This window comes from Staurois parvus, unplaced genomic scaffold (genome assembly GCF_062004578.1).
Source record: "Staurois parvus isolate SC_StPar_1 unplaced genomic scaffold, SC_StPar_1.0 ptg000564l, whole genome shotgun sequence".
Classification (NCBI taxonomy): Eukaryota; Metazoa; Chordata; class Amphibia; order Anura; family Ranidae; genus Staurois; species Staurois parvus.
The window spans coordinates 178,360-300,255 of NW_028318360.1; the positions used below are offsets into that span (position 1 = coordinate 178,360).

Consider the following 121,896-nt stretch of genomic DNA (forward strand, 5'->3'; position numbering starts at 1 on the left):
CTGCTACCAATGCAAAGCTTTGTGTGGGGCGGAACAGGGGGAGGACAATGTCACCATTCATCAGTATTTGGGGATGAGGTTGGGGAGGGAAAGCTCAGGGGAATCTTCAGAAAGAGCTCAGGAACAGGCCAAAGCTTCCACATTACAAGACAAATTGCTGGTTTTTCCTAGAAGCCGCATTCACGGAATGTGATGACTACAGAGGAAAAATAAAGAAGAAATCAATATGTATTTTGTAAATTGAGTCAGAGATGGTGAAAGCCAAGAAGAGGGTGCAGAGTAAAATAATAGGCAAACTTCAAGGATCTTGTCAACCCTTTCAATGTAACTCTGCTGGAGGTGTCAGCAGAACAGGACACTGCAGTGACTGGCATCCGGAAGGACAGCAGTTATTGCAGATCTGAAATTTTTTAGCAGATAGAAGGACAGAAGAGCGCTAATCCCTCCTGCCTCAAGGCCAAAATGTATGACATTAGGATACAGATAGTAGGATACAGCAGGCTCCCAGCATTCCGAAGGGACAGATCAAAAGACAATGATACTCTTTATTTTGCCCTGCTCAGTTCCGGAAAGTTAAGTGGAAATGCAGTGTATATAATTGAAACTAAACAACTGTAAATTATTGACTTAAACATTTTAATAGATTCTTCATAATATCATAGTAACCACTTAGGATGAAGAGCTTTTGCTCACCAGAAACATCTATTGTTTCTACAACCGATGAACCATAAACTCTCAATTCTCCAAAATGTGCAAGCCAGCAACAAAATAAGTAGATTTAGATCTTGTGTGGTAATTGTCTATTGCTTCTATGACTAACTGGATCCTTGACAATGTGTACACAAGAGTCAATTTGGTTGATAATGAGGTCTGATGGACCCCAAAGCCTCATTTCTCCAAATTTCGCAAGCCAGCGACAAAATTAGTACATTTCCATCTTGTGTGTGAACTGTTTATACCTTCTATAGCTTAGTGGATCCATACAATGGGTACATAAGTGTCAATTGTGTGGCAATGAAGACCAGTGAGCCCCAAACCCTAATTTTTCCAAAATTTGCAAGTTAGCAACAAATTAGTTGATTTAGATCCTGTCCGTGAATGGTTTATTGCCTCTACAGCTTAGTGGATCCTTGGCAACAGGTACAAAAGTGTTAATTATTATGTTAATGAGGTCCAATGAACCCCAATCCCTCATTTCTCTAAAATCTGCAATTTGCAAAATTCGTAGATTAAGATCCTGTATGTGAATTTTTCGTTGCTTCTTAGTGGATCCTTGGCAGTAGGTACAGTGGGGCAAAAAAATATTTAGTCAGCCACCAATTGTGCAAGTTCTCCCAATTAAAAAAGATGAGAGAGGCCTGTAATTGGTATCATGAGGTAGACCTCAACTATAAGAAACAAAATTAGAAAAAAAATCCAGACAATCACATTGGCTGATTTGGAAAGAATTTATTTGCAAATTATGGTGGAAAATAAGTACCATATTTTTTGCTCCACATGACAGGTCCCAGAAGGCGCCAGGCCATTCACAAAGCGCAGCGCTTCTCGCACATGCGCAGTGGGCACCCGGCTGTCACAGAAGCCGGCGTGGGAAGAAGAGAGGACAGATCCGCGGAAGTGGGAGTGGGTACCTGTCAAATTCAGGTACCCGCTCCCCCTCCCTCCACAAAGGTCAGCAGTCTTTGGTCATCTCCTTTACTGTCTGCAGTCTCTGGTCGTCCCCTGCACTGTCTGCAGTCTCTGGTTATTCCCTGCACTGTCTGCAGTCTCTGGTCATCTGTACTGTGTCCCTGGTATTTTCCCTGTACTATGTCCGCAGTCTCTGGTCATCCCCTGTACTATGTCCGCAGTCTCTGGTCATCTCCTGTACTATGTCCGCAGTCTCTGTTCATCTGTACTATGTCCGCAGTCTCTGGTCATCTCCTGTACTGTGTCCGCAGTCTCTGGTCATCTGTACTGTGTCCGCAGTCTCTGGTCATCTGTACTATGTCCGCAGTCTCTGGTCATCTCCTGTACTGTGTCCGCAGTCTCTGGTCATCTGTACTGTGTCCGCAGTCTCTGGTCATCTCCTGTACTGTGTCTGCAGTCTCTGGTCATCTCCTGTACTATGTCCGCAGTCTCTGGTCATCTGTACTATGTCCGCAGTCTCTGGTCATCTGTACTATGTCCACAGTCTCTGGTCATCTCCTGTACTGTGTCCGCAGTCTCTGGTCATCTCCTGTAGTATGTCCGCAGTCTCTGGTCATCTCCTGTACTATGTCCGCAGTCTCTGGTCATCTCCTGTAGTATGTCCGCAGTCTCTGGTCATCTCCTGTACTGTGTCCGCAGTCTCTGGTCATCTCCTGTAGTATGTCCGCAGTCTCTGGTCATCTCCTGTACTGTGTCCTCAGTCTCTGGTCATCTCCTGTACTGTGTCCTCAGTCTCTGGTCATCTCCTGTACTGTGTCCAGTGTCTCTGGTCATCTCTTGTACTATGTCTGCAGTCCATTGGTTCAGAATTTTTTTTTCCTGTTTTTCGCCTCTAAAACCTAGGTGCGTCTTATGGTCAGGTGCGTCTTATGGAGCGAAAAATACGGTATTTGGTCAATATCAAAAGTTCATCTCAATACTTTGTTATATATCCTTTGTTGGCCCATTCCTCCATGCAGATCTCCTCTAGGGCAGTGATGTTTTTGGGCTGGGCAACACAGACTTTCCACTCCCTCCAAAGGTTTTCTATGGGGTTGAGATCTGGAGACTGGCTAGGCCACTCCAGAACCTTGAAATGCTTCTTACGAAGCCACTCCTTCGTTGCCCGGGCAGTATGTTTGGTATCATTGTCATGTTGGAAGACCCAGCCACGTTTCATCTTCAATGCCCTTGCTGATGGATGGAGGTTTGCACTCAAAATCTCACGATACATGGCCCCATTCATTCTGTCCTTTACATGGATCAGTCGTCCTGGTCCCTTTGCGGAGAAACAGCCCCAAAGCATGATGTTGCCACCCCCATGCTTCACAGTAGGTATGGTGTTCTTTGGATGCAACTCAGCATTCTCTCTCCTCCAAACACGACGAGTTGTGTTTCTACCAAACAGTTCTATTTTGGTTTCATCTGACCATATGACATTCTCCCAATCCTCTTCTGGATCATCCAAATGCTCTCTAGCAAACTTCAGATGGGCCCGAACATGTATTGGCTTAAGCAGGGGGACACGTCTGGCACTGCAGGATCTGAGTCCCTGGTGGTGTAGTGTGTTACTGATGGTAGCCTTTGTTACATTGGTCCCAGCTCTCTGCAGGTCATTCACTAGGTCCCCCCATGTGGTCCTGGTATTTTTGCTCACCGTTCTTGTGATCATTTTGACTCCACGGGGTGAGATCTTGCGTGGAGCCCCAGATTTAGGGAGATTATCAGTGGTCTTGTATGTCTTCCATTTTCTAATTATTGCTCCCACAGTTGATTTGTTCACACCAAGCTGCTTGCCTATTGCAGATTCAGTCTTCCCAGCCTGGTGCAGGTCTACAATTTTGTTTCTGGTGTACTTTGACAGCTCTTTGGTCTTCACGATAGTGGAGTTTGGAGTGTGACTGTTTGAGGTTGTGGACAGGTGTCTTTTATACTGATAACAAGATCAAACAGGTGCCATTGATACAGGTAATGAGTGCAGGACAGAGGAGCCTCTTAAAGAAGAAGGTACAGGTCTGTGAGAGCCAGAAATCTTGCTTGTTTGTAGGTGACCAAATACTTATTTTCCACCATAATTTGCAAATAAATTCTTTCCAAATCAGCCAATGTGATTGTCTGGATTTTTTTTCTCATTCTGTCTCTCATAGTTGAGGTCTACCTTTGATGCCAATTACAGGCCTCTCTCATCTCTTTAAGTGGGAGAACTTGCACAATTGGTGGCTGACTAAATACTTTTTTGCCCCACTGTATACAACTGTCAATAGTGATGAGGTCTGATCATCCCCTAACCCTAATTTCTCCAAAATGTGCATGATAGCAACAAAATATGTATGTTTAAATTATGTGTGTAAATTGCCTATTGCTGCTTCATTTTAGCACTGGGGTTGTATGCTGACTGTAGTCAGCATGAGCTTGGATTATTATAGATCTGCCTTTTTAGGTTTCCCCTAAGCTTAGACTATTGTTTACTTCTGATTGTACCTAACAAATAGAGCAGGAAGATACAATGGCACTGGGTTATGAATATTTATGTCTTCTTGGCCAAGCGATAGAAGGTTTGTTGCCAATGGTGCATGATAGGGAAGAAAATAATTATTTGGGTTAACCTTCCAGAAATGGCTTTGCTTCCCGGGCTGTCTGTCTGAGCCTGGAAGAGATAGCTTGTCAGGCTTGAGCATCAGGGGAGGACATTGTGCTGTTGAAGAGTATCTTGAAAAGCTGGGCACTGTTTTTACAGTCTGATAGTACGGATTGCCCATTTCAGCTTAAAGGCCATTATCACTGTACTAACTGTGATTATCAGAAATTGCATTTTTGTCATTTTTTTGGTATCCTATTTTCTGACCCTCACCTCTTTAGCTTATTGTGCCTTAATAAACCCATTGGAAGTTCTAAAGTGGCAGATGGCACCCAATTAATTTCATACCACAAAGAGTAGAAGATTTTGCCCTAAGATTTCCAGCCGGTGCAGTAGATTTTTAAAATCAATTTTTACCCAGCCTACAGGGCCACTAATGGCTTGTATTTCATCCAGTTTAGCAGAAGTCAGCCAAGAATTGATCTGTGTATAGCTAGCTTTATAAAGTACTGAATTCAGAGTTCAACAGCCAGCTAGTTTTTAGAAAGGGCCAGTAGTGGCAGCCCCACTGTTTCTCTCAAACAGGTTCACTTATAGTTGCCTAATCCAGATGTCAGTGGGTTTGGCACTTTGCCCTAGTCAATCACAGTTTCATATTTATACACTATTTTTTTAACGATATCGAGCTCATACACCGTCTTTCAGCAAGTTACCCTAAATCTGCCTAATTACATGATGGATCACATGAGTATGTGGTCACCCTAATCCTAAAGTAAAGATTTGCGGTATTTACCTATACTAAACCAAATATTGAATTTTCTCATTCATTACTGAGTACGTGAAAAATATTCTTTTACCGAGAATTATGAGTCCACAACTGAAAGACATTTATATTTTATCACTCTATTTACAGACTGTTATGAAGAATTTCTTACCCACCGACTTTAGTGGACACTAATATACTTTCCATTCAATCTATATTCAGATGTTAATATAAAGCTTTATTTATGGGCTTGCAGGGATGGATAAATTAATGTGAACCCAAAAACAAGTAAGTAATATATTGCAGTTTACCAGTGTTTAGATGGGGTTGCCACAGTCATGTTCATTTTTCAAGCTTCTCACCCTCTAATTTTACCTGGTAATTCTGCAAATAGCACACCTCCTGGCACTTCATGTCTGCTTCTCCATGGTATCTATGGGCCATGATTTTTGCCCAGGCTAGACTACAACCTTTTCTGTATTTGTTCATTTCCATTCCATGATGGATTGATGACACTAGTTTTTAAGAGAGATAATATTGTTTTTCTATGTTTACAGCTCAGAGGATGTGTCACCAGTTATCCCCAGTACAGACGGTTACCATAAATCTTCCAACTAGGACACCTGTATTGGTGACCACCATCTTAATGTGACCATACACTGTATAATCTGACTGTATAATCTCATTTAGATCTACAATCAACTAGTTTATTGTGCAAAGGTCTGACAGATTTAATAGAAATTGAAAGGATTGTTTAAGTCAGTCCTCATAATTTGCCTGAAGTGGGGCTTTTAAAATATGTGAAGTGCTGAGCTAATGTTCCTGAAAAAAACACTGCTTCATGTTCCACTCAAGGTTGGTCATATGAAAAAAATGCCTAGGCATGTAATCAGATTTTATGAACCTCTCTTCCAGCTGAGATGATGTGACTAATGACTTAAGCCGCCCATACATTAGTCATTTTTTTTTCATTCAACCAGGGGGTGGAACATAAAAAAGGGCTCTATTCCTCCATCCACATATTCGAGGTGGATGGGAGAATCTTCCCTGCTGCACTATTTTATGCTGATGGCAGGGAGACTTTTCCACCATTAGAATACACTGGTCAACTCTGCTGGCTTTGTTCGGCTGTGCTGATCGAGCCAAAATTTTCCAGCAGGGTGGTTGTATAGAAGTCTGTCTGTATATCGACTTCTGTACAACCACCCTGCCCATACATGGATCAAAATTCAGCTGGTCCCTGCTGAAGCGGACAAATTTAGCTTTAGGCTGGAGGGGGAGGGGAGCCTCAATCAACTTTTTCTCCAGTAGAGATAAGAATTTAATCTGTTCTATTTTCTATTCCAGAAAGACTGCTAACAAAACTTTCAGTTATGTAAAGTCTACCTTAAAGCCCAAATCCAGGCTCAAGATTTCCCAGCACATACTGTACATATCTTTGCTCCAAGTGTGTCTTGGGTCCCATGCAATGACCTCTTCTTCTTCCAGTGGTGGGAAGTTCCTAAATGCTGCAGAGAATGAGACCACATAACATGGTGTCGCTCTTTATAAAATATTCCTGCAAGTCCAGGGTGGGGGTGGAACATTGCCACCCTGTGCACAGGGTAGTTGGGTTTAAAGATCTTGAGTCTTTTCCTTCCAATGCACAGCATTGTCATGCAGTGGGAAAAAAGTTATAACTTTTGTTTTTTTGAGTGTATCAACCACTGAAGTAAATTTAAAGCCCAACTCTGTGCTCCCTCCCCGGAGGACCCACTCCATCCCCGGAGGACCCACTCCCTCCCCAGAGGACCCGCTCCCTCCCATGAGGCCTCAATAAGCAGTATTTTATGCTTTATACCTACCTTTTTCTTCTCTGGCAGGTCCCATTATGTGCAGAGTTCTCTCTTCAGTCTTCTTCCCATGGTGGGTGGTGCTTGATATTAATGTACTGTGAGTACAGATCTTTTTGTATTAAAATGTAAGCCTGGGCAAAACATATTCAGTACATCGCTGCAATATATGCACATTTGCCCATGGAAGTGTTGCAAATAAAGAAAAATACCCCTTGATCTGCCAGAAACCCAGTGTGTTCCCTACTTCCTGTGTGTCAGGGTGCCATCCAGAACAGGGGTGTGCATGTGCAAAGACACGTCTATGTAGGATACTGGCAGTCCATTGGCCTACCCACGAGTTGACATGTGTGCACAAACGCTCACGCACAGATATGAACCAAGACCAGGGGCGGACTGACCATTTGGAAACTCGGACACTGCCCGAAGGCCCGGGGTCAGTAGGGGGCCCCATGAGATGCCCCTGGTACCTTTTTCATAGGCTTTTTTGAGTTTGGGCAAGGACACAGGGGCCCCATGATCCCCTATTGCCCGGAGGCCCCATGAGTTGTCAGTCCGCCCCTGACCAAGACCAATGATGGGATATTCTTTAGAGTAGGAAAAGGAGGCTTGGGATTAAATTTGGGCACTGCCTGGACATACTGTTTAAGCTGATCAAATTCTCATATATAATTTAAAACCTATAAAAAGACAATAGCCCCCTTTTAAGGCACACACTGAAAATAAGCCTTGTAATCAATAAAAAGAATATGTTCACAGACCAAGGGACGCTAAACTTTAAATCGGCTGTAAAAAGCCCGGAGACACAGATGTAATGTGGGACGTTTACAGATAAGCTGTTTCTGCATCTATGCACGCACATTACATCATGTACACTAAACAAGCATCATGTTCATGCTTCACTGACTCAGCAAAAAGTCATCATGCAGCATTTTATTTCATAGGAAAATATGTTCTGTGGCCTATAGCAATTTTATAAGAAAGGTGACTGAGATTTCCAACATTTTGAAATCAGATAATCTTGCTGTGGTCATGAGCTCATAACTTAAAAGACTGAAAGTGAAATATGAACAAGCTGCCTGCACAAACCTTAGAGTTGGCTTTTCTCACTAGGAGAAATCATACAGAGTGATCTTTGTTTATTTTTCAAGGTCACTTCCTGGACTGAGATACCTGCTCAGAGATGACACGGTTATGTAAAACCTGGTGTCTGTGCGGTTCTTGGCTGTGTTCACAGATGGCTGTGTTTGACACAGATCAGCCCCTGCTGCAGCCTCTTATCTTAGGAATTGCTACGAAGTTACAATATTGCAGCTTTTTTATTAAAGAAGAGGAGACTGTACTATCTGATCCTAGATAGTTCACTGGACTAGAGCATAAAGATAACTTCATCCCCATGAGTTTTTTTAAAGCCCCTCTTACCTTGTTTGCTGGGTTATACTTAAAATACATACTCACACATCCAGCAAATCCAGTGCTGCCCTGATGCAATCTGCTGATTCACTGCATGCTCAGTCCTGCCTTGATATCCTCTTTACTTACTGTATTAGGGGTTGCTATCTCTTTCAGGCTCCTGCAACCAGCCCCCAGATGACCGCATAGAGACAGCCATCCCCCAATGATCACACAGAAACAGTCAGTCCCCGATGACCACATAGAGACTGCCACCCCCCTGATGGCCACATAGAGATAGCCATCTCCTGATGATCACTTAGAGACAGCCAGCCCCTGATGACAACATAGAGACAGCCATTCCCCTGATGACCACGTAGAGACAGCCACCCCAATGACCACGTAGAGACAGCTAGCCCTCCAAATACCACTTAGAGACAGCCAAGCCAGCCCCCCAATGACCACATAAATACAGCCAAGCCAGCCCCCCAATGACCACATACAGACAGCCAAACCAGCCCCCCGGTGACCACATAGAGATAGCCAAGCCAGCCCCTGATAACCACATAGAGACAGACATCCCCTGATGACCACATAGATAGCCAAGCCAAGATAGCCATCTCCTGATGATCACTTAGAGACAGCCAGCCCCTGATGACAACATAGAGACAGCCATTCCCCTGATGACCACGTAGAGACAGCCACCCCAATGACCATGTAGAGACAGCTAGCCCTCCAAATACCACTTAGAGACAGCCAAGCCAGCCCCCCAATGACCACATAAATACAGCCAAGCCAGCCCCCCAATGACCACATACAGACAGCCAAACCAGCCCCCAGGTGATCTCTTAGAGATATTCAAGCCAGTCCCTGATGACCACATAGAGAGAGCCATCCCCTGATGACCACATACTGTAGAGACAGTCAAGCCAGCCCCCGATAACCACATAGAGATAGCCAAGCCATCCCCTGATGACCACATAGTGGCAGCCATCCCCTGATGACCACAAAGAGATAGCCAAGCCAGCCCCAGATGACCTCATAGAGATAGCCAGTCTTCTGATGACCAGGTAGAGATAGCCACCCCCCTGGTGACCACATAGAGACAGCCAGCCCCTGATGACCACATAGAGACAGCCAGCCCCCTGATGATCATATAGAGACAGCCATCCCCCGATGATAACTTAGAGACAGCCATCCCTTAATGACAACTTAGAGACAGTCAGCCCCTCATGACCGCATAGAGTCAACCAGCTCCCTGATGACCATATAGAGAGAACCATCCCCCGATGACCACTTAGAGACAGCCAGCCTCCTGATGACCACATAAAGCCAGCCAAACCAGCCTCCTGATGACCACACAGAGAAAGCCAGCCCCCTTATGACAACATAAAGCCAGCCCCTGATGACCTCATGGAGACAGCCAGCCTCCCGATGACCACACAGAGACAGCCAGCCCCCTGATGACCACATAAAGCCAGCCAAGCGAGCCTCTGATGACCTCATAGAGACAGCCAGTCTCCTGATGACTACACAAAGACAACCATTCCCCTGATGATGCACAGCTGCACATGCACTGTGGAGTACTCTGTGGTCTGAGATACATGATGTAAGGATCTCAGGAGGCTGCAGTCAACTGGGAAGTCATTCACAATAGTCCTCAAAGTGCCACAAGGGGACAAGAATAAATGTATTAAATAAATAAATAGTCCAATATTAGGGGGGGTGGGGGGTAGGAATGCAATGATGGAAGTGGGGGGGGGGTGTCACTGCATTTTAACAATAAGATGTGAAAAATATTGTTGCTGTATTTATTAATTAAGTTTTAAGGCTTTTGAAAGGTCCACCTCAGTACACAAGGTGAAAAGTAGCAGCAAAGGGGGTGAGCTTTGAAAAACCATGAAGTTTACAAGAAACATGAAAGTTACTGCACATCCAATCAGGATTAATGCACTGACATCTTAGTCTAGGAGGTATGTGGTGACCCTGGATGATGCCTGAACAAATATGAGTAGATCCTTCTGGAGAGAAAATCAGATGGACACATTGTCCGAGGGAGTAATGTGACCTCTGTGAGATATGATAATTATCTGTACATGCAACACTTACACTGATTACTCAGCATGCATGCAACATACAAAGATATACCTGATGCTAGGAGCACTTTAAAGCTGAACTCCGGGATAACCAACTATTGTCTAAATACATTTGTCATGTGTATTCTTACTTGAATCTTGGTGTGCTTTGTGTATTTCTTCCAGATCTGTGCAGTAATCTAGTGTAAAACAGTGTTTTCTGTATGAAGACCGGTCCCCGCTGCTCTCTTTTCTTGTGCAGGGTAACAGGTCTTGTCCCCGCCCCTCCTGTAGCACTCTGCAGGCAGCCTGTAGTGGGTGGGGCTATTGGACTCCTCTCACAGCTCTGCTCTCTGCACAGACTATGTACAGCACAGTGAGGATGTCACTGCTACGTTTCCAAGGTAATATCTGGGTTTGCAAAGGCATTTGGTCCCCATAAAGTGGATTTATATCCTTTGGGGCTATGTAAAGAATGTATTTGAATGAAAATTTTTGTGCCCTGAGCTTTAATGAATGTAGTTTATTATGTAGTCACGTTTTATGACCATACTGGATGGTTTCACATTGAGCCTTTATGAGACATTTCCTTGGCTGTCCCTGTATACTATAATCTGATTCAGCAATAACATGTAGCAATAAAATATCCATCTAAAATAGGTCTCATTTATGTTTCTGCAATATGAACTGTACTATCCTGCTAGAAACATTGATCCCAACCTGAACTGGACAATGACAGCTGGATCCTGAAAACTGAAATCTGATTGGACGTTGAGGTGCAGAAGATACATTTTCTATTTCAAGCAGATTGATAACAGAAGCTTAGTGTCCTCTGTGTGTTTTCAGGTTCCTTTCTAACAAGTGAAGGATATAAATGAATCCATTCCAGAGGGGATGCGTATATAAGCGGCGGCGAGGAGTTCAAGCTGCGTGCACTGCAGCATTGAGATATGACTGTTATCACTGGGAAACATGAATGAGATGGAGCTGCTTTCACTGTGATTCAGCTTCCTCCAGAACGAGGCTGCCGCAAGCTGCAGCGTCACATGTCCTCCAGCTCGCGTTCCTAGCCCGCCAGCTCGCATTGTGCGCCGATGCTCAAACACAGACATCTGTGCCGCTGATAAGAGCTCCAATCTTCGGCAGCAACACCTAATGTAAATAAATGGCCCCTTCATCTCCCGGGCACGGCATAAAAATAGATTACATCGCAGCGGAGTGTGGTCCGACTCGCAAGCGTCTGTCAGTCAGCGCACAAGCTGTTCCGAGGGAAAACGGGGCATTGTGAATGAAACAGGAAGCCGATGCAATGTACTACACAGCCACCCATACAGACCGGCTTATTCTTAGGAGCTGGACTCCAGGAATGATCTGTATTGCATACTTTCCTTGCTCCAGCCTGGCACAATGTAAGTATGTACTGTATATCTCGTAGCTGATAGGCCGCTGGGGAGGCAGCGGGACTACAGTAATATCCACAGTCTTCCAGGTCCGACGTGGCTTCCCCTCTGCTCACTGTTCACAGGAGGGCGCTCACTCAGTACCGCCTCCTATAGAGCACCTTGTATATTTTCCAAGGAATACAAGGCATTCTGTGACTGGACGAGCTAGAGATTGTGATGTCAGTGCCCCTCCTCTCCATCTTGTTAAATCAGAGAACACCTTGTATGTAATGTAAAAAAATACAAGGCGTTCTATAAATGGTGGCAGTGCCAAGTGAGCAACCCCCTGTGGTCATTGTGCAGTGGGGCTATCATTGTAGTAGCAAAGACACAAACCCCTGAGAAAAGGGGAAGATCAGCGCAAAAAGATCCCCAACTCCTATAGACAAGGGGCACAAAATGAATACATAAAGTCCGATGTCATGATACAGTCCATATACAGTCAGGTCCATAAATATTGGGACATCTACACAATTATAACATTTTTGGCTCTATACACCACCACAATGGATTTGAAATGAAACAAACAAGATGTGCTTTAACTGCAGACTGTCAGCTTTAATTTGAGGGTATTTACATCCAAATCAGGTGAACGGTGTAGGAATTACAACAGTCTGCAGTTAAAGCACATCTTGTTCGTTTCACTTCAAATCCATTGTGGTGGTGTAAAGAACCAAAAATGTTAGAATTGTGTCGATGTCCCAATATTTATGGACCTGACTGTAGCACTAATGTAGCTTCTTATAGCTGTAGCAGGCGCTGTGTGAAAGTAAGAAGGAGAGAAGCGCCTCTAAGTGCAGTATTTGACAATATTTATTGGGAAACGATGTAAAGCCAATCACATTGTGTAAAATAAAGAAGGCTCAGGTAGATAAAATGTGTAGCCGTGTCCTTGTTGCATGCTTGATAAGGGAGCGCACTTCTGCCCTTAGTGGTTTAGCGCATGCTCTGAAACGCGTCGCTTTGCATGCTGGTCCTCACACGTTATCACGCTGACGCCGATGTTGCACTCCAAGGTGCGCTCCAGACACCATCTTTAGAGACTTCACGTGCCAGCCGGCAAACCTGTCACATCTACAGTCTCCTTTGGTGCGGACGTGGCCATTTTAATGAGCACACAGCTACACATTTTATCTACCTGAGCCTTCTTTATTTTACACAATGTGAATGGCTTTACATCGTTTCCTAATAAATAATGTCAAATACTGCACTTAGAGGCGCTTCTCTTCTTCTAATTATCACTGTAGTAGCGCTGACTACTACAGTAGCTTCCCCAGCAGTCCATCGGAATTTAAAGTGGTAGTAAACTTGTTTCTGGTATTTTTACCTACAGGTAAGCTTATAATAAAGGTAACTCATAGGTAAAATGAATATCTCCTAAGCGTACACCGTTTAGGAGATATTGACTCTTTTTGAGAGTTGGCGCATGCGCTCTGAAGGAACGGCCTACCCGTGCTGTTCCTTCAGAACACTTTGCCGTGGCCCAGGAGTGACGTCATCGCAGCTCAGCCAGTCAGATGGCTGGAGCTTGCAAACCCGGAAGGAAGCTGGAAGCCCTGTCAGCGGTGACAAATCTGCAAACATTTAAAATTCTGTTGGAGTACAGTGTTCATGTATTTTGTACAACTACATCAGTATACAGTAGAGATATGTTCTTCAACCAGTAGATGGCAGTGTTTATAAGTTTGTAACTGCATCCATGGTAAACTAAAAATAAAGTTTCCTGTTTCCTTGTTGCAGAAAAGCACGTGTGGACTGTACACTCTGTGTTCTGTAGGGCTATATACAGAATTTCTAGCACACACCCCTCCCCCCAGACTGACAATGCTGCTGTCTGCTGTGTCCTGGCTCTTTCCTCCAAAGAAGTGTCTCACTAATACAGGAGGTGTAATACTGGACAGATCACCAGGTGAAAACAGAGAGGAAAAAAGCTAAAGAAAAGAAAACGGATGCAGCCATCATATCTAATGATTGGTGAGCTGCAATACAATAAATATTTTTGGTTTTTAGTTTAATACCACTTTAAACCTACAGTTAGATGAAGGACAAAAACAATTATGCTATCCAACTTGCTCTAACAGAAAAATCCTTCTTGATCCCCTAAGGCAAGCAAACATTGCTTGAATCAACAATCTAATGCAGGATTTCCTCACCTTTTTAATACAGAGGAATCCTTGATATAAAGTTCAGGTCTCAGGGAACGGCAGCTAATAATTGTTATATCTACAGCTTAGGGTACAGTGGTGCAAACAATACGTTGAGACATAAGAATAAATAAAACAATAAAGAATATAGTGTTGGTAACAGTATTTGACAGCCAGGGCTGATCTGTTTTCAGAAATAATATTGAAAAAAATAACAATGGCCACAAAAGATATACAGTTAGAACAAATTGTGAGGTTCCTTTACATTGATGGTCAATGGAGAAATGCCCCCTTGCATTGGTGGTCAGTGCAGAAATGCCCCCTTACATCAGTGGTCAGTGGAGTAATGCTCCCTTGCATTGATGGTCAGTGGAGTAATGCTCCCTTGCATTGGTGGTCAGTGGAGAAATGCCCCCTTACATCAGTGGTCAGTGGAGTAATGCTCCCTTACATCGATGGTCAGTGGAGTAATGCTCCGTTGCATTGGTGGTCAGTGGAGTAATGCTCCCTTGCATCGGTAGTCAGTGCAGTAATGCTCCCTTACATTGGTGGTCAGTGGAGTAATGCTCCCTTGCATCGGTAGTCAGTGCAGTAATGCTCCCTTACATTGGTGGTCAGTGGAGTAATGCTCCCTTGCATCGGTGGTCAGTGGAGTAATGTTCCCTTACATTGGTGGTCAGTGGAGTAATGTTCCCTTACATTGGTGGTTAGTGGAGTAATACTCCCTTGCCTTGGTGGTCAGTGGAGTAATGCTCGCTTACATCGATGGTCAGTGGAGAAGGACTACCTTTGTTTTTTATTGTTGGCCATCCAGCAAAATCCATTGTGGTCACTGTGGGGAATCTTCTCTCCGCACTCGCTGTCATATTTCACAATTGGTGCAGCTGTGTGGAGCTCCACCCACATGGTTACCTCATTGATTCACAGGTATCTGTGTTATATTCTGCCAACAGAATACACTGATCAGTGGCTGCAGCCATGACAGAGTGGATCATTTTTGCAGTGTCACAATGCAGAACATCGTGGCCACCATATGTGTACACTCCTATCTGCTGCTTTTATAGCCTTTGCCTGTGCAACCCCCCCCCCCCCCTTACCCTTGCACTCTGTAAATTACACTTTCTTGACCCTTGTATTCTGTATGCTACTCACTCCTGACCCTTAAACAATGTTCATTACCACTTCTGACCCCTACTATGTACATTAAATATTCCTGACTCCTAAAATATGTACATTATCCAATTTGGGCCCTTGCACTCTATGCATTACCCGTTGCTGACCCCTAAACTAGTTACATTACCCACTCATGACCCTTGCACTCTGTACATTACATACTCCTGACCCCTGCACTCTGTACATTACATACTCCCAACCGCTGCACACCGTACAATACATACTCCTGACCCCTGCACACTATACAATACATACTCCTGACCCCTGAATTATGTACATTACCCACTCCTGACCCCTATACTCTGTACATTACATACTCCTGACCCCTGTACTCTGTACATTACATACTCCTGACCCCATGCACACCTTACATTACATACTCCTGACCCCTTCACACAGTACAATACATACTCCTGACCCCTGTGCTCTGTACGTTACACACTCCTTACCCCTGCACTCTATACATGAAACACTTCTGATCCCTGGATGGGATGTGCTACTGAAACCTGCACTGTGTACAGCTGTATTTTGTACATTATATACACCTGATACCTGAACTCTATATGTTACATACTCTAGACACCTGCACTCTTTATGTTACATACTTTTGACCTCTATGCTTTGTAAACGTTTTAAACCCCTCCCACTTTTAGCACAATTTTGCCACACCCAAATTTTTCCATGCTGCACAATACACGCTGCCTCCTTTTTCTCCGCTGGCTGCCTGCAGACTATGGGGAGGAGGGGTCAGGCTCAGTCCCTGGCTCTGTCAGCTGGGGGGGGGGGGCTGTCAAGTAGGCTGTATGGGGTTCTATGATTCTTAATGGCAGCCCTGAAACCAGGTGTTCACAGGTCCTACCACTGAAGACTTCTGATAGACAGCATGAGAAAGAGCAAGAAACAAAGCAGTTGCTCAACTGCCACTGTAAATAGGCTGATCCAAGGGGGTACTTGCAGGACACTCCTACAAATCAGCAGCTTTGGGACTGTGTAGAGGTTTTTCTTTCCTAAAGTGGTAAAAAAATCAAAAAAGACACTTAACACAGCAAGAGAAGGCAGCATCCAGACGAGAGATTTATTTTTGTAAATTAAGTGTTGAGTCGGGATGTGTTATGTACATGTGGGGGCACAGCAGTAAGCCTTAGATAGCAGCTACATCATCTGAAGTGCTCTAGAGACATTTGCTGAAACTGCATTCTGTTTATTTGTCATTTGTCAGGATCTGGCTGATCGAATGTCTCGTGATAATTTGCAGGATACAGCTTGAGAGGTTTAGTTCCAGTGATCAAGGGTCAAGGACACGAGTTCTCAGACAGTGGGGTACTACTGACGCATCCAGGGGTACTACTGACACATCCAGGGGTACTACTGACGCATCCAGGGGTACTACTGACGCATCCAGGGGTACTACTGACGCATCCAGGGGTACTACTGACGCATCCAGGGGTACTCTAACCAGTTCTAGTTAAAGGCTAAGTTCACCTTTTCAAACTAAATTTCACTTTGTGTAATAAATAAAAGCTTGTTCTAAAGTATTTTCTGCCCAAGCCACCCTAATGTGCTTATCTCTCACCTAGTCCATGACAGCATGAATCTGTCAAGAAACTTCTCATCCCATCATGCACTGCCTTACTGTATCACAGAAAAGAGCGTGCTTTACCTCTCTGGACCACACCTCCCTCATTACTATACCACCTTTTTTTTCACCCATGTTTCTACCTGTTCCTTAGGTGCCCATAGACTGTACAATCATATGCTGCCTTTAGATCTTAATTATCTATTTAAAACAAGATGACTCAAATGGTTTTTTTTTTACACAGTGAGGGGACTGCAAATAAACATATTTATTCCAAAGAGTTCAATAGCTTTTATAAAGCCTTAGATATATTAAAGGTAATGTAGCGTCAGATGCATTTTTTTAAAGTGTTACTAAACCCACAACAGTAAAATCAGTCTGTATATGCAGTAAAGCATGCTTGTTATACTCACTGTGGAACCAAAGGGGTCAATCCTCTGCATTGTGTAAAAACGATGTTTGATTCTGTCTTCTCTGATCCTCCCCTTCTTCTACTGTCCCCATTCCATATGCTGATAGAACAGAGCCTTAGGGGAAAGCTGCACATGCTCAGTTTGTTGTGTGTTGCTAGTTGTTTTTTTTATTGGGAAAGAGCATGTGATCAGCACAGGGCAAATCAGCACTGTGCAGACAGAGGGCCAGGGGTACTGCAGCCTCCTTGGACAATCAGGAGAGAATGAAAACTCCTCCTACAAGCTGTAACCAGTGCTCTGCTGAACACTGATATAAGTCACAAGCTCTAACTGCTGATGAGAAAAGGTATTTAGCAGTTTATGTTTATTGAAATAATTGCACTTCCATGTTCTGTGTACTGTGGGAGACCAGATATAGTAAATGCGGGGTCCTGGGTTTAGTAACACTTTAAGTAAAAGTATATGAAGTAAAGTGTAAAACAGGTTTTCCCTAAGGCTTCGTTCATGGGGCAAACATAAGCATACCCCCATGGAGGGCTGTGTTTACCTGCATAGGAGTATACAAGTGTTCCATGCATTCCTATTTAGGAAGTCGCATTGCTGTCAATTGGGAAAGCGCCAGCACAGACACAGCCACTGCTCCCAATGTGACACCTTTATGACATCCAGCTTAACCCCTTCGCACCAACGTCATACAAATAGGTGGCCTCACAGAACTGGGCTTTTTTCTGTGGGGCCGCATATTTGCGTACCTGCCTTTCTGCTGGGAGTGCGCTGCACGGCACGCTCCCAGCACAAAGACCGGGATTTCGCTGAGAGCCCCAGGTCCCGTTCTAACAAGGGGGATCCAGGACTCCGGATTCCAGGTCACATGATTGCTGTGATAGCCTCTGATTGGCTATCACAGTGATCAGTCACTGTACACCCCGGCCCCCTTGGGTTTTTTTTCTCTCTATGAATGGAGGAGAGAGATACATTGTATCTCTCTAACTCCTGCCATAGAGGGGAAAAAAATGTTGGTTAAGAAAAAAAAGGAAGATAAATAAATAAATACTAAAAAAATAAAAAATAAAGAAAAAATGATAATTAATTTAAATTGGTATCTGTGTCAGTTAGTGTCAGTGTGTTTTAGGTAAAAAAACAAAATGCGCACTATTGTTGCTGGGCTGTACTAGGGGCACAAACAACAAATAATATACACATATATGGTATCGCTGCAATCGTCAAGAGCTGGAAATTTTATTTTGGGTTGCTCTTTGGTGGTAAGCTATGGTAGTAACAAGAAACACACAGCTAAATTTAAACAAATGGGGTTTTTTCCTATTCTGGGCTAGTTTTCCTTTGATAATAAAAAAAAAAATCAGGAGATATCCATTACCATTTACCACCAAATGAAAGCCCAATTTGTCGTGAAAAAAAACAAAGTATAATTCACCTGGATGTACAAAGTAATTGTGATGATATGTATGGATTTACTAACACAAGTCAAAGTTGCAAAATTGTGCTTAGGCATTTAGATTTGTTTTACCCTTAGGCATGAAGGGGTTAATCTATTTCCTGACAGTAATTCTCTGTTTCCTGACACTCAGCCCAGCCAAATGCTTTACCTTACTGCAGTAATACCAGCCTACTCCTCCCCCTACTGTTAGTATTTCCTTTTGACTGTCTTTCCAATGAAGGTCACAGACTTCACAAGACTTAAGACCACATTGCTGATGTAAGTGCTCACCCCCGAAGGGCCACTGAGAATATACCCAGGTCTCTCTTCCTAGTACAAAGGCTGCCATTCACAAGCACAGTTCCATGCACACTGACAATACAGGCTCGGTCTGGGATGTCTTTTTAACATTTATTGCTGAAGAACTCAGGAGAGGAGTTTAGGGTCCCAGGATATTCCAAAACATTAATAGCAATCAATGGGAAGACAAACTGCTTAGTAGAAAATCCTTACAGAAGCAACACACACCACAGTCCCACATCAGATCTTGCTCACAATGCACCAGGAGCTGTCTCCCACCCAGTATTCACAGGCAGATCCTCAGTGTGGGAGATAAAAGATCATTCTCCAGACCAGGATTTCATGGCAGTGCCTTCTAACAAAAGTCTATTAGCAATTTCCTCGGGCCCTCAGTCCAGCTCCTGCTGAGGCCCGGATTGCAAACTCTTGTCACAGCAGCTATCTCCTATGGGGCAACAGCCCCCGTAGAACTGGAACCCTCCTTAAAGTGGAAAGAACACTCTGTAAAGGCCTCTAAAACATGTATCACCTCCCCAGCCACCTTTTGGATGCCTCCTGCCAGCGATTGGCTGGAGCATGATAAATATTCAGTTTGGTCATTTGACTCTCCTTGCCCTATATTCTGGAAGTTTCTTCCAGAAGCAGGTGGGAGAAATGAAGCCCCCTGCCTGGAAACCCTGACCAGACAAAAATTGCTACTCCACTGACTGCAGTAAAGCCAAATACTAAATTTATGGCAATTAAAATAAACCTGCGCCAAAATAAATTATGTATAAAAAAATGTATAATCTAAATATAAATGCTGCTGCTCTTGAAAGGAAAAAAAACAATCAAAAATATATGTAAACACCACAGATCGCAAAATATATATAATAAATTCAATAAAAATATTATATGCATATAACAAAAGTCCAAAAGAAAGTCTCAAAAAATAAAAATGTGCTCCAATCCCAAAATAGTGCTCAAAAAATGGCATATTAACTTCATACAAGTTGTTCCTTAGGAAGTGAACTGGCAGCAGGTGAAAAAAAAATCTCCCTTCACCGGAACCGGAAATACGTCAACGCGTTTCACCCCTCCTCCAGGGCGTTATCAAAGGAACAACTTGTATGAAGTTGATATGTCATGAGCTATGCTGTTAGCTTCAGAGGCTTATTTACAAAAGCGATTAGATTAGATTGCCAATCACAGATGGTGTGGGCACTTTGAAGAATTTTTTGAGCAATATTTTGGGATTGGAGCACTTTCTTTTTTTGAGACTTTCTTTTGGACTTTTGTTATATGCATATATAGTTTTTATTGAATTTATTATATATCTTTTGCACTGTGTGGTGTTTACAAACACTAAATTGAGCCTAGCAGCCTAACTAGAAGAGGGCACTACACCAACTCCACTCATTCCTTAGAAATCCTAATCCTTATTTTAATTGATCAGGCTTAATCACACCCAACCTCTTCTCATAATGCCACGTGGGTGCCAATTAGCTGGTCTTGCAGACACCAGCATTTCCTCCTGGGATGTTGTGTTTACAGAAATTTGAATTGGATTAATTATTTTGGCAGCCTATGCTGGGCTCTGGGGTATCTAACCATCCTTGAAAAACTCGGCCATAATCTGATCAGCCCACAAACTTCTACCTGATATAGGACCCATTTATATTTGTGCGGCATGTGCATTATGTCACATGTTTATGTGTGTTGCATTAAAGTAGAACTATAGGCAAAACCGTTTTTTACATTTTGGATAGAGCAAGGAAGAGTTATAACCCCTGTCATATTTTATTGCCATCTGTGTCCTGTTGCAGAGATTCCCCCGTCCCATAGACAAACAGGAAGTGAAAGGAAATCACTGCAAATTAAGGAAATTCCCAGGTCACCAGAACTAGTGCCCCCTTTGGAAGATTTAACCTCTATTACTTTTCTGGGGACAATCCAAAATTTGGGATTTTCTTTTACTTTTACTTTCAACAATAATGGTAATCAGGACATATAGAGAGGATGAATCTCCCTAATGGTTGTCACAGACAGCAATGGAAACCTGACAGGGTTCTAATCCCTCTTCACTCTACCCAAACCTAAAAAAGAAAGCTTTACCTTTAGTTATAGTTTAAGGCAGCCCATTTAAATCAATGTGAAATCAACCCTAAAGTGTTCCAAATATTGTGTCCAAAGTTTTTGTCACAAAGCTTTGCCTTAGCATGTTGGGATGTGTTGCCTTATTGCTTTGGAGTGCTATTTAAAATGAATGGCACCATGGTGCCTCAACGCATTTAACGTGTGTTGCCACAGGTTGCAGAAACACACATTCCCACCACACATACTGCAGATGGAAGCGTGGTATCTGTGGGATAAGCATTTTTCTCTGCAGTAAATGATCAACTGTTCATCGCAAAGAGATGTACCAACATTTTCAATACGACTTTCAACAATCAGAGTGACTTATTTTCAGGCCTCTACACCACACAATGGCCACAACCGATGCCTCAACTGGTGGCACCACTTGCTTTTATGGGGTCATGTACAGACAGCTCTAGCAGCCCTGTGAAAACAGAACTTCAATAAAATGGTCCTACAATAAAGTTTTTCCATGTTGGCGATGTGGTCAGTGGCAACAGTATAGCAGTTTAGGTGGAATCATCTTGGTGCTGCACTTTTCTTGGCAGTCTGTTTTTGGTAAACCCTCTGTGGGCATCCATTTCATTCCATGATAGCTTTGTGCAATCTTTTATAGGGATACTTATTCAATAGGGCTAATTAAAAGAATACTATGGACTTGCAAAGTTTAGTAACCCACTGTAATCAGTCCGATATCATTATTAAAGTACATCTGGTTTTTTGGTTCTGAAAACAGTAGGTCATGGTAAACACCCTTGGCAAGTTTCTTTTTCCCTTCTTTGTCCCATTGGAGAAATTTCCCTTCTTTTCCAGTCCTGTAGACACATCAGGAAATCTCTCTCAAAGTAAGGGAAATTTTCTCTTAGACAGTCATCTTAGTGGCCACGTTGGAAGATTTCCTCTCTATTCTTGTTCCAGTGACAGTGGTCACCATGCCCATGAGAGAGTGAATTGCCCCTGTTTGGACACAGACGGCAGAAAAAAAAACCTGGAAAGGTTGATAATAACTCTTCTAAACCCTATCGAAAACAAAACAAAAAAAGTTTTGGCTTTAGATAAAGTTTAAGGCTTAGTTCACACTGGCTTTGAAAGCAGGCGTTTGAGGGGTGTTTTTAACGCTCCTTAAACGCCTATGAAAATGATACTATGGGCAGTTCACATTAGCAAAACATGAAATGTTAGCATCACGTCACTTTAAAATTGAAGCCTCATGTTGAGTCAGGAGGAGTTGAAGCCTTTCAACACCTCCCATTCAAGTCTATGGTGATGCTCCTCAAATGCCTGGCAGACATTTGCGGGGCGTTTGCATTAATATCGTTAGAGTTAATTATAGACATTTTTAGTGCGGTTTTAACGCTTGTAACTGCCTATAAAATGCGCAAAGGGTGTTTGGTGAGCGTTTTTAATGCCTGTAGAACGCCCATGCGAAAGCTCATTAACGCCTGTCTAACACTATGCTGGTTTCTCCTTGACCAGTGATGGTCCAGTGAGCTGAGCAGTGTGTGAGATGATTCAGTAGGAAGCTGGGACCATGGGGCAGAAGAAAAAACCATTTCTCAGGTTACTGGATTACCTGGTGATCATAGCCGCAAGATGATGAAGAGCAAGGATTTGTGAGTCGCACTTGAGGTACAATCAGTGAAGGAGAAAATGGAAAGAGACAGAAGTGAACAAAGCTCTCCCCTATTTGGACTACATTGTCACTGAGGTTTAACAGTTGCACAACCGTTTCAAGTGTCCCCACTTCTTCACCAGGTGCAGACCATTCTCTGTAAACTCGTCGTTAGATGGTTTTGCCTGAAAATCCCAGTATGTCAGCAGTTTCTGAAATACTCAGACCAGCCCATCTGGCACCAACAACCAAGCCACGTGCAAAGTCACTTCATTCTCTTTTTTACCCCATTCTGATGCTCGGTTTGAACTTCAGCAAGTCATCTTGACTATATCTAGATGCCTAAATGTATTGAGTTGTTGCCATGTGATTGGCTGATTAGCAATTTGTGTTACCAAGAAATTGAACAGGTTTACCTAATAAAGTGGCCGTTGAGTGTATAATTAGGCTTAAATATCTAAAGGAATATGCACATCCATTTACATTCACTGGCTAGTAGACTAAAATTGAGCTTCCGGTCAGAGCTGCCTGAAAAACAGACAGGTGGATCTGATCAGACTGCTTGCTTGAACCCTATCTGTTCTGACTGCAGTGATCGAAAATGGAATTGGTTTGATATGAGCAGCTGCACTTTACACATCCTTCATGCTCTTTGCCAAACTAAACCACTTAAGAATGTTGGGTACCCCCGGGAGCTTTTGCCATAATGTACAAGTATGCTGTAATGCGATAGCTGCGGTCCCCTTTGTCAGCGCTTTCATCTCCACTCAATCTTCTTTCGGGGTGCAGAATCTTTGGCATTCTTGACTGACCAAGCTGAGGCGACGTAATTTCTGCACATGTGTACAGGAGTTACTTTGTCCTGGCACAGAATAGAGCTGAAACTGTACACTGAGCTGCACAGGCACGGTTCAGTGTACACTCAGATAAGAAAATGCAGACAGGCAGGGATGAACAGCCACAGAAGAGGCATATGATGCCATAAATTAGCATAAGATGTCACAAAAGCCCACCCTGGTGACTTTTTTTTAGCAATAGTAGCTCTGTTTTAAAGCCTGTGGAGAAAAAAATACCCGGCTCTCCTGCAGGTTAATGCCATAATGTGCTAGTATGCACCACATACTAGCACATTATCACAGACTTACCTTTCAAGCAAAGCACTGTCATTGCTTAATCAAATAATAAATGGTGAGTGCAAGACAAAAAAGGAAAAAGTAAAGCAGCTAGCACAGCATGACAAACCCTCTGTCTCCACCAAAACAAAACACTATAATATCAGTTTGCAGCTCTAATAAAAATGTGTGTTATAAACAATGATGACCAGTGTGATAGTAAAAGAGAAAGGAAACATCATAAAAAAGATATAGAGAACAGTGAATACTCCAATGAAGAAACAAAATGGACGGTATAACAAATAACAAATGAAAATATATAAGTCCTCTAAATATCATAATAGTCCCAAAAGTAGTGATGTGATCAAATCAACAAAATGTAGTGACTTCTGTGACTTCCACACTGCACCTCCACCTTAATGCATTCACTAGAAGTAAGTAGCAAGCAAGCCCAGAGCGGAATGACACTAAGGGGTGTTCTTGCTTGTTCCTCCTGCTGGTGACCCGCTTGAAGGTGGGATCTCTCCAGAAGCCAGTGATACACTAAATGAACAATCAAGAGTAGAGTAGTCAAGTCAAGTCTCCATCTCCAGCCCACGGTGAACCAAGGAAAGGGATTCCTCCTAGAGGGCAAGCTCATAGACCAAGCCCGTAGACAGTATCATATAGTATAGTATATTTTATTAGATAGATAGCAACCACGTGGAACATAAAATCATCAATGGATAAAAAACACTTACAAAGATGGGCTACCGGATGGTGATGTCAGCATGTAGGCTCCTCACTGATGCGTTTCGTGCGTACGCACCTTCTCAAAGGGATCCACCTAGTCATTGCTGCCAGCACTTTCATCTTCATCCAGTCTTACTTTCAGGGTTTGTGTGCTCCAGCCATTTAAATGGCCAGGTCTGGATGATGTCACTCTTTCACATGCATGCTGGAGTCACAATGGCGGTACAGCGCTCTGCATTCAATGTGCCCTGAATGAAGAGCGTCACTGTGCATGCGCCAGTGACGTCATCGCCTATTGCTGATGTGAATATTTTCTAAATACTGCACATTTAGGCGATATTCATTGTACATTCTTCTTCTAAGTGGTGATTTACTACTGATCTACTACTGCTTTAAGCTTGTAGGTGTTTAGGGCGTAACATTAAAGAAAGTGCCTTTCTGCAGCCTCCCACCCTCAAAGCACACACGGGGTTCTTCTGCATGCAACATCATGTAATTTATTGAAATTGGCATGACCGTACGTGTCTTCAACAGCTACATCATCTATTCATAGATCCATTCAAAGGAATCTGTGAATGGAAGACTACAAGTCCAGCCTGCCATTGCAGTAGTGGGATTTCTAGTTCTCAATGGAATGCAAGTGCCATGGTGTCACCTCACTCGTCGTCCATTAATGCTTCCTCCAGGTCCATACCAAAGTATGGACCAAGGGCTGGAGAACTAGCCTGCAGGAACCTATGCATTGAACCCATGATCCACTGCTTTGCAGGCTCCAATGCAAAAAAACAATAAATGTAAATTTTTTTCTCTTTGGAATATGGATGCATGTATCCTTTTTTTTTTTACAAAAGGAAGACTATGCCCTTAAAATAAAAAAGTGTAGTAAAAGGGTGTTTTGTGGTATAGCTGATCTGCACTGAAAAGCAGAGGAAGACTTCTCTGGAACTTTGGCTGAAGCTTGATCTAGCAATGTTCAGCTGTTCCCTGTATAGTGATAGAGTAGTATTAGTATATAATGTGGCAGTAATCCTTCAATATTCTGCTCTCATAGCCAGTATGATCCCTGTGCAGCGAGTCTACGGTCTCATTTGTTTTACTGCAAGTAGCACAATTCTACAGTGCGAAAGTGTGACACTGCAGTAATGTTCGTCTCTTATGCCCTCTCTGGTCCACATGCAATGATGCACAGTCAGTCATTACAGTCAATAGTGTATTTGGAGCTTTGCAAGAAGCTTAAAGTGCAACACTCTCTTTCCGTGTTCTGCTGTCAAGTCATGTAAGATCCATATGAAGAGATCTGCCCTCCATGATCCACTGCAGTCATTATGTGCAGCAAGCATCGTTCAATACAGTGATAGAGATGTAAAGAGCTTGAATGCCTTCTCTACCCATGTGCTGTGAGTCAGTGTAGTCATTGATCATCAACCATATTTGTCTGCTTTCTGTGCCCCATGTACAGAAAATCAATATAGCTGAATTCCAGGTATGGATTTTATGGCATAGCTACAATTGACTATCTTGGGCCACTGTAAATATGCCTATTCCATACTTGTGAGGTCCCTGTGGAAGCTGGAAACTGCTGTAGTAGTTTCTGCTACTCCAGTGATTGCCACTGTCTTCCAAGTCCAGTCTTCCTGCTACACTGCTGTGTAGTAACCACAGGAGGTCACCCACTTGGCTTGGGCACAAATCACAGAATGCCTTGCATTTTTCTCAATAAATACAAGGTGTTCTCTGATGAGAAAGGTGGAGCGGAGGGGTGGTGACCTCACAATCTCCTCCTCATCCAATCAGAGAACACTTTGCATTTATTGAGACTGTGCAGCAATGACCCACCCAAACACTGGGGCCACATTATGCACTGGATCACTCTACACCAGGGTTTCTCAACCAGGGTTCTTCCAGAGGTTGCTAGGGGTTCCTTGAGCAATCAGAAATTTTTGCCTCCCAGGTAAGTTCCCGCTGACACAATTGATCTTTTTAGCAATCGGTAAGGGGGTAATTCTTCCCAGTGACCACAAGCGTAAGGAGCATTCTGACCTCTGACTATCACACTAATGTATCATGAATTGTAGATATGGTCATTTTTAGCAGGTGTTCCCTGAGACCAGAAAGTTATGTCAAGGGTTCCTCTGCATTGAAAGGGTTGAGAAAGGCTGCTCTACACGGTAAAGGCCCAATGCACTGAAAGAATCAGGAGAGGAGCCTCATGGTGCACGAATGCCCACTGCCTTATTTGACACACCACTGTGTGACCATTGCACTGCCACATCAATCTGCCTCGTGTCCTTAACGCACCAGGTGTCCCTCCAAACACTTTTGCCAGTGGTCTGACACATTCTAGGCCTAGGATAGAGCCAGTTGAAGAGCCAGAGTTGGTCAGTAACGTTACACTGTGAATCTGTGACTGAAGTCAGTAAATTACCTTATTATTCCATTAACAATAATTCCAATATTGGGCCATTTATGTGCAGCTAAAATGTACTGTACATTTATAAAATAACAGTAACAATACTAACTGCAAACATGTTGCTAATATGAAGAGTACAATTTATAGAAGTGGGCTGCCAAGGGGTATAATTTATGGAAATGGGCTGCAGAATTTTACAATTTATGGAAATAAGTTGCAGAATTTTACAATTTATGGAATGGGCTGCAGAATTGTAAAATTTATGGAAATAGGCTGTTGAGAGGTACAATTTATAGAAATGGGCTGCAGAATTGTACAATTTATGGAAATGGGCTGCAGAATTGTAAAATTTATGGAAATGGGCTGTTGAGAGGTACAATTTATAGAAATGGGCTGCAGAATTGTACAATTTATGGAAATGGGATGTTGAGAGGCACAATTTATGGAAATGGGCTGCAGAATTGTACAATTTGTGGAAATGGGTTGCAGAATTGTATAATTTATGGAAATGGACTGTTGAGGGGTACAATTTATAGAAAAGGGCTGTAGAATTGTACAATTTATGGAAATGGTGTGCAGAATTGTACAATTTAAGGAAAAGGGCTGTCGATGGGTACAGTTTATAGAATACAGCTGTAGAATTGTATGATTTATGGAACTGGGCTGCCAAGGGGTATAATTCATGGAAATCTACTATCGAGAAGTAAAATTTATAGAAATGGGCTGCAGAATTATACAATTTATGGAATTGGGCTGTTGAGAGGTAGAATTTATAGAAATGGGCTGCAGAATTGTACAATTTATGGAAATGGGTTGTAGAACTGTACAATTTATGGAAATGAGCTGCAGAATTATACAATTTATGGACATGAGCTGTTGAGGGGTATAATTTATGGAAATGGGCTGCCGAGGAGTACCATTTTAGAAATGGGCTACTGAGGAATACAATTTATGGAAATGAGCTGCTGAGGGGTTACATTTTTTATAAATAGGTTGCAGTTTATAGAATGGGCTGCTGAGGGATACAAATTAGAGAAATAGGCTGCGGAGGGGTGCAATTTATAGCAATGGGCTGCCAAGGGGTACAATCTATAGAAATGGACTGATGAGGGGTACAATCTATAGAAATGGACTGATGAGGGGTACAATCTATAGAAATGGGATGCAGAAGGGAACACTTTATAAAAATGGGATTCTGTGGGTACAATTTATGGAAATGAGCTGCAGAATTGTACAATTTATGGAAATGGTCTGTTGAGGGGTATCATTTATAGAAATGGGCTGCAGAATATACAATTTATAGAAATGGGCTGCAGAATTGTACAATTTATGGAAATGAAATGTTGAGAGGTACAATTTATAGAAATGGGCTGTAGAATTGTACAATTTATGGAAATGGGTTGCAGAATTGTATAATTTATGGAAATGGGCTGTTGAGAGGTACAATTTATAGAAATGGGCTGCAGAATTGTACAATTTATGGAAATGGGATGTTGAGAGGCACAATTTATGGAAATGGGCTGCAGAATTGTACAATTTGTGGAAATGGGTTGCAGAATTGTATAATTTATGGAAATGGACTGTTGAGGGGTACAATTTATAGAAAAGGGCTGTAGAATTGTACAATTTATGGAAATGGTGTGCAGAATTGTACAATTTAAGGAAAAGGGCTGTCGATGGGTACAGTTTATAGAATACAGCTGTAGAATTGTATGATTTATGGAACTGGGCTGCCAAGGGGTATAATTCATGGAAATCTACTATCGAGAAGTAAAATTTATAGAAATGGGCTGCAGAATTATACAATTTATGGAATTGGGCTGTTGAGAGGTAGAATTTATAGAAATGGGCTGCAGAATTGTACAATTTATGGAAATGGGTTGTAGAACTGTACAATTTATGGAAATGAGCTGCAGAATTATACAATTTATGGACATGAGCTGTTGAGGGGTATAATTTATGGAAATGGGCTGCCGAGGAGTACCATTTTAGAAATGGGCTACTGAGGAATACAATTTATGGAAATGAGCTGCTGAGGGGTTACATTTTTTATAAATAGGTTGCAGTTTATAGAATGGGCTGCTGAGGGATACAAATTAGAGAAATAGGCTGCGGAGGGGTACAATTTATAGCAATGGGCTGCCAAGGGGTACAATCTATAGAAATGGACTGATGAGGGGTACAATCTATAGAAATGGACTGATGAGGGGTACAATCTATAGAAATGGGATGCAGAAGGGAACACTTTATAAAAATGGGATTCTGTGGGTACAATTTATGGAAATGAGCTGCAGAATTGTACAATTTATGGAAATGGTCTGTTGAGGGGTATCATTTATAGAAATGGGCTGCAGAATATACAATTTATAGAAATGGGCTGCAGAATTGTACAATTTATGGAAATGAAATGTTGAGAGGTACAATTTATAGAAATGGGCTGTAGAATTGTACAATTTATGGAAATGGGTTGCAGAATTGTATAATTTATGGAAATGGACTGTTGAGGGATATAATTTATAGAAATGGGCTGTAGAATTGTACAAATTATGGAAATGGGTTGCAGAATTGTACAATTTAAGGAAATGGGCTGTTGAGGGGTACCATTTATAAAAATAGGCTGTAGAATTGTACAATTTATGGTAATGGGTTGCAGAATTCTTTAATTTATGGAAATGGTCTGTTGAGGGATATAATTTATAGAAATGGGCTGCAGAATTGTACAAATTATGGAAATGGGTTGCGGAATTGTACAATTTAAGGAAATGGGCTGTTGAGGGGTACAATTTATAGAAATGGGCTGCAGAATTGTACAATTTATGGAAATGGGCTGTTGAGGGGTACAATTTATAGAAATGGGCTGAAGAATTGTACAATTTAAGGAAAAGGGCTGTCGATGGGTACAGTTTATAAAAATAGGCTGTAGAATTGTGCAATTTATGGAACCGGGCTGCCAAGGGATATAACTTATAGAAATGGACTGTCGAGGAGTACAATTTATAGAAATGGGCTACCGAGCAATACAATTTACAGAAATAGGCTGCTTAGGGGTTACATTTTTTATAAATAGATTGATTGCAATTTATAGAAATGGGCTGCAGAGGAACAATTTATAGAATGGGCTGCTGAGGGATACAAATTGGAGAAATGGTCTGCCGAGGGGTACAATTTATAGCAATGGGCTGCCAAGGGGTACAATCGATAGAAATGGACTGATGAGGGGTACAATCTATAGAAATGGGCTGCCAAAGGGAACAATTTATAAAAATGGGCTGCTGAGGGTACAATTTATAGAAATGGGCTGCCAAAGGGAATAATTTATAAAAATGGGCTGCTGAGGGTACAATTTATAGAAATGGGCTGCCAAGAGGTATTATTTATAGAAATGGACTGCAAAAGGGAGCAATTTATAAAAATGGGCTGCTGAGGGTACAATTTATGGAAATGGGCTACCAAGAGGAGCAATTTATAGAAATGGGCTGCCAAAGGGTACAATTTATGGAAATGGTTTGCTGAGGGGGACAATTTATAGAAATGGACTGCTGAGGGGTACAAATAATAGAAGTGGGCTGCAGAGGGGTACAATTTATAGAAATGGGCTGCAGGAGGGTATACAAATAATGGAAATGGGCTGGCAAGGGGAACAATTTATGGAACTGAGCTTCAAGGGAAAAATGGAATAAATTAAGGACATATGCTGCCAAGGGGTAAATCAAGTGAAAAAATATTGGAAGCCATTGGTCTACAATAGTATGAACTTCTGCCTTCTATGAATCTGCATATTCATTAATACATAATATAATTGTATGACTTCATACAATGCAATGCGCAGGGTGATAATAATGGCACAATGAGCATTTCTATCCTCTATGGCCCATCTGCAGCGAGTCTGTGAAGTCATTACTGTATATAATTATATGACTGCATGTTGTATAATGGGCAGTTTCAAAGAACAAGAACATATACTGGTGCCCTATACAATACGTAGAATAATTAGAACAACTTATTGTAGTGTTCTGTGGAAAATAACCCTACACTAATTAATATATAATTATTTGACTGCATGTAGTGTAATGTGAAGGGTAATGTTGGCACAATGCACTCTTCTGCCCTCTATGCCCCATCTGCAATGAATCAATATAATTAGTATAACCATGTGTGGTGTGATATAAAGTGTGAATCTTCCTTAATAATCTTCAGTCCTTTATGCCCTATGTGCAATGAGCAAATCAATATAATTGGTATGACTGCACGTTGTTCATTGTGCAGTGTGATCCTGTACACCTCTGCCCCCAAGAGTGATTTGATACAGTAATGGATATAATTGGTATATTCAGTATGTACATTGCAATGATAATAGCACAGTGTGCTCTTCTGCCCCCTGTATCCCATGTACAGTCATTAATGTAATTATAATGTCCCCATGCAGTATGATCCCAATAATACTATTTTTCAATGTTCCCTATGTGAAAGTTGTGTGTATATATATATATATATATATATATATATATATATACATATATACACAGTATACACACACACATACAGTATATATATATATATATATATATACACACATACATGTAGAGTCATTCGTAGAGTGGACATACGATAATATTCTTCTGCTCTGTGTGCCCCTTGTCAGTCATTCATGTGATTTAATGGCTGCATGTAGTGCAGTATGGTCCTGTACATGTGTGCCCTCCTCTGCTCCATGAATAATTCTATATGTATGTACTGGGTGATAATGGCATAATGTGCTCTTCTGACTTCTATTGCCCTTTTGCAGTGAGTCTTTGCAGTCATTAATATGTAATCAAATTATATGACTGCATGCAGTGTAATGGGCAGTCTCATGCTTCAAAGTACATTAGTGCCCTATGCCACATGTGCAATTAATCAATATAATTATAATGACCACATGCAGTGTAATTTGTAGAGTGATCCTACACCAATATTCTCCTGCCTTCTGTGCAGTCATTAATCTAATAACTGTATAATACTTGCATGTATTGAAGAGTGACCCTACAATCATATTCTTCTGCCATCTGTGCCCCCTGTGCAGGATTTATTGTAATTCTATAGATTGCATGTAGTGCATTGTGATCGTCTACACTTCTCTTGCTGTACCCCATGACCGATTCTGTGCAACAATGAATACACTTGGTTATATACTGTATGCGCAGGGTGATGATGGCACAATGTGCTCCTGTGCCCTCTGTGCAGTCATTACTGTCAATATAATGACCACATACGATGCACTGTGCAGTGGGATCCTGCAACAATTCTATTCTGCTCTCTGTGCCCAATGAATGAGTATATTCTGTAGATCTGCTATGGTATCATGTAAAGCAATTTGCAGAGTGATCCGACCTACACTAAAATTCCTCTGTTCTATGTCCTCCATGTGCAGGCATTAATGGAAGTATAATGACTGAATGTAGTACAATGTGATCCTGTGCAGGTCTCCCCTCAGTACCCTAGGAATGATTCTCTGCTGTAACTGGTATGTACAGTATGTACAGGGTAATGATAGTCAATGTGCTCTTCTGCCCTCTGTGTGGTCTTTAATGGAAGTATAATGACTGAATGTAGTACAATGCGATCCTGTACAGGTTTCCACTCTGTACCCCAGGAATGATTCTGTGCTGTCACTGATAAAACTAGTATGAAGGTGCCTGCAATGATAATGGCACAATGCTCACTTTTGCCCACCATGCAGTGAATCATTAGTATACTGTATACCCTTCTAACAACTATATGTGGTATAATATGAAGACAGCAGGGCGGTGATAATGGTCTATAGTGTGCTCCTCGGTCCTCTGTGCAATGAATAAATGTAGCTATAATGAGTCAATATATAGTGTGTGGTAATTAAAGTGTTACTAAACCCACAACAGTAAAATCATTCTGTATATTTATTTATTTATTTCAGGTACTTATATAGCGCCATCAATTTTATGCAGCGCTTTACATACATATTGTACATTCACATCAGTCCCTAACCCTCAAGGGGCGTACAATCTAAGGTCCCTAACTCACATTCATACATACACATACTAGGGCCAAATTAGACAGGATCCAATTAACCTACCAGTATGTCTTTGGAGAGTGGGAGGAAACTGGAGTACCCGGAGGAAACCCACGCAGGCACAGGGAGAACATGCAAACTCCAGGCAGGTGGTGCCGTGGCTGGGATTCGAACCAATGACCCTAGTACTGCCAGGCGGAAGTGCTAACCATTTAGTCACTGTGCTGCCCATGAATATGCAGTAAAGCATGCTTGTTATACTAATTGTGGAACCTATGAGGTTAATACTGTGCATTGTGTAAAAAGGCTGTTTGATCCTAACTTCTCTGATCCTCCCCTTCTTCTAGTGCCCCCCCTCTCATCTCCTGATAAGACATATTGTGTGGAGTCACTCTGCACATGCTCAGTTTGGTGTGTATTGCTATAGAGGTTTTTTTTGTTTGCCCCCCCCCCCTCTTATAAAGCCTTAGATATATTAAAGGGCACCTAGTGTCAGATGCATTTTTTTAAAGTGTTACTAAACCCACAACAGTAAAATCAGTCTGTATATGCAGTAAAGCAATCTTGTTATAATCACTGTGGAACAAAAGGGGTCAATACTCTGCATTGTGTAAAAAGGCTGTTTGATACTCCCCTTCTTCTAGTGCCGCCCCCCCCCCCTTATCTCCTGATAAGACATATTGTGTGGAGTCACTCTGCACATGTTCAGTTTGGTGTGTATTGCTAGAGAGGGTTATTTTTCTTGGGAGAGTGCATGTGATCAGCACAGGGCCAATCAGCATTGTCCAGACAGAGGTCAAGGGTTCTGCATCCTCCTAGAGCAAAAAGAAAACTCCTCCTACAAGCTTTAACCAGTGCTTGGCTGGACACTGATAGAAGTCAAAAGACTGCTCTAACTGCTTATGAGAAAAGGTATTTAGCAGTTTATATTTACTAAAATAATTGTATTTTCATATTCTGTGCACTGTGGGAGGCCAAATATAGTGAATGCAGGGGCCGGGGTTTAGTAACACTTTAAGCATGACCAACATGTGCAGGGTGGTGATGGCACAATCTACTCCTCTGCCCTCTGTGCTAATCTCATGAATATGATCAGATTGAATTATAGTGACTCCATGTAGTGCCATGTGCAGGGATTTAATGGCTCAATGTACACTTCTGCCCTCCATGCAATAAATCGATAAACTGACTCCATCATGTGCCAGGTGATGGTCATGGCACTTCTGCCCTCCGTGTAGTGAATTGAATTATAATGAGGCCATGTAGTGCGCAGTCATCTAATATAACTGGTATGTACAGTATGTGCAGGGCAATGATATTGGTACTAGGTGCACTTCTGCTCTCCCTGCAGTGAATCATTATAGTTACATGGCTGCATATACTGTCATGCGCCAGGTTATGATCATGGTACTAGGTGCACTTCTGCCCTCCCTGCAGTGAATCAATAATATATCATTTTAATGACTGTGTGTAGATAATGGAATAATGTGCTCCTCTGACCTCCATACAGATTGTTATTATTATTAATACTAATAATATTATTATTATTTCATGTGCTGCAATCTGCAGAGTGATGACTATGACATTAGGTACACTTATTTTATCCCTGTAGTGAATCATTAATATATAATTATAATGACCACAATTAGATAATGCTACTGTAGTGGATTGTGATTGACAGTCCACGTTTTATTAGAGTTGGAGGGAAAGTCCACCTGGATACACGCCTCACATTGCAAGAAGGTTCCAGCTCCAGAGGACGAGGCCCTGTCCGTGTCACCCACACCACAATGATTGTGTTGCATATCCTTTTTTGGTGGAAATGGGAGGGGGCCAACAGGTGGCCATCACTCACAAGGGTGACTCCACCCAGTTTTGGTATAACTCATCCAACACACAAGTAGCAACATTTTTCTTCAATCATAGCCTGTGCAAGAACACACCTGTCCCCATTGCCTCCACAATATATATATGTGTTACAGATAATTATTGGGGAGCAGATTGTGGCTACTGGGGATCAGTGGGATGGAACACGAGACCGGTTTGGGGGTATAAGCCACAAAGTGCAGTAGAGCGGAAAGACCGGTATGGAAAATCTCTAATTTCCCGAATGACACTCACTTACCACCCCTAAGGTAGATAGGTGATCCACAAAAATGAACAAGCAATTCACTGTAGCCATCCCCCTTACTCTGACCATAGAGAGTCCGGGAGATCAGGGAACTTACCTTCTAGGGGTGTTATACCCCAGAGGTGGCACAATCCACCATTGTGAGTTCCAACTGAAAGATATATACCTTTCAAAAGAGTGGTTGGCCCCCCTTAATCATTCTCTCCCTTCTCCCAATCCCCACGCCTCCATGCCATAATGCCATTGCACATCCTCTCAGATCCATTACTTAAGGTGCCTCCCAAACCCCCCCATGCAACCAAGCACAAACGAAGTGCCCCACAAGGGAGTTTTGACCCCCATGTCTATATAGATGCGATAGGAGTCCCAAGGGGGGTACCCGATGAATTCAAGGCCAGAGACCAGGTGGATTTGAATCCCTATTCCTCTTCATCACTGAGAACAAGAATGTAGATTGGATAAACTACATCTACTATAATCAACAACGATTTGTAAACTACACACGAGATGCCTTAAAGGGGATAGCAGAGCAGTTGGAGGCTACTTCTAACATGGTCTTTCAAAATCGTATGACACTCGATATGTTATTAGCTGAAAAAGGGGGGGGTCTGTAAAATGATACCAAAGACCATGACCTGCTGTACGTATATCCCAGATAACACAGGCCCAAATGGGAAGGTGACACTGGCCATCAAGAGGTTGGAGGACCTGTCAAATGAGCTTAAGGAAAACTCAGGTATTACACATCCCCGGGATCAGTGGTTTGGATGGCTGAGTGGCTGGCAGAAAGCCCTCGCCCACGCAGGGGTGGTTATCCTGGGTATTATCATTCTAATGGCAATAGTCGCCTGCTGTGTGATCCCTTGCATTAAGAGGCTAATAGGGAAAGCTGTGAACGAGATCACCCCTACATTCCTGAACTATAACAATGTTGAACTCCCCCGTGAAGAAAGGGAATCCTATACTCCCTTACAGACTATGGCCCCTGATCATCATATTTCAGACTTATAAAAAAAAAAAAAGGGGGAATGCTACAAATTTCCCCCCCCTAACAGACAACTATAAGCAGGGAAAGACAGTGCCTGACTGTGGCCTTCTCAGGACGTATCGAGACTCTAGGGATGGATTAGCCACTCAGGGGCTCTATATGCGTCTTAAAAGAGTTCCAGAGGGAGGGCCACCAGGCAGTTAGGACATCAGAAGACATAGGGACAGTCAGGAATAAAATAGCCATTTTAAGGGGGGATTGTAGTGGATTGTGATTGACAGTCCACGTTTTATTAGATGATCAGTAAAATGACAATTTTATAGTCTTGCTACTGTCTGTATCTTGCTCTTTCAGTAAAATGATCAGTAAAATGACAATTTTATAGTCTTGCTACTGTCTGTATCTTGCTCTTTAAATTCCTTACTAAGTAAACAATCAGATATAGGTTGACAGAACAATGATGATAATTAAGATGGCGCCTTCATCCGGAGTCTCGCCCTTGGTGACTCATTAGGAGAAAAGTATCTTTTAATGTAAACAACCCCCATAAAAGGGAATGAGTCTCTTTGGGGACAATGATTGGAAGATATCAACACGGATGGACGAACACGCAGAAACCCAGTGGACTTTTCACCCAATCAATGTATATGCTTTGCCTGCATCATATTCCCTATAAATGATACTGTTAGTTCCTCAATAAAACAGAATTTTAGGAAGTTGGCAAACTGCGAATTGTCAGTGTCTTACTTCCACGTGCACGTATTCTCATATTAATTTGGCTCACTGGTAGATCACGGTAAATGGTCTGTAAGTGACCGAGTCCAAGACACTACAATGTGCTCTTATGCCCTCCATGAAGATTGTTATTATTATTATACAGTCAGGTCCATAAATATTGGGACATCGACACAATTCTAACATTTTTGGCTCTATACACCACCACAATGGATTTGAAATGAATTGAACAAGATGTGCTTTAACTGCAGACTGTCAGCTTTAATTTGAGGGTATTTACATCCAAATCAAGTGAACGGTGTAGGAATTACAACAGTTTGCATATGTGCCTCCCACTTGTTAAGGGACCAAAAGTAATGGGACAGAATAATAATCATAAATCAAACTTTCACTTTTTAATACTTGGTTGCAAATCCTTTGCAGTCAATTACAGCCTGAAGTCTGGAACGCATAGACATCACCAGACGCTGGGTTTCATCCCTGGTGATGCTCTGCCAGGCCTCTACTGCAACTATCTTCAGTTCCTGCTTGTTCTTGGGGCATTTTCCCTTCAGTTTTGTCTTCAGCAAGTGAAATGCATGCTCAATCGGATTCAGGTCAGGTGATTGACTTGGCCATTGCATAACATTCCACTTCTTTCCCTTAAAAAACTCTTTGGTTGCTTTTGCAGTCTGCTTTGGGTCATTGTCCATCTGCACTGTGAAGCGGCGTCCAATGAGTTGTGAAGCATTTGGCTGAATATGAGCAGATAATATTGCCCGAAACACTTCAGAATTCATCCTGCTGCTTTTGTTAGCAGTCACATCATCAATAAATACAAGAGAACCAGTTCCATTGGCAGCCATACATGCCCACGCCATGACACTACCACCACCATGCTTCACTGATGAGGTGGTATACTTAGGATCATGAGCAGTTCCTTTCCTTCTCCATACTCTTCTCTTCCCATCACTCTGGTACAAGTTGATCTCGGTCTCATCTGTCCATAGGATGTTGTTCCAGAACTGTGAAGGCTTTTTAGATGTCGTTTGGAAAACTCTAATCTGGCCTTCCTGTTTTTGAGGCTCATCAATGGTTTACATCTTGTGGTGAACCCTCTGTATTCACTCTGGTGAAGTCTTCTCTTGATTGTTGACTTTGACACACATACACCTACCTCCTGGAGAGTGTTCTTGATCTGGCCAACTGTTGTGAAGGGTGTTTTCTTCACCAGGGAAAGAATTCTTTGGTCATCCACCACAGTTGTTTTCCGTGGTCTTCCGGGTCTTTTGGTGTTGCTGAGCTCACCGGTGCGGTCCTTCTTTTTAAGAATGTTCCAAACAGTTGTTTTGGCCACGCCTAATGTTTTTGCTATCTCTCTGATGGGTTTGTTTTGTTTTTTCAGCCTAATGATAGCTTGCTTCACTGATAGTGACAGCTCTTTGGATCTCATCTTGAGAGTTGACAGCAACAGATTCCAAATGCAAATAACACACTTGAAATGAACTCTGGACCTTTTATCTGCTCATTGTAATTGGGATAATGAGGGAATAACACACACCTGGCCATGGAACAGCTGAGAAGCTGTTCTGTTCTGTTCCTGACATTTTCTTAGTTGCATCCTACAGCAAAAGCCATGGTGCGCAGAGAGCTTCCAAAGCATCAGAGGGATCTCATTGTTAAAAGGTATTAGTCAGGAGAAGGGTACAAAAACGCTCCTTCACTGTTACCTATAACGCTGCCACCTCCCCTTCACTCCCTCTCTGTCGGGGTCCCTCAAGGCTCTGTCCCCAGACCCCTCCTTCTCCATCTACACCTCCTCCCTTGGCCAATTGATAAACTCCCATGGCTCAACTACCATCTCTATGCCGACGACACACAAATCTATCTCTCTACCCCTCACCTCACCCCCTCAGTCTCCAATCGCATCACCAGCCTACTAAGTGACATATCGGCATGGATGTCATTCCACTTCCTCAAACTCAACCTTTCCAAAACTGAGCTTCTAGTATTCCCCCCAGCCCGTGCCCCCCCCGACTTCTCCATCAAGATCAACACTACCATCAGTCCCACCCCTCACACCAGGGTACTAGGTGTAATCCTAGACTCCAATCTGTCCTTTCAGCCCCAGGTCCAATTACTGACAAACTCATGTAGACTTCACCTCCACAACATCTCTAAGATACGACCGTTCCTAACCTCGGAAACAACTAAGCAACTCATTCACTCCCTTATTATATCACGCCTTGACTACTGTAACTCCCTCCTCACTGGCCTACCTCACCGCAGGTTATCCCCACTCCAGTCCATCATGAATGCTGCTGCCAGACTCATTCACCTTACTAACCATTCTATATCTGCCACCCCTCTCTGCCAATCCCTCCACTGGCTTCCAATTGCCCAACGGATAAAATTCAAAACACTAACACTGACGTATAAAGCCATTTATAGCACTGCCCCAAATTACATCACCGACCTTGTCTCTGAATACCACCCAAACCGTACTCTCTGCTCCTCACAAGACCTCCTACTCTCTAGCTCCCTTGTCTCCTCCTCCCATGCTCGTCTCCAGGATTTCTCAAGGGCTTCACCCATCTTCTGAAACTCCCTACCCCAAGCTATCAGGCTATCGCCTACTCTGCACACCTTTAGGCGCACTCTGAAAACCCATCTCTTCAGGGAAGGCTACCCCGCCCCCAGCTAATACTGGAATCCACTACTCCTCCTACCACTCTATCCCCCACGGCTAATTACCTCTTGTACCACTATCCCCTCCCTCCTAGATTGTAAGCTCCAAGGAGCAGGGCCTTCTAATCCCTCTTGTATTGAACTGTATTGTTACTGTACTGTCTCCCTCCATAATGTAAAGCGCTGAGCAAACTGTATAATAATAATAAAAGAATTTCCAAGGCATTAGATATACCATGGAACACAGTGAAGACAGTCATCATCAAGTGGAGAAACGGACACAGCTGATCACGTGATGTGGTAAAAGGCCAATCACAGCGGCCTTTTACCACGTGATCAGCGGTGTCCAATGACACGCTGATCAGAGGGAAATGCAAGTGCCGGTTCTCGGCTGCACTTTCCTCACGCTGTCAGATGATGATCGGTGCCCAGCAGTGACACCCGCAAGTTCCGCCCACCTGTGCCAAGCAGTGTGCCCACTAGCTCCGCCCACCTGTGCCCAGCAGTGCACCCACCTGTGCCACTCTGCAGTGCCACCTACCTGTGCCCAGAAGTGCCACCTACCTGTGCCCAGCAGTGCCACCCACCTGTGCCCACCCACCAGTGCCACCCACCTGTGCCCACCCACCAGTGCCACCCACCAGTGCAGCCCAGCAGTGCTGCCAGTCAGTGCCACCAGTAAGTGCCCAGGGGTTGTGCCAGTCAGTGCCGCCAGTCAGTGCCCATCAGTGATGCCAGTCAGTGCCGTATATCAGTACCCATCATCAGTGTCACCTATCAGTGCCGCCTATCAGTGCTGCATATTAGTGCCGCCTATCCGTGACACCTCATTAGTGCTGTCTATCAGTGCCACCTATCCGTGCCACCTCATTAGTACTGCCTATCAGTGCCCTTTAGTGCTGCCTATCAGTGCCCATCAGTGCCGCCTATCAGTGCCCATCAGTGCTGCCTCATCAACGCACATCAGTGAAGGAGAAAAAATACCTGTTTGAAAAATTTTATAAAAGAAACAAAGAAACTTTTTTTTTTTTCAAATTTTTTGCACTTTTTTTATTTATAGCGCAAAAAGTAAAGCGCCCAGTGGCGATTAAATACCACCAAAAGAAAGCTCTATTTGTGAGAAAAAAATGATCAAAATTTCATATGGGTACAATGTTGCATGACCGCGCAATTGTCAATCAAAGTGCGGCAGCGCTGAAAGCTGAAAATTGGCCTGGTAAATAAGGGGGTATAAGTGCCTGGTAGGCAAGTGGTTAAAGGAGCTGCAGGAATATCTGGCAAGTACTGGCTGTGTGGTACATGTGACAACAATCTCCCCTACTCTTCATATGTCTGGACTATGGGGTAGAGTAGCAAGACAGAAGCCTTTTCTTATGAAGAAAAACACCCAAGCCCGGCTAAATTTTGCAGAAACACATCTGAAGTCTCCCAAAAGCATGTGGGAAAATGTGTTATAATCTGATGAAACCAAGGTTGAACTTTGTGGCCATAATTCCAAAAGATATGTTTGGTGCAAAAACAACACTGCAAATCACCAAAAGAACACCATACCCACAGTGAAGCATGGTGGTGGCAGCATCATGCTTTGGGACTGTTTTTCTTCCGCTGGAACTGGGGCCTTAGTCAAGGTAGAGGGAATTATGAACAGTTCCAAATACAAGTCAATATTGGCACAAAACCTTCAGGCTTCTGCTAGAAAGCTGTACATGAAGAGGAACTTCATCATTCAGAATGACAACGACCCAAAGCATACATCCAAATCAACAAAGTAATGGCTTCACCAGAAGATTAAAGTTTTGGAATGGCCCAGCCAGAGCCCAGACCTGAATACGATCGAAAATCTATGGGGTGATCTGAAGAGGCCAGTCACAGGAGATCTGACAGATTTGGAGTGTTTTTGCAAGGAAGAGTGGGCAAATATTGCCAAGTCAAGATGTGCCATGCTGATAGACTCATACCCAAAAAGACTGAGTGCTGGAATCAAATCAAAAGGTACTTCAACAAAGTATTAGTGTAAGGGTGTGCACACTTATGCAACCATATTATTTTAGTTTTTTATTTTTACTTCCCTCCACCTAAAAGATTTCAGTTTGTTGTTCAACTGAGTTGTACAGTTTATAGGTTACATTAAAGGTGGAAAGAGTTCTGAAATGATTTATGTTTGTCTCATTTTTTTTACATCACAGAAACCTGATATTTTAACAGGGGTGTGTAGACTTTATCCACTGTATGTGCAAGGTGAGGATAATGGCACTAGGTGCCCTTCTGCCCTCCCTGCAATGCATTATTATACTTATAATGACTGCATGTAGTATCATATGTTGGTGATGATAATGGCCCTGGGTGCTCTTCTTCACTCCCTGCAGTGAATCATTAATAGAAATTATAACAACTGCATGTAGTGTCTTGCGCAGGGTGGTCATATTTGCCCTAGGTGCACCTCTGCTTCCCTGCAGTGAATTATTATAATGACTGCATGTAGTGTCATATGCCAGATGATGATAATGACTATAGGTGCACTTCTGCACTCCCTGCAGTAAATCATTAATATATAATTGTAGTGTCATATACTGGGTGATGATGATGGCACTAGGTGCATTTCTGTCATCCATGCAGTGAATATAATTACAATGAAGCCATGTAGTGTGCAGTAGTAATATAAGTAGTAGGTATGTGCAGGGCGATGATAATGGCACTAGGTGCACTCATGTCCTCCCTGCAGTGAATCATTAATACAGTTAGATCCATATATATTTGGACACAGGCACAATTTTAGTTTTTTCAGGTATTTACCAAACCATATTCAAGCTATAGTTATATAATGGATATGGGCTGAAAGTGCAAACTCTTAGGTTTAATTTGAGGGTATGTACATCAAAATTGGAGGAAGGGTTTAGGAATTACAGCTCTTTAAGAGTAACCCCCCCCCCTTTTTCAAGGGATCAAATCTAATTGGACAAATGAATATGATCATAAATAAAATGTTCATATTTAATATTTTGTTGAGAAGTCTGGAACCCATGGGCATTACCAAAGACTAGGTTTCCTCATTTCTGATGCTTTGCCAGGCTCTAACTGCTGCTGTCTTCAGTTGTTCTTTGTTTGTGGGGCTTTCTGCCTTTAGTTTTACCTTCAGCAAGTGAAATGCATGCTCAATTGGGTTGAGATCAGGTGATTGACTCGGCCATTGCTGAATATTCCACTCCTTTTCCTTCAAAAGCTCCTGGGTTGCTTTTGCACTGTGTTTTGGATCATTGTCCACCTGTACTGTGAAGCGCCGTCCAATCAACTTTGCTGCATTTGGCTGAATCTGGGCTGACAGTATATATCTCTAAACACTTCAGAATTCATCCGGCTGCTTCTGTCTTCTGTCACATCATCAATAAACACCAATGACCCAGTGCCACTGGAAGCCATGCATGCCGATGCCATCACACTGCCTCCACCATGTTTTACAGACAACGCTGTGTGCTTTGGATCATGAGCTGTTCCAAGCCTTCTCCACACTTTTTTCTTCCCATTATTCTGGTACAGATTAATCTTAGTTTCATCCGTACAAAGAATGATTTTCCAGAACTGGTCTGGCTTTTTTAGATTTTTTTTGGCAAAGTCTAATTGGGCTTTTCTATTCTTCAGGCTTATGAATGGTTTGCACCTTGTGGTGAACCCCCTGTATTTGCTCTCGTGAAGTCTTCTTTTGATTGTAGACTTTGACAATGATACGCCCACCTCCTGGAGGTGTCCTTCACTTGTCTGGATGTCGTGAATGGGTTTTTCTTTACCATAGAGAGGATCCAGCGATCATCCACCACTGTTGTCTTCCGTGGATGTCCATGCCTTTTTATGTTGCTGAGCTCACCAGTGCATTCTTCTTTCCTCAGAATGTACCAAACTGTTGATTTGGCCACTCCTAATGTTGCTGCTATCTCTCAGATGGATTTGAAAAAAGCCATGAAACAGCTTTTGATTCAATTGTCCAATTGGTCCCTTGAAAAAGGGGTGATGGCTACTCTCAAGAGCTGTAATTCCTAAACCCTTCCTCCAGTTTGGATGTACATACCCTCAAATTAAACCTGACAGTGTGCATTTTCAGCCCATATCCATTATATAACTATAGCTTGAATATGTTTTGGTAAATACCTGAAAAAAACTAAAATTGTGCCTGTGTCCAAATACTGTATACAGTTGCAAGAAAAAGTATGTGAACCCCTTGGGATTACGTGGAGTTTTGCATGAATTGGGCATAAAATGTGCTCTGAACGTCATCTAAGTCACAACAATAAAAGAACACAGTCTGCTGAACATAATACTACACAAAAATTAGATGTTGCCATGGTTTAATTGCACATAACATGTAAACATTCACAGTGCAGGGAGGAAAAAGTATTTGACGCCCTAGCTTAATGACTTCTCCCAGAGCTAATTGGAGCCAGGAGTGAGCCAACCTTGACTCCAATCAGTGTGATGATATTGGATGTGTTGCTGACAGCTGTCCTGCCCTTAAAAAACACACACCTGTTTTGGGTTTACTGGTTTCAAGAAGCACTGTCTGATGTGAACCATGCCTTGCAGAAAAGAGCTCTCAGAAGACCTACGATCAAGAATTGTTGACTTGCATGAAGCTGGAAAGGGTTACAAAAGTATCTTCAAAAGCCTTGATGTTCATGTGTCCACGGTAAGACAGACTGTCTACAAATGGAGAAAGTTTAGCACTGTTGCTACTCTCCCTAGGCTTGGTCGTCCTGTAAAAATGACTGCAAGAGCACAGCGCAGAATGCTGCATGAGGTAAAGAAGAATCCCAGAGTGTCAGCTAAAGACCTACAGAAATCTCTGGCACATGCTAACATTTTTGTTGACACATCTACAATAAGGAAAACATTAAACAAGAATGGAGTACATGGGAGGACACCACGGAGGAAGCCATTGCTGGCCAAAAAGAATATTGCAGCACGTTTGAAGTTTGCAAAAGAGCACCTGGATGTTCCACAGCAATACTGGCAAAATATACTGTGGACAGATGAAACCAAGATTGAGTTGTTTGGGAAGAACACACAACACTATGTGTGGAGAAAAAAAGGCACAGCACACCAACATCAAAACCTCATCCCCACTGTAAAACATGGCGGAGGGAGCATCATGGTTTGGGGCTGCTTTGCTGCCTCAGGGCCTGGACGGATTGTTGTCATTGATGGGAAAATGAATTCCAGAGTTGATCAAGACATTTTGCAGGAAAACGTACGACCATCTGTCCGCCAACTGAAGCTCCGCAGAGGATAGGTGATGCAACAGGACAATGACCCAAAGCATACAAGTAATTCAACAAAACAATGGCTGCAACAGCACAGAATACGCCTTCTGGAGTGGTCCAGTCAGAGTCCTGACCTCAACCCCATTGAAATGCTGTGGCATGACCTTAAGAGAGCGATTCACACCAGACATCCAAAGAATATTGCTACACTGAAACAGTTTTGTGAAGAGGAGTGGTCCAAAATGACTCCAGATCGTTGTGCAGGTCTGATCTGCAACTACAGGAAATGTTTGGTTGAAGTTATTGCTGCCAAAGGAGGGTCAACCAGTTATTAAGTCCAAAGGTTCACATACTTTTTCCTCCCTGCACTGTGAATGTTTACATGTTATGTGCAATTAAACCATGGCAACATCTAATGTTTGTGTAGTATTATGTTCAGCAGACTGTGTTCTTCTATTGTTGTGACTTAGATGACGTTCAGAGCACATTTTGTGCCCAAATCATGCAAAACTCCACGTAATCCCAAGGGGTTCACATACTTTTTCTTGCAACTGTATATGGACCTAACTGTATATAATTGTAATGACCACATGTAGTGTCATATGCTGGGTGATGATGATGGACCTGGGTGCACTTATGTCTTCCCTGCAGTGAATTATTCTAATCATATGACTGTGTATAATGTCATGTGCAGGGAAATGACATTAGGTGTACTTCTGCACTCCCTGCAGTGAATCATTGATATAGTATTGTAATGACCACATGTAGTGCCATATGCTGGGTGATGATGATGGCACTAGGTGCACTTCTGCCCTCCGTGCAGTGAATATAATTATAATGAAGCCATGTAGTGTGCAGCAGTAATTTAACTGGTAAGTATGTGCAGGGCGATGATGATAGTACTAGGTGCACTTCTGCCCTCCCTACAGTGAATTATTATACTTAGAATGACAGCATGTAGTGTCATATGCAGGGGGATGATAATGGCCCTATGTGCATTTCTGCCCTCCCTTCAGTGAATTATTCTAATCATATGGCTGCATGTAGTGTCATATGATGGGTGACGGTGATGGCCCTAGGTGCATTGAGAAAATTGAGCTCTGTCATTTCAAAACCATTGTTTCTAATTTTTAGGGACTCTTTAATGACTGGCATAGTACCACTGGATTGGCAGAAGGCCAATGTGGTGCCAATATTTCAAAAGGGGTCGAAATCTTTACCAAGTAATTATAGACCTGTTAGTTTAACTTCTATAGTTGGGTAGATACTGGAGAGTTTAATAAAAGATCACATAGATGAGTTCTTGCGTGAAAAAAAATATTTTAAGCAACAGACAGCATGGATTCATGAAAGACAGAAGTTGTCAAACAAATCTGATTTCTTTTTATGAGGAGGTGAGCAAAACCTTGGACAGGGGTGGTGGTGGACGTGGTATACTTGGACAGAGGGGTGGCGGTGGCCGTGGTATACTTGGACAGAGGGGTGGCGGTGGCCGTGGTATACTTGGACAGAGGGGTGGCAGTAGATGTGGTATACTTGGACAGAGGGGTGGCAGTGGACATGGTATACTTGGACAGAGGGGTGGCGGTGGCCGTGGTATACTTGGACAGAGGGGTGGCAGTAGATGTGGTATACTTGGACAGAGGGGTGGCAGTGGACATGGTATACTTGGACAGAGAGGTGGTGGTGGACGTGGTATACTTGGACAGAGGGGTGGCAGTGGACGCAGTGGTGTATTTTGGTTTTGTGCTGCCCTAGGCAACACTAACATCTGCGCCCCCCCCCCCCCATCTAAATTAAGAGCAAAATATAGATAAAGAGGGAGAGAAAGTAAAAGGGAAGGATAAAAAAAGAGATAAAGAGGGAGAGAAAGATAAAAAGGGAGGGAGTGGAAGAGATCAAGAGACAGAGATAGAAAGAGAGTGAAAGAGATAAAGAGGAGAGAGAGAGAGAGAGAGGGGGGGGGGGGGGAGAGGGAGAGAGAGGGAGGGGGGATAAAGATACAGAGAGAGAAAGAGGGAGGGAAAGAGAGAAATAGAAATAGAGAGAGAAAGATAAAGAGGAGGGGAGAAAAAGAGAGATAGGAGAGAAAGAATGAAAAGAGGGAAAGATAGAAAGAGATAAAGAGTGAGTTGATAAAGAGAGAGGGAGAGAAAGAGAGATCAAGAGAGAGACATAGAAAGATAGAGGGAGAGAGATATAAAGAGAAAGAAAAAGGGTGAGAGAAAAAGAGGGAGAGTGAGAAAGAGATACAAAGGCAGAGAGAGAGATAAAGAGGGAGAAAGATAGAAAATAGAGGGCAAGAGAGAAAAAGATAAAGAGAGAAAGAGGGATGGAGAGAAAAAGAGATATAGAGATAGATAAAAAGGGAGAAAAGGAGATCAAGAGAAAGAGGGAGAGAAAGATAAATAGGAAGGGAGAGAGGAAAAGAAAGAGAGAGAGACTAGCCTGATCAGATAGGATTCCCAGTGCAGCTGGTACTTGTAGTCCTCCAGGCTGTATAGATCTGCTCACTATAACAGTATATAACAGCAGTAGATGCAATATGCATATAGTACAATTACAGATCTAAGACTCCATGGCCAGAGCAGACAGGATCCTGGGTACAGCTGGTACTAATAGTCCTCCCTGGCTGTGATCTCCCCTGACTCCATGGAGCAGCAGATCCCATCCTTCCATCCTCCTCCTTGCTGTGCTGTCTCCTGCTGAGGTGTCTGCCTCTTTCTGCTCATACTCCTCCCATCCCCTCCGTACACACAACACTGACACCCAGCACCTGTCATAGCTGCAGCCAGCCGACACCTCTCTCTGCTGCTGCGGATCTCTCACCTGTCACCCGGCTCAGCCCAGGAGCAAACCTTCTCTGACACCAAGCGCTGCTCTGATCTGGAGTGTAGCAGCCAGTGAGTGAGCTCATGCAGTGCCGGCACTCACCTGGTCCCCATCCTCGGTCACCTGCCAGCTGCCTCGTGTGTCCCTTCTTCCGGGGGGCGGCGCCGCCCCCCTGAAAAATGCCACCCTAGGCAAATGCCTTGTTTGCCTCACGGTGGATACGCCCCTGAGTGGACGTGGTATACTTGGACAGAGGGATGGCGGTGGACATGGTATACTTGGACAGAGGGGTGACTGTGGACGTGGTATACTTGGACAGAGGGGTGGCGGTGGACGTGGTATACTTGGACAGAGGGGTGGCGGTGGACGTGGTATACTTGGACAGAGGGGTGGCGGTGGACGTGGTATACTTGGACAGAGGGGTGGCGGTGGACGTGGTATACTTGGACAGAGGGGTGGCGGTGGATGTGGTATACTTGGACAGAGGGGTGGCTGTGGACGTGGTATACATAACAGAGGGGTGGCGGTAGACGTGATATACTTGGACACAGGGGTGGCGGTGGACGTGGTATACTTGGACAGAGAGGTGGCTGTGGACGTGGTATACTTGGACAGAGGGGTGGCGGTAGATTTGGTATACTTGGACAGAGAGGTGGCTGTGAACGTGGTATACTTGGAGGGGTGGCGGTGGACGCTGTATACTTGGATTTTGCAAAAGCGTTTGACACAGTTCCCCACACACGGCTGTGTAAGGTAAAGTCTACAGGAAAAATCTGTATGTAAATGTATAGAAAACCGGCTAAAAGATCGTATTCAGAGAGTAGTGGTTAATCATTCATACTCTGAATGGTCTAGGGTTGTCAGTGGTGTACCCCAAGGTTCAGTGTAGGGACCCTTACTTTTTAATATATTTATAAACAATATAGGGTCTGGGATTATAAATCCCATTTCAGTCTTTGCAGATGACACCAAGCTGTGCAGTGGAATAACGTCCTTACAGGATGTCTCCAACTTACAAGCCGACCTCAATGCTCTGTGTAATTGGGCAACTATGTGGCAAATGAGGTTTAATGTTGATAAATGTAAGGTTCTGCACTTCGGGGCTAAGAATATGCATACATCATACATACTGGGGGGGTACAACTGGGGGAATCAATGGTGGAGAAGGATCTGGGGGTTCTGGTAGATCACAAGCTTAATAATGGCATGCAATGCCAAGCTGCAGTTTCTAAAGCGAGCAAAATCCTCTCTTGTATTAGGAAAGGTATAGACTTCAGCGAGAGATATCATATTACAAATCATTAGTAAGACCTCATCTGGAATATGCAGTTCAGTTTGGGGCACCAATGCACAAAAAGAACATTGGGGAACTGGAGAAAGTATAGAGAAGGGCAACCAAACTGATAAGAGGCATGGAGGAGCTCAGCTATGAGGAAAGATTAGAGGAACTGAATTTATTCTCTCTTGAGAAGAGGATATTAAGGGGGGATATGATCTCCATGTATAATACATAAGGGGGGATATGATCAACATGTATAAATACATCAGTGGTTCATATAGTGAACCCGGTGTAGAGTTATTCACCCTGAGGTCATCACAGGGGACAAGGGGGCACTCTTTACATCTGGAGGAAAAGAAATTTAATCTCCAAACATGGAAAAGTTTCTTCACAGTGAGAGCTGTGAAAATGTGGAATAGACTCCCTCAAGAGTTGGTTCTGGCCAGCTCAGTGGATTGCTTCAAAAAAGTCCTGGATTCTTTCTTAGTTACACAGAATATAACTACCTTAGATTGTACACCCCTTGAGGGTTAGGGACTGATGTGAATGTACAATATATATGTAAAGCGCTGCGTAAATTGATGGCGCTATATAAGAACCTGAAATAAATAAATATAACTGGATACTAACATTTATAGGTAAAGTTGATCCAGGGAATATCAGATTGCCTCTCGGGGGATCAGGAAGGAATTTTTTTCCCAGTATGAGCAAATTGGATCATGCTTTGTTGGGTGTTTTTTGCTTTCCTCTGGATCAACTGTGGGTAGAGGATTATAACTTTTTTTTCTTTAATGGTTGAACTGAATGGACTTTTGTCTTTTTTCAGCCAGACTAACTACTGTATGTGCACTTCTGCCCTCCCATCAGTGAATTATTCTAATCATATGGCTGCATGTAGTGTCACGTGCAGGGCGATGATAATGGCCCTAGGTGCACTTCTGCACTCCCTACAGTGAATTATTATACTTAGAATGACAGTTTGTAGTGTCATGCGCTGGGTGATGGCCCTAGGTGCACTTCTGCCCTCCCATCAGTGAATTATTCTTATCATATGGCTGCATGTAGTGTCATATGCTGGTTGATGTTGATGGCTCTAGGTGCACTTCTGCCCTCCCTACAGTGAATTATTATACTTAGAATGACAGCCTGTAGTGTCACGTGCAGGGGGGTGATAATGGCACTAGGTGCACTTCTGCACTCCCTACAGTGAATTATTATACTTAGAATGACAGTTTGTAGTGTCATGCGCTGGGTGATGGCCCTAGGTGCACTTCTGCCCTCCCATCAGTGAATGATTCTAATCATATGGCTGCATGTAGTGTCATGTGCAGGGGGGTGATAATGGCCCTAGGTGCACTTCTGCCCTCCCATCAGTGAATTATTCTAATAATATGGCTGCATGTAGTGTCATATGCTGGTTGATGTTGATGGCTCTAGGTGCACTTTTGCCCTCCCTACAGTGAATTATTATACTTAGAATGACAGCCTGTAGTGTCACGTGCAGGGGGGTGATAATGGCCCTAGGTGCACTTCTGCCCTCCGTGCAGTGATTATAATGAGTCCAAGGAGTGTGCGGTAATGAATTTGCCGGGTCACTTCAGCCCTCCGTGCAGTGAAGGGATGGTATTCTCTGCCTGCCTGCAGTGTCATGTGACATCTGGGTCCCCGGGCTCCACCTGCAGAGTCATGCTGGTCCCTTGTCATTGCCCATGGCCTGGAATAAAGCAGCAATGATAGGTGTGTGGGGGGGGGGGGGTGATGGTTCCTCCCAGGCATCACATGGAGGGCCCCGGCATCCAATGTGGTCGGTGCTAGGGCCCGGGAAGCTCCGCGCTGGCTCGGTGTACCGGCTTGGCCGCCGTATAAATAGCGGTGTATCATGCAGAGCACATTCTTTGCCGCTTCCCGGCCGCTGTGCGCTCACTGTCCCCAGCCATCCATCCATCCCTCCCTCCCAGCGGCGGCTCTCCATCCATCCATCCGACCCCCCCTGTGCAGCCTCTGCACCCCTCCGCACCCCCCATCTGCATGCATTTTCTGCCTCCAAAGATGGTTTGTGAGACGGGAATCCTGGCAGACGATCCCAGCTCCATAGCGGCGCCCCAGAAGGACCCCCTGATGGTGGCCCCGGGACAGGTGTGGCCCCCATTGCCCGGCAGCAGCACCTCCTCTCTGGCGCCCCCTGGCTCCGGGGCAGAGGAGGGCATGAAGGAGCAGCTGTATATTCGTGAATTCCAAGCCTCAGAGCAGGAGGTGGCCAGGAGAATATTCTATGAAGGGATTAAGGAAAGGATCCCCAGCTCGGCCTTCAGGGGGTTAAAGTACCAGCCGGTGCTCCAGTGCGTCTATGCGGTGCTCACAAGTAAGTAAGACATGCCAAGGATGGCCATGATGGCTCTGATGATGCTGACCCATCCATCCATCCATTCATTGCACCTCTGCAGACTGCAGTACAGGCCTCCCCATCCCCTCCTCTGTGCCATGGCAGGATGGCATGTCTGATTTAGGGAGGATGGGTGTCACCAGGTGTCACCCAGGGAAGGGTACCCCGCCAGCACTGTCTGCTCACTTTGCTGGGTCACATGCTCACCCACTGTCACCGGATGCCACCGGCATCCAATCACCAGCCCCCTGACTCAGGTTCACTGGAGGACTGCATTAGTGTGGTCACCCACTGCAGTCTTTTCCATCTCACCATCACAGGGGTGCAGGAAGAGTTGGGGAAAATGGTCATCTTGATAATAAAAAAAACAGAAGAATGGTGGGATTGCTCCATTCACCTCCAGATGTTTGATCACGAGTTGGACAGTTGAATCAATCAGATCTGTGAAAGTTATCCAACTCCCTCAAATTAGCTTTACCAGTCCTAATTGCTTCCACAGACATAGAGATCAACCAAAGAGTTGTATCGCAGTTGCTTCAGTAGACCTTGAGATTCCTATACAATCCAACCAAAGAGTTGTATCTCAATCACATCCCTAGACATTAGGATTCCTATACAATCCAACCAAAGAATCGTATCTCTGTCTCTTCCACAGACATTGAGATTCCTATACAACCCAACCAAAGAATCGTATCTCTGTCTCTTCCATAGACATTGAGATTCCTATACAATCCAACCAAAGAGTTGTATCTCTTTTCCCTAGACATTGAGATTTCTATACAATCCAACCAGAGTTGTATCTCTTTCTCTTCCACAGACATTGAGATTTCTATACAATCCAACCAAAGGGTTGTATCTCAATCTCTTCTACAAACATTGACATTTCTATACAATCCAACCAAAGAGTTGTATCTCTGTCTCTTCCATAGAAATTGAGATTTCTATACAATCCAACCAGAGTTGTATCTAAATCTCTTCCACAGACATTGAGATTTCTATACAATCCAACCAAAGAGTTGTATCTCTATCTCTTCCACAGACATTGAGATTTCTATATAATCCAACCAAAGAGTTGTATCTTTGTCTCTTCCGCAGACATTGAGATTTCTATATAATCCAACCAAAGAGTTGTAGCTCAATCTCTTTCATAGACACTGAGATTTCTGTACAATCAAGCCAAAGAGTTGTATCTCAATTGGTTCCATAGACATTAGGATGCCTGTACAATCCAATCGAAGGGTTGGATCTTCATTGCTTCCATAGACATTGAGAGTTCAGTACAACCCAGTCAAAGAGTTTTATCTCTATCTCTTCCATAGTCATTGAGATTTCGGCACAATTCAACCAAAGAGTTGTGTCTTAATTGCATCTATAGACATTAAGATGACAGTACAATTCAGCCAAAGGGTTGCATTTTAATTGTTTCCATAGAATTGACTTTTCTGTACTATCCATCCAAAGACTTGTAATCCTAGTCGCTTCCATAGACTTTGAGACCTCTGTACAATCTGACTTATGGGGTTGTATCTTAATTGCTTTCATAGACATTAAGATGTCTATACAATCTGACTGAAATTGTACAACCTGATTGCAGTATGTGTATCAGGCATACAACCCAACTTTTCAGCCTATGTGTAGCAGGATCTGGCACACTGAGCAAAGTGCAGTAATCCTCGGGAGCTAATTACTTATTACAGACATTTATACAGTGCAGACAATTTGCGCAGCACTTTGCATGTTGTGCATTCACATACTGTTCTATGAATCCCTGCCCTCAAGAGCTTACAATCGAAGGTCCTACATCACATACATACATGGGCGGACTGACAACTCATGGGGCCCCTGGGCAATAGGGGATCATGGGGCCCCTGTGTGCTTGCCCAAACTCAAAAAAGCCTATGAAAAAGGTACCAGGGGCAGCTCATGGACCCCCTACTGACCCCGGGCCCTCGGGTAGTGCCCGAGTTTCCAAATGGTCAGTCCGCCCCTGCATACATACTAGGGTCATTGTAGCCAGAAGTCAGTCAAGCTCCCAGCATGTTTCTGGAGTGTGGGAGGAAGCTGGAGTACCCAGCAGAAACCCAAGCAAGCACAGGGAGAACATGCAAACTCCATGCAGATAGTGTCTTGGCCCAGATATTAGGATGACTCCCCCTGCACTGTGCTAAAGTGAAACGCAAGGATGCTGCAAGTGATGTGAAATGACCATCCTTGCTCTCTGCATGACCGTGTGAAGGGGGTGTGTGTGTCAGACTTCAGCTGCTATGCAGAACTGTCGCTGCACTGATCGAAATAGCAGAACCTCCGAATCATTTGTATCTTTTAATCGGTTTAATGCGTCCTGAATACGGAGAATGAGCAGTAGGGTATCAGATTGCCTGAGCGTGGGTAGGAACCAGTTAGATCCAGTCTGGCCTCACTTTCAGGGCTGCTGCAGTGGGGCGTCCCATTGGGTTAGCTGGAAAGTTGTGCTGGGTTAGTCACGCTCGGAGTGATTGTAGCCGTATCAGTGCACTTGCAACAAAAGAACGGAGTTCTGTCCATGGTCATTTCTTTTATGCCAGCAGCTACATTTTCAGGACAAGCTTTAATGGTGTTCACTGGTAATCGCATTCCAACCCCCCTCAGAAAAAAAAAAAAAGCTTGTCCTGAAAATGTAACAATTAGGGCAAATAAATAAAAGTATAATGGAGAGTACGCAGGGATAGGGCTCATTTACACCATATGGAATTGAATGCATTTTTAAACAGCATGAACGCATATGCAAGAAAAATGAATGTATTTGGATGAGCCTAGTTTACACCATTGCAGTTCTTTCACATGCACTTAAAAAAAAAAAAGTAGAGCATGCTGCATTTTTTTATTTTTTCACACCGGAATGCACTGCATATGGAATGCAGTTAAAAAAAATGCATGTAGAAGCACACAGGGAACACGGGTTGCAGTATAAATGTAAATCTTGATCATACAATACTAGCAGTAGCGCAGTTGGGAAGCTCCAGCCGTGCAGGGTTAAGCTGGGGTACCTCCGCTGGTGCAGTACTGGATCACACCTATCCCTCTGATAGAAGAGACAATGCTGCAGTACGGCTCTACTGGAAGGAGGTCCTCTATATATCACATCTCTGGTGTAGCCTGGGTTCACACTGACGTGGTTCTGAAGTCGCACCGGTTTCTGTGAGAATTCTCTCTCCGCATCACAATTGCACCCCATTCATGCGAACCGCTGCGGGTGTGTATGTTAACAACACCCCAAAATTGGTGCGGTGTGCAGAGTCTGATTACATGGGTGTGAATACGCATGCTATCCAATTCTAGTGTGGACGAAAAAAAAAGGGTCCTGCACCTTTTTCATGCGGATGGGGTGCGATTTGAGCCATACAAAATGTATGTATGCTCAAATCGCACCGCACATAATTTGCTTGGGATTTGCACAAGAATGCCGTGTGATTCCTGTGCGAATCACATGCGATATGCCGCAACGCAGATGTGTGAACCCAGGCTAAACGTTGATCCGCATGTGAAATGGTTAGAAATGGTTGTTTTTTTATGTGAATGCTTTTATGTGGATGTATCAATATTCTGGTGATGGGGCTTAACGCTTTAACTTTAACAAACTCATTTTTTTTGTCCAATATATTTATTTTGTTTTCAAAAATAGAAAACATTGATACAGTTTGCAGATAATAGAAGTAGATGTTACATCAGATGATACAATCAGATTGTAACTGGATACTATAGGTAAAGTCGATCCAGGGAATATCTGATTGCCTCTCAGGGGATCAGGAAGGATTTTTTCCCTACAGGAGTAAATTGGATCGTGCTTTGCTGTTTTTTTTTTTGCCTTCCTCTGGATCAACTGTGGGTATAGGATTATAACTTTTTTTTTTTTTAATGGTTGAACTGGATGGACTTTTGTCTTTTTTCAGCCAGACTAACTATGTAACTAAGATTACAAAGTGGTCAGTAATTAATTATTAAAGGAAAAAAAAAACTACCATAGATGGCACAGAAAGCCATTATGTGTAGTTCAAGAGCCTGCCTGGCTGGATTCAAATTGATTGACTATATTAGTTAGGTCCTCGTATTACATCGTTGTCTAAAGTTGATTGTACAAAGAATGTATGGCCAGATCATAATGTGTATGATGGCTCTAAGGCTTACCACACGTTATACAAACTCCTTTGACTGTGTAGTACAAGGGCCTGTCTGATCAAATACAGATTGGATAGTTGAGGCCCTTGTATTACATAGATTTGGTCATTGTAAAGTTGATTGTACAAAGATTGTATGGTCAGATTCTCCTTTAGATCTGGAATTTGGTTGGATACAGATTGATTGGATAGTTTAGGTAGGTCCTCGCATTACATAGTTTTTTGTTTTGGTAAACCTCTGGGTCACCTTACACATTACAATCTGATTATACAATCTTTGTACAGTCAACATTAGATTTACCAAAATTATGGAATATGAGGACCTACCTAATCTATCCAATCAAATTATACCCAGCTAGGCACACCCTTGCACTATGTAGTTGTTGGAAGATCTCAAGGAGATCGTATAAACAGATTGTGACCGGTGTGCTGAGATTAAAGCGGAGTTCCACCCAAAAGTGGAAGCTTCACTTGTTTGGCTCCTCCCCCCCTCCACTACCATATTTGGCACCTTTTGGGGGGAGCGGGTACCTGGTTTTGACAGGTACCCGCTCCCACGTCCGGCTCAGTTCGCCGCGGTGAAGGGAGCCGGAAGTTCAGCCCCCTCCTTCCTCCCGCAGTCTCCTGGGAACTTTCACAGGTCGCAGAAGACTGCCGGACCAATCAGGAGGTGCAGCGCAACTCGTGCATGCGCAGTGGTCACCAGGCTGTGAAGCTGCAAGCTGTCACAGCCTGGTGCCCACAGTTGAGATGCCGGTGCCATGGAGGAGAGAAGGGGGGAAAGGATGGTGCGGGTGAGCACACCTCTGGACCCTGGAACAGGAAAGTGTGTGATTATTAGAAGTCAGCAGCTAAAGTTTTTGTTTCTGCTGACTTTTAATGAACACAAAAACGTCTGGAACTCCGCTTTAAGGCTCACCATGAATGTTGCAATCTAACCATAAAATCTCTGTACAATCAACTTTAAATCTACCAAAACTATGTAATATGAGGACCTTCCTACAGTATCCAATCAATCTGCTTTCAATCTGATGTGCCTTTGCACTACATACTTGTTGATAGGTAAGGAGATTGTACAATCGGATTGCGACGTGTGTGGTGAGCTTTAAGGTGATCATACAAAGATTGCACAGCCAGGTTGTAGCATGTATGGTGAGCTTTAAGGTGATCATACAAAGATTGCACAGCCAGGTTGTACCTGTGCACCTCCTCCCCGCATCCATCCCCCCTCTCTCGGTTGCACTTCTGAACGCCCGTTCGGTTTGCAACAAACTAACTGCCATCCATGACCTCTTTATCTCAAGCTCCCTCAACCTCCTAGCCATCACCGAAACCTGGGTACAGGCCACTGACTCTACCTCCCCTGCGGCACTCTCCCATGGAGGTCTCGTCTGGTCCCATTCACCTAGACTGAGCGGTCACAAAGGTGGTGGTGTCGGCCTGCTCCTATCACCGCTGAGCACCTTCCAGGTCCTCCCTAACCCCCCCTCCCTAACCTTCTCCTCCTTTGAGGCTCACTGCATCCGGCTCTTCTCACCCACCCCCCTTAGGATCGCAGTGATCTACAGGCCCCCCGGATCCATAGCCCGCTTCCTGGATGACTTTGCCGCCTGGCTTCCCTTCTTCCTCTCCTCTGAGCTACCGACCATCATCCTCGGAGACTTCAACATCCCCATCAACGACAACACCCCAGCTACCTCCCAACTCCTCCACCTAACCTCCTCCTTCGCGCTCACACAATACACTCAATCCTCCACCCACATCAATGGGAACACCCTGGACCTCGTCTTCTCCAACCTCTGTACCCTTAACCACTTCACTAACACCCCCTTCCCTCTCTCCGACCACCACCTCCTCACGTTCTCCATCTCCCCTTCCCCTAACTCCCCCCCCCAGTGCGCCAAACCATCACCAGCTGCAATCTCCGCAACCTGCACCCGGCCCCCCTCCACTCGGCTGCCGACCACTTACACGACAGCATCCTTCCACTGTCATGTCCTGACCTAGCCACCACCGCGTACAATGACTCACTATCAGCTACCCTAGACTCTCTGGCACCCCTAACCACACGCAACATCAAACCCAGACCTCTCCAACCATGGCAGAACGACCATACTAAATGCCTCAAACGTCGCAGTCGTGCGCTGGAGAGACTATGGCGCAAAACCAGGTCCCCTCATGCATTCTCCCTCTACAAATCTGCCTTCCTCACCTACACCTTCTCCCTCCACGCCGCCAAGCAGGCCTACTTCGTTGACCTGATCAACACCCTCTCCACCTGCCCTCGCCGACTCTTCTCCACCTTCAACTCCCTGCTCTCTCCCCCCCCTCCTCCACTCAGTACCTCACTTACCGCCCACGAGATTGCCACTCATCTCCATAACAAGATTGACGCAATCCGCAAGGACATAGTCAACTTGCAATCTACCTCCCCATCTAGCCTCCCCCCTTCCATAACCCCCTCATCTCTCCCCTCCTCTGACCTCGCAACGGCTCCGCCCCCCACCACACCCAAGGCCCTGCCTACCGTAACCCCCCATCACTGCACTCCTTCAGCCCTACTACCACTGAGGAAGTCACCAGAGTCTTCTCAGAAGCCCGCCTCACTACCTGCCCCCTGGACCCTATCCCCTCTCAACTCCTCTGGTCACCCCCCCCCCTTCCCTCATCCGCTCCCTTACCCACATCTTCAATCTCTCCCTCTCTACTGGCATCTTCCCCTCCCCCCTAAAACATGCACACATCACCCCCATACTCAAAAAGCCCTCCCTTGACCCCACTGACCTCAACAACCTCAGACCCATCTCCCTGCTGCCACTCACTTCCAAGCTCCTTGAGCGCTTGGTCTACGATCGCTTAAGCGCCCACCTAACTGACAGCAACCTCCTTGACCCACTACAGTCCGGCTTCCGTCCCCTACACTCCACCGAAACTGCCCTCCTCAAAATCACCAACGATCTATTAACCGCCAAAGCCAAAGGCGACTACTCTGTCCTCCTTCTCCTAGACCTCTCCGCAGCCTTTGACACAGTTGACCACCCCCTCCTCCTTAACAAACTACTCTCCCTTGGCATCAGAGACACCGCTCTCTCCTGGTTCTCGTCCTATCTATCCCAACGCTCCTTCAGCGTTTCCTACAACGGTGCCACCTCCTCTTCCCTCCCCCTCTCTGTTGGGGTCCCCCAGGGCTCTGTCCTTGGACCCCTTCTCTTCTCCATCTACACCTCCTCCCTTGGCAAACTCATACACTCCCACGGCTTCAATTACCACCTCTACGCTGATGATACTCAAATCTACCTATCCACCCCTCACCTCACCCCCACATTCTCCGCCCGCATCACTCACCTCCTACACGACATCTCTGACTGGATGTCGCTCCATTTCCTCAAACTCAACCTCTCCAAAACCGAGCTTCTCGTCTTTCCCCCTTCCCGCGCCCCCCCCCCCCATCCTTTCCATCACTACCAACAACACCACCATCAATCCCGCCCAGCAAGCCAAGGTCCTTGGCGTCATTCTGGACTCAAACCTTTCCTTTCAACCTCATGTCAAATCACTTACAAACACATGCAGGCTCCACCTCCGGAACATCGCCAAGACTGTAAGCTCGAAAGAGTAGGGCCCTCTTACCTCTTGTGTACTGTTTGATGTTACTGTACTGTTTCGTGTATTGTCCCCCCCTCTATTGTACAGCGCTGAGCAAACCCTTTGGCGCTATATAAACTCGATAAATAAATAAATAAATGTATGGTGAGCTTTAAGCACATTTGTTTGAGTACCTGCTGCAAACACTCGGCAGCCATCTGCTGCAAGCACTCAGTTCTGAATGGATAAATCAGCGTTTCTATGCTACGGATGACTGCACTTTCCCCTTATATTTGCACCACTGCTAAGTTCAGAGATTCTCAGGGACTGCAGTGGGGGGATCAGGGATGGGCAAGGCTGTCTGGTGCCTGTCGGCTGCAAATTCCATGCCAGACAGTCAAATTGCGGATTGGGTAACCTAGTGCCCTCTAACACGTGTGGCATGCTGGGAATTAGAGGTTTCGCCAGTACTGGAGGGCACCAGGAGGGCCTTGATTGGTTGTGGTCCTTCAGTGCTTCTCTGATGGTTGGTTGGCTGTAGACTCTCAGGCCTATGTAATAGAGTGTGAAGTGCAGTTAAAGTGCCATTGCTGGCATTGACCAATCACATTTCAGCGTAGTGCATTGCCACCGGTTTTCTGGTTATCACATCCTCACTGCCCTTTGCATTGCTGTACTGAATAAACCCGGATGAGCTCAGGGATATGGAAAGGTGGTGCCGGGGGAGGGGGGGGGTGCCTGGAAGTTTCTCGTAGTCAGAAGGACTTCATAGCGTTGGCTTAGCATCTCGCCACTTTCCTGCTGTCCTTTCTTGCTTTGTCCCAGCCTCTTCATGTAGGACAATGGTTGCTGAGAGTACGAAGGACACACCGGCATGTTCTGCTGTGGCCAGGAGGGTACCTTGCAGTATACTGCGGTGTAATCAAGGTTTCCCCCTCCAATGCAGCAGTCAGGAAATCCAGTTATCTGGGCGTGATAATGTGCAGCAGATGCAGTCCTCAGCCTGAGCAATGTGATAGCGAAGCAGCACGGAGCGTCGAGCCTGCGAGCCTCATCGCCTGAAACAGTTACCTAGTTACAGAATGGAATGTAGGCCAATGAGACCACAAGTCTGCCGGGGCCTCGCCCCTTGTCCCCACCCTTAGTGCTGTCATACAATGCAGATGCATCCTTCGCACCTCCGCAGATGGGGCATGCGGGACCCCATCGATTCGAGGAATTAAGCACTACTCTTGCCCTTCCTGGGTAATGACAGATCGTCCTTCCTTGGAGCGAAAACATGGCTTTAGAAACTTCTATATGATAGTGCTTGTATGAGCAAAAAGTCTTCAACACAGGCATGGCAGCTAACATGTTGACTTGGTAAAGTGCGGTCATCCTTGGCAGCCAATCAGATTTTAGTTTACTGGTAAATCTGTCAAATGTTTTGTTGTTTTGGGATAAAGCACTTTGCATATTGATGAGCGAATTCAGATGCATGCTTCATAGTCTAGAGGAGTTTATGCTAAAGAAAAATGTTGCCCATTGAAGGCTTATAGCAAAGGCCTACAATATTCGATTCTAGGCTGCTGACTCAAGGAATTTTGCAGCCTATCACATATTTCAGAATATGCCCCCCCCGCCCCTTTTTTTTTTTTGGCCATTCAAAAGTGACACTTTCAGTTATGGGCAAATGCCAGCAGTTTGAATCCACTACATTTGTTTTCAGCTACAGGAGCCCGGCACGGGTAGCGTCCGGCCACAGGAGCCCGGCACGGGTAGCGTCCGGCCACAGGAGCCCGGCACGGGTAGCGTCCGGCCACAGGAGCCCGGCAGGGGTAGCGTCCGGCCACAGGAGCCCGGCAGGGGTAGCGTCCGGCCACAGGAGCCCGGCAGGGGTAGCGTCCGGCCACAGGAGCCCGGCAGGGGTAGCGTCCGGCCACAGGAGCCCGGCAGGGGTAGCGTCCGGCCACAAGAGCCCGGCAGGGGTAGCGTCCGGCCACAGGAGCCCGGCAGGGGTAGCGTCCGGCCACAGGAGCCCGGCAGGGGTAGCGTCCGGCCACAGGAGCCCGGCAGGGGTAGCGTCCGGCCACAGGAGCCCGGCAGGGGTAGCGTCCGGCCACAGGAGCCCGGCAGGGGTAGCGTCCGGCCACAGGAGCCCGGCAGGGGTAGCGTCCGGCCACAGGAGCCCGGCAGGGGTAGCGTCCGGCCACAGGAGCCCGGCAGGGGTAGCGTCCGGCCACAGGAGCCCGGCAGGGGTAGCGTCCGGCCACAGGAGCCCGGCAGGGGTAGCGTCCGGCCACAGGAGCCCGGCAGGGGTAGCGTCCGGCCACAGGAGCCCGGCAGGGGTAGCGTCCGGCCACAGGAGCCCGGCAGGGGTAGCGTCCGGCCACAGGAGCCCGGCACGGGTAGCGTCCGGCCACAGGAGCCCGGCACGGGTAGCGTCCGGCCACAGGAGCCCGGCACGGGTAGCGTCCGGCCACAGGAGCCCGGCACGCGTAGCGTCCGGCCACAGGAGCCCGGCAGGGGTAGCGTCCGGCCACAGGAGCCCGGCAGGGGTAGCGTCCGGCCACAGGAGCCCGGCAGGGGTAGCGTCCGGCCACAGGAGCCCGGCAGGGGTAGCGTCCGGCCACAGGAGCCCGGCAGGGGTAGCGTCCGGCCACAGGAGCCCGGCAGGGGTAGCGTCCGGCCACAGGAGCCCGGCAGGGGTAGCGTCCGGCCACAGGAGCCCGGCAGGGGTAGCGTCCGGCCACAGGAGCCCGGCAGGGGTAGCGTCCGGCCACAGGAGCCCGGCAGGGGTAGCGTCCGGCCACAGGAGCCCGGCAGGGGTAGCGTCCGGCCACAGGAGCCCGGCAGGGGTAGCGTCCGGCCACAAGAGCCCGGCAGGGGTAGCGTCCGGCCACAGGAGCCCGGCAGGGGTAGCGTCCGGCCACAGGAGCCCGGCACGGGCAGCGTCCGGCTTCTGGAGCCCGGCACGGGTAGCGTCCGGCTTCTGGAGCCCGGCACGTTTAGTTTTCGGCTTCTGGAGCCCCGGCACGGGTAGTTTTCAGCTTCAGGAGCCCTGGCACAGTTAGTTTTCAGTTTCAGGGGGCTGGCACCAGTGTGAATAGTGTAGCTAGCCTGAGCTTTATACCCTTTGCAAACCTCTCCTTTGACTCCATTTGAATGGATGCAGATGCTGCTTGGCCAGAAATGTTTGGCCTGGGTCTTTTAATTTTCAGATAGGATGTTTGGGAGGGTGCCAACAGGGCCACCCACTGCTCATATACCTGATGAGTTGGCTGAAATGATGAGCTCTTAACCCTATCATGCCTGAACAAACATTTAACCATCCCCTCAAACAAGCGCTTAGAATTGAACTACTTAAAGCAGAACTAAAGTCTCCGTACCTACTTGTTCAATTGTCCTGTGCCGGCCCTAGCATCTTCTTCTGAGTGTCAGCCTTCGGGCCTCTTCATTGGCCGGCGGGGGATGACGTCACTCCTGTGCATGTGCAGGAAGCCATGATCCTGGCACTCGGAGATCAGCCCAGCACAGTAAGCTGAGCTGCACATGCTCAGCTCAGTTTACAGTGCCAGAGGAGACAGCAAGCAGGCAGGTTACAGTGCATGTCTCTTCTGCAATAAAAGCCGGCCTGCTTGCAGTTTTTTACAGCTGGACTTTAGTCCTGCTTTCGTTTAAAATTTAAAGTATATATAAATATGTAAAAATGTATAAATATACCAATAATACAACTATTCTGTTTCATATTCACCTAGTCCTACACCTGAAGCCTCAGCACAGAGTAGTCCTGCACCGAAAGCATGAAACACTGAGATCCTGGTTGTAGTACCCACTCTGAATCTCCTCTACTGTACATGCTGTCCTGTCCAGTGCACTGCGATAACATGCAGCATGTCTGCATTTAATTGCAGATCAGTGCAGCTCAGCTCCAGACTGTGTTTCAGTTTGATTAGGACGCACTGAAAACAATTGTTTCCTGTGTATCCTAGCAGTGACTGGTGTTTTACTGCTGGTCACTGCACTAGTGTGAATTAGTCCTTACAGAGATTTACTGTCACCTTTTTATCCTTCTGTTACCAGACAGGAAATTAGGGAACTTTCTGAATGTACAGGTTAATGCTAAAATGTCACAATGGTTTGCACAGTGCAGCCCCAATTCACCTCTTTATGGGTTCCCTGCCGGCACTCTTGGCATCTCCTCTCTGCTGGGTGCCCCAATAACAAGCTGCTTGCTATGGGGGCACACATTCGTGCTTGCTCATGAGCTGGCTCTGTGTGTCCACCTCCTGCTTTCTCCTCACTGGCTGTTATTTACTGCAGCAGGAGCCAATGGGTGCCGCTGCTGCCTCTGAGTCTATGAGGAGGGATAGAACTGGTGCTCTAATACACATTATTGAATCGGGATTGGGCTTATGTAAATATAAAGGGGGCTGGGGGGGGAGGGGGGCTAAGCAGTAGTTGCATGCAGAAGGTTTTTAACCTTAATGCATAGAATGAATTACGTAAAATACCTCCTGCCTTTAGAACCATTTTAAATCTTGGATTACATGTATGCACTTTTCCCTCTGAGGTTTCCATTAAAATCAATGTAAGGGCATTACTAACAGGAGGAAACCACATGCAAGCACAGGAAGAGCATGCAAACTCCATGCAGATAACATGGGACCCAAGGGCTGCAAGGCAGACATGCTAACACCTAAGTCACTGGTCTGCCCCAGATTCTATTTACTTAGTCATGAGTATTTAGAATTTGGTATTCAGCCTTGTAATCTCCCTAAGTTATGCATAGATCCTGATATCTAGTAGCTAGTATCTAATGCACCAGTGGGTGTATTCCTGTGCTGTATTGATCCAGCTCAAGTTGCTGACATTTCGATTTTAACTGCCTATTATTTTTTTCCGTTGACCACTCATCCCATTAACGAAGAGGACTAGGAACACAGCATGATGAAATTGCATGTACACCCACCGCTGCAAAGATTAAGGCCGCGACTAATGCGTCTTTCTCAACAGTTGTTGGTGCCGCTGACCAGCAGTTTCAGAAGCAGCCTGTGGTGATTCCCTACATAAGGAGGAACCATTTTCTCCGCTTTGTATAGCTGTAATATGCAGTCTTTTAGAGATAAGTCCAAGTTCCTCCACCTTACAGGAACTTACAGTCTAATTTCCCCATCACAATTATGCACCCTACGGCCATATTGATAAGACGTTATTTATTCTACCCATAGATTTTGACTCTATGCAGATAATGGGTTTGATTTGCTAAACCAGGAGCACTGAGAATCTGCTGCAGCTGTGCATGGTAGTCAATCGGCTTCTAACTTCGACTTGTTCAATTAAGCTTTGATAAAAAAGAAAACTGGAAGCTGATTGGTTTCTATGCACCAGATTTTGCACCCTCTGGTTTTAGTAAATCAACCCCAATGTCTCTGGATTAGAGGATAGGACAGCGGTGATAGTACCAGGGTTTGGGACAATCTACAAAAAAAAAACCCAGGACTGACAATGGTCACCATTTATTCACGTGATTTCCATTTTTGTAGGGCCCATTCAAACCATGTGCGGTGACTGGCATTTTTCTGCACTTGATCAACACTAGTCACTGCAAGGGCAAATAAAAAACAATTGTGCCCCACTCACAGGGTAATGCTGCCTTCAGGGGGGTTGCAGACATGCTGCCATTTTCTGCAACGCACCAGAGCTCACCTGGAGTTATCGGTTTTCATAGAAATTTTGTAGGAATGTATAAAATGTCATTTGGACATTACAATATAGTAAAAAAAAAAAGAAAAGGCTAAACCATGCATTGCTACTTTACATATAATAGTAAAATGTTTTAGGCTCCTTTCACACGGGGTGGATTCTGATCCAATTAGCAGGGCATTTGTGGGCTGATCCCCTGCTGATTTGAGCAGAGTGGGCAGATGACATCCATGTCTGCTCAGTTTCTGAAGAGTGGACATGGACAAAGCCCATTCTGCTGTATGGGTGGCTGGGAGCAAACTGACAACTCTGTCCACTTACTACACCCAACAGATCCTCTTCCATTTTTGGGGGGGACCCGATAGGACCCTGGGGTAGGTGGGTGTAAATGGACTTGTGTCCATTACATAGAGATGAATGGACCTTCCAATCAGGTCCACTTGAAAAGCGAAAGGCGGATCTGATCAGAATGGCCATGCAAAAGGGGTCTTTTTGTTTAAATTTATAAAGAAATGGCAATGCATTACGGATTTTTTCCACCCAAACTGAGAAGTACAAAGAACTGACATTAAATTACCTGTGCTTTTTATACTAATGTCTGGTCCACATTTCAGACTTTTGATCCTTTTCAACCACCCTGAAGAGGGGGGGGGGCTTTCATAACCCCCTAAATGTGTTGGCTTTTCCTTAACAATCTTAAATAAAATATAATTTTGGCTTTTATATGTGGAGTTGTGCTTCTGTTCCTTAGGGCCTATTTAAAAGACTGTACCTAGTTGTTGGGGATATAGCCAGGTGTTTACCTTCTCAGCCTTCAGTACTACTTTAATATAAAACATTGATTTTCCCTCTCAACCCTTCATGCCTTCATATACCCTGTATATCCTACTTATGGGTATATTTTAAAACATAAATGTGTGTGTGTGTGTATATATATATATATATATATATATATATATATATATATATACTTTCACTGCTTTATAGTATAAATTAACCCATTATAGTAGTGATTATCTTCTGTTTATGTACTATAAAGGGCTATTTTTTTAAATAAATTTTTAAAAAAGTTGAACAAACAAAAATTTTCAAATAAAAAGTGAATTTGTGTATTGCCATCATAAGTGACAGCAGGAACAGTTATCAAGTTACCTGCCAATGACAAGGTAGTCTGTCATGCATAATAATATATTACAATCCTGTCTGAAAATCTGCAAAACAGAATTTTAGATATTTTTATATATTTTTTTTTCTTTCAGTAAAAATTTTGGTCTCTGAGTCTGATATGTACCAGATATAACCTCTAATAGTATATACAGTATATCTTTTCTGTCTCTTATTCTCAGAGTGGATTAGATATTTTGTTCCTTACCGTAATGCTGTTTTTTTTATATTTCCCACTGCATATAGATATTCCAGAATTAATTGTGTTTTTTTAAAACTTTACATATTAACCAAATGATAAAACACACTTTTTTGAGGTTTTTATCTGATTAATCAATTAATCGAATTGAAACAATAATTGTCCAACTAACTGATTATGAAAATAATCATTAGTTGCAGCCCTAACTCTAAACAAAACAGTTTTGGCTGGAGCTCTAGTTTAAGAGGTGGACATGTACAAATTACCCCCCCCCCCCCCCTCATATCATATTAACAGATTTCAGCTTACTGTTGTCAGATCTGTATTGTGCATCTTTTGTTTCCTCAGAACTTCTGCACTTACTATCTCAGCGCTGTTCCGTGTATTGCCATATTACACAAGCCTAATAAATAATGTAGAACCGAAGAGTCAAATCTGAGAGCTAGTAGTGTCACGTAACGATCCTAGATTATGTAACTATTTGTTTTCAGTAACATTAATGGAAATGGCCCCAACGTTTGGCCCCAGTAGCAATTCCTAAGGGCTTTGCCTACTTGATCGTGCCTGCGATTTGCCCCTTAGACCAATGATTAACCTTTTTCCATATTTCTCACATGGAAAATAATTCACTCAGCTGCTGTTTCGCTATCGTATTCAATTATTCCCCAGTCATGTTTCTCCACATTGATGTGACCTTCCATCTCTTCCAAATTTGTTTAGTTGCCATAAGTAATCAGTACACCTCAACTGCTGATATCGTACTCTACAATTATACAACTTGCAGCTCATAGCAACCTTCTTCGAGAGATGCAGTACATCCAAAAGTTTATGAAGACCATTTTTCATATCTAAGTATACATACTTATGCCTACATGTCCTTATGGCTACAAACCTATGCCTACAAAGTATGTAGCCATAGGACACACTCCTTCCAGGTACCCCCTTAAAGGGTTAGTTAACCTTTAAAAAACCTCTATGCATTCTGTTCTATAAATACATATATTAATCCGATTTTAAAAATAACCATTTATGCTCTTCCTATTGCTGTAGGCCATATGTGCGTGCAGTAAGCCTGTGCCAAACACTTCTAATAATTATAACAGCTCCATCCTGTCCTCTTCTCTAGGATGGACCAGTGGTTAAGACAAGAGACCCCTAGTGGTAGAGGAGCGAGCACTGTCCTTCTGAGCCCCGTACATGTGCATTGCTAACCCTTGTCGCTGCAGATGAACTCAGCAGCTACAATGCTCTCTCTCTGGTTACAGCTGACCAGCTCATCTGCAGAGTGGAAAGAACAATGGACATGTGCGGGGGTTCGGAAGAACACCTCTCCTTCCTGTACTGCTACGGGGCGCTCATCCTAACAGCTGGTCTATCCTAGAGAAAGGAAGAGATGGAGCTGTGAAAAACATCAGAAGCAAGAAGACCATAAATGGAAAGAAACAGTAGTGGGACAAGGTCAACCAGTGCCCAGGGCGAAGATGCCAAACTGAACTCCTTCCCCCGGTCACAAGAAAAAAATCCCAGCACTGGCATCAGTGGACGCATTAATTTTACCCTAGCATAGGTGTCAGTGGACATAATAATAACCACCAGTACACGTGTCAGTGGATGGAATAAAACCCCCCAGCATTGGTGTCAGGAGGAGGTAGGGTGAGGAGATTCCAGTCCCGCAGCTGGAGGGAGGGAGAAAGTAGAATCCTCCCTCCAGCAGCTTTCACAGCCCTGCACTGTGCTTTGTTCTGAATGACAGGAGTAACAGCAGCAACACTCCTGTCATTCAGGTAGCTGGAGAGCAGAGTTCTCATTGGCTTGCAGTGCCCTCACATAGCACCCCTGCGCCCAGGGCACGTGTGCTTTCTGCCCAGCCCTTGTCCTGGCCCTGGATATAAAGTGTTACTAAAACCTCCATGGAAAATAAAGAATAAATGTAGCAACATACCTTGCATAATCATTGTTTCCTGTCCCCACTTTGTGCTGTCCTTTCGAACACAGAAGTACGGCAGCACACATGGAATCATGGGAAATGTAGTTCCAAAGATGTCTGAAAGTAGCACACATGAAATCATCTCTGGCGTGCTCAGAGTGCCTTGTCTGATCAGAAGTGCCATGTAGAACTTATCTGCTCCAGTGCTGTCTCTGACTTCCCCCGCAGCCAAGCACCAGATATCCTTTTCAGAGCAGCAACACTGTCATTCTGCCCATTCCCTGTGAGCCCAGCCTGTCATTTACGTGCCTCCCTAGGGGGCTTGTTGTCACTAGAATTGGGCTTGTTTTGCTCCAAGACAGAGCAGTATTCACATCATTATTTGAGCTCCACTCAGTCTTGGAAAAATGTTGCCATCTTCGCAACAGAAGACACTGTGGTGACATCACCAAACCAGCAAAAAGACTGAACTGAACTCTCTCAATCAATATTAACTATTTTTATGCTTATGCTGCTAGCAATAGTAAATAGCAAGGCATGCCATACTGTGCTTACTTGTTTTAATTTCTTTTTACATTGTTTCTGGCCCAGGCCAGAATGATGTCTTACATCCCAGGAGTCTTCATTGGCAATTTTTTTCTTTCATCTGGAGGAAGAGAGGGTGTGGGGGGTCATTTTCTGCTGAGCACACCCTTCTGCTTGCATGCCTGAGCTAAGGGCAGATTGATTCCAGGAAGTAAATGCTACACCAATCATCTTCCTTTTCTCCAGATGACCATGTCTAGACTAGAGATGCTAGGGGGTGTTCTTCAGAATGATTTAACAACAAAATAAAGGCTGGATATATGGATGAGTGAGTTTGCTTTGAATATTAAAAATGAATGAAAATGATTTTTTTTTTATTAACATAACATGTTACACTTACCTACTCTGTGCAATGTTACTGCACAGAGCAATCACTTGCTTCCTCTTCTGGAGTCCCCTTCCAGAGCTATCTGCTCCTTCTCTTCTCTTACTGCCCCTTGGGCAAGCAGTGTGCTATGGAGGCACCCATGTAGGCGAACTTCCAAGCCGGGCTGTGTGTGTCCATAGACACCCCCACCCCCTGCTCCCTCGTCATACGATTTGACTGAGAGCAGCAGGAGCCAATGGCTCCCACTGCTTTCAGTGAAGCCTGCAAATCCAGGGAAAGAGTAGCACAGCTGCAGATGGGCACATCGCTGGATCAAGAGAGGCGTCAGGTAAGGCCCAGTTCACACTGGAGTGTTTGAGTACTCAGGCAGGATTGCTGCTATTCTGTCCACGATCCCAAAACGCTCTGCACAAATGAAAAATCGCACCTGTTCTGGTGCCATTCATTTTCAATGGCACCAAAACACGGTGCAGTTCTGCCGTAATTGTCACACTATGAATCATGCTAAAATCGCAGCAAACTGCTTTTCTCCTGCTCCTTATTTGAGTGAAAGCTTTGCGTGATTCAGTTTGCTGCGATTTATCACATAATTATGGCAGAAGCGTACCGCGTTTTGGTACCATTCAAAATTAATGGCACCAGAACAGGCGTGGTGCGATTTGTCATTTGTGCAGAGCGTTTTGGGATCTCAGGCAGATCGCAAATGCTTAACTGAATGGGGCCTAAAGGTTTTGAGTGGGGAGGAGCAGGTAGTGGAAGGTATGCCGAGAATGCATTAAGATAGAAATCTTTTAGAGTTTAGAACCACTTCAGTTTTTGGTTTCTGGTGCTCATATACAGTTTAGTTCTGCTTTAAGAGAAAAAGTAAGTACAGTATAGGGTTTTTAAAAAAAAAAAAACATACTTCAGGGTGCAGTTTACAATTTCTGGAGTACCATTTTTAAAATGATAAATACATTTATTTATAGATTGGATGGAAAGTATAGTGCAGGTTTTATTCCGCGCAGTGTGGTGTCACAATGCACAGCACAGAAAACGCTACTTTTTTCAGCACACACCAACACTCACATGACAAATTGCTTGGTCTATGCCAGTGGTCTCCAAACTGCGGCCTGAGGGCCGGATGTGGCCCTTTGCTTGCTTTTATCTGGCTCTGATATCAATAATGGGGCATGATTCCCTCCACTGGACCAATGAAGGGGCACAATTCCTCCGAATGACACCAGCAATGGCGCCCAATTACACCAATGGTGGGACAGAATTCCTCCCAATGACACCACTGCTGGGGCGCCATTCCTCTCACTGACATCAGGACCATCTACTCTCAATGACCAGTCCGGCCCTCTTAAAGTCTGAAGTACAGTAAACTGGCTCTTTGTTTAGAAAGTTTGGAGACCTCTGGTCTATGCATTGGGACTGGATCAGGCATGGCTGCCCAACACATATGTGTGAGTGGGCCATTACAAGAGTTTAACATATAACTCATGCTGCCTGTATCTCTGAATGTAGTGATCATTTTTGTGTGGTTTTCACTTGCAGGTGATCCCTGCTTATGCATGCATTATCAAATCTTATATAGAACTGTTCAATTTGATAACAGGCTTACTTTAAAGTTAAGTTTTCAGGCATCAGAGTTTACATTTGCATATAAGGACCACCACTGTATCATAGTTTGGGTTCTGGCTTGCCAGATTAAATTGTTGGCTGTTTAGAACTGAGGATGACAGAGGATTAGGTCTGCAGGGTGTAGGTTATATGATTCTTCTGTCTGCTGTCAAACACGGATGTGGAAGACAAAGATGAATGGGTGTTTGGTGGCTTCATTGCATATAGCGGGAAAAAAATGGCTATAGAGGGTTACAATAATGCAGGTAATGCTTAAACCTCCACTTGTGATTATTAGTTGGTTTCTTGATTATAACAATTTTGGTGGTAAATGAAGAAATATTAAACCTGAATTCCAGGTATGCATAGTTTTACTTTGTTACATTAGCCCATCTTTGACCAATATATGTGCTATCCCCATGGAACCTGGAAACTACTGTAGTAGGCACTGCTACTACTGTGATCAACACTAGCTTCCAGGTCCCTTGACGAGCAGCTGCTCTGTGGCTTAGTGAACACTGGAGAATACCACTTGGCATGGGCACCATTTAGGGAACACAGGAGAACACTTGCTAGGCATGGGTACCGGTCAGGGAACACAGAAGAACACTCCCTTTGGCATGGGCACCATTCAGGGAACACAGAACACTTGCTAGTTATGGGTACCATTTAGGGAACACAAGAGAACACTCACTTGGCATGGGCACCATTCAGGGAACACAGGAGAACACTTGATAGGCATGGGTACCGTTCAGGGAACACAGGAGAACACTCGCTTGGCATGGGCACTGTTCAGGGAACACAGGACAACACTCACTTGGCATGGGCACCATTCAGGGAACACAGGAGGATACTTACTAGGCATGGGTACCATTCAGGGAGCACAGAAGAACATTCACTTGGCAAGGGCACTGTTCAGGGAACACAGGACAACTCACTTGGCACGGCACTGTTAAGGAAACACAGGAGAACACTTGCTTGGCATGGGCACCATTCAGGGAACCCAGGAGAACACTCACTAGGCATGGGTACCATTCAGGAAACACAGTAGAACACTCGTTAGGCATAGGTACCATTCAGGGAACACAGTAGGACACTTGATTGTCATGGGCATCATTCAGGCAACACTTTGCATTTTCTCAATGAATGAAAAGCATACTTTGACTGGTAGAGGTGGAGATTGTGATATCATTGGCCGCCTTCTCCACCTCATCCAATCAGAGAATGCTGTGCATTAATTGAGACAATGCAAAGTGTTTTCTGAATGGTGCCCATACATAGCAAGCAACCTCCTGTGTTCACTAAGCAGACTCAACACAGGATTTGGAAACTTGTGACAATCACTGTAGTAGGGGTGCCTACTACAATGATTTCCAGCTTCCACAGGAATCTTCTAGTTATGGCACATGCATAGTTACGTTGGACCAATGTAACTGCAAAAATATGCATACCTGGAATTCAGTTTTAAGGAGATGGCCTGACACTCTCAACACTTTCCAGTTGGAAGGTTTTTCCTAAATTGTAATTAATATTTATTTTCTTGTATGAATGGGGAATTGTGAGTTGACTAAGTGTTCTGAGAAATGGGAATTGTGGCTGCCAAAGTAGCCAAATCTACTTTTTTTTAAATGTTACTTTTTGGCATCAGATCGGAATTTACACGGTAATCAATGTGCACAGAGCTCACCATCTGAGCCTCTAGGTACAACATGACAGCAGGCTTCTCCCACCTTTCAGTTTGTAAATAAAAATAAAATCTAGTTATGAATAAACCAGCTGTTGTGAAATTTGAATTAAAATGTATTTCTTGAATTTTGCATTTCTAAAGGCTTGCTGTTATGCTGTTTGTGGTGCTTTCTTGTTTTGACTTGCATTGGCCTGCAAATGTTTTGCATGATATTGATGCTCAAATTCACAAAAGAGGTCTTTTAGGGAAATCGGTACACATGTGCAATTCTGCAATTTTATAAATCTTTATAGTGCAGCTGTACCCAGACTATGGATATGAAAGCTGAGCTCCAGGAAAAGTACAAACCCTCCCTTGCAGTGGGGCGGCACCTGAACCACAAGGGTTATATGCTTGTTTATGTCTAATGAACATGAAAGAGCAGTTTTCCTTCCTTCCTCCCTGATCCTGTGTTTCTGCCGGTTCCTCTATGCTGCTAGACTGGTTCCTGCATCCTTACTCCACCTGCACTGAAGTGGTCAGATGGCCACTAATGTCATTAAGACTGGTGCAGGGCCCGCAGCCCTGCATTTGATGTGAGGATGCCAAGGAACAGTCCACTGCTGGTGCAAGTGAGAGTGAAAGTAAAAGAGTTTTTCTCACCACCTAGACATCAAGGAGCATTTAGCACTTTATTTTAGTAATTTATCCTCAGAGATAACAAAGACTCTGAATTTTGGTTTCAGTCTGTTTCAGCTTAGACTGTCTGTTTTCTATTTTCCTTTTGAAGGCTGACAGGCTTCCAAGATTCTGCCTCCACAATGAAAGAGTAGCTGTGATTTTAATGCCTCTGTTGGGAATTATGAAGATGAATTACTCCACAGTGACAATAGCTACAGTGGTCGCTGTTTTTAAACTGTGCTTGCTACTTATTTCGATTATACAATATAATAATTTACTGTGCATAGTCTGGGTACAGGTTTATTTAAGTGGGTAATTAGATTCAAGGTTACACTTTTCTAGAACAGCTTGAAAACTTAGTCTGCTGTTTGTTTGCTATGGGTTACCTCACATTTGTTGTGTTTACAGCGTGTTTTATTGTATTATGCTTTTGTACTACTGTACACGCCTTTCAGTTACCCATTGTGCCCAAAGGGAAATGTTTGCATTTTGCTGGCAGCCTCATTATTTGTCTGCACTTTATAAAAGAACTTTCATATAGACCACAGTAAAAGAAAACATGCATGCCAGCAGTATTTGAACATTTCCTACTGAGCTCAGTGGTACAATTAAGTGCCTGTATAGACTGGTATTTAAACTAGCCTTTTTCAATTTACCCAGTCCGGGCAAAATGGCCGGTTCTCCTGTAAGAACTACCACTCAACCACTGATACTAAATTTTGTTGCTTTCCTCCCACTGTACCATTCCATTGTGTGACAGTTGCTCTAAAACTGATGGAAGAATGGGGGCCCGGTGAGCATTAGCAGGAGGGGGGTAATTTGTTTTAGGAGAACCTGTCACTTTGCCCTGAGTCAGCAAAGCTTTTCATAAGTAGAACTCTGGACAATACTTTTTGTTTTATGTTTGAATGGCAAAAGGGTTGCACCCACATCAAGTTTTTATTGCTGTCTTTGTCTTCATTGTGGATGCTTTCCCTCACTTCCTATTCTAATGAGCACTGTCATTGGAACCTAATGTTCACCAACAGCGAAAGAGACATCAATACCAGCTTTTCTCACCATTCTCCTGCATTGCTAAGTTTCAAGGTAAAATGAAAATTCTGGCTTGTATTTCACTGTAATACAGTTGTATGGTGGCCCAGCTCAAAAGTGTCAAAAGCCTCTATGTTTGGTAGAAAGCGGCAGGACTTGTTGCTTTATTGGGTTTTTGAGTCTAGAACTCAAGTGTATAAATCCCCCTCAACTCCCAGCATGGCTTTGACAGGCTGAATAGGGGGTTTCACCTAAGCTACTGCTGTCAATAGCACAGGTTCATTTTCCATATATTCCTATCAAAAATTCCCTGGAGGGAAGATGAGGCAGTAATTATTTGTCATTGTCTCTCTGGATTCTTAGGGGAAATATATGGAGTGCTGGTATCTGTGAAAAGCCAAGATCACAAGGTCACAGCCACGCTGAAGTTAGGAGATATTACCCCCATGGCCAGAGAGCACTAGGGCCTATTCACACTAGCATGTTACCACCAAGCATGGCAATGCTTGTTACATGCATTGGTGTAATGTGGTGTCATTGACTCTGAATGGCACTCCAATGCACCTTGCTGACAGACGTGCATCACAGAACGGTGCATCAACACACTAATGTGGTTTGGTCTTCTGAGAGTGCGTGCACAGCTGTCATGCTGCATTGGGCAGCTCAGTCAACTGAAGACAACGCACATTAACAAGCGTTTGTGTAATGTACCACTGCAGACCAGGATTGTGTAAATGGGCCCTAATATTCAAATTCTGCAAAAACAGTTTGTTTGGAAGATTTCTCCTCACTTTATGTCTGACAGAATGGCTCCAGGAAGTGAGGGCAAGTCTCAACAACAGGGATATAGACAGCAATAATAATCTGAAGCTTTATTAAGCTTTCCTAACTTTCCTAAAATGGATTAAAGAAAAAACAGTAGAGCAACTTGATCTTGCTTTTCTCTACAGAAAACAGACAATGGGGAAGTTGCTGTTACAATAAATTGCTCTCCCTTTTTTTAATTGATATGTTATTGACTGTGTATATTATGTCTTATATCTAATATGTTCTGATTTTTGTTGTTTGGGTTTTTCTATTCCGAAATCAACACTAAATTCTCTTTTCTGACAGGTATCGTTTATTTTTCTTCCTTATCTCCATAGTAATATGCTTTGTTGTGACCAACTCCTTGATGCTGGCGTGCTGTATGCCCATCTTTCTGTTGGGCATGAGGTACTACTACAGTAGGAAAATTATCCTCAATCACCTGGAGGGTGCTCTACGTACAGACATGTCTGATATTGAGAAATATTACATGAAACAGCCAGGTGAGTATAACCCCTTCAAGGGATGTTCCCCCTGCTCAACCCCCAACATCAACCACTAAACCAGACATTTAATTCTTCCTTCAAATGAATGCTGAAAATGGCACTTTTGTACTATTATTAATTCTTTTAAAAGGTCGGTCCAGCCAAAAACAAAATGGTAATTTCAGCTGGAAGTGGAAGACGGTGAGATAAACCACCCACTAGGTTCTTCTGGCATTAAATCTCCCGAGCATTCCTACAGCCCAGTGAGACCCACCAGCTAATACCATTAGAACTGGGAAATCAGCTATGGAATATCACTGTTGAAGTCTACAAGAGCTATAAGAAGCTGATGGCTGGTTCAACCCCAAACTGAAATGTTAATTTTGGAGGACTGACCTTTTATTGGGAATCTGTAACCTCAACGCTTAACTGGATGAGAAGCCTCCAGCTAAAGCAGTCCATCCTCTGATCCCTAGGCTGTATACATTTTTGGGGGGACTAAAGCACCTGTACAGATTCACTATAGATGATGTCATCTTGGAACCAGTATGCGACCCAGGGGTTGGAGAGTGAAATAAAACTAAGGGCTTCTCAGCCAGACAAATATAAAAATAATAGATTCCCATTTACAAAGCTAAGGAATATCCATGCATGCTGCTTTGACTAGGATAGGAATACAAATCCTGCTTTTGTGGTTATGCTTTGTATATACATATCTGACTTTGAAGATGAAGCTATTGAAGATATTTCAAGGAACAGCAATGCATAGTAAAGGTAGGTGTGTGTGTGTGTGTGTGTATATATGTATGTGTATATATATATATATATATATATATATATATATTTTATTTATTTTACATTGGTCTCAAGGCTGTACACACTTATTTATTTTGCCAAGTTTTTAATATCTTATATTATATATAGTATGATGTACACCCTTTTTGTAAATTCTAAAAATGTTAAGATTTACTTTGGGATTCAGTAACCTTATAAGAAGCATACACACTGTCACAAAAATATTTATGGATGGAGGTAGACTGTAATGATACAAACAGACATTGGCAAACCAAAACCATACCAGATGGACAGACATGAAAGAACATAGACATGTTCACATAAACATGTATGGGATAAAACCCCTGGTAAAATAAGGGCTAGGGCCCACTTTGACACTTGGGGGTTTATTTACTAAGACTGGAGACTTCAAAATCTGCTGCAACTCTGCATAGAAACCAATCAGCTTCCAGGATTTATTGCCAAAGCTTAACCGCTTCCTGTCCACCCTATAGCAGAATTACTGCTACAGGGCGGCACAGATGTGCAAAATCACACACACACATGTATGTACACGTGGTTTTGCATTTCCGGGCAGGGGGTGCACGTGCGCCCTACCCGTTCTGCCATTCACGGATGTCAATGACTGGCGCCCGGTGATTGCCAAGCATCTCCGACCAAACCGTTCTCTCCTCTGTCAGCTCTAGCACAGCCATACAAAGCAGTGTGCTTACAGTGAAGCACAAACACACAGCCCCACAGTAAAACAGCACACAGTTAATCCTTTGATTGCCCCCATGTTAACCCCTTCCTGCCCAGTACCATTAGTACAGTGTCAGTGCTTTTTATTAGCACTGATCACTGTATTGGTGTCACTGGGGATGTCAGTAACACCAAGTCAGTTCCCCCCAGTGTCAGAATGCCCGCCGCAGTCCCACTATAAGTCGCTGATCGCCGCCATTACTTGTAAAAATAAAATCCCAGTGTATATACTGCCACTTGTAAACACGTAAGCCAATTAATTTACACATATTGGGATTTTTTTTTAGCAAGACATGTCGCAGAATACATTTTGGCCTAAATTTATGAAAAAACTTTTTACTGGACATGTTTAATAGCAAAAAGTCAAAAATATTGTTTTTTTTCTCAATTGTGGGTTTTTTTATTTTATAGCGCAAAAAATAAAAACCGCACAGGCGATCAAATACTACTGATAAAAATCTCTATTCATGGGGAGAAAAAGGATGTAAATTTCATTTGGGTGCAGCGTTGCATGACCGCGCAATGGTCAGTTACAGTAATGCAACGCCGTAACGCAAAAAATGGCCTGGTCAGGAAGAGGGTTAAATCCTCTGGAGGGCAAGTGGTTAATTGAACAAGTTGATGTTAGAAGCTGATTGGCCACCATGCAGAGCTGCACCAGATTCTGAATGCTCCTGTTTTCGTAAATCTCCCCCTATATATTGTCATTTTGAAGACTTAGTTTGAGTGGAGGGGGGCCATAATGGTCACAGCAGTTGGAATCCGACCTCTTCTTTCTTGTCAACGCAAGATCTTCTAAAGTAAAACATCACCAGCAAAATTGATTTATTGCCTGTGTGAGTATGATCCCTGAGGGAACTCTGCTGTGACAGAAATGTATCCCTGCCTTTACCTCTATGAGCTAGAAAAGCTTCTTCTGTGCCCTTCTCTGATTTTTGTTTGACTTTGTTACTGGGGCTCAGATTGTGGGTAAGCTGTACCACTGCCTTTTTTCTTTCCAATTAGACTGTCTTTTTGGCCACTAAGGACACACGAGGTGGGGGATAGAGGGTGAGGTGGGAGTTGGATCCATATCAAGGAAATCCAACCCTAATACCAACCAAAACTAGGTAAGCAATGATTAAGCGCTGAATCAGTGCAAAACGCGTTAGCTGTGTATTGCTGTATCCCCTCGTTGTGATGTTTTTAATGAAGATTTCTAATAAATGTGATTTTTTTTTTTTTTTTTTGGATTTGTGGCCAACCAGAATTTTTTCTTTTACATGAAGACTCCAGTGGACTGGGCCTGCACCCATTAGTGTGGTAGTGGAGGAGGAACAGGAGACCAACCTGGAGCGGTGTGCCTGCTCTCAGCAAGCAAAACTAGTTTAAAGCAGAACGTCTGCAAAAACTAACCTTCCCCCAGCAATGCAACATTTGTCAAGCTTCCTTGCCAGCACAAGCATCTTCCAGGTGTGGGGGTCTTCAACTTCCTTGATTGTCCTTCCACAGGATGGTCATAACTCTTGTGCACGTGCACAGGAGTTCACTTATCCCGGCACTGAGGCACGCTGAGAATGAACACTGTGCTGCCCATTTGCAGCTCAGTCTACATTCTAAAGAATATTCCGAACAGGCAGGTCAATTTGCTTTATTGCAGAACAGAGATACCATGCTTTTACTTTTTTTTAACATTATGCCTGCTTTAAGAACTGCACAAATGAAGGGTTTTTTTGGCAAATAAGATCTTGTGGCGTTTGTTCTTGTGTATTAAAGGTAACATTTTTAAAAATTTATTAACAGGTTTATTTAAAGTGGTTGTAAACCATTTGCCCAGTAAAGTGACTGGCCTCAGGTGATGCACAGAGATGCAATAAATCCTCCTATGTAGGTTGTACCTGTTTATCTGCGGTCCTCATTCCTCTACATCTGTTCAAAGTGCAGAATTTACACAGCATTTATGAGCATCTTATTGAAGGGAAGGAACACCCCACCCCCTTACCCCCCGTGTTGAAGATCCCTCACCTGTCACCTTTTTTCCTCCTGGTGTCAGGAAAAGAAATGACTCAGATACAGATAGCAGAGGAAAGAGGCAGCAGACAGAAATGACACTTAGGGGTTTATTTACTAAACTGGAGAGTGCAAAATCAGACTCCCTTCTGGATAGAAACCAATCAGCTTCTAACCTCAGCTTGTTCAACGAAGCTTTGGCAATGAAACCTGGAAGCTGATTGGTTTCTATGCAGAAGTGAGTCTGATTTTGCACTCTCCAGCTTTAGTAAATAAACCCCCAAGTGCCCTGGATTGAGACAAGTACTGTTGTGGCATGTGTATATATACTGTATGCACACACACTGTATAAAAGGAATTCCAGAGCATTATAGGTTCGCTAAAAAGACATACATTAGAGGCAGCAGGCAGCCAGCATCTAATTCATTCAGCTTGATTTTGGTAAACAAGGAGCCTCTTTTTGCACAAATGAAAGCTTAAATAGCTAACCATGTGAAAATAAGACTAGATCTCCATCTGCTGATGGGGGGGGGGGGGGGTGAACTACACAAACTGCATACAGGATATTTTATATTTATCTGCTTAATACAAATCTTTAAACATTTTATTTTTGTTAGTCCTGACCATAAAAATGATCATTAGGTGCTGTCAAGTTGATGTTGATTCCTGGCATCTACTGGGCCTTAGATGTGCTTGCTGCATTCATTTTCTTTTCTCACATTTTATTCCTATATTTTAACCTTTAATCCTGCAATTATCTCACTGACTGACTGTCCTAAAGTGACAAAACTAGACTGAGCAGTGTGCATTGGGACTACATAACACTGTGTTAGGAGTATCACCTCCCTCTGTTCTATAACAAGAGGAGGTGTTTTGTGGTCCACACAGATAGCAGGGAACATTGCTAACTGATAACTTGTACTCTCTGCCTCTGGACTGTTATCAGTTTACAAACTTTCTGGCTGAATGAACAGATATACACTCACCGGCCACTTTATTAGGTAAAAGATTTCCCAGCAACACTTACCAGCCAGCTTGCGAAACAACCAATTTGGCCCTGTCTGACAGGGACGCACTGGATGCCTGTGCTGTTATTTTGGTATAGCTGGGTGTCACGTGCATCCCTGTACCTTTAAGGAGGGATGGGCTTCTTCAGGCACACCGGCCCTTAACCAATCCATTTATACATATGTTCCTACTATGGAGGCTTTGGAAATTTTAGTTAGGTCCACAGTATACAGAGGACCCTTGATGTGGGACTGCGGCTTATGCATGTGTTTGCAAATGTGTGCAAACAAAACCCTCTGTGTTTAACGCAGGCTGTTAGACAGGGCTAAATTGGTTGTTTTGCAAGCTGGCTGGTAAATGTTGCTAGGAAATCTTTTGTTTGTTTTGTGATGTGCATTGCCCTTCCATGTGCACCTTACTGCTAAGGCTGGCTATAGGTTGGGACGGTTGCCATTTTGTTTTTTAGTTGACTTTATTAGGTACACTTGTTCAATTGCTTGGTAACACAAACTGCTAATCATCCAATCACATGGCAGCAATTCAATGCATTTAGGCATCTAAGGCATCTAGATGTGGTGAAGACGACTTGCTGAAGTTCAAACTGAGCATCAGAATGGGGAAGAAAGAGGATTTAAGTGACTTTGAACATGGTATGTTTGTTGGTGCCAGACAGGCTGGTCTAAGTATTTCAAAAACTGCTGATCTACTGGGATTTTTACGCACAATCATCTCTAGGGAACTCAAGACTCATCAGACCAGGTGATTGGCTGATTAGCAATTTACTGTTAGAGTTGTGAATGGGACTTTCTCTGACCCACTGAGTATTTGCAATGGGACTAGACAGGGGTGTCCACTATCCCCACTGCTGTTCTCTTGTTTGCTTAATGCAGGCCATATATGGGTCGAATTCCGAACGATTTTTCATCGGAAAATCAAAAACTGTCATCCCATGGTGCCATCAATGATTTTGAAAATCGGCCGACCAAGTCATAAAGTTCACCTCATATAACAGGTGAAACTTCTGTTCCTTCCAGGTCATGGCTCATGCACATATTCTTTTCAGAAAAATGATCGTACAATTTGACCATCATTGAGTCAAATATCGGTCGTTTTTCACGAATTTTTGCAACATGTCTGATCACTGAAAAGGGAAGGAACCACGAAAATCAGCCGATTATTCTTAGGTCCGATTTTAGGATGAAAAATTGGTCTAATTTCGACCCATGTATCGCCGGAATTACTGCTAGAACCTCTGCTGTGGGAAATCTGGCGAAACGATGACATCCAAGGAGTACTTATTGGGTCTAAAGTACATAAATTGTCTGCATACGCTGAATACATATTATTTTACATATCCCAGCCACTTATTACCCTACTGCTATTAATGTTGGAATTCCATAGATACAGCCATCTGTCCAATTTCAGTATTAACTATGGTAAAATCTGAGTTTGTCCCGGTCACGATCTCATCTGACCTAATGGCACAATTTAAAACTACCCGTTCACTTGGAAATCGCACACGCTGTCATACTTGGACACACATATATCCCCTGACCCCAAATCATTATACTTTGCAAATTATAGCAATACTCTTACAGGTGGTAGAAAGAGATTTGCGCGATTGGCAAGCAACTACACTTACGTGGTTAGGACACATTAATACACCTGAAATGTTGATCCTATGGAAGATTTTGTACTTATTTTCCACAGTTCCCATACATTTACCTCTGATGTTTTTTCGAGGAATACACCAGCCGTTTGCAATCTTTATCTGGCAGAGGAAACAACCTAGACTGGTGTACTCTCTTCTCCACAGACGTAAGGAAGATGGGGGTTTGGGGGTACCTGACATCTCTCGATACTATAAGGCAGGTACGTTAGTTTGCATTTTTAACTGGTGTCACCCCTTGAAAGAGAAGATATGGGTCACTTTAGAGAAGCCTATGGCTGGCAGGAATCTAGCTAGAGCACCATGGATACCACATGCATCCAGGGGTCTGTCCAGCTGGACGACCCCATATATACTAAACATTGTGAGAGTTTGGGACCAGGCTAATGGAAGGGGATAACTTTCTCCCCCAACCTCACCTTTAACTCCATTAGGTGGCTTTCCCTGATTTCTTCCTGGTAAGGATATCTCCTTCTTCAAAAACCTGGGGTAGAGATAGGGGCACTACTTGTCTAGAATTAGCCCCTGTGGGATGCCCTTTACCTCTTGACAGGGTGCCAAGTTCATATGGGGCATTCCCCATGGACTCCTGGTGCTATAGGGAACTAATTTTTTCCAGAAGCACCTTTTTCCATTAGCACCTAAAGCATGCCCACATGACTCGGTGACATCCTTTGAATATATGTGAAAGATCTGGGGATTCCAAGCATCTGCTTTCACAAATGTATAAATGCCTGCTAGCCACCCACTCCCAGACTACTATTTTATACGAGAATGGAAATTGGAGCTGGGACTGGACTTTACACTGCACCAACTACAAAAAATTGTTAGCTCCAAGACCCAAGAATAGTGTTACACATTTTTATCCCATTGGTACAAGACACCCTCACGTCTGGCCAGGATTTTCCCAGGCGCTGACTGTAATTGCTGAAGGGGTTGCGCCCAGGAAGGCACCTTTATGCATATTTGGTGGCACTGCCCCATAATTAAAAAATTTTGGAGGGATATCACACCCTGGATTCAAAAAACTACTCTTAAACCCATACAATTTACTCCTCTCCATTACCTATTTTATGATTATTACTCTCTGGAACTGGATAGCCCGGACTGCACTGACTCCTGACTGTTACAACCACTAGGGATTTTCATTAGTGATGCTTGAAGTCGATATCTCATCATAGTTACTTGACGATACATGCCCAGTAAGGTACATAGACCTTTGGTCTTTTGACCTTTTTTTAATGTGCAACCTTCATTTCTTTCTAATTTTTGGAGCAGTTTTAATCCCATGATCAGTTTTCCTGATTTTTCTTACTGTTTCTGCCATTTTCTATGTCTCTTTACATGTCTGTGCCCTATATCTTACCTTATGTTTTGTTAATGGGCACCAATCATATCCCACCCAATTGCAATGATTGTATTTTGTTTTAACATGATTGCCCTTTTTGGCGCTCATTGGTCATGTGCAGGCATATAGCTCCTGCATGACTACTGGGTCCTTATATAGTAACATGTACGCCTCTCCCTGCTGCCCATAACTGCGGGAAGTTAGTGAATTGGCACTAGGATATATGGACAAGATCCTTTGTCTCTGTATAGTGAGTTTCTTTGTCTTTTATTGTATTTAAAATTCTTGTTTCAATAAAAGGAGATTATACAAGAATGTACTGCTAGAGTTTACATACACCTTAAGAGTTAAGCGGTATTTAGAGGCTATTTGGGTTTTAGGTGATTGACTTGTGAAGTGTTAGGGGCAGTTTAGAGGTTAAGTGCAGGGATCAGAGACATGTAAGGATGATGGTGCTAAAAGTCCTGTGCCAAATTCATTGCACTGCACCCTGCATACCAACCCCAGACAGGTACAGAGAGTACATCGGTTTACTATCTCAACACTGTTTAAACGAAACACAAAAATATAAAGGAACTGATTAATCTCATTGTAGGTCATGCGATATACAATGACACATTACAAAGGTATATTAGTAAACATTTATAGACACCAGAAAGGTGCTAGTAAATTTGTACTGATGCAGGAGCATGCATGACCAAAGCAAAGTCCAAGAATTGTTTATTTTTTTTGTCTCAAGACATTCCTGAAAATACATTTTGTTTACAGATGAAAGATGATTTCTTCCAGCAGGTAGCTCATTGTCACTGTGGAGGAAATCGTCAATAGAAATGTATTCTTAAAGTCCAACTCATGGCACCAGAAAAAAAATACCTTTGTAGTGCCCCAACCCTTTCCCTACCCTAAATGGAAAGGATAAATACTTGTTAAAGACTAACCCCACCTTTTGCCAAAAAATAATAAATACATCTGTATTTACAGCAAAAATAAATTGCTAATATATATATATATATATATATATATATATATATATATATATAAATAAATTTTTTTTTTTGCAAAATATTGCAATAACTACTGCACAGAGCGCCACAAAATTCTAAAGTGGCACCAGAAAAAAAACATCTTTGTAGTGCCCCAACCCTTTCCCCTTCTTAAATGGAAAGGATAACTACTTGTTAAAAACTAATCTCACCTTTTGCCAATACATCTGTATTTCCAGCAAAAAAAAAAAAAAATTAGCATTTATTTTTATTTTTTTTTATCTTTTTTTCAAATGAGTCTGCAAAACAATGTAATTACTACTGCACAGAACTGCACAAATTTCTAATTTGACAGCTGCCATGGGGGAGAAGAATCCCTGTATGCTGTCAGGAAGGGGGGGAGGGGGAGGCAGCTTGCAATCATGCTACATGTAACACCCTAAATATGGGTGTAACATGGTCTAAAAGGTAGAGATAGCCTTTAGGTTTAGAGATGGAGGAATAAGGTGTAATATCTATTTATTTATTACAGGTACTTACAGTATACAGCACCGTCAATTTATGCAGCACTTTACTTATATATTGTACATTCACATCAGTCCCTGCCCTCAAGGAGCTACAGTCGAAGATCCCTAACTCACATTCATACATACACATACTAGGGTCAATTTAGATTGGAGCCAATTAACCTATCAGCGTGGCTTTGGAGTGTGGGAGGAAACCGGAGTACCCGGAGGAAACTAGGTTAATTCCCCCTGGAGGTGGACCAATGGTGCTCCAAAGCTCACAGTGTCTTCCTGGCACTTCAAACAGCATGAGAGTATAAGGTGATGATTTGGCAATTCGTTCTCCCGATAAAAGTACTTTATCGATAAAGGTTACAGTTTGCAAGCTACAGCAGTATTTCCGTAAAAATGGATGTCTACAAATTGAGGATTTTTACTAAAACGCATCAGCTGCTGTAACTTGCAAACTGTACCCTTTATCGATAAAGTACTTTTATCAGGAGAACAAGTTGCCAGCTCTTCACCTTATACTTTCATACCCCGAGGAAACCCATGCAGGCAGAGGGAGAACATGCAAACTCCAAGCAGGTAGTGCTATTGTTGGGATATGAACCGATGACCCTAGTGCTGGCAGGCGGAAATGCTAACCACGTATTCACTGTGCTGCTTACCTTTTTTCCTGCTCCAGTAGGCGTCCTCCTTGCTGTGCAACCATTTCTCCGGAAGTGTCTTCTCTAAGATACCCCAGCTAGCATCAGAGAGAAAAGAAACACGCCGCAAGCCTGCTGGAGTGAGGAATAAGGTAAGTATTGCAATGGGGTAGATTTACTAAAACTGGAGCAGACAGAATCTGGTGCAGCTGTGCATGGTAGCCAATCCGTTTCAGACTTCAGCTTGTTCAATTAAGCTTTGGCAATAAAACCTGGAAGCGGATTGGTTCCTATGCAAAGGTGCACCAGATTTTGTACTCCCCAGTTTTAGCAAATAACCCCCAATGTATCCCTCTGCCCCTAGACAAAACAAAAGGGATTCCCACAAATTAGGTGCATGGAGGAACCCTCCACGCTGTGCCATTGTATTCTGACAGCAGGACTCCTCTGCTGTCAGAACACACTGATCAGGGGCTGCAGCCGCTGATCGACAAAAGTTTTCCAACATTCCAGTTTGAAATAAGTCGATTAGACCAAACTCTGTCAAACGGGAACAGCCATACATGGATTGAAACTTGGTCAGATCATGCCGAACTGCCCAAATTTTGATTAATCTACGACCAACTGTAACAAACTTGTAAACATTGCAAGGGGGGGGGGACTTGAAGATAAAGTTTGTTTTGATCCCTGAGTTTACCTTTAAGGAGAAAGAGATGTATGTGTAAGTGTACTTTCATAAAATCTTTTGTTAATCTTTATGATATTCCATACAGCATGGGAGCGGGAGTCTTGCAGTGCTTAAAGGGGTTATGACAGGCTGAGTAAACAATCCTATTCTTATTCTCTGATAACGAGGGTGAGCAGATAGCTGTTAGAGACTGACCTTTCTTGATATTTCTTTAGAACAGAAGGAAAGTGTATATATATATATATGGATATATGTTGTCTTTATTGCAGATCTTCATAATGAGCACAGCATTAGCCATACACGCATCATTAGCATGGAGAGGCTGTGTGTATGTGTGACTATCACTGTTTCCAGGAATAGAGATAGGAGTCAATATGTCACTTGTAGTATAACATCATCAATTTCCGTATGTGACAATAGCGATTAACCAAAACCCATAAATCGTTTTTTTTCCTTCTTTAGCTTATTTCAATTATTTTATTTTGCTGCACAGAAAACCCAAGAGAAAAAAACAGAACGAACAGGCTGCATATCATCTGATCTTACTCCCTCTATCACACCTCTATGTGCCTTCCCATGCAGTGGTTCTTCTGTGAACTTGTGTGTCACTAGAAGATTTATAAGAGAGCAGGAGTAATCATTGCAGATGTTGGGAGGAGAAGGTACTTGACTGATCCAGTATAACTGTAGCTGCTGGAAAGCGGTTAGTGTCATTGTTTCAGCAAATGGGACGCTGGAAAGGTGAATATAGTGCGTCTTCTTTTACAGAGCAGGTGTTGTTTTTTGTAAGTGACCTTGTGGTACAGGGCCAATTTAAAACTAAAAACTGGGATAACTGAATATTGTCTAACTACAAGAGGCATGCGTTATCTTACTACTGTGCAGGAGCTTCCTGTATCAAGACCAGTCTCTCTTTGCGCAAGGTGACTGGTCTTGTATCCGCCCCCTCCTGTAGTTTTCTCTTTGCAGCCTGTAGTGGGTGGAGCTGCTGGGTTCCTTCCACAGTTCTGCTCTCTGCAGGTTATGTGCAGTACAATGATGATGTCATCACTGCTTTTCCAAGGTAATATCTAGGTTTGCAAAGGCATTAGGTGCAAACAATGTTGATTCATAGTCTTTATGGATACTGAGGAATAAAATTCTATGAAAGTTTTGTGCCCTGAGTTCAGCTTTAGGGTGCCCATAAGCATCTGAGGAAGGTAGGACATGCAAATATGTTCGAGCCACCCCCGGGCTCCACTCTCTTGACAAGGCTGAGGTCATTATTTTGTGCCAGTAGTGAAAGATTAATAAGACTTGGAGATTTAAAGGATATCTAAACCAAAGAGCAAAAAAATGAATATATTGTTGCTTACCAGTCCTTAGTCTGAAAAAAAGGAAACACATGCATCCACCACATCTAAGTACAGATAAGTACTTATCGCTGGTGTCAAATTTTGTGTCCTTGACTTACTGCGGTCTGAACTGAAATCACAAAGCATGTTATCAGCTTTTCCAATTTTCTTCTATGAACTACAAAACACCTACCACATATGTTGTGGAGATAAGAAGAGGTCTCTATTGTGCAAATTAAAAGAGCATTCTAGGCTGACTGTGCCGCTTCCCAGTTCAGGAGTGTTGTCACCTACGAACAGGAAGTGTGTTACTGGCAGGATCACCAGATATAAAGCCTTAAAAAATTAAACTAATGCAGCCACCCCATCTAAGGACTGGTAGGTGCAATGCACCACATTTTTTCCTGGGTTTAGATATGCTGTAATGTCTGGAGTACTTTCTTAGGTGAATTTATTCTGGTCAGAAGATTGGAATAACTTCCTCCCCACTTCCCACCACTGAGCAAATGTAATGGTTCATCTCTCTGCTCTATAACCATAAGAGGAAAACATTTTAAATACAGAAAATAAGTCAAAGATAACCTATATAATATGCTTCCAGACAGCAGATACTACAGATATTGTAAAATCACTATTGGTCAGCCTCCCTTCCCCCATTTACCATTGTATACCTTAATACATATATATAGAATATATTTTGCTGGGCAACTGGAATCTTATTCCATCATCTGCATTTGATAAAACAAAGGCTGCTCATTAAAGAATGTAATTCAATTTTCACCAACTCAGCCAGAGATGCATTTAAAAGAACCATAAATTGTGTTAAACAGACAGTATGTATGATTATGCTTGAATAAATTAGATTTCCCATTTCCTATATAATTGGTCTATTCTGACACACAGAAAAATATTGACTTGGTGGATAGAGCTCAGCTTAATAGCACGGCAGTGAGGCAAGTTTTATATATGCAACTGTTAATAAATTACATAATTCTTGGAACCAAGAATAGATCTATAGAATAGATGTGTATACAGGGTGCACATTGTCGCTGCTGTCAGTAAGTATTATCGCTTTTAAACATAATTAGACTATATATAAATATCACGCCTGTGTGTGTGTATGTATATATGTGTGTATATATATATATATATATATATATATATATATATATATATATTATATATACTAATGTATCAATGCATACTAATGTAGCAGAACTCCTGTTTCTGTTTATAGTTTGCAATGAAATATACACACACACATATATATATATATATACACACACACATTATATATATATATATATATATTTATTTTTTTTTTGTGTGTGTGTATATGTATGTATATATGTGTGTGTGTGTGTGTGTATATATGTATATGTATATGTATATATATATATATATATATATATATATATATATATATATATATATATATATACACACACATACATACATACAACATACATACATACATGCATATACACACACACAAAAAATATATATATATATATATAATGTGTGTGTGTGTGTGTGTATATTTCATTGCAAACTATAAACAGAAACAGGATTTCTGCTACATTAGTATGCATTGATACATTAGTTAGTCCTTTCACAACCAGAGCCGTTTTTTCATTTTTTGCACATTTTTAAAAAATAATTTTAGGCCTGAAGATTACACAAAACCCCCAAACATATATTTTCTGAAAACAGACACCCTAGAGCACAGGTGTCAAACTGGCAGCCCTCCAGCTGTTGCCAAACTACAAGTCCCATGAGGCATTGCAAATTTACAGTTACAAGCATGACTCCCAAAGGCAGAGGCATGGAGGGCTGCCAGTTTGACACCCCTGCCCTAGAGAATAAAATAGTCATAGTTCTAATTTTTTATGTCACATGACATTACCGCAAAGGTCTAGGAAACACCAGTTTTCAGTAAGAAACACACTAAAGTGAATTTTAGGGCAAACAGACGCAATTCATTACCTAAATTTTGGTACAATATAAAAGACGAGCTTGCGCTAAGTAAATAGATACCCAACATGCCAAACATTAAATTTTGTGTGCACCTATAAAATGGCGACAAATGTCAGTACCCTATATTTTCTATAGGCGTTGCTTTAAAAGCTCCTATAGGTCATCAGTTTAGCGTTATGGAGGACGTCTTGTGGTAGAATTATTACTCTCACTTTGGCATGTGCGGCAATATGTAACATGTGAATCCAAATTGACGTTTTCATGCGTAGGCGCCCCAACGTGTGTGTTTACGTATATGTGGGGGTTGGGGGCCTCAAAAAATTTTTTTTGGGGGGGGGGGGTGATGTTATGTAATTGGGTGTAACTTTATTTTTTTGCAAAGTCCCTTATGTGATGATTTTTAGGTGACAGGTGCTCTTTACTGAGACATGCAGGGTTTAAAAGACCCTGCATGTCTCCTGATTTCCACTGGATGTATTGCAAAGCATATTATTATTATTATTATACAGTATTTATAAAGCGCCAATAGTTCGCTCAGCGCTGTACATTATAAAGGGGGACAGGACATGTGACAGAACAATACCAATACAATGCAAAACATGAGGGGATCAAGGGCCCTGCTCTTTCGAGCTTACAATCTAGGAGGGAGGGGGTGGTGGCACAGGAGGAGATAGCTGTGGGGGATGGAGTGGTAGGAAGAGTGGAGGAGGTCGGCAAGTTAGCAGGGGGTGGGGTAGGCTTCCCTGAAGAGATGGGTTTTCAGGGTGCGCCTAAAGGAGAGGAGAGTAGGTGATAATCTGATGGGTTGGGGCAGGGAGTTCCAGAGGATGGGTGACACCCTGGAGAAGTCCTGGAGGCGGGCATGGGAGGAGGAGACCAGGGAACTAGAGAGAAGGAGGTCTTGTGAGGAGCGGAGTGTGCGCGCTGGGCGGTACTTGGATATTAGGTCAGTGATGTAGTTCGGGGCAGTATGGTGGACAGCTTTGTACGTCAGCGTTAGGATTTTGAATTTGATCCGTTGCGCAATCGGAAGCCAGTGGAGGGATTGGCAGAGGGGGGTGGCGGAGACAGAGCGGTTGGAAAGGTGAATGAGTCTGGCAGCCGTATTCAGGATGGACTGAAGCGGGGATAGCCAGCGGCGAGGCAGGCCAGTGAGGAGGGAGTTGCAGTAGTCGAGTCGTGATATGATGAGGGAGTGGATGAGCTGTTTAGTGGTTTCTGGGGTTAGGAACGTGCGGATTTTGGCGATGTTGCGGAGGTGGAGTCTGCACGAGTTTGTTAAAGATTGGACTTGGGGCTGGAAGGATAGGTTGGAGTCCAGAATGACACCAAGTACTCTGGCCTGCAGGGCGGGTTTGATGGTAGCGTTGTTGGATGTGACGGAGAAATCAATGGGGGGTGGTGTCCGGGCTGGGGGGAAGACAAGAAACTCGGTTTTGGAGAGGTTCAATTTAAGGAAGTGGAGCGACATCCAGTCTGATATGTCGCTCAGTAGGTGTGTGATTCGGGCTGAGACCAAGGGGGTGAGGTGGGGGGTTGAGAGATAGATTTGTGTGTTGTCGGCATAGAGGTGGTAGTTGAAGCCGTGAGAGTGTATGAGTTGGCCAAGGGAGGAGGTGTAGATGGAGAAGAGAAGGGGCCCGAGGACAGAGCCTTGAGGGACCCCAACAGAGAGGGGGAGTGAGGGGGAGGTGGTAGCATTATAGGTAACGCTGAAGGAGCGTTGTGACAGGTAGGATGAGAGCCAGGAGAGAGCAGAATCTCTGAGGCCGAGGGAGTGTAGTTTTTTGAGGAGGAGGGGGTGGTCGACTGTGTCGAAGGCCGCAGAGAGGTCAAGGAGTAGGAGCACTGAATAGTGGCCATTAGCTTTGGCGGTTAGCAGGTCGTTGGAGAGTTTGAGTAAGGCAGTTTCGGTGGAGTATAGGGGACGGAAGCCGGACTGTAGGGGATCGAGGAGGTTGTTGTCGTTGAGGTGAGAGCATAGGCGGGTGTAGACTAGGCGCTCGAGGAGTTTAGATGTAAATGGGAGCAGGGAGATGGGTCTGAGGTTGTTCGGGTCATTGGGGTCCAGGGAGGGCTTTTTAAGTATGGGGGTGATGTGTGCATGTTTCAGAGGGGAGGGGAAAGTGCCTGAGGAGAGGGAGAGATTGAAGATGTGGGTGAGGGAGCGTAGGATGGAGGAGGAGGAAGGTCGTAGGAGTTGTGAGGGGATAGGGTCGAGGGGGCAGGTGGTGAGGCGGGCATCAGAGAGGATCTTGGAGACTTCCTCGATGGTAGTAAGGTCAAAGGTGTGGAGTGTTGGGGGAGCTTCAGTATGAGGAATGTAGGGTGGGGTGGAAGAGGAGGTCAGAGCAGTGGTGGGGCTGTGGGAGAGGGGTGATGAGGGGGTAGCTGAGTGAGGGTGAAGGGGGTTGGAGAGAGTTTGAGCAGCGACGAAGTCCCTGCGGGTTATGTCGAGGGGGAGGGGGGATAAGGGGGTAGCTGTGTGAGAGGGGACGGGTTGAGAGGGCGTGTGAGTTGCGGCAATGTCCTTGCGAATTGTGTCAATTTTGTTTTTGAAGTGATTGGCAATCTCAAGGGCAGTGAGTGAGGTGCTGGGTGGAGGTGGGGGTGGAGAGAGTAGAGAGTTGAAGGCAGAGAAGAGTCGGCGAGGATTGGAGGAGAGGGCCTTGATGAGGGTCAAGAAGTAGGCCTGTTTGGCAGCATGGAGGGAGGAGGTGTAGGTGTGGAAGGCAGATTTGTAGCGGGTGAAGGCTTGTTGGGATTTGGTTTTGCGCCATAGTAATACATTTCTCCCAGGCTATTCTAGCTGGGAAAGTGGCAGTGGTGACCCAGAAGTGACGTCATACACGTTGCCTTCCAAGTAACAGAAAGAAGGGGAGGCGAGTGGACGTTCGTTTCACAAGATTTATTGTGCCTTTAGAGCTCACACTCCCCCAAAACATCAATGAGCCTCCAACTTGCTTCACAGTGGGGATGGTATTCTTGTCATTATAGGTCTGGTTGACCCCTCTCCAAACATAGCGCTTATGGTTGTGACCATAACGCTCTATTTTGGTCTTGTCACTCCAGATTACATATGATCACTAACCTTAAAGGTTTTTGTCATGACCAGTCATATATTTTCAATATCAATGGCAAAATTTCACAATTTATGCTTGGATATGCATTTGAGCACAATTGTAGTGCAGCAAAAACATTTTTGTTTTTTTGGGGGTTTTTTTGTGTTTTTTTTTTTTTTTAACTTTTTTAGGTCTATTTATGTTTAGTTTTTACCTGGCGTTCTGCTCTAGTTACTCCCCAGTGTCTGCAGTTACAGAGGTAGGGGGAGGCTTGTTGTAAAGCCTACTTACTGTTTGTTAAGAATATGTAAATAATTGAATGTGCCTAGCTTAGTTATTGTTTATCTTAACCTCTTGCCAACCACCTAACGCATATAACACCCTCAGCAAGAAAAGTGGGCTTTAACGCCAAGCCTCCACACATATACGTCCATGGCAGCATAAGGTTGTGTGCTGAGAGCATGCTCACTGTGCACTCCCAGCACACCGAAAAAGCTGCCACCAACTGTTCTCTACCATGGCTTCCCAGATGAGCTCCTTATCATGTGATCACTGTAAGAACCAATTTCAGTGGTCACATGATAGAGAAGCTGCATCATTAAGGGGATAAAGCATAAGGTATAACTTCGACTCACACTTATAATTAGATTTGGGAGGTAGGTTAAGGGCTGGTTCATTTTAAGTTTAGGGATCTGGATTAGGATGAAGATAACAGTAGATTACTCTTCAGATTTAATGCATTGTTATTATAATTGTATAATCTGCTTTCTTTTGTTAGTCAAAAATTTCCAGTGTTGGCAGCTTGAAATGTCACAGAGGGAGTCTTCTGGGTTATCTTTTATCTGAAGTCCTTGAAAATGTGAATCACCTCTCCAGCACAACAATTTAAAAATGCTTTTTCTTTCATTCTGTACAACCCCAATTCCAAAAAAAGGTGCAACGTTGTGTAAACGCTACATAAAAACAGAATGCAATGATTTGCAGATCTCATAAATCCATATTTTATTCACAATAGAAAATTAATAACATATCAAATGTTTAAACTGAGAAAATGTACCATTTTAAGAAACAAATAAGGTCGTTTTGAAATTGATGGCAGTAACACATCTCAAAAAAGGTTGGAACAGGGCAACAAAAAGCTGTAAGTGATACTAACAAGGAAGAGCTGAAAAAACATTTTAGGATAGGTGGCAACAGGTCAGTAACATGAATCAGTTTAAAAATAGTATCTTAGAGGGTCAGAGTGTCTCAAAAGTAAAGATGAACAGAGGTTCACCAATCTGTGAAAGCTGCATCTAAAAATTGTTAAAGAATTTTAGAATAATGTTACTCACTGTAAAATTGTAAAGGCTTTAAAGATCAACATCAACGGTACATAATATCAAAAGATTACAAGAATCTGAAGCAATCTGTGTGCAAGGGACAAGGACGAAATGCAATATTGGATGCCCTTGATCTCCAGGCTCTCAGATGGCACTGCATTAAAAACAGGCATGATTTTGTGATAGACATCCCTGCATGGACTCAGGGATACTTCCAAAAATCACTGTCTGTGAACACAGTTAACTGTGCCATCCAAAAATGCAAAGTAAAGCTCTATCATGCAAAGAAGAAGCTATTCATGAACATGATGCAGAAATGCTGCCATCTTCCCTAGGTCAAAGCTCATTTAAAATGGCCTGTTGCAAAGTGGAAAACTGTTCTGTGGTCAGACTAATTGAAATTTGACATTTTTGGGCACCGCTACCTCCAGACCAAAGAGGAGAGGGACCTTCCAGCTTGTTATCAACATTCAAAAGCCTGCAGCCTCTGATGGTATGGGGGTAAATAAATGCGTATGGAATGGTCAACTTGCACATCTGGAAAGGCACCATCAACGCTGAATGATATTTCCAGGTTTTAGAGCAGCATATGCTCCCATCCAGATGACATCTTTTTCACGGAAGGCCTTGCATAATTCTGAAGAACAATGCTAAACCACATATTCCATTTGTGACAACAGCATGGCTTCTCAATAGAAGAGTCTGGGTGCATAGCCTCCCTAGCGGTCTGATTATGTCAGTATTTCTGTGCTCAAAGCGGTACATTTTTATGCATGAAAATATGTTGTTGTTTTATTGTAGGCCTGTAATTTTTAGGAATAACTCACTGAAATCTATCCGAACAAGAGTCTAGTAAACATCCCGGGTATGTTAAAATTTGAAACGGGAAATTATAATTTAATAAATAATCATAAAAAATAATAATAATATAAAAATAAATTTAATTCAATAATATAATCAAACCAAAAACACTGAAATTTGAAATAGAGCACCAAGTTCGCACATCATTGAGCAAAGTCGCTAAATCGTTTTCAGTGCCTGATGACGAATTTCCCCACGAATCATTATCACTCAATTCTGCAAGTGGTTCTAATTTACTATCGCTGTTCTCTAGCTGGTCTAAAACCGCTTTTGACCTAAAGGGACGCTTTTTGGACGCCATGTATATTTCTCAGTCTCCAGGCAGAGAGAACGGTAAAAATGCAGGCAGGGCACAGGACAAAGCACCTGGGACAAAATGTATGTGAAATGGTTTGATACAGTTATGTTTTACTATGTGATTTTAGTGTATTTAATGAATGTCACTCGTTCACATTTTTAAATTTCCCGCCGTTCCGTCCCCGTACATTCCGACGTCGCAGGGAATGGAACCCGGAAGACAGATGCTGGCATCGGCCGGAGGACATTGCCGGGGACACTGCAGGAGGGACAATGCGGGAGCGAAGGACAAGGTAAGTGAAGAAGAGATCCTGGAGCAGCGCTGCAGGGTATTTCCGAGTGTAGCTCGGGGGTTACCGATTGTGGTGCTAAAACTTTACCCCAAGCTACACTCAGGAATACCTCCAGGGAGGTTAACTGGCCTGCCTGCAGTCCAGACCAATTGAAAATATTTGCCACATCTTGCAACAACAAATAGGACAAAAAAGACCCAGGACTGTTGAGCAGTTAATAACCCTTTATCAGGCAAGAATGGGGCAACATTCCTCTCCCAAAAACCCAGCAACTGGTCTCCTCATTTCCCAGAAATTTACAAAGTGTTTTTAAAAGAAGGGGCGATGCTACACCATGATAAACATGGCCCTATCCCAACTTTTTTGAAATGTATTGCTGCCATCAATTTCAAAATGACCTGATTTTTTTTCTTAAAATGGTACATTTTCCAAATGTAAATATTTTATGTTTTCTATTGTGACTAAAATGTGAGTTTATGAGATTTTCAAATCATTTAATTCTGTTTTTATGTAGAATTTAAACAGCATCCCAACGTTTTGGAATTGGGGTTGTAAGTCTTTAAAGAGAACCTGCCGAGGGTAGTATTTTGGCAGCTTTGGGGCTGACATTCTGATACTAATACTACTATCTGGTACATCAATGACCTGGCACAAATACTTGAGACAGCACTTCAAATATTTCAGACTTTACTTGCTGAATGTTTGTTCTGCAAGGCTGTGAAGCCAGGATCAGGATGACATCCGAGGAGACTGCACATTTTAAAAATAATGCAGCAATACCAATGTTTACATTTCAGTCCTTTATAGGTTCCGTTTACTTGATTTACAGTCGACTATCTCTCTCTAAATCCCCAGATGTTCCAGATTGCATTATCTCTTTTGGCAATGAGCTGTATCAGTTCCATACATTAGATCTTTTGTTGGGCAGGTTTTGTACTCTACCCTAACTTTTTTTTTTTTTTCCCAGGACAGATAGGACTTTAATTTGGTAGCAAATTTGGACACAAATATTATATAATTATATCATTATTATTTTCTTAGTTTTTATTGAGAATAAAACATAAGGATTTTGTATGCACCCCAGTATATTTACCACAAAACATAATCAACAAAGCCTGTTGATTACAATATTACATTAGTGTGACTTTTTTATGTAATCTAGCAGAATGGTAAAGCTCAGAATGAACTTTTACTTTAGGAAAGCCATAATCCCCTTTCGACGTGACATTAAAATAAGATTAGGTTGGGTTGATGTCAGTACACTCATGATGTAAACACGATGCGGAAGCATAGTCTTTACATTCACTTCTACAACATGCTCCTCTGGATCAGTCTGTAGAAGCATCAAATGCAATCAGCTCCTGAGCTCAATGCTGGATGATGGCTGTCACAGACAGTGGGTGGTTCCAGCCTAAACCCCAACCAGAAGCCACTGATTTCTGGTGCTGTTTAAAGTGGTTGTAAACCTTTACATATACCCAGTGAAGGGACAGTCCTCAGGTGATACACAGAGATGAAACAAATCTTCCTACATAAATTGTAGCTGTTTATCTGTAGTCCTCTCTTCTCTACATCTGTTCAAAGTGCTGATTTTATAAGCTTGTCTGAGAGTTCTGAAAATGGGGACAGAGAGCTGAAGTTACACTCTGCAGGGCTCAGTGAGGAGAGATCTGAGTGCTGATTAGAGGGAAGGGACACCCCCCCCCTCCACACAGCTCACAGGAACAGATCTGAGGCTGTCAATCTGCTGAAAGTCCCTCCCCTGTCACCATTTTGCTCTTGGTGTCAGTAAAAATTAATTCTTGCTGATAGCAGAGGAACAAAGCAGCAGACAGAAATGACAGTTGGTGCTCTTAATTGAAACAAGTACACACTATAGAGGGATATGCTTTGTTCATACTTCAAGCCTGAGGTTTATGCAGAGCCATACAAAGCAGTGTGCTGGAGCTGACAGGGGAGAGAACTGTATTGCTTACATACAGTTCCCTCCCCCCCGTCGGTATTACTCGGCAATGACCGGGTGCCGGTGAGTAATCATGATGGTGATTGACTGCCGAGGCTGTGAATGGTGGCGCAGGAAGGGCACGCGCACAGCTCGAGCGTGCCCCTACCCGGAAGTGCAAAATCACGCCTGTGTATGTGTGTGTATATATATTTGTGTGTATATATATATATATATATATATATATATATAATTTTGTGCATCCCTGCCACCCTGCAGCAGTATTTCTGCTATAGGGTGGCGGTAAAGCGGTTAAACAAGCTGTGTTGGGACTGTGTCTGCTGTGGTAAGTGCTAGTCTGATAAGTTCCAGCTTGATCCACTCAGAATGTGATGAGTGAGAAAGAAAGTGCTTACCATAGGTGTGTAAATCAATGACAATCCTTTCAGCTTACAGCAGCATCTATAAACAGTGCACTCACTATACAGGGGAAAGATCATTGTTTTTTTTACAGGGATAGTAGGCTTGTTTGGCTTAGGAGTGGTAGAATGCAAAGTATGTGTAGATAACATGGCCTGCTCCTAGTTACATGCCAGGTTATGAGAAATAAACACTTATACTATGTACCACGGTGGCTGGAACTGACAGAGCTGTGCATAGAAGAAACCATATACTGAAATCTTTTGAAAGACTTATTCTTGCTATGATCTATCTGTAAAATGTATCATACAGAAAAAAAGGAGAGTCAACAGCATAGCTGTCAGCCTAACTCCAGGTTCCACTTCAAAGTGGAATTCCAGTTTATATCAAGCCTAAAACTGCTAACACCCCCCCCCCCTTCTAACTGCTATTCTAACTACCCCGTGGAAGGACATATCCCTCTGTAGTGTGTGCTTGTCTCAGTCCAGACCACTAAGTGTCCTTTCTGTCTGCTGCCTCATTCTTTTGCTATCAGCATGAATCACTTCTGACAAGTTTTCCTGACAGCAAGAGGGAAAAAAAATGGTGAAAGGAGGAACCTCAGCTCTGTTCTTGTGAACTGTGTGGAGGGGGAGGGTGTCTCTTATCTCCAATCAGCTCTCAGAACTTTCCCCACTGAACTATGCAGAGTGTAAATTCTGCTCCCTGCCCCCTTTTTTCTGACCTCTCAGTCAATCTTGAAAATTCAGCAGATGTAGAGAAGAGAAGACTGTAGACAGACAGGTAGAACTTACTGTATGTTGGAGGATTTGTTTTATCTCTTTGTATCATGTAAGGTCAGTCACTACACTTGGTATATATAAAAGTTTACAACCACTTTAACTATTCTCAGGGTGCTCTGGTCTGATCACGTGATTGGTTCTCAACAGTGGCTTCAGGATAGAGGGGAAAGCCAACAATAAGTGCCCCATAGTAAGCCTGTGTGTGATGTCACCCAACAGGCATTCCATCCGTTGTCGGGGATCTCTCCTCTCCCCCTAAGCTGGCAGCTGGGGAGATCAAGTATGAACTGGAGTGCCCAGGGCGAGCTAGAAAACTACTAAAGTGAGTGGGAGCAGTTTTAGACTCATTTAGATATAGATTGGAATTCCTCTTGAAACAGTTTGTTTGGGCCAAGCCGTTTACATTACTAAAGTATGTGGTCACTGTCAGTGCTGTATAAACTGTATGCAGCAATAGCTGTTACAGCAGTGGTATCCAGACTTCCCGTCACATCCCTGGAACAAACTCAAACTGGGCTGAGTGCTGCTCTGCCATTCACAGGAAGATTTTTATTTTATAAATGAATATAAGGTATCCTGATTAGCTGAAGTGAAGAGGCAGGCAGATGACTCTCTCCTCTACCTCAGCCAATCAGAGGAAGCCTTGTATGCAGTATATTCAGCGCAGTGTGTACTTTCACGATCTTTCTCATTTTCAGCATTATGCTTGTCAGAAAGAGGCATGTTCTCTTTAATCTAAAGCAGCATTTTGTTTGACTCCTGGTAATGTTGTGAATAATGTTTTCCCCTAGCATAATGGCCTTTCATGTTTCATAAAGTCATGCAGTGCATGTTGCATAATAGGCAAACGTGTCTGCATATTAGTGGAAGTAATTTGTGTGACAAAATGACGTAGGCCATAACAATTGGAGTGTAGCGTTCACTGATTTATGCAGATCTGTGAGGTTTACCAATGACAGCAGGATGGAAAAAGATGTCACTGTGCGTTATGATGGTCTTCTGCTCTCATATGAGAAGAATCATGTTTATATGCACCTGCCCTCTTAAAATTTCTGGTGAAGTTTAAAAACCTTTATTTAATACATTCCCTACAGGCAGTGGTGTATTTAGAGATAATCCTGCCCTAAGCTTTGTGAATGAATATGAGCTAAAATTATGACCTGTTACCCAGAGGCTCCTTCTGTTCTACCCAATACCCTTCTTTTATTTAAAATAAAATGTCTGAACACATAACAACCAACGCAATTTCCCAATAATGTTAAAGGCTAAGGTTATCTTAAATAATAATAAATGCTCCGTTTTGTTGCAGAAAAAAAATGTGAATTTTTAATTTTTTTTTTAAATCGGAGCCTGCAAAGTATTGCACCCCTGATCAGAAGATTAGGGGTGCAATGCCATATTCCTGCAGACACTACTTACAGCTCTGTGCCTATACTTAAAAAGAAAAAAAACTCACTGTTTATAGGGTCCTTCCTAGCTCCAACCATCTTGCACATGTGGAACAACTTTAAAAGACTAGGAGCTGTATGTGGCCACTCCTCCTAAGATAGTTGAGCAAGTCTACATCAGTCTGGCCTACTATGAAGCAATAGTAGCGTTCTTCCTGCAGTTCGTGTGTCAGTTGTGACAATGCTGCAGAAGGGTCAAGCACAGACACAGCATAGGTTCTCTGACCTTCAGTGATTCTAAAGGGAACGTTTAGTGTGTTTTCAGTAAGCACATATTCTATGAATTAGTGTTTACTAGAAATGTGTGATTCGTTTCATTATGAATCTAAATTTGGATGAAAAGTTTGTTATTCGGAGATTCGGATGTATCTGAATTTCCCAATCACAACAGTAACACATTTCAATAAATCTGAAATTAATTATAACAAAACAAATTATCTGAATATGAATTTGAAATGGAAACATATTGCAACAAATGCAGTAAGCTACAAAAGTGAAATAAGATGATGATTCCTACTTAGGCTGCTGAATAGAATAGAGTAAAATAGAAAAGAATAGGATAAAACAGAACAGAATAAAAGAGCATAGAATGTAAAAGCATAGAATTGGAAAGCATAAAATATAATAAAACAGAAGATAATAAAATAGAAAATAAAGAAATAAAGTAGAATAGAATAGAAAAAATTTAATAGATTAGAATAGCAAAGAACAAAATAAAATCTATTCTTTCGAAATTTGAATTTCGAAATTCGTCTTTCGAATTTCAAATCAGTTTGAAATTAACGAATATACAAAAGAAATTCTGAAAATAAATCATTCTGACATAACGAATATGACAAAACAAAGTTATTAACTTTACAAGTGAATCAGAAACAAAACTATTTTTTCCATCATGCACATCTTTAGTGTTTACCTTAAAAGTAATTGGTGATTTGACTTTTATACTTTTACTTGCTTCTTCCTCCATAATGTTGCTTTTCCAGAGAAGATAGAAATTTGTGGATTAACCACAGTAACAGACTATTTTTGCTTCAATCTGCAGCAGATGTAGTTGACCCTCATAAACCTGTCCAGTTATCAGTCAGATATCCGCAACTATATATAAGTGGTCTAAAAGGTATAAACCAGAGACACCGTGAATTTTCCGGTCTTGAGACAGAGTGTACTTCGGTGAAGCCCTGTAAGACAATTGAGGACACAATGTCCCTGTCTGTAAACTCAGGCCAAGTGCCCACCTCTACTAAAGTTCTTTTGTGAACACGGTTTACCATTGCAGAAACAGTGATCATATAGTGGATTTGAGCAAAAACATCAAATGAAAGTACAGAAAGATTAACAAAACAAAACATAGCTAGGGAATACATTGCCTGTCTGTATACTCAGGCTGACTGCCAACCTCTCCAAAAAGTTCTCTTGTGCACTCTGTTTAACATTGCAGTAAAAGTGATTATATGGTTGAGTTTACCTAAAACATCAAATGAAAATACAGAAACATGAATAAAACATAGCTTTAGGACAATATGGAGCACACTGTCAGTATCTGTATACTCAGGCCGACCACCTACAAATATCATAACAGGCAGTTTTTACAATAAATCCCCAAGTACAATTACAGGACTTGTAAAATAGCTTTGGTGGTTGTAAACCTCTGAAATAAAAAATTAACAAAGCATAGCCTCATACACTGTGTACTTGCCCCAATCCATAGCACCTAGTGTGGATCTTGACCGATCGCTTCTTCCTTTGCTATTTGCATATGCCCCTCCCCCTCCAGGACACGGCAGCTGATTGACAGCCTCAGATCTGCATGTTTCCTTTTGAGACTTGGTATGAGGAGGAGTCTATTCCTGCTGCTCAGGTCTCAGATTACACTGAGCTGTGTAAAGTCAGATCCACACCCCCTGCTTCCTGGAAGCCGATAAATATCAGTTGTTCTGTAATACGGCCACCACATCTAAGGACTGGTATGTTGCACAATATAATTTAGTTTTTTGGTTTGGATACATTTAAAAGATTCTGGAAATTTTAGACCTCGTTCACATTTTTTTGCAGCTCGATTTACACACGATTCTGCATGTTGCATAAGGACATTCCATTCACTTGTATGGGCTGCTCTATGCACATTTGTCGCCCAAAAAGAAGCCCCTGCTCCTTTCCAGGCAACAAGCTTCACACAATTTTTAAAGGTGTGGTATTCCGCACGACAAGAATCACATCGCATGTGGGGAGCCATTGAAGGATAATGGAACCCAAATATGTGCTGTGCTGCGATTACCACACAATTTGGAATCACAGGCAGAGTTGTGATTCTGCACACAATTCTGAATTGTGAAGTGTGAATGGAGCCTTAGGTTCCCTGGAAATCCCCTTTCATTTTGTTTCTGTAACTGCAGCAAATGATAAAATAGTGGTTGAAAAGTTCATGGCTGTCATCAATGGCCAAACATGTCAAATGTCAGAGAGGAGCTGGGAGAAGTGGAAGAAGGTAATGGAGTGTGTGTGTGTTCCGGATGTCTTGCACACACAGCTCACTGGTTACAATAAAGAGGTCTGAAGGCTGGGTGACAATTTCTGGTGCAGGGAAACTGCCATTGCTAACTAAGTATTTTATTTAACGAAATGCAGTTGTTTGTGATATACAGGGGTGGATTCACTAAAGGCAAATAGACTGTGCACTTTTTCCCCAGAACTTGGTAAATGTGACAGCTCTACTGATTTCCATCATACAAGCATGTTCAAGAATGCATCTGATTAGATACTCTTTATAAAGTGAAGGTTTACCTCGTTTACAAGTGTAGTTGCACTAATTTTCCTTAGTAAATGTAGAGTGCACAGTCTATTTGCCTTTAGTATATCCACCCACAGTGTTTTAGCAAGCTACACATCTCGCAGTTAGGGTTTACATCTATGTTTATAGCAGCTGCTATGTGCACATTCCATTGTCTTCCGTTCTCTCCTTTGTGGTGTTATTATTATTATTATACGGTATTTATAAAGCGCCAATAGTTCGCTCAGCGCTGTACATTACAAAAGGGGACAGAACATGTGACAGAACAATACCAATACAATGCAAAACATGAGGGGATTAAGGGCCCTGCTCTTTCGAGCTTACAATCTAGGAGGGAGGGGAGGGTGGCACAGGAGGAGATAGCTGTGGGGGATGGAGTGGTAGGAAGAGTGGAGGAGGTCGGCAGGTTAGCAGGGGGTGGGGTAGGCTTCCCTGAAGAGATGGGTTTTCAGGGTGCGCCTAAAGGAGAGGAGAGTAGGTGATAATCTGATGGGTTGGGGCAGGGAGTTCCAGAGGATGGGTGACACCCTGGAGAAGTCCTGGAGGCGGGCATGGGAGGAGGAGACCAGGGAACTAGAGAGAAGGAGGTCTTGTGAGGAGCGGAGTGTGCGTGTTGGGCGGTACTTGGATATTAGGTCAGTGATGTAGTCCGGGGCAGTATGGTGGACAGCTTTGTACGTCAGCGTTAGGATTTTGAATTTGATCCGTTGCGCAATCGGAAGCCAGTGGAGGGATTGGCAGAGGGGGGTGGCGGAGACAGAGCGGTTGGAAAGGTGAATGAGTCTGGCAGCCGTATTCAGGATCGACTGAAGCGGGGATAGCCAACGGCGAGGCAGGCCAGTGAGGAGGGAGTTGCAGTAGTCGAGTCGTGTTCACCTTCATTCTATCTCTATACCTGTTCTCTTCTTGGATAATTACAACAAAGTTTGTCTTTCATGTATTTATTAAAAATTTGAAGCATGCCAAAGACCTTGATCTATCTCCCACGGACGAATGTGTTACAAAATTCAAAAATGATGTTTAGTTGGATTATCAGTGTTCTGTGCCGCTTTCCTGTCATTCGTGGTTTTTCCTCTCCACTCCCCATTCTTTGGCTTTTAACTCCCGCCATTGTGTGATCAGTGCTGCCAGGCTTGTTAATGAAACCATCACATTCTGCAGCTGTCATTGTAGAAAGTGGACATCAGATCACAATGTGGACATCGGTGATTGTGATGCTGGCCCCTTTGTTTCCAGTTTTCTATTCAGTTCAGTGTGTTATTTTATTGATTTAAAGTGCCAAAAATTAAGCATCTAATGCAATTTCAGAATGCAGCACCCCCTTGCCTTACTCTAAATTTAAACCATAACCCAGTGAAATTTTGCTTGCTATAGCATTGTGTACTATAAACAAGTGGCATTGTTTCTTTCATCACTTGTTTTCACTTTGCTCCCTTTTTTAAGTTTCTCAGTTCCAGCCCTTTTCTTCTAACTTCCTGTCAATGTGCACTTGTTCTAGCGTTATCTTCACACCATTATTTAATGGATAAGTTCACCTTTACAAAAAAATAGTGAATGCATATTTTTTGTAGGAAAAAAGAGCATTTTTTTTTTTTGTTAGGGGCCTGTAAAGAATTGCACCACGATCAGATCATGGGTGCCATGCAGGACTCCTGCAGACATGTCAGTCTACCTACGTGGTCATATCTCATATGGGCAGGCAGATACACAATGACAGGAAGAGACAATGAACTACCAGAGCGCTCAACAGCACCAGGGTAGGTCATCGGGAACTAAAAGCCAACAGCTGCAAAGGTTATCAGTACTTGTAGGTTCCCGTTTACAGAATACTGTGGGTCTTTTTTTCAGATTATGACAGCCAGCAGGGGAAGAAGATCCCTCGCTAGCTGTTAAAATGAGATTAGGGGGGTCAGCAGAGGCCGATGCATCTGTAGCATGTTACTCCCTGAACATACACATAACCTGTTACAAAAAAGGTGAACTTATCCTGCAATGGTAGATCAGGCCTGTACAATGAGTGATAGCACAGCTGCTTGTCTCCATCCAGGGGCATGTGTGATATGGTGACAACACAGAAAAATAATTGGAAAATTGGGAGGCAGCTGCAATTAAAGTCTTCCAGAATGTAACTGTATTTTTACATATTTTATATATATATTTTATATCTATATATATCTATATATATGTATGTGTGTGTGTGTGTGTGTGTGTGTGTATATATATATATATATATATATATATATATATATATATATATTAGATGCAAACCATAAATTCATCAGCCAGGACTGAAAGCCCAGTTGCGCAGTTTCAAACATGTATGTGTCACTATAGGGGGTTGTGCTAATACAGTTGTACTTAGTTTCTTTTTGCCAGGGGTTTTTCATTAAAATTAGCAAATAAATAAAGAATTGAAAAAAAAAAAATAGTAAAGTACCAAATGCATTATGTTTTTGTTAATGGATTGTATGGTCACTTTTACTATTACATTATAAACTGTACTCCCCTGCATTAGTATTCACGTGACGGTAATTTATTCTTTCCATCGTGTATTTTTCATTCTTTGACCTACAGTCTTCGCATTCAGCAATCTGTATTCCTGATGATCTGAATTCTGTACATAATGTTGTACAGATTACCTGACCTTTATGCTCCATATCCTCACCACATTTCGTGATCTGTACTCTGCGTTTTCTTTTATCTGTTCTCATAAAATATTCTCTCCCATGCTACTAAAATTCTATAGCTTAAAATTTCTCATATTGCCACTTAAACGAGGTGTGCTAAAGTTGATTTGTTAATACTGAAGAAAAGAACAGAAGTGGAGTTTTTGCCTGTACTGACCAATCAGGTTTCACCCTTCATTTTGTGGGAAAATGAAGCAGGAATTCTAAATGGTCATTATGGCCAAGGACTAGACTTTTGTGCTCATTTTCAGTTCTCCACACTCTGTCCACCAAGTTCACACCTCTAGTGCCTACATTCTGCTACCTGTACACCCAGCCACCTATCATCTGTTGTGGCGGCATTCTTCGCAGAGTACACATGATTGTATTACCCTATTCTGCCACCTGTGCACCCCACTGGCTATTACCTGTACTACCTACATTCATCCAACTGTATTAACTAACCAGATGTCTCCTACACCTTCTTCCATTTATACACCTGACCACCATTACTTCCACTGCCACCTTTACAACCAACCAACTGTCATTTGCATACTCCACCAGTCTCATGTACTGCCTGCAATCTTTCACCTGTAGATCCCACCAGCTCTCACCTCTACTGCCTACATCTGTCCAGTTGTCACCTGATCTGCTTATATGCTATGTATTGTACACCCCACCAGCTGTCACCTCTACTGCCCGCAATCTGCCTCCTGTTCATTCAAAAGTTTAAAGCAGAACTTTACTCATAACAGCTTGATAAAAAAAATAGTGCTTTTTAGTGTGTGCTGTAAATTGCCTCCAGCATTGTTCCGGTTTCTTCTTGCTGGAGGCTGCCATTTTGCTGAAGCCCAGAGCCCCTGAGCAGTGGTACATCTTTAGGCTCTCAGCAGATCAGCCTCTACATTTTCGGCACAGTGCTGAAAAATAGAGAGCAACTGCAGCGCAGGGTGAGACAGTGTATTACTGAATATAGGCACTCATTTTTAATGTTTTACATAGCTATACCTACAAAAGGGACCATCCTGAAGCGATATAGCAGTACTTAATTTTCAGACTAAAGTTCCACTTTAAATTCACTTTACACTAAAACGTTACCATTTAATTGATCTGTCCTTCAGTGTTAGCAGCACTGTAAACCGCAATACAAGTTTAGCTATGGACTGTTCCACTGTCTAATGACAGTTTCATCATGACTTGGTGCCTCTGGGCTTTATTCTGGATACAGATGAACAGCTACTTGATATTCTAGGTGTTATGAAATCACAAATTATTTCCTTGTATTTCCCCAAACATTTTTGTGGGGAAACTCAGATCCAACTTCAGCCATTTACAACAGAGCCATGAAGGACCAATGAATAGTGTATGTGTTTTGTGTCCAAGAGAGTAGATTGTGTTTGTATTACTGCATTGAGGTCAAGTCATGCCCTCAAGTCTAGAAGCAAATACTACTTAGTGAACCCTTTAAGTACAATCTGCATGTTGATTCAGAGAATGAATCCAGGTGGTAACCTGTACAGGAAATCCTATGTACTCATTTAGGGAGTAATGAGATGTAGATTATACATTCCTAACTACTTCCCTTAATGTGCCTGTTAATTGTTAACCAGAGTGTAGATATGGAAACCTCAGCTCATTTTATAATTTATGACTGCAGCTGTGCTATTCTGTTAATGTGGGCCTACCACAAATATACTGTGCGCTTAGCCATTTTCACTGTGTTTTACCAACATGTAATTTATCAGTTAACTGAGTACCATTTTTCATAACAAAAACAGCCTGATATATCTAAATGCTGGGTCTTCATTTCAACTCTTAAGCCAGCCTTAGACAGTGTGATTTTCCTTTCTGCAACCATGGATTATAGGAAAGAGCATTGCTAGATTCCCCCATCAACACAGTCAGTGTTGATGGGGGAATCTCTCCTTTGGAGCTATTGTGTTCTCCCTGTGGGGGAATCCATCCCCGCTGGGATTATACAGTGATTACTGCTAGCGGCTAGAATAGCCACTACCAATAATTGCATTTAAGCCAAACAGGCTGGTTGTACCCAAGTTGATTGATCAATAAACTTGGGTACATTCAGCCTGGCCATACATGGTTCGAATCTCGGCCAGAACCAGCCAAGATTCGAACCATCTATGGCTGGTTTAAGGCTTGTTTCACATGGGCTTCAGCTTGAATAAGGGCAGAATGGACAACAAGCTTTTACAAAGTATTTGCAAATCTTTCAGCAAACATTTCTGAAACTTTTAAAGCACCATTCAACTCCAGTTCATAAACGTTAAACATGAATTCTAATGGTAGGGTGGGTTGTCACTTTAAATAAGCTGCTAGCCAGCTAGCAGCTTGTTTAAAGTGACAGCAAGCCTTCCCATTAGGATCTGTGTTCAACATTTACAAACCTGGAGCTGAATGGTACTTTAAAAGCTTCCGCTTGCTGAAAGCTCTGCAAATGCTTTGTAAAAGCTTGCTGTTCATACTGCTCTAATACAAGCTGAAGCCCATGTGAAACATGCCTTTCAGTAGAAAATGCTGCTGCAAGCACACGTAGGAGTGAAATGCATATACAGGCCCTTGAAAATTCACATCTGTTCTACATCCTAAAACGGATGACTACCATCGGAGAATTTTGCAGGACTCTATTTTATTGTTAATCAGAGAAGACCTAAACTGATTTCCCATGCAGATAGTCTAGGTAACTAAAATGTAGAAACTGCCTCCCTTCTGAAGCAGGAGGAGGAATCTAGTGAGTACGAAACTGTTGAAGGGTCAAGAACTCGTGAACACAGCATGCAGCACTGCTAATGAAATTGTTACCCATTTTCTTATTAGCAGAGAATGATAGCTAAACCAGGAAATCATTTTTGAGCTTTCAGTTAAATGCTAAATTACTGCCTTTAATTTCCCCAGGGAAGGAAGCATGGAAGAAATAAGTCCCCGGGGTGAGAAGCTACAAAAAGTGATTACAAAGTAAACTAGATTAATGACGGAAACACCAAACAAGCATCCCCCAAAGTAGATTTATTAAGGCAGCCTGAACACCTGTATAAAGGGTCCAAAATGCATTAAAAAAATATTCATTTTAATAACTAAGCTGCAGTCTTAAATTTTTTAAAATTCCCTTTATCCTGCAGCTCAAATTTTAAAACAGGCTGACCATGTGAATTGTAGAAGAGAGAAGTAAAAAAAAAAAATAAAGATTAAGTGCAACCTAAATCATTGCATTTTATATTTATTTATTTATTTTCAGGTATATTTTGTACATGTTCCTGGCACTTGGGGTGGATGTTTTAAGGAAAACTGTTCATTAACTTTTACACGTGGATTTGAGGCGCTAATAGTTGAGTGCACAAACTGCCAGCAAAGATCTTTCAATTCCACAGAGTCTTCGCTTCCTGGTAGAGGAGATAGGACATACCCACCTGAGCAGTTGGCACAGCCTGGCATTGTCAAGAGGAGGGCAGTCTTGTCCATTTGAAAAGCTAACTTCACAATGTTTCTATTCTATGCATGAAGGGAAAAAACTTCTGTGTGCAGCAGCCCCCCTAATACTTACCTGAGCCTCATCAGAATCCAGCAATGTGCACAAGTGCCTCGGCTCTCTGGGGACTCTCCCTCCTAATTGGCTGCTAAAGCAGCAGGGAGAGAGAGGGGGTGGGGGAGGTGTCTGTGTGTGTAAATAGATATGCAGAGAAGCAGCTCAGAAGAGAGCCTGCTTGGATTCCCTCATAGCAAGCTGCTTTCTCTGGGGGCACTTGGCAGGAGAGAGGGGCCAGAAGCGCCGGCAGGGACCCGAGAAGAGGAGGATCAGGGGTGCTCTGTGTAAAACCACTGCACAGAGCAGGTAAGTATGACATGGTTGTTTTTTGGGGGTTTTTTTTACTTGCCTTTAATATCACTTTAAGCACTAAAACAGGAGACTTATTTCTCTAGTTCACCTGCTTTGATGGCTGGTAGGTAAATACATGGGCTGTTAGTATATCTGGTAATAATCGAAATTAATAAATATTTTGTGGGCCCTCTCTTCTAACCACTCTGGAATAGATTCTCTGGTATGTCTTTATTTAAAGAGCCAGGATTTTAAGGCAGCAAAAACTGATGTGTAAAGTGCAGCAGTCTAAAACAACCAACAAGAGTTTAATTAAGAGACTAATTCTAACTAGTTGACATGGATTATAGCACTTTTTCAATTGTACCTTTAAAAGAGGAATTTTCTTGCAGACTACCTGGAATTCAGGTGGTTTTGTGGTTATTGTAGGTGATAAGATGATGTTTTGTAGACATGTGCAATTCGTTTAATTATGAATCAAAATGTGGACGCAATTTTCGCTATTCTTGATGTGACTGAATTTCCATATCATCATAATAGCGAATTTCAATGAATCCAAAATAAATTATAACTAAATAAATGATCTGAATTTGATAGATCTGAATAATAAAAATGAATTTGAATTTAAAAATGTATTTGAATTTGAAATAGAAACCTATCGCAATGAATACAGTAAGGTATAAAACTGAAATAAGATGATGTTTCCTGCTTAGGCTGCTTTATAGAATAAAGTAGAAAATAAAAGATTAGAATAGAAAAAAATTTAATAAAATAGAATATCAACAAACAGAATAGAAAAGAAGAGAATAGGAAAGAAAAAAGGATATAATATACAGTCATGCCAAACATATTGGCACCCCTGAATTTCTGTCCGATAATGCACCACTTCACCTAGAAAATTGTTGCAATTACAAATGTTTAGGCACCCTCTTGTTTATTTCTTTTGTTTGTATTGGTATGACACAAAAAAGTGGAGAAACAAAAAGCCAAATCTGACACATTCCATGCAAAACCTCAAAAGTGGACTGGACAAAATTATTGGCATCTTCTCAAAATTGTAAGAAATAATTGCATTCCAAGTTTGTGATGCTCCTGTAATATAAAAAATTGACATAAAATAGAAAAGAAGATGAATAGAGTAGAAAAAAAAATAGAATAGAAAATAATAGAACAGATTAAAACAGAACAGAATAAAACAAAATAGAATAGAAAATAAAAGAAAAAAAAAAAATAGAATAGAAAAAATGGCATAGAATAAAATAGAGCAAATATAGCCATCGTCCAAAATTTGAATTGATTTGAAAATAACTAATATATGAAACAAATTCTAATATAAAAAACTAATTTCTTTTCAAAAAAATGTCTAAAATAAACAAATATGAAGAAAGTAAATTATTAACTTGATGAACGATTTCAAAACCATTTTTTCTGGTGTGCACATCTCTAAAATTTTGTGCCTGAGATGCAGTTTATGGCTGACACTTTTATCACATTGCCTTGCAAGTCTCCAGCTAAATGAGCACGAAAAATGGTTACATGATGCCTCTGTAATCTGTATATTCATGAGGCTTTTAGAAAGGAATTGGAAATACAGCTCACAGCCTTTCATATCTGAGAAACACTTGGAGACTATGGAAAGTAATGGCATGAATAAAATCCATCTTAAATCATCATATCAAACACTTATCATAGCTGCCCTTCTGGACGAGCTCAGCTTTTTATATCAATCATTTTCTTGTCTCACGTATAACTGCTCAACAGCAATTTTTGTCACATGAGTTCTAATGGGTGTTCTAAGTACACTTTTTCATGTTGAACTTAAAATGAAATTAGATTTTACTTTCTATTAGCCGTAGCTTTTAATTCAATTAGTCACATTAGATTACTATAACTATAGAAGCAATTACAACCGTCATTGAGCAAAATCTAGTTGTTTTTTTTGTTCTCAGGACAAAGGTAGAAGGCATGACACCTAACAAAGAACAGTACCCTCTGCAAGTTGAGGTACATTTGGACATCTGGAGAGCAGTTTCTTGTCAGCATGATGCCAGAGTGTAAACGGTTTAAAGGCCAGCACAAGGAAATTAATCTCAACTCACTCTGAGCTCTCTTTACTGTTCTAATCCTCACCCAGCTACTTTTTTTCCTCCATATCATGGCAATGTCCCTACTGTGGAGGTAAGCAAAAGATACTAGTGAATGCTCCAGGGGACCCTCTTCTCTGGAATGGGACATGTTCAGTAGAAAAGGTTGATATGTACACTCTTCTTTTATAGGTAGATCTGACCTGAGTAACATTAGAATAGTTGCAAAGTCACTTTAAGGATGTTAAATGGCTTTGGTGTTTGAGGAATTACACGATACAAACAACAGCACTGAAAAAAAAGGTTAATTAACAGCTTGCCAATAAAAATAAGTGATAAAATTACTAGATCATCAAAGGTAACTTGATAAATTCTACCCAGTCCATCGTGCTTTAAGCTGGATGACCAGCCACCCAGATAATGCCATGAGAAAGAGTGCATGACAGTAAAACTGCTTACAGTGAACACAGATGCAGAATGCTGAGCAGCAAATGGTCTGTACAGGCTGTGCAAAATTGGCCAACCCTGAGGCTGTAACTGCAGATTGTAGCATACACACTTGTCAAGAGGGTTGTAAAACAAAACACAAAGTAGTAGCAAAGGCCTCCAGTCTCTGATATGGTTGCTTTACATTCTGGCATTACCACCATTTTCCGAGCTCTGCAGCACAATAGATTTTACATTGTTTAGTTTTCTCTTATGCTGCATCAGAGAAAAAAAAAATCAATATTTAAGACAATTGACCTTTTCTGGTGGAGTATTTCTTAGAAAACACTGAAGTGGAAAGAAGATGAATGATATTTATAGAGGTGTGATACAGCTAAACAGAGATCTGTGCTCAGCTCCCATTAAAGTTAACGGGAATGATGTCAGCAGCTAAAAAGATCTTTGGGATTCTTCAAGATTGTTCTGCCAACCTGGCAACATGAAGTTCATATATGTTTACAGGTCTTTTTAGAAATATGCACACATTTGTCATCTAAAAAACGTGTTCCAAACTACCCACAGTATATGTCAGTCATAAAGGGGTTGATTTACCAAAACTGGAGAGTGCAAAATCTGGTGCAGCTGTACATGATATTCAATCAGCTTCTGACTTCAGCTTGTTCAGTTAAGATGAAAGCTGATTGATTTTCAATGCAGAGCTGCACTAGATTTTGCATTCTCCAGTTTTTAGTAAATCAACCCCAAAGTGTTTCCGTTTAGGACAAAATGCTTGCTTTGCCCATGGCAGTTATTTAGATGTTTGCATTACTTTTTACGCATGTAATGTGACTAGCTGCTTTGGGCCATAAAGTATTCCTTCACAGATTTTTGACTACTATTACTTCTTTCTCAGACAATTGCATTCTGAAAGGTATGTAATTTATTACACAGTAATTATTATTATTATACAGTATTTATAAAGCGCCAATAGTTCACTCAGCACTGTACATTACAAAGGGGGACAGAACATGTGACAGAACAATACCAACAGTAATGGTAGAATTTCACAGCACCTGTACTGTAGTTACAAATATAATGCTACAAAGCAGAGTACCATGTTGGAGGTTAACAATGTACTAAATTTTTCAGCTGGTAATGGTTTTAGTGTATTTTGGAAGGCACATGTTTAAAATGTATTTGTTGAGATTTTTACCCAAACCTTCATTATTAAGGTTGACCCTGGAAGACCCTATGTTTTGTTTGTGAAAGGTCCACCCAAAGCTTAAATCAACAACAAAATTGCATCTCATGTTTATCTAAAAAATGATTCAGAGTGTGGGCATTAAACTTTTGTGGATGCCAAACTACCAGCTTCTCATCTTTGCACACCTGAAACATGTATTAGCGCTTTATATGTTTAATCTGTTGGACAGCACTCACATTGACATCACAGAGAAAGGTGGGACTTTGAAGGAATCAATGACTCCCATCTGTGCCTTTTTACTCAGTTTATATCCTCAATAAGGACAGGCACTTAAATGGACTTGGTGTTGTCTTTAGAAACCATTTTAGAAGATTAAAAGCAGACCAAAACTGTCTTTTGTTTAGGGGTTTTGGCACTGAGAAATCCAGTAGTGGGTGAAAATTGTCCACAGGCTCCATGTGGGTCACTGTGCCTCCTCCAAGTAACATCACAGACGGATGGATTTCAGAACTTTCACTGTATCTAACCACCAAGGGCATCACATGTATAATGTTTGAAAGAAGAACTGTATTTGTTGACCCACAGCAACCACTGTCTAGTTTCCCAGCCACAAATTGGAAAATGAAAAGAAGGTAAGTCATTGATATAGACGAACCAATAGCTACAAAACTGAAAGAAAACTATGGAACAACAAGTTCTACATAAATGAATTTCAAGAATTATTTTGAAGCCTTTAGTCCTCCAAAAAGTGCCATCAGCTGAGAAGCTCATAGATCCTGCTAAATGCTAGGGTGCAATTCCATCTGAAGACAGTGTGCTTTAGACTACCTGTATTAAACCTAAAGTTTGTTAGTGACTTTTGCATATGTATGTCACATCTTCACTTATCACCATATTATGATTCTCTGCTTTATCAACTACATTTGAAATTAGCAAGGTCAACCCATATGCAAGAGTAAAGTACATTGTTGGGACATCCCCCACTGTATCTAATGACACAGATTATTGAAATTACATTGTTTTGCTTTGAGATACATGTCACATAGTTACAGCTACCTCTGTCCATTAGGCTCTCAAGTAGAGAGGCAGTAAAACACAATATAGGAACCAAGGAGTTTAGATGTGTGGGATATACTCCAGGCAGATCTCATTACGTAGTCATATATTACTTCAAAACTTTCCTTCACAAGTAATACACTTTATTTGCAAATTTGATTATTTTTCTGTGCTACCTTCCAGTATCGCATTTATTGGAAAAATAGATTCAGGTTATCAAGTATTCCATATTAAGTGAACCTGTAAGACACTTTAAAGATCTGTCTGATAGCAGGTACTACAAGGCTATAGTTACCAGCCAGAAATTCCTCTTTTGTGTGCCTTCCTGATCCTTTTTTCATGAGATCATGATTTTTCTGACTTTGGGGCTAAGGCCCTCCCACCATTGCAATAACTAAAGAGTGTGCCATAAATGGTTAATGTCTCATTGGTGGGTAAAGCTGAGCTTCAAAGTCAGGTAAGGTAAGCATTGATTAACAAAATTAAACTATGATCGTAGGGGCATAGGAGATGCATTTCTGGTTATCAAAGTTAAAAGCAGAATTCTTGTGGCTCCTGCTCTTAGTTAGGATTATACTTTCAAAGCTTAAAATGCCTGATGGGATTGTTTAAACTGTAATTTTTCAATTTACCTGTAACCCCTTTGTGTAGTACCCACAGCTGCATATAGTAGAAGAGGGAATGGCCTGTTACAAATCGTATTTTTAGTGCTACCTCAAGGCCATAGCTGGGGAGATAAATCCTTATTCATGCAGTATTAAAATGGTTATGCTTAAACTGGATCTCCCTCTTGTTAAATATTTTTTAGACACTATCCCTTGTCTGATGTGTACTTGTGTTCTGCAGGTTCTTGCTTCTGGGTGGCAGTCTTGGATGGCAAAATCGTTGGAATAGTGGCAGCCAGAGGCAATGAAGAAGACAACGTAGTCGAGCTAAGGCGGATGTCTGTAGACTCCAACTACCGCGGGAAGGGAATTGCCAAGGCTTTAGGCCGCAAAGTCCTGGAGTTTGCCATGTTAAACCACTACTCCTCCATTGTGCTTGGCACTACAGCTGTGAAAATAGCAGCTCACAAGCTGTACGAGTCTTTGGGTTTCAAGCATGTGGGTGTCATTGAAAATCACACTGTCCCGGGGATGACACATTCATTACTAGAAAGAATGTTCTTTCAACTTCGCTACCACCGCTACTGTCTACAGCTTCGTGAAGAGTAGAAAAAATTCAACCCCTGTCTGATCTCCCCACCTCAGCATCCATTCTTTCTTAACACATCACTGTAGTTATGGCAAATAGTGTAATTTGCCTGTCATCGGCTTCATTTTCCAATCAGTTTCTTCCTTCTTAGCGAATGTACAACAGGCCCTTTCAAGGAAGTTGTAAGATGGAGACAGTGTGGTCCTCCCTCTCACAAGTCCAGTATTAACTGTAATTAGGATGGCTCTTCTATCAGTTAGGTAAAGCCTAGCTAGGCATTGTAAGCACAGGAACTGGAATTCTGGCCTGGTGTAAATAATGTAGTCTTTTTTTTTTTTAGTTGTAAATACTGACATTTGGGAAAGGGGGGTGCCAAAATCAAGAGTGCAATGTATAATAGCAGTAGAGTGTACTATAAGTAGATCTTCTAGTTAACCTATTTTCAAGACAATGTGAATACCAATGCTTGGTCCAATGCATGAAGAGGAAGTGTCTATACATTCACACAGCACTGCCACTGAAGCATTGAGGCTGCACTTTTATAAATGTGCCGACAGTTCTGCCAAACCTCTCAACAAACCTAGGCACATCAACCTTCTGTGACCTTAATGGAGATGTCAAACTTCTTCTAAGCCAGCAAACTTCCCGTTACGTCTAACTGAGCCCATTTGTAAAATATAATGTATCTAAAGCTCTTGCATTATCACGAGGGGACCTGCGGATTCAAGATCCACAATTCTTACTGTGCATCAGTGTTCAAGAAATCTCCTCAAATTGTTTGTCTCATACTGATGTCACTGAGCACAAGAGAAATTCTGAGTACCTTGGAAATGCATTTGCATTCTCTTTACCAAATCTTCGACAAGAGCAATGAGTGAAAAATAAAATGTATTTTTTTGTTTTAGGAAGGGGGGAGAAGGAATGTATTAATACTAATGAACTCCCTATGTAATGTATATATATATAATTGAGCTGCAAATTTCCTTGTAAATGTAACCGCTAAATATATCAGAATTCTGACTTGTATAATGCAAACAGCAATGCAAAGAAATTTTGGCATGTTTCTGTACATGGTATGTACGTACAGTGCCTGCCAAAACAGTTTGTCCAAGTCAGCGGCTTCTGTCTTGAACTGTATAGTTTTTGTAATTGTTTGGGGGGTAGAATATTTGCATGTGGTATGTTTAAGGTGCACTGGGTAGATATTCAATAAAAAAAAAAAATCTAAAATGCTTTTGAAAATTATATATGTTAAAACATTTAAGTTGTTTAGTAATTGATAGTTTTATTGATAGTTTAATTTTGGAGAATGCGTTCCAATATTATAGTATGCTAATAACTATATTAGATGATACCTGTCAACTTGCTTTTTCAGAAACTAGAGTTGGAGTGTGGACAATAAAAGGCAAGGCCACTTTGAAACATTTTTGTTTTGAAGGAAAGGCAATGATTTAAGACATAAGCTGGTTTCTTATAGATTTCTGACTCCTCCAATTGTATTCTTCGTAGAATAAATAAATGGGGGATCCAGTTTTGCAAGAAGACTTCCTTGTAATAATTGTGGCAAGTTGATAGGATTGGGAACTCAAAGACATCACCACTGGAGTCACAGAAAAATAATGGAAACCAGCAGGTGATTAAACAATCCGGTATCAATCCAAAGCGGAAACATTGGTTTTCTATTAGATTAATGTTTAAGCTGAAGCATATTTCATTAAATATCATAATTGTTTTCAATCCAGTCTGATGTTTACAGCCATCCAGCCCAGCTGTTTTCCTTGCCCACACTTAAAAAATTTATTGTAAGGATAAGTTGAGGCTGATACATAATTGTATCTGCATTTATGGTTAGGCAAAAACACCCTACACTTGCAGGAAAATTTAAACAAAATGATAAATTAGATGAAGAAGTAAAAAAGATGAGAAAATTGTCAGAGCATTTTGCAACTTCATTATATCTGCTAAAAGATATATCATAGTATATGGTTAGCGTCAGCCAAAAAGCATTTTCTAAAGCACAGCTAGAAAACCTGGAGGACAAAATGAAGCTACAGAGCCCCCTTGATAACAGAATTCTCAAGCACCTCCACTGTTCTAACCTCTACACCTCAATAAATATTCTCTGTAAACTTTATGACATGCACTGAATGTATATGGTTTTGGGGTTTGTCATTTTAACATTGCACAAATATAACTGTGTTTTAGACTATGAGACCAATTTATTTTTAACTACATGATAGATAACTGTAGTGTTCTGATACAGAACATTGATATGGAAATCATTATACAGACATGAAATGGAATATTGTTTGCACACTAGGTGAATTGGAAAATAAATGTGTAAATGCATGGGAAATTTTAAATGTTATCAGGTTCAGGTTTTAGCCACATTTTGAAGGACTTTTTTCAGTTGACTTGAATAGAAAATGCACATTGCTGGAGGAAACAATTTTGCCCAAAAACATGTCTTCCAAGTGTATTGGCCTAGCCCTAAGGGTGTTAATATGGACTGCCCTTATTAAAATTAAAAGAAACTTTTTTGAGTGCATGCCAGGGTGCTTAAATGGATGTTAGCAGTGTAGCAGTGAGATTAAGCCCTTACATCACATTTTCTGAAAATCTGTTTCCATGAGGTTGGGACTATGGGGCATACCATCAAGATATCTTATATCACAAAGTTACTCTTTTATGAGTTGTGTTGCTACTTGGGCTTCTCATTTTCCATGGCCACATCATTCTATCATATCTGTATAAAAGGCTTTTTTTTTGTGGGAAAAATAGAGACCCAGCCAAACACATCAGCTAAATACAGTATGTTTCTACAATTCAAACAATACATCAGTTATTTATTTTTTCTGATATTAAGTTATTTCTACAAAATGTACCTCCACATTCAATTTTTACTACAATTGGGTACATTATTTTTTTGAAGAATGTAGGGGCTTGCCAGTCTTAAAAGAGAAGTATGGGAATTTTTTTTTAACACATACTCACTTGAGCGCTGGGCTGTGGAAGGGACAGGATTGGCTGGCTCAGACTCTTAGTGGCTCACTGAGAGGCTGAGCCAGGTGTCGGTCCAGGTTCCTGGGTGGGTCTTGACCTTATGATCGCGATCTTTACCTATCCTGGACCAGCTGAGTGACGGCAGCAGACTTTAGCCCTCTGTCGGCTGAAAATGGGTCACAGGAGTGCAGAACAAACTGCAAATAAGATATGATGAAATATGTTTTGGCTGGAGTTACACTTTAAATCATATAGCTGGGGTGATACGTTTTTATAAAACAAAGGGAAGCAGTATATTTTTTTTTCTTTTTATTTGCTTGATGTAGGTTGAACAGATTTTAAAATGATTAAAGACAAAAAAAAACATCTGCATGTCTTTAAGTAAATGTCATATGCTGTAAGGGGTGGAGAATTTCCATATTTTAAAATGAATGGCAAGTAACTACAAGCCTCTAAATGATCCCTTCGACAATGCTTTGCCTACAACTGGAATTTAGCAAAAGTAAAAGTGTTTTTCTCTAATTGTGGGAGGGCTTTGGGCAGATTGTACCAGGGCTTACAATTTAATGTTTCCCGATATGCATTTTCTTTTCTATGTCTGAAAGAATAACTTTCTCTTTTTAACATTTAAACCATATTCTGTTAACGATTTGTGTTAGTATTTTGAAATATGTCCTAAAGTTCACATAGAAGTGCGAACAGTTTCTGGGTATAACCATTACTTTAGCAAAATTACTTCTAGTCTTTCTTAAAGAAGAATTCCTTAATAAAGAAATGGCTGATCATAAAACACATTAAATCCTGAATACTTGGGCTCAAAGCTCTTTTTTTAACCTTTGAATACTAAGTGGCATTCTTCCTTAAGAAATAGTGAAAATAATGAATGTCTGTAGTTTACTGTAAATGAATACACTGCAGTGCAGCCCATAAATTGCTTAGTTGTGCACATGTAGGCTGTAGGTAGTTACAAAAATATTGTGCAGATCCGTTGTGTCAAAGTCTTCTACATAGGGGTTTTACAGATAACAATCTATCATGTCAAAGGACCACTAAACCGAAAATTCAAGTTTAAAGAACTTTTAAAAGCACATACAAATATAAATGTAAAGGTCCCATAACTATACTGAGCCTGTAGATATTTAACATGTGAACACTTCCTAAATGCAACCTATTATTTTAAGCTGCCAACCAGGGGTGCTAGGACAAGAAGCTGGTATATAGTAAAATTTTGCTAATCTCTCAAAATATCTTGCTTTACTAAACTCTGGAAACATCTGAAAATGTTTTTCAAATTTTTTTTTGTAAGCCAATCTGTATTTTTGGTTTATTGGCCCTTTAACATGCTCATGTTTTTTATTATCCTGAATGTTACTTAATACTGTACAGCCTGTTTTCTTAATATAATAGCAGAATGCCACGTCAATTGCCTTCTTGCTTACATTGCATGAATTATCTGAACATGGGTATAATCTGCTTTTAGATATTCGAGGCTATGCTTTGTTAATTTACTGTATGTATATAAATTACATGTACAGAAGAAACGTATGTACTATCAAAGCAATTGCTATTAAAAGAAGAAAAATACTGCAGGCAAATATATATATATATATATATTTTTTTTTTTTTGTCAAGTATGCACACTACTTTTACTTGATAAGTACACCCTATGCCTGCTACAGTTGTACATTAAATGCTACTCTTGCAATTCAATACTGCCTTGAATCGCGAGGGCTACAGCCAGCAAATGCGGGAAGACTTGTGCATGCTTGAAGTGCAGTAATAATTGCTGTATTATTGCTAAATCTGTAAATACACTGATGTCAGCCTATTATTGTATATGTACATTTCACCAGATGACAGTATAACGTTGTACAGATGGTCCTATAAAGTAAGGATTTTGTACAGTGTATAGAAATTGGCAAAGTATTTTCTTGTTACTTTTAGTCACTGAGAAGTATAAATAGACAGGAGGAGACATGCGGGAAAACAGTGTGTGCCTTTCTTTCTGTTCAATTCTTTCTCCATACTGGCTACGCAATTACAGCTTGCTATCGCTGCTACTATACATCGTTACTGGTAGCATATCGGATAACAGAAGCACTTACATCTGTCCCATGTTTATGTTCGTTTATGTGTGGAAAGCGAAGGGTGTTTGTAAAAGCTTTTGTAAAATATTGATGTGTTTCATTCAGATGCAATTAATACCATATGGCCACAATGTTAGCAAGGACAAGAGCATTGTTTAAATATGCGTGAATGCTAAATGTCAGACTGAAGTTTTTAGAAAATGTCAGCCAATTTCTGGTATAAGAGCAAATTTTAGGTTGGTCTGTCTTGCTTCAGAATTATTGTCAGTGTATTTTTTTTTTGTTTTATATTCATGTGTTTTATAGTGTCTTTGAACTTCTTACTCAAAAGTAGTATTTGAGTTTTTGTTGGATTCCAGTGTATTACATCACCCCATCATCTTGTTCTGTAACTTGGAAATTTTTTGGGTGGAGAAATCACAAGATATTTTACAATCTGGAGAATTCAGCAGTAGAACTGAGCATTCTATGATTGTTTTGTAATGGTCATGGCATGAGGAAGGTAGTGGGAACTATGATTATAGATCTTAGTGCTGGAGATCCTGAAGACATATGAAAAGACAGTGTTTTTATTCCACTCATATTGGAATTGGGCTGCAAAGATTTCTTGTTCTTGCTACCCTATGGAACCAAATCTGACCAAGGTATAGGGGTCGATTTACTAAAACCGGAGAGTGCAAAAATCTGGTGCAGCTGTGCATGATTGCCAATCAGCCTCTAGCTTCAGCTTGTTCAAATAAGCTTTGACAATTAAACCTGGACGCTGATTGGTTTCTCTGCAGAGCTGCACCAGAGTTTGAACCCTCCAGTTTTAGTAAATCAATCCCATAGTCTTCAACCGTGATGGGCAAATCTGACTAACCCACACTTAAAATCTGATTTTACAGGAGACCTGGACCCGATTTACTAATGAAACTAAATATGTTTACCTTGGCAAGGAATTTTCACTTTTTATTTTTTTTTTGTGTTTCCTTGCACATGATTGGGTATTCTTTGCAATACTCAGGTGTTGTGTGATGCATTTCCCAACTTAGCTGTTTAATATCCGAGCAGTCATATGGGGCTTTAGTAGTGGAGGTGGCCAAAACAGACCAAGAAAATAAATTTTCTTAGTAAACAATTGGCAAGTAAGTGGGATTTTCTTGTATGTATAAAAAGGATGAAAGAAAGGAAAAGAGATTCTAGTGTCATGGTGATGACCTGTGGGTTGGGACTGAAAGTACAAGTAGTGGAAATTAGATATTTTTTCAGTTGTTATGTATTTATACTCTGTGGATAGGGCCAACATTTGAAAATTTGGAGTGCCCTATAGTAGATCTACTGTCTCTTCTAATCAACCAAAATCTATTGCTTTAGGAATTTTAAGGTCTCCATGCACAGAAATTACTGATTGTTCTGTCAGCTCAAATATTGGGCAGTTCCTGCAAAATCAACTGACGTTCAAGATCTGGGTAGCCTTGTCAGCACCACGTGGCTGGACAAAAGTCTATTTCAAAATCGAAGGAGTTGGGTGGAAAATTGTCAGAAACACAATGACTGCATCCAAGCAGCTGCAGTCACTGTTTAGATATAGCAGGCAACTGGGAGTGAAGATTACTCCATTAACCCTGCTTATTGTAGATGGGGAAATTAGCTGAAATCCAAGTTTTCATTGCTATCCTTATTTTGTCTCATATTTGCATCAAAATTGGTTGGTATGACAGCTTGACTCTGGGAGTGCTCCATGGAAGTCTACTGCTGGAGTTGTTCAAGATAATAGAGAGGAAACCCTAGGGTCTGTGAACACCATGGAATCCCCAGGAAAGCTAAAGGATATCTGGTCAAAATTACTCATGATGATGATATCTAAAACTTCATTTTTTTTTCTGTTCCTGCTAAGTACAGAAAATTGGCAGGTTTCCGTTACATTTGGTCTATTTGTACTGTAGATTTTCTTGAATGTTCACTGAAATAAAACCAGAGCCCTACTTACAGATGTGTATCTGATTCTTTCCCAGATAGTGGCCACAGATGACAGCAAGAATTTTATCTACATTTGTCTACAAGAATTAGTTATCTCTATAGCAAAAATACTGTCATAATTCATGAAATACAAATTGGCAGCTATGATATGTTGTGCTTAAGGTATACTACCAGTTAGAAGGGAAAAAAACCTTGTATTTGTAATCGCAGTTCTAAAAGTGAAACTTGATTGGTTAGAAAAGCCTGGTCCTCTGTTGTGGCCTATGCTAGCTCTTTTCCTTACATCAATATCTTGATGTGCACCCAATTTTGATATCTGTTTTAATATGATGCATTCTGACAGTTTATTTTTATTGTGCCTTTTTTTTATTCTGCCTTTGTAGAGATGAACAAAATTCATGGCAAGTGGTCACAAAGAAACTGACCAGCCTGCTTTTTCAGGGGGCAATCTCAGTTGAGGAGCCAATATTATCGCAATACCAGCTACCTATGCAGAGCCCCTGAGGCAC

The 121,896-nt window shown here is 42.4% G+C and overlaps 1 protein-coding gene across 2 annotated transcripts; it reads left to right on the forward strand.

Moving 5' to 3' along the window:
* Positions 1 to 50,431: 50,431 nt before the first annotated feature.
* ASPNAT (aspartate N-acetyltransferase) lies at positions 50,432 to 121,398 on the forward strand. Of its 2 annotated transcripts, XM_089691522.1 has the most exons (3): positions 50,432 to 51,046; positions 74,824 to 74,988; positions 113,988 to 121,398. In XM_089691522.1, exons 1-3 carry the CDS (start codon positions 50,713 to 50,715, stop codon positions 114,353 to 114,355), a joined length of 867 nt encoding a protein of 288 aa, XP_089547648.1. In that variant the 5' UTR covers positions 50,432 to 50,712; the 3' UTR covers positions 114,356 to 121,398. The 2 variants fall into 2 exon arrangements, with proteins under 2 accessions (XP_089547648.1, XP_089547649.1); XM_089691523.1 differs by lacking the exon at positions 74,824 to 74,988.
* The last annotated feature ends 498 nt before the right edge of the window (positions 121,399 to 121,896 follow it).

Coding starts and splice junctions, on each gene's coding strand:
- ASPNAT (XM_089691522.1), top strand. CDS start 50,713: ATGCATTTTCTGCCTCCAAAGATGGTTTGTGAGACGGGAATCCTGGCA. Junction 51,047..74,823: donor CGTCTATGCGGTGCTCACAA/GTAAGTAAGACA, acceptor TTATCTCCATAG/TAATATGCTTTGTTGTGACC. Junction 74,989..113,987: donor ATATTACATGAAACAGCCAG/GTGAGTATAACC, acceptor TGTGTTCTGCAG/GTTCTTGCTTCTGGGTGGCA.